The 131,073-nt window shown below is 35.1% G+C and overlaps 5 protein-coding genes, 3 long non-coding RNA genes and 1 pseudogene across 9 annotated transcripts; 6 read left to right on the forward strand and 3 right to left on the reverse strand.

The window, feature by feature from the left end:
• The first annotated feature begins 14,449 nt into the window (after positions 1 to 14,449).
• On the forward strand, positions 14,450 to 23,615 carry LOC102802933 (organic cation transporter protein-like). Its single transcript, XM_085504989.1, has 10 exons — positions 14,450 to 14,458; positions 15,692 to 16,069; positions 16,490 to 16,593; positions 16,844 to 16,998; positions 17,106 to 17,274; positions 17,701 to 17,848; positions 18,134 to 18,213; positions 18,304 to 18,521; positions 18,709 to 18,820; positions 23,402 to 23,615. Exons 1-10 carry the CDS (start codon positions 14,450 to 14,452, stop codon positions 23,613 to 23,615), a joined length of 1,587 nt encoding a protein of 528 aa, XP_085361115.1.
• A 3,986-nt stretch (positions 23,616 to 27,601) lies between these two features.
• LOC100371225 (organic cation transporter protein-like) lies at positions 27,602 to 41,298 on the forward strand. 2 transcript variants are annotated; one of them, XM_085504987.1, is made up of 12 exons: positions 27,619 to 27,644; positions 31,995 to 32,094; positions 35,409 to 35,866; positions 36,321 to 36,424; positions 36,705 to 36,859; positions 36,964 to 37,132; positions 37,549 to 37,696; positions 37,991 to 38,070; positions 38,161 to 38,378; positions 38,600 to 38,711; positions 40,374 to 40,583; positions 40,694 to 41,298. In XM_085504987.1, the coding sequence occupies exons 3-12, from the start codon at positions 35,450 to 35,452 to the stop codon at positions 40,761 to 40,763; spliced, it is 1,683 nt and encodes a 560-aa protein (XP_085361113.1). In that variant the 5' UTR covers positions 27,619 to 27,644; positions 31,995 to 32,094; positions 35,409 to 35,449; the 3' UTR covers positions 40,764 to 41,298. The 2 variants fall into 2 exon arrangements, with proteins under 2 accessions (XP_085361112.1, XP_085361113.1); XM_085504986.1 differs by lacking the exon at positions 31,995 to 32,094 and having other exon boundaries at positions 27,602 to 27,644.
• A 3,526-nt stretch (positions 41,299 to 44,824) lies between these two features.
• LOC100371073 (organic cation transporter protein-like) lies at positions 44,825 to 55,509 on the forward strand. Its single transcript, XM_006822600.3, has 10 exons — positions 44,825 to 44,858; positions 48,838 to 49,280; positions 51,859 to 51,962; positions 52,198 to 52,352; positions 52,455 to 52,623; positions 53,043 to 53,190; positions 53,552 to 53,631; positions 53,725 to 53,942; positions 54,037 to 54,148; positions 55,296 to 55,509. The coding sequence occupies exons 2-10, from the start codon at positions 48,861 to 48,863 to the stop codon at positions 55,507 to 55,509; spliced, it is 1,620 nt and encodes a 539-aa protein (XP_006822663.2). The 5' UTR covers positions 44,825 to 44,858; positions 48,838 to 48,860.
• Positions 55,510 to 58,617: 3,108 nt separating this feature from the next.
• LOC146736266 (uncharacterized) lies at positions 58,618 to 59,130 on the forward strand. Its single transcript, XR_014930923.1, has 2 exons — positions 58,618 to 58,689; positions 58,948 to 59,130. It is a non-coding gene; the product is annotated as an uncharacterized LOC146736266 (long non-coding RNA).
• Positions 59,131 to 63,613: 4,483 nt separating this feature from the next.
• LOC102806925 (organic cation transporter protein-like) lies at positions 63,614 to 68,013 on the forward strand (annotated as a pseudogene).
• Positions 68,014 to 83,483: 15,470 nt separating this feature from the next.
• LOC146736267 (uncharacterized) lies at positions 83,484 to 84,744 on the reverse strand. The gene is made up of 2 exons (XR_014930924.1): positions 84,522 to 84,744; positions 83,484 to 83,647 (listed from the first exon to the last, which is right to left on the reverse strand). It is a non-coding gene; the product is annotated as an uncharacterized LOC146736267 (long non-coding RNA).
• Positions 84,745 to 93,870: 9,126 nt separating this feature from the next.
• On the forward strand, positions 93,871 to 103,479 carry LOC100370920 (organic cation transporter protein-like). Its single transcript, XM_085505240.1, has 11 exons — positions 93,871 to 94,065; positions 97,490 to 97,945; positions 98,130 to 98,233; positions 98,398 to 98,552; positions 98,675 to 98,843; positions 99,173 to 99,320; positions 99,887 to 99,996; positions 100,093 to 100,310; positions 100,561 to 100,672; positions 102,435 to 102,644; positions 102,881 to 103,479. The coding sequence occupies exons 2-11, from the start codon at positions 97,529 to 97,531 to the stop codon at positions 102,948 to 102,950; spliced, it is 1,713 nt and encodes a 570-aa protein (XP_085361366.1). The 5' UTR covers positions 93,871 to 94,065; positions 97,490 to 97,528; the 3' UTR covers positions 102,951 to 103,479.
• Positions 103,480 to 107,136: 3,657 nt separating this feature from the next.
• On the reverse strand, positions 107,137 to 112,237 carry LOC144361180 (uncharacterized). The gene is made up of 3 exons (XR_014930925.1): positions 111,737 to 112,237; positions 108,653 to 108,730; positions 107,137 to 107,371 (listed from the first exon to the last, which is right to left on the reverse strand). It is a non-coding gene; the product is annotated as an uncharacterized LOC144361180 (long non-coding RNA).
• Positions 112,238 to 113,270: 1,033 nt separating this feature from the next.
• Positions 113,271 to 120,055, reverse strand: LOC102809204 (organic cation transporter protein-like). Its single transcript, XM_085505241.1, has 10 exons — positions 119,633 to 120,055; positions 118,461 to 118,564; positions 117,599 to 117,753; positions 117,330 to 117,498; positions 116,432 to 116,579; positions 115,204 to 115,283; positions 114,861 to 115,078; positions 114,478 to 114,589; positions 113,892 to 114,101; positions 113,271 to 113,408 (listed from the first exon to the last, which is right to left on the reverse strand). The coding sequence occupies exons 1-10, from the start codon at positions 120,053 to 120,055 to the stop codon at positions 113,339 to 113,341; spliced, it is 1,689 nt and encodes a 562-aa protein (XP_085361367.1). The 3' UTR covers positions 113,271 to 113,338.
• Positions 120,056 to 131,073: the final 11,018 nt, after the last annotated feature.

Genomic DNA, 131,073 nt, shown 5'->3' on the forward strand with positions numbered 1-131,073 from the left:
AAATAGCTTCAACATCGCCACCTAGCGTTTTGTGTTGCTAAAGGTGTCATCTACATTGTTTGATATATTAAATAGAATTTTTAGTATTCACCTAAAGAATACATAAATGAATTAACACTACGATAAAGACTTCCGTTTTCGACATTGTGGACTTCTTTTCATTTTTGGGAGGAATACAAACTGAAAAAATGATTTTGACATGATAATTCAGAAATTTATAGTAAAAATAATGACGAATGTATTTCCTATGCACCAATAACTAATTTTCATAATTACTGATTACACAAGAATATTAGAGAAAAATGAAAATTTGCTATATTCCCCATATTTTTGTTCTTTGTTTGTCTTGAATTATGACTGAAAGAAACTTAACAAAATTACAAACTTGGTAGTGTGTTCAACAACTCATGTATGAACAATAACTTTAACTTTAATAAAAATTATTTTACCTCGTAAAAAAAAATTTCACGATATCGTAAACGGAAATTCTTTCCCGCAGTGTTGATTAATTTATTTAACACGAATACTTTTTTTCGTATCATGCCTATATAATGAATCATTTTCGAATATATAAATATCATATATCATCTCCACAAACAATAATATTTAAAATTATACACATCATTATTGTTTCAGAACATGTGTTGAACCATTTTAATATAGTTCTAAAAAGTCGATAAACTATTCACTCCCCCATTGATACGTGGCGAAATGGTGGCCATTGTATATAAGATGTTGTTCAATTTCGATGTAGTGTGAAGTGAACTGGTATTTCAAAAGAAATGATTATTTTATGAAAAGTTCTAAAAACTAGAGCTGTTTTAGTTAAATATTTGTCTAATAAGAAAGCGAACGTACGTCGACCCCCCTTCTCGCGTATATATTTGACAAACCAGGTAATCCGAAACTATTGGGGTATGTCTATTCGTATGTAGCGATATTCTGCAAATCGGGTCCCGACGAAATTGGAAATGCCGTTTGATACATGTCATACTATATGTTGAAAAAAATAAACAGTGATAAAGTAATCGTCGTAATTAGGGAGTAGATTCGATTAAATATACAAATTTGTGTGCTGGATTGACACGGATTAAACTACATGTAATTTGGTCGCATGCGTACATTTTTACCGTTATAAATAATGATTGAATGTAGGTCACGAAAATGCAGTTTAAGAGTGATGATGTGACATGTATTGATAACAATACACACATCGCTATTTATTTCTCGGGCTATAAATAAAATGGCAGATGGCTGACAATAAAAGAAAACATGAATGAAAAATGCGTACTCCTATGACAAATTGGCAAAATCTAGAGTGTAATGCGGAGTAACGCATATACAGCTCAACAATATGAATTAATGGTCGAGACATACAGGGTTGATTTTAAATTAAATTTAAAAACGTGTACATTGTCAAATATATTGCGTACACAGCATAAAATTAATTAATATTCTGTATCTATGTTGAATGTTTGTGTGTGCCCAAATGTGGTGTTACTATGGCGACTGGGTAACGCAGGATATGGTTCAATCTAATTAAAATCCGATGTAGGTATGAGGCTTTAATTTTGTTTTATTACCTTTTTAGAATATTTTTTGTTGTTGCTTTTCTTGCTGTTTAACTCCAGTTGCCTCTAACTACACCTGACTCAATGCGTATAAAAATCTCGTGCAACGAGATCAGTTTTGTCGTCCAATCATAGTGTCTGACTTTGCGCATGCGCCAGACCCATCGCTTCTGGTTATTTCAAGATGGCTGCAACAATGTTAGAACTACTGCATGTGTAAAGAGCTGTGTTGGTTCATTAAGTTATTTGAACAATTCATTTTAAAAGTGCTCATTCTAACAACATTTCTATCTTATATTAGAGAATATTTTTTCCAAAATCAGGAAAAAGATTAAATTTGGAGTCCTAACTTGTACACGTTTACCTTCGAATGATAATTTCTGTGATCTTTGTTGTAGGGATTTTACCTGGTGTTACAGTCCTTGCACTGACCACAATAACCTCAAAGTCTATACAGTCCCAGTTGAAAGACAGCCTCATTACATTATTCCAGATTAAAAGACTATAAACATAGCCCAAATAGGAAACATTGGATTGTCTGTTTTAAAGACTCCTAGGGACAGTTCATCCATATTTTATTAGATGGTTGATGAGCTAAAGGAATAGAAAGATACTTTCACACGGACAATTATTTATAATTCATTAATTGACGCAACTGGAGCTCTTTATCATTATTTCAAAGAGGAGTTTTAGTTTTTTTTATATGCAAATGCACTAGAGTGAAACTGACAGTATTGTATAAGAATCGCATCCAAAGGAAATGGCCGAAGTGTGGGCTGAAGTGTCCAACTCAAATTTGATATTAATATTCTGCCACACAGTCGTTGGTATGGGCATATTTATCAAAACAACTCATTAACTCCATTTAAATCCCTCTTTCGATATTGAAAGTTATAATACAGGGGAGTTTGTAGAGATGGTGAACCATCTCAGTTTTATCATGTAAATTATATATATATATATATATATATATATATATATATATAATAAATGTAACAGTATGTAGGATGGTTAACTTATTTGAAGACTTTGCATCAAACGAAAACATCATTAACATAAAGAGCAATAAACCATATCACCTAAATACATGACATCTTGAAACGTGGCATATATTTAAAGGCATATTAAGCCATTAATTTATTTCCCAGCTGTTTTCATAAGCATAAAATGATCATTTGCTGGAAAACAAATACAGAACAAGGTTTATTTAAGTATCAATACATATTTAACTCTTAAAGAAAATATTTACTGAAAAGACTCTTATAAATATAAAAGTATTTGGCAGCTATTCACCAGTCATTCAGCGGGGATATGTGGCTACCTACTTAATTGTGATGGTACGGTTTAAATAGAACATAGCACAACTATTCCAAACATGCCTGTTGAGAATCTTGGTTAAATATCAAATTCATAGATACTAACAATATCTGGTGGATATTTTCTATCTCAAATTAATTACATACGTCAATCGTGATTGCTCACAAAAGATACTTAGGTTTTTGTAAAAGTGACTAAAACTCGCCTCAAACTAAGACATTTTGCATTACAAACACTGACTAAAAATAGATAGAATCAATTCTGATCAGACATGAACAAGAACAATGAAGTCATCAATATTTTATAAAAAAACAGAACTGGTATGAAAAGAATTATAGTATAGCATCATGTCTCAGAAAATACTAATTAGCATGTTAAATTAATCCATGTGCTGCATTAATCTCATAACATAAATTGTATGAAATTTGCAGTACAAGATTTGACAGCTGGGATAGCTGTTCTGTTAGTAATGCTCGCCAATAAATACAATTATAGGTGATTAACATAAATATTATGTAAATTTGCTGATATACGCAATACTATAGACATATATTACCGACACACGAATAGTTTGTTTCTAAAACTAAATTCACAAACGACACATTCATCTGTCCTGAAGGATAATTGTTTCTCGCGTGTCACGTTCATTCTGAAGTAACAACAACATGGAACACGATGAATTGATGGCGTTGTTGGCCCCGATTCTAAACATGCGTGTTGACGGTGACCAATCTGTCAACCGGGAGCAGTAGAAAAAACATCCATGCTTCATGAATTCTTAGTTTAGAAACAATCGACAAAAAGGAATTTCCAAGTAAAGATCGTGATTGAGATAAAACGACTTGAAGTTGATACCGGATAACCGACGCTGATCCAGATGCAAAAAAACAACATTACTGGCACATTCAATTCATCTACCACCAAACAGAAATGAAATACAATCAAGGCCAAACTGGTTAATGAATGCTACTTACTTGTTATTTTAGACAACGATCCATCATCGAAAAAACTGCGTTGTTAATAAGTTGTATGAGGTTCAGCGAAAAAGTAGCTGGCGTACGCCGCCACGTTTTGAGTCACGCTCAGGGGCGTTTGTAACCCGTAATCTGATTGGCTGGTCCCTAGACAAGAAGTGCATGAGATTTGTATACGCATTGAGTCATGTGTAGTTAGATGCGACTGGGACACGATTTTCTAAGAACTGATTAACGACAAGAAAACCAAAAAATCGACATATTCAAACTAAAATACAAATAAATATATAACGAGTAATAAAAAAGGGAGCCTCATACCTACATAAGATTTAATCCGATTACATATGGTTGTGTATAAAGTCAATATGTACAAAGTTTTCGTATTTTATGGTATCGTAACGCTAAATATTGTTTGCGTAGTTAAGAAGGGTAATGTCACGCGCATAATGTGAGTACCTTTGAGTGGCAACGAACTTTCTAACTACTAATTTGAACCTACGACCTTCTAAACACTTATTTACTCTCATAAATAACGATGGTCAAGTACCGTAACAATTGCACTCGTATTTTATTAGACCGGATATTGCCCTTTCATTTATTAGATGCTGAAAAGTATACTTTCTAGATATGCAAATATTTACTTTACCATATCGTTATTATGGCAAAATGTTTTATATTCAATGATTTGTCGGGTTGTTTTTTGAGTCGTATTATAGGAGATTGGTGGTTTGAGCCCGGGAAAATATACGAATGTAAATACAGACAATTTGGTTTATGAGTCGAGGTGTTGCAATCAGCTACTTGGCAGTCTAGATGGAGGTTTCAGGATCGCCATCACTGGAAAAGACCAGTAAGCATCAGACCTATTGAAATAGTGATACACAGTGACTAGTTTTGTATACGTAGAAAGTAAGGTGAAAAAAATAAATCTTTGAGTAAAAATGTTTGACATACCTAATTCTACTGCTTATTCCCAAACTCACTATTTGTTTTTGCGTCGACGCCGGGTGCTTCCACCGTGACTGGGTCGATACTATGCATCAAACCATATTGTTGAATGCAAAAATTGTTTCTACACCTAGTTCATCAAACATTCAAATGACTTTTAATTGTCTTGGAGTTCAAGTTTCAACTTTCAAGTCTATCAAATGTTCAAGTTTAAAAACTATAGTTCATAAAGTAAGTTCTGAAGGAGATTCAATGTAAGCTTCGTCAGACCAAGCAGAGAGCTTTCCCGCCTTGACCTACTTGTGTTCAAACTTGATAGACTGGTAACACCTGCACTGTGACTTAGGTGGACAAATTTGACAACAAAATCCCCTCCCGTCGTTGCCATGGCGACGGCCAACAAAAATATGGTCCACGTTTTCCAGCAGACCGACAATAAGGCTACCGAATTGTGCCTTTTAAATGCAGACACTGGCGAGATGTACCAGTAGTTCTTCGGGAATGACAATAATGGGTTTCTTCAATGGTGACAACAACGTTCAGAGAACATGAATTAAAAAAAAACGACTGATACTGTACTTATTACCAAGTTTTATATTCATCAATGTCAGTAAGGTTGATGTGTCCATGCAAATTATATCATCATTATGTTGTTCTATATTTGTAGCCCACGTGTATGGATGTTGTGAATAGTAGACCAGATGTTTAAATTTCCACTATCAATTATCCTGAACCCCGACGGACCATGTGTACAGATATGTCGTGGTCATTCAAACTGATATGGAAAATTCAGATTCAGATACGAAATATAATCATAATACGAGCACAGTGACATCAACCTCATAAACCGTGCATCGGCTGTTGTTGCACTAATATATTACTAAACTAACATATTTTAACCCACCATAGCTTTACTGGATAGACCCGTATAACGTACTCAGAACTCGGCATCATGGCTAAAATAATGGATCCCCGCAAACACAAGTAAATACATGACGTTTGGAGTCCTATACAAAAAAGGTAAAATTGATCATAGTGAACCAATTCTCTTGTTGCCACATGTATGGTAGAAACCATCGACGTCAACACGTGGGAGAAGTTATTTGTGAAAGAGAGAGGGGAGTGTTAATACGGCCTTAACCCAGGCCACATCTGTTTTATATGTGTGTCTTTTGACTTGTGGGTGGTGCGTTCGTATATACGTTGTCAATGAGGAAAAGCATTAACGTGCGTGTTGAGTTGATTTGATTAATGGAATATATGCTGTCCAATGTAGTCACCCATCTCCGAACTGTCCGTGGTTTAGTCTTGTTAAAGGTCAACTATTATTGGCAACGATTTTTGTACATGTACGTCCCAGTCTGTTGCTTGTGCAGGTACGGGAATCTGGATCACAGCAATACAGGTGAGGTGAGCAATACACATGTTTGTGCTTTTTAGTCTGTAGATTGTAAATTTGTTTCTACAGGTGAACTAGTACTACCATCGTCAGTCAAAGTGGGTTTGTTATTCATTGTTTGCGTTGAATTGGGATTCACCCTTTTACAATCAAACGTTTTCCAAATTAAAAATAATTTTGGTAGTTTAAACACGTAACCCAGGCTGCACATAGTTCTTTTTATATGTTTTAAAATGACGACGGGTAAGTGTTTTTAGGCCCCCTCAACCAGAGCTCTAATCATAACTCTGCCCTCCAGTACCACTTCGAAATAATTCTCCATTCCAATTAAATATACCCCTTTTTCGGTCACTTATAATTATTTGGAGGGTCATATTGAATTGCAGTTTGGGGCTGGAGTGTTGATTCAGGATTCAGGATTCAGGTTAAGGGCGAGAGAGCCTTAAAAAGCTCTTTCCATATTATTTACACTTGGCTGGTAATGAATAAAAGTCTATACTATGGAAGTATTCAGAAAAGTAGTCGAAATAAGTAAGCATGCTGTCCGTGTCTCCCAGTACATGTGAACAAACCCTTCGGCGCAACGAGTAGCTAATCACTGTGGGAATTATGACCCCTCGTAAATAAGTACTAGCTACTTAATGGGCTACTGAGTATCAGTAAAGCATATACAAACATACAGTGCTACATATTTTATCTCAACGATTGATAGAGGTCCTTATATGAACTTTTTATGAAGCTATGTGTGAGCGTACATTGTTTGTTACTCTCAGTCAGACAGATTTTTCCTAGTTTCCATATATATGTACAGAGTACATGTAACTCATACACGTTATTTGTATCGATATAATGATTAAATACTTCTGAGGCTGGGGGATGGCGGTCAGCGATGTTTCACCTTGCGAGGGGCATGTGACCCAAAAGTTCGAACCTGAGCCCATTATCGGCCATGACAATCATTCACCCGTATTAATCGCGTTGCACATGACATCTCGTTTACTTCATAACACTATTATAAACCATTTTACTGATATATTTTTTTACTGTTTCAAAAAAGGTTGTTTTAATTTGTCTAAACATGTGCGGTTGCCGCATAGTAATGTTTTTTTTCCACTGACACTGACATTCTGTTTAAATCATTCATATTTCATCGATTACTATTCCACAGACGCTGGTATCAAACGTCGTCCCAAATGTAATTGAAAACATGTTGAACATCGTTAGTGAGTTTTTGTGAAAAAAAACAGGTTAATCAATATGCATTTGGCTGACCTAGAAACCAGTTTGTGACATTCGGAACTTGTAAAAAACAGCCAGTGAGACAATCACAACTCGATGTTATACGTTTCGCCTTTTTCATTTTCCTACAACATTATTAAGACCAATACTTAAGGTAGAGATGCAATTTACTTGACAGGTATTTTAATTAGTTAATTAGGAAACCAAGAAGTCCTCCCTTGTCTACAAAACGATATATTTTCATAAAGCTTATTGTATGAATTTTAAAATGTTGTTGTTGTATTTTTTATGAACACTGTAGTTTGAATTATGCACACAAATGTGCTTTTTTGGTCAAAAGTGATTTAAAGCAAATTAGCTTCTAAACCATGCTTCTGTTTCCTGTCAAAATTTGTTTATGGGTACATCTGTTTACTATGAAGAAAGTGCCGTTTTGAAAATTGTCTACCAGTTGTAATTGTTGCAGGGCAGCAGCTCTTTCACGACTTCAAGTTTATGTATAAATTAACACCCAGGCTAGTTGTCTGTACGATTGTCGTAACACTGTTCAACCAAAAACAATGCCCCGACGGAGTTTTGAAGATAAACACATTGTCAATCATTTGTGGAAATTTCAAAACAAAAGGTCAAAGCGTCTATTAGCTATTTATTTTATAAGTTCTTGGATGTGCACTAAAAAAGAAGCTGAGATAATTGCTAGTTTGCATAACAATACACTCAGTAAAAAGTTTGCTAATGCTCATTAAAAAAATGGCTGTAACAGTTCAAAATTTAAATATATTATTGTTTTGTTAAAAATTAAATATAGTGTATAATATGGAGATCCCGTCATTCCTTTTTTTCACCATGTTTCTTTTTTATTATTTATGTACAGCCTTGCTAAATCTTGCTAAGCATTCAAAAGAGAGAATGTTTGCACCTGTTATCTACATTTTAAAATCGGTTTTTGAGTATGTTCCACTATTCACAATTCTACAAAATTTTAACAGTCCAGAGCCAAGACAAGATAATAAAAAGCAAAAAAAGTGCGTGTAATAATGTTTTTTTTTATATTTCTGACCACAATGTTTTTAATAACTCATTTGATCCAAGAAGGAAAATATTCATGTATTATTTCTAGTATTGTATTAACCCAGGCACTTTTGTCTACCGCCCCTGATTTTAAATTGGGGACTGTCCTATGTTCCGACATTTCTATGTTCCGATACCACTATGTTCCGACACCCCTATGTTCCGATACACAGTATACTTGTGTCAAACTTAATCTGACTAGCCGTGCGTGACCTTTTACTACCTTGATATAACCAGGATGTCCTGTGGGTTAATACTGGAAATACAACTGTAGTGTAGTCCGGCCATGATGCTCGAAAGTCCGTGAAGGCGGGATTTCAATCTATTTTTCAAAACCAGCACATACAAATTACGTACCATTTTGCACTACAATAATGAGGATTTCGTTATTTGGATTTCGACCGTCCTCTATGAATACCAAAAATAAGGCCAAAAAAAAAACTTATGTTGCCCTCATATCGGAAAATTGAAAACTAAGGGTATCGTAAATAGCCGAGGTATATGGGAAAAACGCGACGCGATATTTCATATTTTTCGGTCGGTCGCTGAGGGCAACAAAACATTTTTTTTTTGGCCTAATGGTCGCGTACGAGAAGTCCGAAAATTGAATGCGCTGTGCCATACCACGTCTATTCGCGTAATGGTGACGTGGAAGCGCGCGCAATAGTTTTCGTTGGTGGCGGCTCTGTTTTCTCCATTCACACCACATGCGTCAGTATTCAGTTGGTACATATATTTATTACATATATTATTATTAATTATTATTTTGCTAATAGCTAGTTACGTTCACATTATTCCCCAAATCTCTCAAAACAAAATGTATCACTGATCCAACACTTTTTCCCTATTGCCCTTGGTATATCTTGGCTCCGCGCTGAGGTGGGAGGAGTTGAGACTATTTCACAAAAAGGATGGCACAATGCATTGAAAATTTTGAGATTTTGAAACAACATTTTGGGTCGTTGTTTTATAGTTTAATATTACACTCAAAACGTTAAGAAATTAATTCCCGGAAATATAACCTCTATTTTTCACCTTCATTCACTTACACATGGCTATGACGGATTGTACAAACTGACTTGGAAATTAGTGATTTCAATCGAAATAACTGAACATTAGAATTGAAAGACTGATCTTGTAGTAAATATAAATAGGTCACAGTAATGTATGGTTGGTAGAGCGTTGCGGGAAATAAGAACAAGGCAATGCTAGAATGATGGCAACAAAACAATTTTACATACATGCATGTTTTTGAAAGAACGTCTGGACTCATCCATTTGACTGTCCGGGTTGCTGTGAAGGACGCTGACGCCCTCCACTGCTTGGCTGAATGGGTCCATGCTGCGAAATTATTATTATTATTATTCGATATTTCAAAAGAATAGTTGTCCAATCCCGGCTATTGCATAATGATCGAGAATAATCGATATCACATATTACATAACACAGCCTTTATATATTTGAGTGTTTTGATTCTTACCAACGCAAACATGATTAGTCCACGTTTATTTCTTTTTACTTTGGGAGAATGAATCAATAGCCGAGTACTGAATGTAAACTATCACGTGACACCATTTACGTTCAACAATACTACTGCGATAAGCGACCTTATACCATTACGGTACGTACCAGTGCCAGATTTGAAAGTGTGATTGTAAAGCGACATCCGAGAAATGCGAATGCATTTGTTTAGGAATGGATTATGTCCATTATGGGGCGGTATGGAGTGTGATTGAATTTTGTTTCACTTAGTATATTTTGGTTTGTAAGTGTCTATGTACATGTATACAAGTATAAGTTCGTTGTGGCTAATTCGTTTTTATGAATTTGAGTTTAAAATCTGTTTCCTCTAATATTCAGCCTACCATAGATTTTAAGTTGTTAAACTCTAACAGGGTCGGTCACAGGGGCGTTCTCCGAAGGACTAAATGTTATAATTTGCAATAATTATTTAAATCATGATGTTATTAATGTTTAGGTATTCCGATTTTCCGGCAATTTCAAGGCAACTTGTCCAGTTGTAAAGAAAAACACACACAATTGGACAGAACACGCCCAAAGTTAAAGCTGACCAATCAATGATTGTCCCAAGTTTTTCCCACGCCCCATTTTTGTTGTTGATACTCTTTACGTTCCGGCTTTTTACAAATGTCATATATCTTAGATAACTACAGCCAAATCTCCAGAATAAGAGAACGCAGAATGTGCTTGGAAGGAAAGACATAGAGGCGTATGCTAGTTAGTCAACCCTGTCATAAAACAAGGTCGCTAGAAATATTTTTATTTTTTCGTTTGCTTTTCAAAAAATAAATTGTACAACAAAAACACAAATTGTTTTGGAGTCGAATTTTAAAACTATATAAAATACTACTGGTCGCTTATGCTGTTCCCATGATCTATTTTTTGTTATTTTTTGACACAGGTAGTTTGAAGCATAGAAGTTAGACTTGCTTGCTGTCTGTTGCGATTCCGATGAAATTTTTTTGAAAAATAAATATAAATTGCGTAAACGAGGGGTGAACGCGAAAGTCATGTGACCGCGAAATTCTAACAGACTTGCCATATTTGCATATTTGTCATACGGTGGGTGGAGCAGCCGAGCCACGGATAATAACAATAAACCAGACATTGCACGTGCCTGTGTTTACTCGTCTCGCGCTATGTTACCACGTTGTTGACGCCAACAAAGTTGAGTAAAACAACCATCGTTTCTACGAGAACGCAAGTTTTCGGGATCTAAGTTTATCCAAGAAAGTGTATATGATTTCCGGGGTCTCAGTTGATATGTTAATTAGCCTGCCTTCTGATTGGTTGAAACATAAAAGACATGTCAATCATTACAAGCCATATTCTGGCAGGTAATGTTAGGGCGCTTACGCTGAAGGCTAATGAGCAACTATTCACAAACGATTTGAGTGGTGACCGGTAAATGTCACGTGTAAGAAAGATCAAAATCAAATGGCAATTTTATAAGGTTGCTTTCGTTTTGTTTCTATTAGTTTGCCGATGAGGGGGCAGTTACACCACTGATCGCCGTGAATGGCCCAATAATTCAAAGGTTCAAAGGATGTATTCTGTGATATGTAATATTAATTATTGTGAAAAATATGACATGACATGTTTGGTCACCCATGACCATCATAATACAATTTGTCACCCGCGTGGCGGCAATCGCTTGATCGGTTGCTGCGTCTAATTTTGAACATGTTCTGTACTTAAAACGGGACAATTTGCCTTAAATTGAAGATACTTAAAAACAAATCACATCATGATTTAATTAATTATCGCAAATTAGAATATTTATTTTCCCAGAGCACACACACTTGGCTGACTGCCGGGATGGATTTTATGATTTTGTAACGGATTCGTTTAGGATGAACGACTTTACATTAATGATAGGCAGAATATTGCTGTGAACACAGGCGTTGAGTTCGGGGATCGGGGAACATCGTCTCGCTTGGCTGATGTCACTTACACGTAGAGATACCAAACGAATACCCATTAGTTCATTACAGATAGTCCAGCTTTATTCACACAAACAGTCAGCTGAGGTAACTCTTCGCTGTAACGTTCTCTCGTTCTTCATCACACAAAGGTTTCGAACTCTCTCTATTAAAGGTCAAGTCACTAAGACGTGGCGGAGTAAACATGCGATCAGCCAATCACTGCTGTCGTTGACACGGTCACGTGATTACCAGGGATGTTTCTCACGGTTAAAACCCTGCAAAGTTGCCACAACTAAATACAATAAGTAAACAATTTATTCCTGTTATATATGTTTATATTCTCCACCCTAAACATGCATGTTGTTGATTCTAAATAACAGTCTAACAGCGTGGGACTTGAATGTGCGAACGTGAAATCGCTATCGTAACAATATTAGAGGAGAATATATTTCAAACCCAAATTCATAAAAACGAATCTAGCCACAATGGACCCAAATGGACTAGACACTTTATCACCAAAAAAATATAGTAAGCGGACCGAACTTCCATCCGACTCTATACCCCCTGGATAGTCCACTCTTTATTGAATGCTTTTACATCCCTCTGAATTTCCCTTCACAATTTCAAATCTGGCATTGATACCTCCCCGTAGACAATAAGTGTTTTAAAAGCCAGAATGTTAAACAGGTAAATGGTCGCGCGTTGCCGTATAAGTGTTTAACGCCATAACGCTCAATTGGATAACGGATGTCACGTAAAATGTAATATTGAGTACTCTTGGTTAACATATTCGTGGCCGCAAATTATCAAGCCTTAAATCGGCTGGCTGAAAACCTCCACGCAAAAAAAATATTGTTAACTTCTAAGACGGTTGGATCTCGCATAAATTACATTTTTGCGTATGAATCCATCGGCGCACTGGCATCGCTGATCGCCATGTTCGTGGATAATACTGATTGTTAAGGGACTTTACTGGCTTTTATGTGACAGCGCCCTAATTGTCATTGGTAACACATGATATAGCACCCTCGCAGCCCGAAGTGACAGGTTGGCATATCTTTTGTTTATTAATGTATGCATCTTGTCCCTGCATGCGTTTTCCAGGCTGTAGTTTTGATACCCACCATCCCACCTTGATTCTTTTACTGATTACAATACACTTAGTCGTATACGTACATACAGGGTACATCTTTCCTTTTCTTGCATTTGTAGTTCTACTATTTTTCATTATGGGTGTCTTCTTTCTAAGCCCATATGTTTCTGATTAAGGTAGAGATGCAGTTTACCTGACAGGTATTTTAATTAGTTAATTAGGAAACCAAGATGACCTCCCTTGTCCACAAAACTATATATTTTCGGAAAGCTTATTGCATGAATTTTAATATTTTGATGGAAATTGTAGTTAAATTATGCACAAAAATGTGCTTTTTTGTTCAAAAGTGATTTAAAAAAATAGCTTCTAAACCATGCTTCTGTTTCCTGTCAAAATTGGTTCATGGGTACATCTGTTTACTATGAAGAAAGTGCCGTCTTAAAAAACTGTCTACCAGTTGTAAATTTTGCAGGGCAGCAGCTCAAATTTCACTACTTCAAGTTTATGCATAATTTAACACCCAGGCTAGTTGTCTGTACGATTGTTGAAATACTGTTCAACCAAAAACAATGCCCCGACGGCGTTGTGAAGATAAACAGATTGTCAATCATTTGTGAACATTTCAAAACAAAAGGTCAAAACGTCTAGGAGCTATTTTTTTAATGTTCTGGGATGTGCACTAAAAGAAGCTGAGATAATTGCTAATTTGCATAACAATTCACCTAGTAAGAAGTTTGCTAATGCTCATAATTGAAATGGCTGTAACAGTTCCAAATTTAAATTAAATGCAGTGCATAATATGGAGATCCCGTCATTTCTTGTTTTTCACCATGTTTTTTTTATTATATATGTACAGCCTTGCTAAATTCTGCTAAGCATTTAAAAGAGAGAATGTTTGCACCTGTTATCTATATTTTAAGATCGTTTTTTGAGTATGTTCCACAATTCCCAATTCTACACAATTTTAACAGTCTATAGCCAAGACTGTTTGGATAATAAAAAGCAAAAACAAAAATTACACTCCCAAGTGCCCACGAACCTGCATCTCTACCTTAAAGGGACTGAGTTGTCCATTATGCCCAACATATATGTGTGTGTGTGTGTGTGTGTGTGTGTGTGTGTGTGTGTGTGTGTGTGTGTGTGTGTGTGTGTGTGTGTGTGTGTGTGTGTGTGTGTGTGTGTGTGTGTGTGTGTGTGTGTGGGTGTGTGTGTGTGTGTGTTTGGATTGCTATATGTTGCGAGGACAAAAATACAGATATATACCTACTTCCGAGGACATACACACCTTCCGAGGACCTTTTTCATAGTCCTCGGAAAACATAATTTATATTAATAGTTAATTCGATTATTAATATGTTTTGCGTAGCTTAGGTTTAGTATCGGGGGAAGGTATGGTTCACGTTATATTAATATTAATATAATTGTACCATACCTTACCCCGATACTAAACCTAAGCTTCGCAAACATTTCTATGTTCAGTCACCGGATATTCAACTCTTGTTTAATTAAACTTAATTAAAATGCAATTCTCCATTGTATTGCATTGTAATTGAGTTTAATTAAACTCCAATTAAAACGCAACCCTATATAGGAACGCGTTTTAATCGAGTTCATATCGCAACTATATTAAAATTTAATTCAACTATATTAAAAGTTAATCCAATGGAGTCCTCGGAACATATTGCAATACAAGTATGTGTGTGTGTGTGTGTGTGGGGGGGTGTGTGTGTGTGTGTTTTGGTAAGCCACTAAATATTGTTACAAATAACACATAGCCTTGATTGGTCACCTATAGGTCGCTAATCTGACGACAAACTTCAGTATTTATGACAGATAAAAGCTGGTTATTTTGCAATATTCAATTTAGGAGAAATACTTTCTGAAGTAGTAAACCGGCGAGATTGATATTTGTAGTGTTTAAAAAAACACGGTAAATGGTGTTTTGATATTCTCATCGCATGGATACGCGCGGCTATATATATATTGTCATGGCATTATAACTGGGAGAAATGGCGCATACTTACGTTGTTTTGTGTTTAGCTTAGTGTAGTTCAGCTGCTAGCCATTCCACGAGACTGTACCTTGGTTATCCTTTGTCTGCGAGTGAATTTGGTTCTGTAACATAAAGTTGCCTTAATTTAAGATATTACGGGTACATACAATTTCACGCTGATTGAATACTTGTGCTGGTGCTTTCCAAAGTTTTGTGAAATTATGTATTATTAATGACAGAGAGTAACACAGAAAGAAATACTCTACTTACAATGATTTACAATTCAAGCACGCTTTCCAGTGAACAATATCAGGCGCACGCTAATACACGATTATTTGGACCACCTTATACCAGATTATCAGTGTAGACGCCCATGGTGATAGGTCTGGTCAATATATAATTAGGTGGACAAATCAAGAAACTAAGTTGTTTGTTTTCGCTGACTGTATTCGAATCCCGTTTCATGTACACCTTATTCTGGCAATGCTAGTGCCATTTGTTTAATTAGATGATAAATGACAATCTGTTTTCTAATGAAATCACTGTTTTTATTATTTCAGTTTCATGTAACATCTAGGAGTATATAGTACGACATAGCAGTATGAAGAGGTTTGGGGGAGACACGCATAAATGTAGGAAGTTTGACGATATACTTGAATATCTTGGTGAATTTGGGACATATCAGAAACGATGTTACTATCTACTTTGCCTCATGGCCATCTTACCAGCGAGCAATGTATTCGCCCAAGTGTTTTTAGCCGCTGAGACAGACCATTGGTGCTATGTTCCAGAGTTGGATGAATATGAATGTAGTTTAAACAACTCGGTAATGTTTTGCCAAGATATGATGAAGAACCACAGTATACCGTTAGAAGAGAGCTCTTATCAGTGTGACAGTGATTTGGTTTACAGTAATTGTGAACGCTATGAAAACAAGACATACACCAATGATACTATGAAATGTAATCATGGATGGATATATGACCGATCACAGTACAAATCATCCATATTTCAGGAGGTGCGTCTATTATTGTTAGCTTTATAATAAAACAGATAGGTAGATGTACACATTCATATTTTTGTGTTGTAAAGGTTCTCCGGTTACTGATTCCACTGCTAACAGTGGAATTTAGAGGGCGTTGTCAAATATCAGTGACTATGGGACCCCCATAAAGTTAGCAAGAAAAATTATAGGTTTTACAAAACATTTACATAATAAATAATTAACCCTTTGTTTATTTCATGTAACTGTTTTTTCATTTTAAGTATTTTAATTATGAATCGTTATGCTGTTGACCAATTTTCATTTAAAAAAATTTTCGATGTAAACTATTTCCACCAATTTGCTATAAGATTTAGATTCTATGAGAACGGAGTTGTTATGATTTGGTTTTGTTTGTGAACTATTTATATTAAGTGAAATGTATTTTTATTGTAGTTTGATTTAGTGTGTGGTCGATACTACCTGGGAGCACTATCATCTTCTGCGTATATGGCTGGCTTGTTCATTGGGGCAGTTGGATTCGGGGCTCTTTCTGATAGGTTGGTTATTATTCAATATATTCATTTTGTGCGTTCTTAGTGAACAATCAAATAGTAGCACAATGCACCTATTAAATCCGATGCTCGATAGATCGTGCTACACATTGAACTGATAATATATCTGTACCATATCCATTACTTAAAACATTACAAAATAATGAAGTAAGCAAACCGTTTTTGGACGACATGACATTCGTGTCTGAAATACACTGCATTAGATGTAGTCTTGTATATTTCACATATATTTCAGGATTGGGCGTTTACCAACTTTGATGTTATCAGCATTGTGCATGGCGATTCCAGGAACAGCCTGTGCCTTCTCACCAAATATCCAAGCCTACTCCATATTAAGGGTATTTATAGGTGCTTCACACATGGGAATGTTCATGGTGTCCTTCGTTTTAGGTAAGATTATGCCAATTAAGTTGTGCTCAATACTCTTTAATTGTATGTCAAGCTTGGTTAGTATATAAACACCAATTTATTTCATTCTCAATATCTCAACACTGTAGCAACCAAACTCGTTGGACCCTCAAAGCGAGTGTTCGCCGGAGGTGTGATAGAATTTTACTTCAGTTTTGGATATATGCTATTAGCTTTTCTGGCATACTTTATCAGATACTGGTGGATACTGCAGTTGTGCTTGTCATTACCGGCCACAATTTTTTTATTGTACTGGTGGTAAGTTATATTCAAGTTTGATAGCAACTTAATTATTAATAATTATTATTTTAATGAAACGAACATTTCTACATTTTGTGCAATGAATGTTGAGAACTTTTTAGATCATTACAATATGGCTCACAACGATGACAATTGTATTTGATTAATGTGCATAATCATGATGGTCTATGTTAATTGCCAGACTTTTGCTGTGATTGATGATATAGAACTTGCGCCCTCAAATTGTACAAACTTACGTGCAATGTTTTCCAAACTTGTCACATTGCCATAAAAATGTATTCATGCATATAAGTGAGGTGAGGCGTCTTATTTCATGTAAATCATATGTAAAGTATAGCGATAAATAATCTGTGTGGATATTAAATAACTAAGTATGTTAATGGCATTGTACGTAACAACATGTTTTATCTTTTTCACTCTAAGGATTATTCCGGAGTCACCCAGATGGCTGATTTCAGTGGAAAAATACGAAAAGGCAGCGACAATCATTAGAAAGTGTGCTGAAGTGAATAAAGTTACTGTTCCTAGCAGCGTGTATGAAGAGTTGTCCGCGTATAATGGAGATTTAAAGGTACATTTACATCTATGTTATCGACTGGGCCAATGTATTTTAGATTTGCATGTGCATTGAAGGCAGCAAGAACATTGCTCTAAGTCGTTTGTTTATGTCATTCAAACAGTAAACATATTATTAATATACTGCTTTCTCCAGTCACCTATTTATTTCGTTTCGTTTATTTCTAATCGTGCTATTGTCACTAAGGATAAATTTTAACAGCTTTTGTGTGCAGATTAACATGTACATAAACTGTAGTTAGCATACACAAATGATCCATTGTATTTATACCTTTTACAGAACAGAGATGCTGGGAGTTTCCTTGACCTTATTCGACTGTCGAACATGAGAAAGAAATCTTTGAATCTCTTCTACAACTGGTAAGAAAAACACAACAAAAACAACTGGTTTTGTCAGTAAAGGCAACCATTGTAATCATTAAAAGTGTTCATGTCTTGTCATATAAACAGGTTTACTATGAGCTTAGTGTACTATGGGCTTTCACTTAATACATCCAACTATGGAGGCAATGACTACTTGAATGCTTTCTTGTCGGGAGCAGTGGAAATACCAGCTTATACACTAGCAATCTTTCTTCCTGAAACCCGCTTTGGACGTCGATGGTCTCAGTCATCAACATTGATATTAGCGGGAGTCGCATGTATACTTACGTTATTCGCACCAGTTTGTAAGTATAAATATATATATTAAATATATTTGTGTCCCAAGTTCATATCGATTCCGTTAAATATGCTATCAAAACGCATATTCGGCGTATAACCAAAACTGTGGTACGTCTTGTATAAATCCGTGAAATCACAATTCTTGCGTCTTTTCGTACGAAATATACATAATAAACTGCTTTTTGTTTTTAGGTGAAATGCAATGGATTGGTATCACCTTGGCGATGATTGGTAAATTTTCTGTTTCTGCCGCATTTGCCATTGTCTATATATTCTCTGCTGAAATCTACCCAACTCCTGTAAGGTAAGATGCAGTTAGTAATTGTAGTTATACGCAATCAACGCAGCATTTAGAATGTCTACTGGAAATATCAACAACATGTGATTGGAAGTAAAACTGCCTAATGAGCTGCTTAAAAACGTGACATCAGCCAATAGTTGAGAGCAAGGCCATGTTTCGACTGACACGTAGAAAGTTGGCTCTACACATTTTACTATTTTTCTACTTGATATTAAAATTGTTGGCATACATGTGCTCTATGGGGGGACTGTGAATGCCATATAGATCTATTCGCCATGTGAATGGAAGATTTAACATTTTCATGAGCTGTGTTTTTGGTGAGAAACATTTTCTGGTTTGTGTGTGAACAATAATGCTAATTAAGGCACCACACAAGCTAAGAGTGTGCTGTTATTTAACTTTATTGACTCTATTGTTATTCGAGGCTTACTCCAAAGTAAGTACACCTAATCTGAATAACAATGCACTCACTGGAAGAAGTCATTAATACAACCACTGGGCGAAGCATGGTGCACTAGTCTGTTACTATAGCAACCACGATGCTACTTTTCGTGTCAGGACCTACTAGAAAGCGGAACACTTCGGAATCTAGCGTGGAATGCGATCGTGCAGACTTATTTGACAAGATTAGATCTGATAACCCCAAGGGTTTCATTGCAGCCTTTTTGAACATAAATAGTTTTCGTCACAAGGTTATACATATCGGGGAAGCTCTCAAACGTTCCCCTGTAGACATTTTTAGAATCGCCGAGACCAAACTAGAAGACACTTTTCCTGATGCATAATTTGGAATACCGGGATATAGGCTATTACGGCGAGATCGAAATGATGGAGACGGTGGAGTATTAGTTTACATTAGATCAGATATTCCTAGTAGGCGCCTTGAACAGTATGAAAGTAAGCCCGCGATTGAAACCATTGCAATTGAAGAGCACCAAAATAGAAGCAGTAAGTGTTTATTTGTTATGGCGTATAGACCCCCTAAGATACCTAATAACATTTTTAACGAATATATGTCAGATTTGCTGGATCTAGCGCATCAACATTTCAACAATATATGTCTGATGGGCGATTTAACATGTTAAATTTGACATTTGACATATTAGTGCGGTCCAAAGGAGTACCATTATCGGACCTATGTGAATAATATGATCTTACACAACTAATTAAGAAGCCCACGAATTATACAATTCATGGACATTCGCTTATTGATGTAATCTTAATAAACAATCTATCACAATATGCCAAATCGGGTGTTATAAATAATGGAGTGAGCGACATGTGATTTTCGTGATAATGAACTTTCCTTCGCCAAGATTGCCAGCTAAAAGTATAACTTATCACAATTACAAGAATTTTGACATTGATGAATATGCTAAGGATGTCAATTATATTCCTTTGGCAGTCTGTCAGATTTTTAATGACTCCTCGGGCAATTTTTGAGCTCTACAATGTATGTTACAGGACGTGATTGAAGATCGTGCTCTTTCAAAGAAGTTGAAGGTAAGGGCTAAAGATGCCCCATTTATGAATAAGACCCAGAGGAGGGCGGTGAGAGTTATATACTCAACTGATGACAACTGGGAAGCGTACCGCCGCTAAAGAAATCTTACAACTTTAATACGTTAAGGACTATTTTAAAAATAAATGTAATGGGGAACCCAAAAATAGTGACTTTTGGAAAACCATCAAACCCTTTTTGACAGACAAGGGTAATACAGATAGTGGTTCTATAATGATTAAAACAAACAACAAAATTGAAACATATCCTTGCGATGTTTTAATGAATGACTTTTATGTTAATTGCGTCACAGATAGGTGGCCACATTGATCAACAGTACAATGAACATGACACTTCAAACATTAAATGTGTGAATATTTTAAAGATCACCCGAGTATCATTAATATAAAACGAAATTTGAACTCGCGTAACTTTTATTTTTGTCACACAACACCTGAGAGTGTGGAAGAAATAATAAATCATATGAATAGAAGGAAAGCCAAGGGTATGACAGTACCAAAAGACAACAGACTTGTTATAAAAAAGAAAATACAGACCAGTCAGTATTTTGCCATCTCTATCTAAGGTTATGGAAACTATTATTCATAAAGAGATGTCAGTTTTCCTGGATCATATCTGGGATTCTAAAATTGCAGCCTATAGTAGGGATATAGCTGTCAAAATGTCATCTTACTTCTTGTGAAAGACTGGAAGCTTGCTTTAGAAAACAAGCAACAAGTAGGGGCTATTCTTATGTCAAATGGTTCAAAGATAACATGATGGAAGCTAATATAAATAAATTTCAAGCAATTATATCAAATGACCAATCTGACAATACCATTTTTAGTATTGGGGATGTTGCTATTGAAACAGAAACTATTGTTAAATTGTTCGGGATCGATGTTGATCTTAATCATGTTAGTGTTATGTGTAAACGAGCAGGTGCCCAATTGAATGTTTTGCAAAGAATGTCGGGTTATTTAGATCAAGCCTCAAGACTATGTATATTTATAACTTACCTATTGCTCTTTAGTTTGGAATTGTTGTGGTAAAGTAAACATTTTTAAGAGTGGGCGTAATCGATACAGAGCTCTGAAATGTGTGTACAATGATTTTCAGTCCAGCTATCAAACATTATTGGAGCATGCTAGACTACAAATACTAGAGATGTCCAGGAATCGTGACATACTTGTTGAAGTTAATAAAAGTGTGAACAAACTCTCCACATCTTTCATGTGAGATTTAAACAAGAAGAAAAATGTAACGTGCAATTTAAGAAATTCTCATCAATTACAGTTAAAGCGACGAAGTGCTAAGATGTGGAACTCGCTTCGTAATCGAATGAAGGAGTGCAATGATTTGTATTCTTTTAAGCAAATGATGTCATTGTGGTCACCATCATTATAGGGTTACTTTAATTACTTAAACAAATAACTATTTGTGAAGTCTTACTGTTGTTTTTCTCTGTGTTTGATGTTTGTAACTTTTGCTTTTGTTTGATGTAATTTTTAGCAGTCAGTGATATTAGCCTTTGGCTAGGTATTTCAAACTGACTTTAAATAAACGAATTGAATTGAATTGAATAGAATACAATATAATGTTGCCTAAATAAGTACAATTACTATTTTAAAATTATCTTGGTGATATTTACAATTGTTTTTGATATATTGAAATGTTTTTAACATGGCGATCTTATGTCACTTACAGTATAACCCACAATCACAAGGGGAGATACATTTAGTTCGCAGTGAAAAATAATTCCATTTGATTTCCAGAAAAGGTAGTCAAATTGCATTTATAACATAAAAATATTACATATTAAAAAAGGCTGTTCTTATATTTGTGTTGACATATTAGTCACAGGAATCAAGTGTAGTTTAAAGTGTACTTTTTGATTATAATTACTTATAAATCCGGATTTCCCCCTTTAGTAAATATCAAAACTCATGGCGGGTTTTTGATTCAATTATAGTTCAGTGATTTAAATCAAAATATATGACTGGAGATAATTTCTCCACAGATGTTCTGCCTGATTTTGAGAGATATTTTACAGAACTTAATTTTTCGATTTCGATAAAATTTAAGAAATAAATCACAAAATTTGTTTTATTACTAGTATATGTATTCTTATTTTACATGCTTTACCTGACAATAAACATGGTGTATTGTTTTTTTATTTGATCCAATTTACCTAGATGGTTTATGCGTGGATTTTACAATTTTGTTTGATTTAAGTATGATCTTAATCCAGGCAGCTTCACATGACAGAACAAACCATCGATACCGTTTGAAGTAACATAACATTTTCAACATTCTGAATACTTCCCACTCATTAATTATAATCCGTCGAGATCTACATCATTGTTTGTGGTCGACAATGTTACTAAACAGTGAATGTAGACTACGTCATTTCTAATTTCGACATTAGTATTTTGAAAAAAAAAAGAATAATGTTTTATGTGTTTTGGACTACTTTTGGAAGATAATTGGTGTAAAGTTTCCCTCGAAATTAGCATTGAGTTAACACGGGCTGTACATGGCGTGTCTAGAAATATAAGCGGCACATTGATACAATTTGAAACCTCTCCACTAATATTAAAGACATAATGTGACATGCGGTGTTACACTGTTAAAGGCCTAATCTGTTAATTATAATTAATCATTAATGCCTTCCGATTTCGCGTACATAATTTTTTGAATTTGTTGCAGCTCATGTGATATTAACTGACATGAATATTAATTATTGATGAGATTCTTACTTGTTGATTTAAACTGATATCTGTTTCGTTTTCAATACAGTCAGCATTGAGATTAATTTTCCAATGTATTATATATCCTGGTTGTATATTTCTTCAAAATTTTAATTCAAAGTCATGTGAAAGTAAAATTTACAACTATTGCTAAATGTTAACTGAATTGTGTAGATGGCTCAATCATATCACTTGTTAGGTTAAATCACTTCGTACCAAAGTTTTAGTAAACAATATCACAATTTGTTCATTATTTTGCATTAGAATATATGTTAATTTGCTTTTAGTAATGTGTTTTAGTAATTGCAGTGTAATTATTATCGTTTTACACAGAACCATAGGAATGGGACTTTCCTCAATGTGTGCCCGTATTGGTGGTATTCTGGCACCACAGATGATATTAATCAAAACACTGTGGGAACCATTACCAATTATCATATTCGGTGCAACATCAATTTTAGCTGGTTTACTGACATTATTGTTACCGGAAACACGTCATCAGAAACTACCCGAAACGCTAGAAGAAGGTGAAATGTTTGGAAAGTGAGTCTTTATTTTTATTGTTCAAGTTATTTTACACGCATTGTTCAAGCTTTTGTTGTTATACTGGTCTGCGTGGTTGGCGTGGTCGACATGTTACTGATTTGTGCTAATTATTAAATTACTTTCAGAACATATGCAAAACTATCAGTTAATAATGTGGACAAGAAAGAAGCAATCATGATGCAGGCAACTATATAAAGATATCTGTGTTTTAACTGCTCTTACACTAGTAAGTCACAGTACACACCATGACCTTTTCAAGACCAAGCTTGGTGACCTTGCATCGAATACATCTCAATATGTCATTTTTTTAGCTTACAGTCTTCAATAACAAAATGATCAGCACGATTTTGAACAAACTTCTGATTCGACTTAAATCATTTTACTGAGCTACGTTCTGAGAATTTTTGATTACTTGTAGTGTCTGTACTTGAATATTATTGTGCAACCCTCTTATTTGAGAACTCAACAATTTCAGTATAATTTTTTTATGAATATTAATGTTATGAGAATTTTTATAGTAATGAGTATAAGATTTTAGCGACTAGAGATAAATAGGTCTGTAGATATATATCTTCATGCTTTTTATTTTGAATAACGTATAATTAGTATAATTGAAGCTTTCAACTGTTTCTTTATGGAAAAGTGTATGTAGACGATTTAAGCCTGTGGATAAATGACATACTGTAAATTTTAACATATGCACTGTAGTGGTTTTTAATAGTTTTTTATTAGTATGTGCACTTCAAATACTCCGTGATGCATATAAACATATATAGACATATAAATGCCCATAACATAATGGTTGTTGCGAGGGTGTCAGGTGACATAATTTATATGCATAATTCTAATAATATCTAGAGAAATTTCGCATCTGGTGCTGTACTTACTGCAGGTCTTGGACGAGAGATATGGTATATATATATCGAACATATAGGCTCGCACTTCAAGCAACCAGTGTATATGTAATATCGCATTTGTTGTTGCAGGGAGAAACAAATGTGGCCACAATAAAGGCAATGAACATGTTACCATATATGGTGTAATCATTAATGTGCATAGCTAACACTTCGAGAACTGTTGCTAATAGGAGCAAGAATCCAGTGTTATATGAGAAGCTTTGGTCAGGAGGCATGATTAATATATTATTTGCCTGTATGTAACTACAACATCTCATTAGATATGCCATTATTTATCATTTGTTAAAATCAGACGTAACAAAACAACAAACTTAATTTTGGCTTCATAAATTGTGGCATGATGTATATAGAATATAGTAGTCCATGTCTATCTATGCAGCTACATTTATTATTATTTATTTGGACAATATAACACGTACTAGGTTGAAAGCATAGGATAACAGATGTGAACAATATAGACAAATATCTTTTTAATTCATTTTCATAAAAAAAATGATTGAAAGGGCACTATCTGTCAATTATTTACAAAATATTGAAAACAATCCAATATGTTGCAAAATGATGTTCGCAATAAGCCTACATATACAGACTATTCTAACGACAGGGCTGTTAAAGGGGAGTCAGACCCTCACTCTTGTGTGCCCCAAGGTGAGACATTAAAAACCTCAAAAAGGTTCCCTATTGGAGTCTACACCTTTAGAAAAACCTGACAATAAAAAACATGTTGGTATTGCACAGTGATCATTGAATAGGGCGGCATAAATATACCAAATCTACCGAACCTGTACTTTATATGGTATACTATTACATTGTTATGTAATTTTGGTGAAAAATACAACTACCCAGGCAAGTCTATCCTAGCAAGAAGAACACTTTATATTTTGCCTGAATCTGCATAAGTACAAAGCCGTCACGGAATTTATACATAAGTGTACTAGGAAGAAAAGTTATCATGTAATAAACATCACAACCTTTCATAATCTCCGTCATAAGCGTAGTATTACTTTCGCATGCGATAAGTGTTTTATTACCAATACCAATATATATTTACTGTATTTGGAAAATCGTATATCTCAAGTCTCGTGTTGTCGATCAAGCTAATAACAAAGAAAAGACAATCGACCTAACCTAATGTACAATAAAAGACCACGCAGTACAATATAAAACTGATAAATCAAACAATCATCCCTGTCTGCTGTACATGCCTAATCTATATACATGTTTTACCCTTATTCTAAAACTAACATCTTATTATAACACTGGCTACTGGAAATGCCCAATGTCATACACCTGTTATAATCCTGTTTACTACTAATTCCAATTAACGATTATCTTGTTATAAACCTGTCTACTGAAAATTGCCAATACTATACACTTGTTATAATCCCGTCTACTGGAAATATATACCCAACTCTACACTTGTTATAACCCTGTCTACTGGAAATATATACCCAACTCTACACTTGTTATAACCCTGTCTACTGCAAATGTGCAATGCTATACACTTCTTATAACCCTCTCTACTGGAGATGCCCAATAATATATTCTTGTTGTAATCCTGTCTACTGGGAATATATACCTAACTCTACACTTGTTATAACCATGTCTACTGCAAATGTGCAATGCTATACACTTCTTATAACCCTCTCTACTGGAGATGCCCAATAATATATTCTTGTTGTAATCCTGTCTACTGGGAATATATACCTAACTCTACACTGGTTATAACCATGTTTACTGGAAATGCCCAATACTGTATACTATACATTTGTTATAACCCTGTCTACTGGAAATGAACAATACATACACTTGTAATAACTCAGTTTACTGGAAATGCCAATGACAATTGTTATAATCCTGTCTACAACTAATTTCAAAAAAATGTTATAATCCCGTCTGCCCAATACTTTACACTTGTTATAACCCTGTCTACAGGTATTAAAGTATTGCGGAAGCAATATGCTTTGTGACGGGAACGCAAGCGATAGTGCGCCATCAACACGTAGTGTGCTGTCACTCCTCGTTGTGGAAGATGTGACGTCACTTAAAATGTGATTGTTATTTCCTAGTGTGGTAAATTGTTGAAATAATACTCATCCGCCCACTATAAATAAAAAATAAATAATAAACTACTACGGTTCAAGACTTAAATAAATACAAGCGGTGAAAGACAAACAAATAACAAAAAAACTCAGTTGCTGCTTCTTTTTTGACTTTTTCAGAGTAAATTCAACACTACAGATGAACAGTTTAGCTTATTTTATTTTACCACCAGAATACAAATAATTTGATCATAATATTGACGTTGCAGTAGCTTTTTTCATTTAAACAATGTTATATTATCACCAGAAATTGCAAATAGGTACTTTGTATTTTATCTAGTGTTAGGTAAATTACATATACAAGTTCTTGATTCTGTACACATTAAATTGTATGTTTTCTAATTGACCTACTTATCCGCACCGCACCACATCGAATACATTCAAACTAGTATGGACAGTTTCAGATCCAGATACGGAATATAATCATAATATAAACCATTCATAGGTTGCTGTTGCACTGAATTATATACATTACTAAACTATAATATACTAACCCACCATAGCTTTACTGGGCAGACGCGCAGAACATGCTCTGAACTCAGCATCATGGATAAAATAGTGGATCCCCGCAAACGACTACAGTCTTGAGCACAAGTAAATGTGAAGTTGGGAGTTGTCTTATACTAAAGAAAGGTAAAATTGGTCAGAGTGAACCATTTCTCTTGTTGTCACGTGTGTGATAGGACCAGTCGACGTCATCACGTGGGTAGTTATTTGTGAAAGAGAGAGGGGAGTGTTAACACGGCCTTACCTCGGGCCACATCTGTTTTATATGTTTGTCTGTTGACATGTAGGTTGTGCGTTTGTATCGACGTTGTCAATGAGGAAACAATATTAATGCTTGCGTGTTGGATTTGATTTAATTAATGGAATAAATGCTGGCCAATGTAGTCACCCATCTGCCTGTGGTTTAGCCTTTGCAAAGGTCAACTACTATTAAAAAGATTATTGTCCACGTATGTCCCAATCTGTTTGTTGTGCAGGTACGGGAATCTGGTTACAGCAATACTGGTGAGAAATACTTATTTTTGTGCATTTTCTTCTATAGAATGTATATTTGACAACTCGTTTGCTCCATAACACTATTATAAACTATTTTACCGATATAATTTTTTTCTACTATTTCAAAAATGTCGTTTTGAATTTGTGTTTGTGGTTGTCGAACATAGTAATCTGTTTTTTTTTTCACTAACACGAAAATTTCGTTCAAATCGTTCATTATTCGTTACTATTACATACGCTGATATAATACGTCGTCCCAAATGTATTTGAACATGTGTTGAACATCATGAGTGAGTTTTTGTGAAAAAAACACAGGTTCTTAAATATGCGACTGACCTAGAAATCGGTTTGTGACATTCTGAACTTGTACAAAACAGCCATTGAGGCAATCACAACACAATGTTATAAGTGTCGCTTTTTTTCATTACAAATCCGATTAGAATTCGGTTTAAATCCTTCCTATTTTGAAATCAGTTGTTTGTACGAGATCACGTACTGGTATTGACAACTGCTTTATTTTTATAAAATATTAGAATAACCAAGTCTTAATCTGAGTGGAATATTGAATTAACATTTCCAATACCAACATTAACAATGTTGTTGAATAGAAAGCAAATATCTAAGGTGCACCCGTTTGAGTCCTTTGACCTTTCCAGCATGGTTTCGGCGACGAACCAAATCCCAACTGCGGGACGCTTCATCATGTATTCTGATCATTCTCTAATTTTGGCCAACCCTCGAGAAAAACGGCAGAGAATGCACGCAATAGAAGTAGGATGTTCTCAATATATCTGCAATAGAGGGTGTTTTTTTCTTCAATATATCTGCTCTAGGGGGTACTAAATTTACAGTGCGTCCGCAATAGGGGGTATGGTTTGCCAATGTGCTGCCAGCCCTAGGGGCCTATTATGTTTTTTTTAGCAAGAACGCACATGGTGTAATGTTTTTATATAGAATGACCTCCGAGGTTCCAATGACGGTATGCAAAAGGGCTTGGGTTAGTAAAATACTAGAATTAATAATACATGAACAACAAAAACATTGCGACACGCATAGCTGTGGTAAACTCTTTTCACTCGTATTGTTTTTTGCGCCCTGCTCAGACAATTTTTTCATTCAATGCTCGTAATATTGTTTATAGTATATTTTGTCGTTTATAGAGTACAGTACAAACCATCTAAAATTATTAAAAATAATTCACTAGTCTGGGTTCAATATGGAGTGTTTGCTGTAAAACCTAGTGACTCTAATAATCGCAGCTGTGCGGGCACTCTATATGATGCATCACTGTCACTAGATGGATAGCTGTCGTTCTTTGCACATTTAACTTTGATGGCAGGGTGGGGTGAAATAATCCTGCCGCCGATATCAAAATAACGATATACCGTTGCAGTACTGCAGCCAATGATTGCTAACAACCAAGCAACTCCCCGGGTGATTTTGAACAATATTTGTTCAAAAGTGTGATAATTTGAAAAATAGGCACGATCAAGCAATGTTTCCAATATGTACACGGACAATTTTGGGTATCACTGTATTTCAAACCATTTTTCAAAACTAGCACATACAGATTACGTACCATTTTGCGCTACAATAATGTGGATTTCGTTATTTGGTGTTCGAACGTCCTCTACGAATACCTTAAATAATGTTTGTCGCGTACAAGCAGTCTGAAAATGGAATGCGCTGTGTCATACCATGTCTATTTTATGGTGTGGTTGACTTTTCAGAGGTCAGAGTCTCAGATGTGCTGGTATTGTGAAAGCCCCTTGTTGTATATGTGAATGAAACGATGATTATTTGAAAATAGATTGAAATAGATATAAATAGATATAAATATAATCCATTCTCTCTAACTAGAGTGTGTTGTTTTTCTACTCGTTTGAAAAAAAAACACATATTAGAACGGATGAGTATGTCGCCGCAAGAGGGCGTGATCAACGACGATAACATAATTTTGATGATTAAAGGTTATATTATGTTGAGCATTTTCTACAGGGTATTTTAAATCATGTTTTGTAGGTGTGGAAAGGGAGTCTTTGAATGAGTAGATCATCTCTAATTATCACATTCTATATATTAAGAAAACCGCAACAGATCCAGTCTTTGAAATTCAACAATTTAAATTACAATGTGTATTTAACACAATGCAAAACCTCAAAGGTTAAATCTCACAGATCATTCTTGATTAGGTGCACAATATGAATGGGATTAACAATTATATATGCAGAGGCTGGGGGTAATATTGGAGTTTTCAAGTTTCGTTGTCTGTATTTCATGAAAATCTCAAGAATATTTTAAGACAATTTGGTACAAGTGTGCTTTTGGATACTCCTCAGATCTGATTAGGGTATATATCAAATATGTTAATTTCATAAATTAGCTAATTTGCATGTTTTTGGACCAAACTTAGTGGGGATATTAAATGGCCTGTTTTAACACAGATTGTTGTGGCTGCTAAATGTGACAAAATTTAATTCATTTGCATAGAAATAAAACAAAAAATACACTACTTTATTTAGTGAACACCTTTACATAAATCTAGTCACTGCACAAATACTAGTCTTACAATGATTGGTTTGGTTATTTTTTCCTGCCATCAATGTATTGTACAAAATTGGACTGGACTTAGTATGTAATATATACTTTCCATAAGAAATGCATAATTGAATTTCTATGACTGAATAAATGCAGGGTAATATTGAAATCTTAATTGAAAGTATAATTACCACGCCAACCAGCATCAATTGATCTGAACAAATGGGAAACCCTTTTATCTATAGTGCCACATAGGTAAAAATATTATCTGGACATATAGTCTACTCTTAATGCGGGAAATGAAAGCACATGACATGTACACAAGAAGTTAAATTAACATGTGGCCATGTTTTTGTTCACTGGTGCCCCCCCCCCCCATCTGGCGCGACCACAGGACTACTTATATGGGACAGTTTATCAAACATACGGACAAGTCCTACATTTAGGAGTACATATATTTATTTTACAGTGTTAGGGAATCAAATTATACATCAAGCATTGACGAGCAAGCTTGTGCCTCTCTCGAATTAACTTGTGTGTGGTCCTGTGGGAACATCTTCTGCTCAAACAGCAAAAAGACGCACAACGCGCGCATTGATTTACCGGGAAGTAATTGTGAGTATCGGTTGTCGTTGACTCAAAAGTGTTACGATACAGTAGCGAGAGATGTCAGCCTTTTAGAAATCACACATGAATTTACATCCAGCTAAAATGTATGCAGCAAGTAAGTAATAATACACAAAATCGCTGCACAATGCAAGAACTACTTTACGTGACCATAGTACATTTATCAATTACGTCCGCTACAATCATCGATAAACAAAAATACATTTTACCCACATTTTTTTGTTTCTCACTTTTATTTTTCAAGTCAGTAGATCATCAAGATCTGGATTATGTTGTCTTAAATATTAAAAAATTAAAAAATGTTATTAAACAATATTAATATTATATGTTATCCTTTGATACCCAACCTCTGAGGCTCTGAGCCTCTGACCTTTGAAAAGTCAACCACACCACACCATTTTATAGTACTTTAGCGGAATTTCTCTTTTATAGCGGATAACAGACGCGCACGCAATCGTGAAGTGGAAGCGCGCGCAATAGTCTTCGTTGGTGGCGGCTCTTTTAAATATTGATAACTTAAGGCTTTTTCTATTCACACCACAAGCGTTAGTATTAAGTTTGTGTGTATATTTATTACGTATATTATTATTAATTATTATTTTACTAATAGCTAGTTTCCCGTGGAACCAAAGGCATGTTACGTTCACATTATTCCACAAATCGTCCAAAACAAAATGTATCACTGATCCAAAATGTGTGCCTATTGCCCTTGGTATATCTTGGCTCCGCGCCGAGGTGGGAGGAGTTGAGACAATTTCACAAAGGATGGCACAATGCATTGACAATTTTGAGGTTTTGAAACAACATTTTGGGTCGTTGTTTTATAGTTTATTATTAGATTCAAAACGTTAAGAAATTAATTCCCGGAAATATAGCCTCTTTTTTCATCTTTCGCTTACACATGACTATGACGGATAGTACAAACTGACTTGGAAATTAGTGCTTTTAATCAAATAACTGAACATTAGAATTGAAAGACTGATCTTGTAGTAAATATAAATTGGTCACAGTAATGTATGGTTGGTAGAGCGTTGCGGGAAATAAGGCAATGTTAGAATAGTGCCGACAATATAATTATACATAATACATTTTTTGGTTGCTGTGAAGGATGCTGACCTGATAAAGAAAATATGGGTTTCGCCAACAAACTTGTGCGGCAGGATGGAAAACAATATAAATTACTCTTTTTTTCAGTTTTGAGCTGCATTTATTGTCAGACCTGATGGTTAATCCCTGATAGAATAAATATCACCGCGCGTATCTATACAATTGGAACATCAAACTGTCAAATGAGGTAAAGGGTGTCACGTGATACGTAATATCGAACATTTAAAGTCGTTAAAATGGAACAGGGTCGGTCACAGGGGGAATGCTCTGTAGGAGTAAATGTTTTAATTTGCAATAATTATTTAAATCATGATGTTATTAATTTTTAGATATCTCGATTTCCCGGCAATTTCAAGGCAAATTGTCCCGTTGTAAAGAAAAACACACACAATTGGACAGAACACGCCCAAAGTTAAAGCTGACCAATCAAGCGATTGTCGCCACGAGCCTGAGAGAAATCAACCCGTTACACAGGTGTATCACGCAAGTCTTATTTCAAAACTGACGGAGGTCGGGACTATAATTCACATACCGACACAATATTCACGTTTAGGATTTGGTGACGAGTGTGGGTAGTGTATTCGTATGCAAATTGTAATCAATTAAACATAAATCATATCGATACAAAACGTTAATTTAATATGAATACTGATAACTTATTATATAAGTTTGTTAAAAAAAAACGCGTTCACAATTCTTCGCTTTAAATTGTATCACCCCGTCGAATACTCAATGATTGTCCTAAGTTTTTCCCACGCCCAATTTCGTTGTTGTTACACTTTACGTTCCGGCTTTTTACAAATATCATATATGTGAGATAACTACAACAAAGTCGCCAGAATAAGAGAACGCAGAATGTGTTTGGAAGGGAAGGCATAAAGGCGTATGCTAGTTAGTCAACTCTGTCATAAAACAAGGTCGCTAGAAATATTTTTATTTTTTCGGTTGTTTTTCAAAAAAATTTACAACAAAATCACAAATTGTTTTGGAGTCGAGTTTGGAACCCAAATCTAGCCGATAATGTGAGGGCGCTTACACTGTTGGCAAGTCTGTTGGGATTTCGCGGTCACATGACTTTCGCGTTCACCCCTCGTTTACGCAATTTATATTAATTTTTCAAGAATTTTTCGTCGGAATCGCAACAGACTGCAAGCTGTTTACATAGAAGTGAGCAACCATTCAGAAAGATCAAAGATCTTAACAATTTCTAAGGATGTTTTCGTTTTGTTTCTATTAGTTTGCCGATGAGGGGGCAGTTACACCACTGATCCACTGATCGCCATGAATGGCCCAATAATTCAAAGGGTCAAAAGATGTATTCTGTGCTATGTAATATTAATTATTGTGACAAATATCACCTGCCATGTCCGTACAACGGGACAATTTGCCTTAAATTGAAGATACTTAAAAACAAATCACATCATGATTTAATTAATTATCGCAAATTAGAATATTTATTTTCCCAGAGCACACACACTTGGCTGACTTCCGGGATGGATTTTATGATTTTGTAACGGATTCGTTTAGGATGAACGACTTTACATTAATGATAGGCAGAATATTGCTGTGGACACAGGCGTTGAGTTCGGGGATCGGGGAACTTCGTCTCGCTTTGGTGATGTCACTTATTACACGTAGGGATACCAGATTCGCCAAATGAATATATATTAGTTCATTACAAATAGTCCAGCTTTATTCACACAAACAGTCAGCTGAGGTAACCCTTCGCTGTGCCGTTCTCATGTTCTCCCTCAAACAAAGGTTACAAACTCTCTCCATTAAAAGTCAAGTCACTAAGGCGTGGCGGGGTAAACATGCGATCAGCCAATCACTGCAGTGATTGGCACGGTCACGTGATTACCAGGGATGTGTCTCACGGTTAAAGCCACAACTAAATACTATAAGTAAACAATCTATTCATGTTATATATGTTTATAATCTCCACCCTAAACATGTAAGTTGTTGATTCTAAACATAAGTCTAACAGCGTGAGATTGGAATGTGCGAACATGAACTCGATATCGGAAAAATATTAGAGGAGAATATATTTCAAACCTAAATTTATGAAAACGAATCTAGCCACAATGGACCCAATGGACTAGACACTTTATCACAAAAAAAAATATAGTAAGCAGATCGAACTTCCATCACACTCTATCCCCCTGGATAGTCCACCCTTTCTCGAATGCATTTGCATCCCTCTGAATTTCCGTTCACAATTTAAAATCTGGCATCGGCGCAGTGTTTGTTAAAGGACATTACTGGCTTTTGTGTGTTAGCACCTTCATTGTCATTGGTAACATATAACACCCCCACAGTCCGAGGTGCAGGTTGACACATCTTTTGTATATTGATGTATGCATGTTGTCTGTGCATGCGTTTTCCAGGCTGTACTTTTGATACCCACCATCCCACCCTGAATCTCTTACTGATTGCAATACACTTTTCTTGCATTTGTAGTTTTTTCATTATGAGTGTCTTCTTTCTGAGCCCATAAGATTATGATTAAAGAGACTGAACTGTTCATTATGCCCAATATATGTGTGTGTGTGTTATGTTTTGGGAAGCCAATAATTATTGTTACAAATAACACATGGCCGTGATTGGACACCTATAGGTCGCTACTCTGTGAACATAATTATAGACGACAAAGTTATGACAGATAAAGGCTGGTTATTTTGCAATATTCAATTTAGGAGAGATACTTTCTGAAGTAGTAAACAGGCGATATTGATATTTGTAGTGTTTTAAAAAAACACTGGTTAAGGGTGTTATGCGATATTTGAACTTAATTATTTTCGATTCCGGATTGACCGCGATAGATTTACATATAATGGCTATCCAATATGAACCACAAATATTTGATATTACATATCACATGACACGCTTTTCTTCCTTTCGTTTGGATATTCTCATCGCATGGATACGCGCGCCTATATATATTTTGTCAGGGCATTATAATTGGGGGAAATAGTGCATACTTACGTTGCTTTGTTTTAGCTTAGTGTAGTTCGGCTGCTAGTCATTCCATGAGACTGTACCTTGGTAATCCTTAGTCTGCGAGTGAACATAGTTCCGCAACATAAAGTTGCCTTATTTGTAAGATGTTACGAGTACATACAATTTCTCGCTGATTGAGCACTTGTGCTGATGCTTTCCAACGTTTTTGTGAAATTATGTATTATTAAACACAGAAAGAAATAATCTACTTACAGTAGTCTACCATTCAAGCACGCGCTCCAGTGACGGATATCAGGCGTACGCTAATACATAATTATTTGGACCATCTTATAACAGATTATCAGTGTCGACGCCCACGGTGATAGGTCTGGTCAATATATAATTAGGTGGACAGTTCAAGAAACTAAGTTGATTGTCTTCGCTGACTGCATTCGAATTCTGTTTCATGTACACCTTATTCTGGCAATGCTAGTGCCATTTGTTCTATTATATGATAAATGACAATGTTTTTAGATGAAATCACTTTTTTTATTATTTCAGTTTCATGTAACATCTAGGAGTATATAGTACGACATATCAGTATGAAGAGGCTTGGGGGAGACACGCATAAATGTAGAAAGTTTGATAACATACTTGAATATCTTGGTGAATTTGGGACATATCAGAAACGATGTTACTATCTACTTTGCCTCATGGCCATCTTACCAGCGAGCCATGCATTCGCCCAAGTGTTTTTAGCCGCTGAGACAGATCATTGGTGCTATGTTCCAGAGTTGGATGAAGATGGTTGCAGTTTGAACAACTCGGTGATGTTTTGCCAAGATATGATGAAGAACCACAGTATACCATTAGAAGAGAGCTCTAATCAGTGTGACAGTGGTTTGGTTTACAGTAATTGTGAACGCTATGAAAACAAGACATACACCAATTATACTATAAAATGTAATCATGGATGGATATATGACCGATCACAGTACAAATCAACGGTTTTTCAAGAGGTACGTATAATAATAGCTTTAGAAAATAACACAGATAAGTAAATGTATACATTCCGATTTTCGTGTTGTAAAGGGTCTTCAGTTACTGATTCCACTGCTAACAGTGGAATTTAGAGGGTAATGTCAATTATCAGGTACATATATATTATTAAGATGAACGCGACTATTGGACGCCCCCATGAAGCAAGCAAGAACAAATCTAGGTTTTACAAAACATTTACATAATGAATAATTAACCGTTTGTTTATTTCATGTGACTGTTTTTTTATAAGTATTTTAATTATGAATCTTTATGTCTGTTGATCAATTTTCATTTTAAAATTTTCTCGATGTAAACTATTCGCACCAATTTTCCATATCCATTCTCAAGATTTAGATCTATGAGAACGCAGTTGTTATAATTTTGTTTTGTTTGTGAACTATTTATATTAGGTGAAATGTATTTTTATTGTAGTTTGATTTAGTGTGTGGTCGATATTACTTGGGAGCACTATCATCTTCTGCGTATATGGCTGGCTTGTTCATTGGAGCAGTAGGATTCGGGGCTCTTTCTGATAGGTTAGTTAATATTCAATAATATTCAACTTTGTGCTTACTTAGTGAACGACCAAATAGTAGCGCCATACACCTATTAAATCCGATGTTCGATAGATCTTTATGCACATTGAATTAACAATATATCTGTACCATATACATTATCTAAAACATTACAAAATAATGAAGTATGGAAAACATTTTAGGACGACATGACGTTCGTGTCTGAAATACACTGTATCAGATGTAGTCTCATATATTTCACAGGACGACATGACATTCTTGTATTTCACATATATTTCAGGATTGGGCGTTTACCTACTTTGATGTTATCTGCATTGTGCATGGCGATTCCAGGAACAGCCTGTGCATTTTCACCAAATATCCAAACCTACTCCATATTCAGGGTATTTGTAGGTGCTTCACACATGGGAATGTTCATGGTGTCCTTCGTTTTAGGTAAGATTATGCCAATTAAGTGGTGCTCAATGCTCTTTAATTGTATTATAAGCTTGGATAGTATATAAACACCAATTTATTTCATTCTCAATATGACACTTTAGCTACCGAACTTGTTGGACCCTCAAAGCGAGTGTTCGCCGGAGCTGTGATAGAATTTTACTTCAGTTTTGGATATATGCTATTAGCTTTTCTGGCGTACTTCATCAGATACTGGTGGATACTACAATTGTGCTTGTCAATACCGGCCACGATTTTCTTATTGTATTGGTGGTAAGTTATATTCAAGTTTAAAAGCAACTTTCAATTATAATAATTGTTATTTTAATAAAAAGAATATTTCTATTTGTTATCTATGTGTGTTAAGGACTTTTAAACCATCACAATATGGCTCACAACGATGACTATTGTATTCGGATAATATGCATAATCACGATGGTCAATGTCAATTGACAGACTTTTGCTGTGATTGATGATATGCATCAAATTGTACAAACGTACGTGCAATGTTTTCCATAACTTGTCACATTGCCACAGAAATTTATCCATGCATATAAGTGAGGTGAGGCGTCTTATTTCATGCAAATCATATGTAATGTATAGAGATATATACTCTGTGTTGATAATAAATAACTAAGTATGTTGATGACATTGCATGTATCTACATCTTTTATCTTTTTCACTCTAAGGATTATTCCGGAGTCACCAAGATGGCTGATTTCAGTAGAAAAATACGAAAAGGCAGCGACAATCATTAAAAAGTGTGCTGAAGTGAATAAAGTTACTGTTCCTAGCAGCGTGTATGAAGAGTTGTCCGCATATAATGGAGATTTAAAGGTACTTTTACATCTATGTTATCGACTGTGCCAATATATTTTAGATTTGCATGTGTATTGAAGGCAGCAAGAACATTGCTCTAGTCGTGTGTATATGTCATTCACACAGTAATTATATTATTAATATATTGCTTTCCCCAGGCACCTATTTATTTCGTTCATATATTTATATATATATTCTATTCGTGCGATTGTCACTAAGGATAAATTTTAACAGTTTTTGTGTGCAGATTTACATGTACATAAACTGTAGTTAACATACACACATGATTCATTGTATTTACACCTTTTACAGAACAGAGATGCTGGGAGTTTCCTTGATCTTATTCGACTGTCGAACATGAGAAAGAAATCTTTGAATCTCTTCTACAACTGGTAAGAAAAACACAACAAAAACAACAGGTTTTGTCAGTCAAGGCAACCAGTGTAATCTTTAAAAGTGTTCATGTCTTGTCATTGAAACAGGTTTACTATCAGCTTAGTGTACTATGGGCTTTCACTTAATACGTCCAATCTAGGTGGTAACGACTACTTGAATGCTTTCATGTCGGGAGCAGTGGAAATACCAGCTTATACACTAGCAATCTTTCTTCCTGAAACTCGTTTTGGACGACGATGGTCTCAGTCATCAACATTGATATTAGCGGGCGTCGCATGTATACTTACATTATTCGCACCAGTTTGTAAGTATAATTGTAATACTCTGTAACATTACATATATCTGTGTCCCAAATTCATATCGATTCCGTTATGCTATCAAAAATGACAGTTATATTCAGTAAAGTGTCAATAACACGACAAATATATTATGGCGTAGAAATCCGTGTAATCACAATTTTCCACACTTTAGGCGTACCCGTCTTTTCGTAAGAAATATACACAACAAAGTGGTTTTTGTTTTTAGGTGAAATGCAATGGATTGGTATCACTTTGGCGATGATTGGTAAATTTGCTGTTTCTGCCGCATTTGCCATTGTCTATATATTCTCTGCTGAAATCTACCCAACTCCTGTAAGGTAAGATGCAGTTAGTAATTGTAGTTTGACGCCATCAACGCATCATTTAGAGTGTCTACTGGAAATATCAACAACATGTTCCATGTGTTTGAAAGTGAAACTGTCTAATGAAACTGCTTAAAAACGTGACGTCAGCCAATAGAATACAATATAATGTTGCCTAAATATTCCACGTAAATATTACTATTTTAAAATTATCTTGGTGATATTTACAATTGTTTTTGATATATTGATATATGTTTTTAAACATGGCGATCTTATGTCACTTACAGTATAACCAGCAATCACAAGAAGAGATAAATTTAGCGCGTAGTGAAAAATAATATCCTGTGATTTCAAGAAAGATAGTCAAAGTTGCATTCATAACATTGAAATATTACCTATTAAAAATGCTCTGCTTATATTTGTGTTGACATATTAGTCGCGGGAATCAAGTGTAGTTTAAAGTGAAGTTCGCTTTTAGTAATGATCAAAACTCATGGTGAGTTTTTGATGCAAGTTTAGTTCAGTGATTTAAATCAAAATAAATGACTAGATATAATTTCTCTACACATGTTCTGCCTGATTTTGAGATATATTTTACGGAGCTTAATTTTCCGGTTTCGATAAAAATTAAGAAATGAATAACAAAATTCATATTTTACATGCTTTACCTGACAACAAACATGGTGTATTGTTTTGTTATTTGGTCCAATTTGTTTAGATGGTTTATGCGTGCATTTTACAATTTTTTTCGATTGATATATGATCTTAATCTCGGCAGCTTCACATGACTGAAGAAAACATGGATTCCGTTCGAAGTAACATCACATTTTTAACATTATGAATGCCTCCCACTCATTAATTATAATCCGTCTTATTTACATCATTGTTAGTAATTGACACAGTCACTAAACATTGAACATGGACAGAGCCATTTCCAATGAAGACAACAGTATTTTGAAAAAAAAATGAATAATGTTTTATGTGTCTTGCACAACTTTTGGTAGATAATTGGTGTCAAGTTTTCCTCGAAATTAGCATTGAGTTAACATGGGCTGTACATGGTGTGTCTAGAAAATATAAGCGGCACATTAATACAATTTGAAACCTCTCCACTAATATTAAAGACATAATGTAACATGTGGTGTTACACTGTTACTCTAAAAAAGGCCTAAGTAGTTAATCATAATTAATCATTAATGTCTACCGATTTCGTGTACATAATTTTTAGAATTTGTTGCAGTTCATGGTAAAATCTGTGAGAAACAGTGAATATGTGATATTAACTGACAGGAGTATTTGTAATAATTATTGATGAGATTCTCACTTGTTGATTTAAAATGATATCTGTTTCGTTTTCAATACATTCAGCATTAAGAATGTATCTCCAATGTATTATATATCCATGTTGTATATTTCTTCACAATTTCAATTTAAAGTCATGTGAAAGTAAAATTTAAAACTATTGCTAAATGTTAACTGAATTTTGGAGATGGCTCAATCATATCACTTGCTATGTTAAATCACTTCGTACCAAGTTTTAGTAACCAATATCACAATTTGTTCATTATTTTGCATTAGAATATATGTTAATGTGCAGCATTTGGAATATGTGTTTTAGTAATTGCAGTGTAATTATTGTCTTGTCTCGTTTGACTTTACCTACCCTTTTTTACACAGAACCATAGGAATGGGACTTTCCTCAATGTGTGCCCGTATTGGTGGTATTCTGGCACCACAGATGATATTAATCAAAACACTGTGGGAACCTTTACCAATTATCATATTCGGCGCAACGTCAATTTTAGCTGGATTAGTGACATTATTGTTGCCAGAAACACGTCATCAGAAACTACCCGAAACACTGGAAGAAGGTGAAATGTTTGGAAAGTGAGTCTTTATTTTTATTCTTCAAGTTATTTTGCATGCATTGTTCAAGCTTTTGTTGTTATACAGGTCGGCGTGGTACTGATTTGTGCTAATTATTTAATTACTTTCAGAACATATGCAAAACTATCAGTTAATAATGTGGACAAGAAAGAAGCAATCATGATGCAGGCAACTGTATAAAGATATCTGTGTTCTAACTGCTCTTACACTAGTACGGTACACGGCATGACTTTTCAAGACCAAGCAGGGTGCACCTTGCATCGAATACATCCCAATGTGTCATTTTTGTAGCTTACAGTCTTGAATGATAAAATAATTAGCACGATTTTGAAAAACAAATTCTGATTCGATTTAAATAATTTCACTGTGCTACGTTCTGTGAATTCTATGATTACTTGTAGTGTCTGTACTTGAATATTATTGTGGAACCCTCTTATTTGAGAACTCAACAATTTCAGTATAATTTTTCTATGAATATTAATGTTATGGGAATTTTTTATAGTAATGAGTATAAGATTTTATAATATATGACTAGTATAAGACTAGAGATAGATAGGTTTGTAGATATATATCTTTATGCTTTTTTATTTTGAATAACGTTTTGGCATATTTTGAAGAGAGCACACGAATGGTATACTTTATTTTATGTATCCTTCAAGATATACTCGGTAATTCGATATGCAAATGAGGAAAATAAAACCATCTGTTTATTTGATGTTTGTGTATTATTGAATAACACTCTGTATTTACATAATAATACCAATCAAGCAATTACTGTGATAAAGCAAATTATTTTTATCACAGCCCACACAAGAGAGAAGTGAAAACATACTATTTCGCATGTTCATATTTAGGACTAGTGTTTCTGGACTGAAATTTGCATTTTCTGCTCAATACATGGTCAATTATGTGTGGTTATAAAATGCGCATAAATGATGTGACGTATTTGTGTATCACCTTTTAAAATAAATCATTTCATTTTCACATGACGATTGTTATATGTTTAAATCGATGGTCACTGATGCAACTACTAAAGAACCAGCACGTACATGGCAATAAATAATATCCACATTAGTATAATTGAAGCTTTCAACTGTTTCTTTATGGAAAAGTGTTGAGTCACACGCCCCCGGATTTATATCACTGAAAGTATTTGTAGACGATTTAAGCCTGTGGATAAATGACATACTGTAAATTTTAACATATGCACTGTAGTGGTTTTTAATAGTTTTTTTATTAGTATGTGCACTTCAAATACTCCGTGATGCATATAAACATATATATATATATATAGACATATAAATGCCCATAACATAATGGTTGTTGCGAGGGTGTCAGGTGACATAATTTATATGCATAATTCTAATAATATCTAGAGAAATTTTGCTTCTGGTGCTGTACTTACTACATGTCTTGGACGAGCAACCAGTGCAACCAGTGTATACGTAATATCGTATTCGTTGTTGCAGGGAGAAACAAATGTGGCCACAATAAAGGCAATGAACATGTAATCATATATGGTGTAATCCTTAATGTACATATCTAACACTTCGAGAACTGTTGCTAATAGGAGCAAGAATCCAGTGTTATATGAGAAGCTTTGGCCAGGAGGCATGATTAATATATTATTTGCCTGTATGTAACTACGACATCTCATTATATATGCCATTATTTATCATTTGTTAAAATCAGACGTAACAAAACAACAAACTTAATTTTGGCTTCATAAATTGTGGCATGATGTACATAGAATATAGTAGTCAATGCCTTTCTATGCAACTACATTTATTATTCTTTATTTGGACAATATAACACGTACTAGGTTGAAAGCATAGGACAACAGATGTGAAAATAGAATAAAACGCCCTTAAAAACACGCCAAGTGTAGAGTTATCAGGCAACGTGTAATAGACAAATATCTTTTTAATTCATTTTCATAAAAAAAATGATTGAAAGGGCACTGTCTGTCAATTATTTACCAAATATTGAAAACAATCCAGTATGTTGCAAAATGATGTTCGCAATAAGCCTACATAATTATATAGACTATTCTAACGACAGGGCTGTTAAAGGGGAGTCAGACCCCCACTCTTGTGTGCCCCAAGGTGAGACATTAAAAACCTCAAAAAGGTTCCCTATTGGAGTCTACACCTTTAGAAAAACCTGACAATAAAAAACATGTTGGTATTGCACAGTGATCATTGAATAGGGCGTCATAAATATACCAAATCTACCGAACCTGTACATTATATGGTATACTATTACATTGTTATGTAATTTTGGTGAAAAATACAACTACCCAGGCAAGTCTATCCTAGCAAGAAGAACACTTTATATTTTGCCTGAATCTGCATAAGTACAAAGCCGTCACGGAATTTATACATAAGTGTACTAGGAAGAAAAGTTATCATGTAATAAACATCATAACCTTTCATAATCTCCTTCATAAGCGTAGTATTAATTTCGCATGCGATAAGTGTTTTATATATATTAACTGTATTTGGAAAATCGTACATCTCAGGTTTCGTGTTGTTGATCAAGCTAATAAGAAAGAAAAGACAATCGACGTAACCTAATGTACAATAAAAGACCACACAGTACAATATACAACTGATAAATTAAACAATCATCCCTGTCTGCTGTACATGCCTAATCTATATAAATGTTTTACCCTTATTCTAAAACTAATACCTTGTTATAACACTGGCTGCTGGAAATGCCCAATGCCATTCACCTGTTATAATCCTGTTTACTACTAATTCCAATTAACGATTATCTTGTTATAAACCTGTCTACTGAAAATGGCCAATACTATACACTTGTTATAATCCCGTCTACTGGAAATATATACCCAACTCTACACTTGTTATAACCCTGTCTACTGCAAATGTTCAATTCTATACACTTCTTATAACCCTCTCTACTGGAGATGCCTAATACTATATTCTTGTTATAATCCTGTCTACTGGGAATATATACCTAACTCTATTCTGGTTATAACCATGTATACTGGAAATGCCCAATAGTTTACTGGAAATGCCATAACAATTGTTATAACCGTGTCTGCCAAATACTTTACACTTTTTATAACCCTGTCTAAAGGTATTAAATTATTGCGGAAGCAATATGCTTTGTGTCGGGAACGTAAGCGATAGTGCACCATCAACGATGCTGAAGTGCGTAGTGTGCTGTCACTCCTCGTTGTGGAAGGTGTGACGTCACTCCTCAAGGTAGACACCACACAAATGTGATTGTTATTTCCTAGTGTGGTAAATTGTTGAAATAATACTCATTCCACCCACTATAAATAATAAATAATAATAAACTACTATGGTTCAAAACTTAAATAAATACAAGCGGTGAAAGACAAATAAATAACAAAAAACTCAGTTGCTGCTTCTTTTTTTACTTTTTCAGAGTAAATTCAACACTACAGGTGAACACTGTAGCTTACTTTATTTTACCACCAGAATACAAATAATGTTATCACAATATTGACGTTATATTATCACCAGAAATTGCAAATAGGTACTTTGTATTTTATCTAGTGTTAGGTAAATTACATATACAAGTTCTTGATTCTGTACACATTAAATTGTATGTTTTCTAATTCACCTACTTATCCGCACCGCACCACATCGAATACATTCAAACTAGTATGGACAGTTTCAGATCCAGATACGGAATATAATCATAATATAAACCATTCATAGGTTGCTGTTGCACTGAATCATATACATTACTAAACTATCATATATTAACCCATTGTACCTTTACTGGGCAGACGCGCATAACATGCTCAGAACTCAGCATCCTGGATAAAATAAAATCTCCGCAAACGACTACAGTCTTGAGCACAAGTAAATGTGACGTTGGGAGTTGTCTTATACTAAAAAAAGGTAAAATCGGTAGGAGTGAACCATTTATCTTGTTGTCACGTGTGTGGTAGGACCAGTCAACGTCAGCACGTGGGTAGGGGAGTGAGGGGAGTGTTAATACGGCCTTACCTCAGGCCACATCTGTTATATATGTTTGTTTGTTCACATGTGGGTGATGCGTTCGTATAGACGTTGTCAATGAGGAAAAATATTAATGCGTGCGTGTTGAGTTGATTTTATTAATGGAATATATGCTGGCCAATGTAGTCACCTATCTTTGAACTGTTCATGGTTTAGTCTTGTAAAAGGTCAACTATTATTAGCAAAGATTATTGTCCACGTATTCCCAATCTGTTGGTTGTGCAAGTACGGGAAGCTAGTTGCAGCAATTATACTGGTGAGCAATACATATTTTTGTTCATTTTCTTCTGTAATTTGACTCAACCGTCAAAGTGGGTTTGTTATTCAGTGTTTGCATTGGATTGGAATTCACCCTTTTACAATCGAACGTTTTCAAAATTTAAAATAATGTTGCTGGTTTAAATATGTTGCCCATAATGAACGCTGCTTTTTTTTGTCATAGTCCCGTTCCGTTTCTCATATTGTTCGTGACTTATGGTGAGCGTTAGCACATTCATTCCCAGTACGAGCTAACATTTATACCTACTTACAGCGACGGTTCCTGGAAGTCTGATTGAGGGTTTCTGAAAGAGTTATTGTGTGAACTTTTCATACAATCGACGGCATTCACAGGACATAGTTAGGGTATAGTTAAAAGTTGGGCGCTTGAACGGTTATATTTATTTTGTTATGATTGTGGATACTTTAATTCCTTAAAATGACGATGGGTAAGAGTTCCAAAAGACTTCTCTCCGATAGCCCTAATCCTCAATCTGCCCCTCTAGTATTCCTCCTTTATTTCAATTAAATAAACCCCCTTTGGGTCAGTTATAATTATTTGGAGGGCCATATAGATTGAGGTTGGAGTGTTGGAATTAGGATTCAAGTGATGTGAGGGACTTAAAGTACTCTTTCCATAATATTTACACTTGGCTGGTAATGAATACAAATCTGTACTATGGAAGTAGTAAGAAAAGTAGTCGGAATAAGTAAGCATGCTGTCCGTGTCTCCCAGTACATGTGAACAAACATTTCTATGCAGGCTATATATATATATATATATATATATATATACGTGCACACACATACATATATACACATACAAACAAAAAACAAAATCTCCAGAAATAAATAAGTAAAATAATAATAATAATAAAAAAAAAAATGAGAAAAAAAAAATGGAGCTGTTAATGCGCTACTCTGCACATCATATTATTAGTGGAACAATCGTGGACAAGTACAAATAAAGTTTAGCTGCAAATAATATTTGTATCATACATATGATAAAGCTAGTATTTAAATATACGTTGTTCAGTATATGTTGTTTTAGGGAACTTTTGAAAGTTATTCTATTAGTAATTTGTTTGATTGGCTCAGGGAGAGAATTCCAATGTTTTACGGCTGTATATTTTAAAGTATGTTGGGAAAGTGAAAGATTCATCCTGGGGACATAGTAGTTATTACCTGACGCAAGTCGTGTTGGATATAAATGAGGTAGATGGGAGAGATAGTCATTGATAGTATGGGCATAGCGGTTGCTTTTCAGATCATAAATGAACAGACATATCTTAAATTTACACAACTTGTGAATATCAAGTATGCCCAGTTTTTTAAATAGAGGGGCAGTATGTGCATTGTAAACAGCAAATGAGATAAGCCGTACAACTTTCTTTTGCAAAAGAAGGATAGGCTCTAATAGTGTATGATAGGCGTTTCCCCATACTTCTAAACAATAACTAATATGCGGGAGAATCAGGGAATTGTATAACAAAAGTAAAACTGATTTGGGCACATAATGTCTGATCTGGGAGATAATACCAACTTTGGGGGCAATTATTTTTTTTTACTTTTCAATGTGAGGTTTCCAGTTGAGGTGCTGGTCAATGGACACGCCAAGATAATTGATCGAACAAACGGCCTCTATCTCAAACCCATTTATATCCAAGCTGCCCTCAATGCCCAGGTGTTTATGAGGCGTTTTAATAGTCATGCATTTGTTTTTTTCTACATTGACTGTAAGTTTGTTGGCACTGCACCATTCACAGACTCTTTGAAAATTGTTGTTAGTATGTGCAAGTTTGATTGTGTTACTTTTAATATACTGAAAGAGGTTAGTATCGTCTGCAAATAGGCGAAAGTCAAAAGCATTAGTTGAGTTATTGATATCATTTATGTAAATTAGTAATTTTTTTGTTTTTCACAAACAAGAAAATTCCGTTTAAATCATCCATTATTCATCGGTTACTTTATCGCATACGCCGGTATCAAACGTCGTCCCAAATAAATTTAAACACGTTTTGAACATCGTGAGAGAGCTTTTGTGAAAAAAAACTGGCTCATGCATGTGACTGACCTAAAAAACAGTTTGTGACATTCTAAACTTGTACAAAACAGCAAGTGAGGCGATCACAACTCGATGCTGTAAATTTCGCTTTTTTCATTTTCCTGACCCTTATTAATATGACAAATCCGATTAGAATTCGATTCAAATCCTTTCTATTTTGAAATCAGCTGTTTGCACGAGATGACGTACTGGTATTACTATATTAGAATAATGAAGTCTTAATCTGAGTGGAACAAACATTAGCAATGTAGTTGAATAGAAATCGTAACCAATCGCGGTCATCACATAATGATCAAAATTACTCGATATTGAGTATCACATATGATACTCTTGAGCCCCTTTAGTGCACTGTAAAGCAAATATCGATACGCGTCCGTTTGCTCCTTCTCGAGATTGCAAATAATCAACGTTTATCTGTTATACGAACTTGAAGTCCATCGTTTATAAACGGTGTGCACTAAGGTCGGCTTATTTGTATTATATATATAATATATTCTAATCATTCTATTCTGCTCCTATTCTAAGTATGGCATATTTCATGTCCAGAATTAATCTTGGCTAACCCCCGGAGCTTTGCACTCTTGTTACGAAGGTATATCTCGGCTGCGAGCCGAGGTGAGGGAAGTTGACAGTAATTCACAAATGATGGCGCAAAGCATTGTAAAATTTCGAGATCAGTTGTGATTTTGAAACAACATTTTGGATAGGTTGTATTATAGTTTAACATTACACTTCCTCAAAACGATAAGAAATTATTTGCCGGAAATATACCCCTCTTAGTTTCACATTCCACTTACACATGGCTAAGACGGATAGTAAAAAATCTACTTGGAATTTAGTGGTTTCAATCAAAATAACTGAACATAAGAATTGGAAGACTGATTTACATATAATACATATAAATACGTCACAGTAATGTATGGTTGGTAGAGCGTTGCGGGATGTAAGGAAACGGGAATGTTGGAAATTTAATGGTTTCAACTGTCCGAGTTGCTGACCTCATGAAGAAAACATGAGTTTCGCCAATAAACTTGTGCGGCAAGATGCTAAACAATGTGTAATACTTTAGTTTTCATTTTTGAGCTTCATTTATTTTCAGAACTTATGATTAATCCCTGATGGAATAAATACCAGCGCGCGTATCTATACAATTGGAACATCAAACTGTCAAACGAGGTAAATGGTGATACGTAATATGAAAAATTCGCGGTTCATATTTGGTGGCCACTGCTTGGCTAAATTGGTCCATGCAGCGAAAATTATTCTTAACATTATTCGATATGTGTCAAAAGCCCCTGTGACCAACCCCGGCCATCGGATAATGGTCGACAATAATCGTTATCACATAGCACAGCTTTTACCCATTTGAGTGTTTGAGTGAGCGGGCGTGCTACGGAGAAATAACTGTTAAATAATGATGTTATTAATATTTAGCTAACGCGAATTCAAAGCAAAGTGTCCCGTTATAGGGAAAACACACTCAATTGGACAGAAGACGCCCAACATTAAACCTGACCAGTCGAGCGACTGTCGCCATGAGAGACCAATCGTTGTACAGGTGTCGTTGCATTACACTAGTCTTATTTCAAAACTGGTAGACGTCTGGACTATAATTCACATACCAAGACGATATTCGCATTTACAATTGGGCGATGAATGTGGGTAGTGTAATCGTATGCAAATCATAATCAATTCAACATGAATCATATCTATATAATACGTTGTTTTAATGTGAATACCGATAACTAACTTGAAGTGGTCAACATATAATTAGACACTTTAAGCAACTAAGTTGGTTATCTGCTGTTGAATGTAATCGAATTCTGTTTCATGTACAATGCTAGTGCCATTTGGTCAATTAGATGATAAATGACAATCTTATTTCTGATGAAATCGTTCTTTATTATTTCAGTTCTATGAGTACGACATATCAGTATGAAGAAATTTCGAGGAGACACGCATAAATGTAGAAAGTTTGATGACATACTTGGCGAATATCTGTGTGAATTTGGGACCTATCAGAAACGCTGTTACTATCTACTTTGCCTCATGGCCATCTTACCAGCGAGCCATGCATTCGCGCAAGTGTTCTTGGCCGCTGAGACTGAACATTGGTGCTATGTCCCAGAGTTGGATGAAAATGAATGCAGTTTGAAAAACTCAGTAATGTTTTGCCAAGATATGATGAAGAACCACAGTATACCATTAGAAGAGAGCTCTAATCAGTGTGACAGTGGTTTGGTTTACAGTAATTGTGAACGCTATAAAAACAAGACATACACCAATGATACTATAAAATGTAATCATGGATGGATATATGACCGATCACAGTACAAATCAACGGTTTTTCAGGAGGTACGTATAATAATAGCTTTAGATAATAACACAGATCAGTGGACATTCATTTTTTCGTGTTGTAAACGTTTTTCAGTCACTGATTCTACTGTTTACAGTTAACAGGGGTATAGTCAATTCTCAGTTAAATATTAATTTTTAAAATGAATGCGAGAGAAAATCTTCGTTTTACAAAACATTTGCTAATAAATCATCAACACTGTTTATTTAATGTGACTGTTTTTTTTTCAGAACAAAATTATACCAAACAAGTATTTTAATTGAATCTTTATATATGTTGACACATTTTAAATTCAAGAATTTCTCGATATAAATTATTTTTACGAATTAGCATTTCCATATTGTATGAAGTCATCCTCACCCACATTAACAACGAGAAACAGTGATTCATTGCATTATATTTTCTATTTCTCAAACGAACGTGAATGGCGCGATGAATGAGGTGAAATAAACGCCACTAGCGCGTTGTTTGTGTTACTTACAGATTACCATGGAATGAACTACGGGAAAGAAAACACAACGTGAGGGCTTGAGTTTGTCAAAAGCAGACAGAATGTAAAGTGTCGGTCTGAAAACATTGACAGTGGTTCTTAAGCCGATCCCTACAATTTTCCCTGTAGTTATGATATGTGCACTCGATGTACCTTTTATTCGACAACCTATTCCCACTGCTGTCATCGGGAGAAATCCACACGCTGCTGTGTGGTCGATCGGCATTCTCATTCCAATGTATAATCGCTTGGGATGAAATGCTTTGCGCATGTCATGAAAAAGAAATTTTTGAAGCTGACTGATATCGAGGGCGTGGACGTAGTATTCATCGTTTTTCTAAATAACGCAATTCTGAATAAATGAGCAAACGAGGTTCGCTGCCGCCGTGCTGGTTGGTAGTATTTGTTCTTTGCAACTCGTAGCGAAGATGATTATATTTTATTAACGTTATCCACGATCTAATTTGGTTCGAAGCGACACAACATGACGTTCACGTGCGAATTTCGTATTGCGTATGCGAATTGAGTACATTTTATCGTGTAATTGCTCGGCCAAGTTTTGCCGTGACAGTACGTTTCGGGCCGGTAGCTATTTTTCTATGGCTTTTTCAGTGGACTTGGTAGCGTGCCATGTATCATTTTTTTTATCTAGAATGGAAGCAAAAAATAAGTAAATCGTAATGATTAGAACACTGTAAACAGCTATAGTAAACAATACAAACTGATTTTAAATTGTATAACGGTCATCGGCTCACGGCACCAACGCAGAATATTGGAGCAACAAATATTTCCTGATCAATTGCGATGTGTTCCAAATAAAAAATATTTTATTGCAGTCCAAATCAGCTCAATTTCTGTAATTAAGTGTTATTGTGTAATGTACGAAATGTTGATACATTTTGATGAATATTTACAGCTACGGCTTCAATACCGTAGACGATTTTGGCCCGATCGTTAACAAAATAGCACCCATCTCCAGGGCAAGCGACTGGAATAAGATACCAGTGTTCGGTGGAACCGGTAGAAAAAATCGTCACTCCCGGAATAACAACGCAAAATAACGAGCTAAACTGGAACCAATATAAACATGAAAATAAAAGATGACTTTCGTTGCATTTGCAATAATAATCATACTGAAAAGCCATGTTTTCCCAAATCGTTTTCGTCGCTACCTTCGTTATAATCCACCATTTTATTTGAGTGTGTTTGCCACTTGACTCTGTCCGGTGACGTCATCAGGCGCGCTTTAGAATGAGGTCTGTGATTCGTTGACTAAAATCGCCGATAGTGGGTCTCGTTGAAATCACGTTACATAGGCAGAGGCTTAGATGTTTTTAGGACTGAATTAGAAAAAGATTACAAAATCAAAGTAAAATAATAAAATAAAAAGGCATTAATAACATAAGTAATAAAAAATAAGATAAAAATAAGTTTATAGCCAAAATAATTAAAGCCTGTACACTACAACAGACTTTAATCAGATTTGTTCGAGCCTAACCAAAATCAGTAGAAAAACAAAACAAAAAAACATGATCACTGGCAATGTTAGCAACACGTGAAAATAATCATCACGACTCTTAACAGATAAAATCCGTGAACGTATGTGTTTCGTTTCACTTTCACTTTCGCTTGTCGACCCCGGATTTTCCAAGCGGACAATCAAGACAATCAACATAAATATTACTTAAATATACGTGTAATCTCAGACACTTATTACAGTTCTCTTAGTTGTCTGAGTTAGAAAGTAATCTTGATTAAAAAATTGCAAGACAGAATGGAAAACAACCGATCGTTCGGATACCATGTTTTGCATTACAGTAGAACAAATACAACTGAGCTTATTACGTGCAGAGATTGTGAAACCCGTCCAGGCGATCCACGTCCCACAGCATAGCCAGACATGTATGTACATACAAGGAACAATTGACAGTTGCTGTCGTTGAATATTCAGTCAAATTAGAATACTAAGCTCCGCTCATCCTATGATACATAAATGTCGGCCTTTAAGCTGTAGATCCTCTGAGAACGCAGTTATGTTTTTTTGTGTGCGAACTATCTTATTAGGTGGAATATATTTTTTGTTGCAGTTTAATTTAGTGTGTAATCGCTATTACTTGGGAGCACTATCATCTTCTGCACATATGGCTGGCTTGTTCATTGGAGCAGTAGGATTCGGGGCTCTTTCTGATAGGTTAGAATATTCAATATTATTTTATTCACTTTGTGCGTTCTTAGTGAACGACCAAATAGTAGCACAGTACGCCTATTAAATTGAACACATTGTACTGATTTTGTATCTGTATCATATACATTACTTAAATCATTCCAAAATAATGAAGTATGCAAACCATTTCAGGACGATATGACATCTGTGTCTGAAATGCATTGTATCAGATGTAGTCTCGTATATTTCACATATATTTCAGGATTGGGCGTTTACCAACGTTGATGTTATCTGCATTGTGCATGGCGATTCCAGGAACAGCCTGTGCCTTCTCACCAAATATCCAAGCCTACTCCATATTCAGAGTATTTGTAGGTGCCTCACAGATGGGAATGTTCATGGTGTCCTTTGTTTTAGGTAAGATTATGCCAATTAAGTGGTGCGCAATACTCGTTAATTGTATGTCAAGCTTGGTTAGTATATAAACACCAATTTATTTCATTCCCAATATCTCGACAGCAACCGAACTTGTTGGACCCTCAAAACGAGTGTTCGCCGGAGCTGTGATAGAATTTTACTTTAGTTTTGGATATATGCTTTTAGCTTTTTTGGCATACTTCATCAGATACTGGTGGATATTGCAGTTGTGCTTGTCAATACCGGCCACGATTTTCTTATTGTACTGGTGGTAAGTTATATTCAAGTTTGAAAGCAACTTTCAATTATAATAAATATTATTTTGCTGAAAGGACACATTTCTATATTTACTGCAATGTATGTTAAGAACATTGCAATATGCTCGCAGCGATGACAATTTATTCGGTTAATGCACAGAATCATGATGGTCAATGCCAATTTCCAGACTTTTGCTGGCTGTGATCGATGATATAAAACTTCCTCAATTGGACAAATTCACATGTAATGTGTTTCGTAATGTGTCACATTGCCACAGAAATTTATCTATGCACATAACTGATGTTTCTTATTTCGTGCAAATCATAGGCAAAGTACAGGTATATACAACATGTGTGGATATAAAATACCTAGTATGTATACTGAGACAGAGGCATTGTATATAAATACATGTTTTATCCTTTACAATTGAAGGATAATTCCGGAATCACCAAGATGGCTGATTGCAGTGGAAAAATACGAAAAGGCAGCGGCAATCATCAGAAAATGGGCTGAAGTAAATAAAGTTACTGTACCTAACAGCGTGTATGAAGAGTTATCGGAATATAATGGATATTTAAAGGTACATTTAAATCTTTTTTATCGACTGGGCCAATGTATTTTAAATTTGTATGTGTTTTGAAGGCAGCAAGAACATTGCTGGAAGTTGCAATGACACTCAAATAGTAAACATATTATTAATGGACTGCTTTCCCCAGTGAGCTGTTTATTTCCTGTATGTCGTATATATATATATATATATATATATATATATATATATATATATATATATATATATATATATATATATATATATATATATATATATATATATATATTCGTGACTGTCACTAAGGGAAAATTTCAACAGTTTATGCCGATTTTCATATCATAAGCTGTAGTCACTATACACACATGATCCATTGTATTTATAACTTTTACAGAACAAAGATGCTTGCAGTTCCCTTGACATTATTCGACTGCCGAACATGCGAAAGAAATCTCTGAATCTCTTCTACAACTGGTAAGAAAAACACAACCAAGACCAGTGGTTTTGTCAGTCAATTTCAACCAGTGTGATCATTAACCGTGTTTATATGTTTTGTTATTCAAACAGGTTTACTATCAGCTTAGTGTACTATGGGCTTTCACTTAATACGTCCAATCTTGGTGGCAATGACTACTTGAATGCTTTCATGTCAGGAGCAGTGGAAATACCAGCTTATACGCTATCAATCTTTCTTCCTGAAACTCGCTTTGGACGTCGATGGTCTCAGTCGTCAACATTGATATTAGCGGGAGTCGCGTGTATACTTACGTTATTTGCACCGGTTTGTAAGTATAATTGTAATGCTCTGTAACATTAAATATATGCTTGCCCCTGTCTTTTCGTAAGAAATATACATAACAAACTAGTTTTTGTTTCTAGGTGAAATGCAATGGATTGGTATCACCTTGGCGATGATTGGTAAATTTGCTGTTTCTGCCGCATTTGCCATTGTCTATATATTCTCTGCTGAAATCTATCCGACTCCTGTAAGGTAAGATGCAGTTAGTAATTGTAGTTTTACGCCATCAACGCAGCATTTAGAGTGTTTACTGGAAATATCAACATGTTCCATGTAATTGAAAGTGAAACTGTCTCTATAATGAAACTGCTTAAAAACGCGATGTCAGCCAATGAAATGTTGCCTAAATATTTCAAATAAATAATACTATTTTACTATTATCTTGGTGATAATAGTTTTTGATATATTGATATATGTTTTTAACATGGCGATCTTATGTCACAGTTTAAGCCGCAATCAGAAGGAAAGATTCGTTTAGCGCGTAGTGAAAGATAATACCCTGTGATTTCCAGAACAGGAAGTCCAAGTTGAATTTATAAAATAACAATATAACATATTGAAAAGGTTCTGTACATATTTGTGTTGACATATTAGTTGCAGGAATCAAATGTAGTTTCAAGTGATTTGTATTTTTTGACTATAATTATATCTAAATTTAGTAATGAGCAAACACAAGATGGTTTTTGAATGCAAGTATAGTTCAGTGATTTAATTCAAAATTGATGACTGGAGACCAGTTTTCTACGAACGATCTGCCTGCTTTTCAGAGATATTTTACAGAACTTAATTTTTCGATTTCGATAAAATTTAAGAAATAAATCACAAAATTAGTTTCATTTTACGTGTTCTTATATTAAATGCTTTACCTGACAACATATATGATGTATTGATATGTTATTTGATGCAATTTGCTACATTTTCAAAGACGACATTAGTATTTTGAAAAAAAAATACTGAATATCTTTATGTGTTTCGCACATATATTAGGAGATCATTGGTGTAAAGTTTTCTTTGAAATTTGCATTGAGTTAACATGGGCTGTACATGGTATGTCAGGAATATATAGGCAGCACATTGATACAACTTTGAAACATCTCCACTAATATTAAATGGATAATGTAACACGAGGTGTTACAGAGTTATTCTAAAAAGGTCTAATTAGTTTGTTGTCTAATCATAATTAATCAGTAATGCTTACCGAATTCGCTTACATATTTTTGGAGTTTGATGCAGTTCATGGTATATACCTGAGTATATAATTATTGGTAGTGCCATGATACGTTTGACTAAATGTTTTTATTTTTGGAATTGTTAGAGACTTTACCTATCTTTTACACAGAACCATAGGAATGGGGCTTTCCTCAATGTGTGCCCGTATTGGAGGCATTATAGCACCACAGATGATATTAATCAAAACACTATGGGAACCATTACCAATTATTATATTCGGTGCAACATCAATTTTAGCTGGACTAGTAACATTATTGTTACCAGAAACACGTCATCAGAAACTACCTGAAACGCTAGAAGAAGGTGAAATGTTTGGAAAGTGAGTCTTTATTTTTTATTCGTGGAGGTATCAAGTTAATATTAAGCATTGTTGAAGCTTTTGTTTTTATACTGGTCTACGTGATTGGCGTGGTCGGCATGGTAATGATTTGTGCTAATTATTCAATTTCAGAACATATGTAAAACTATCAGTTAAGGATGTGGACAAGAATGAAGGAATCATGTTGCAGGCAACTGTATAAAGATATCTGTATGCTAGGAAACTGTTCCTATATATACTGGCAGGTCACGGTTCAAAATCCCAAAAGGGTGCACGTTGCATCTTACTGTAGTTTACAGTAATATTTATTAGCATGATGTTATAAAACAAATTCTGATTCTCATTTAATCTTTTCAATGAACTAATTAATACGTTCTGTGAATTCAACGATTACTCATATTGTTTTTACTCAAATAATATTATGAGGAAAATAAAACCGTCTGTTTCTTTGGTGTTTGTGTGTTATTTAATAACACTCCGTGTATACAATATAATATGATATATCATTCGATATACTTATCGTTATGTGTTATGTAACTGTGCACACATAGCATTATATTGCTATGTCACTCTGTACACAAACCATTGTGATGTTATATCACTCAGTACACATACTATTATCGTGCGTTATCCCTCTCTAAACATACCATTATGTTGACATATAACTCTCTTAACATACCATTATGGTGTTATTTCACACTGTACATGTACCAATATGGTGTTATATTACTCTGTAGACATAGTATTATGGTGTTATACCACTCTGTACACATAAAAGTATGGTGATAGATAACACTGTACATATACCATATGATATGTCACTATGTACACATAATATTATGATGATATATCACACTGCACACATACTAATATGTTGATATATCACTCTGTATACGTACTATTACGTTGATATATCACTTTGTACACATATCAATATGTTGATATATCACTATTTACACGTACTATTATGTTGATATATCACTTTGTACACATATCATTATGGTGACATATCGCACTGTACACATACTATATATATATGTATATACATATATGCACCTCCTATAAAACCGTGACAATACAATAAATGTTCACATTAGTAGAGGGGAAGCTTTCAATTTCTACTTCATGTAACAGTGTGGAGTAACACGCCCACTGATTTACATCAGTGAAAATATTTGTAGAAGTGTTAAGCCTGTGAATGAATGACATACTCTCAATAGTACATATGTACTATAATGTTTTTTAATAGTTTAATATTCGCACTTTGCATTTTATAGACAAATAAATGCCCATAACAATAATGGTCGTTGCGAGCGTGTTAGGTGACATAATTTATATGCATAATTTTAATAATATCTCGATAATATACCTAAGAAATAGTATGCATACATATCAACACGTACATTTTTTAGTATATTATCGATGAAAGTTGTTACCTAATTGGGTGGTTTTATTCATTCTATTAATTAGAGATGTTTATAATTTAATATCATGCTACCAAATGATTAAAATTATGGTTTTGAAATGTTATTTTAATGGTAAATTATTACAATAACAGTAGAAATGTATAACATGAATGGTTTGTATTACATCAATAGATGTTTATTGTACCCATAGTCGCAACACGCGTGTGACAGCAAATGATTTCGTATGATTCGAACGAAAAGCCAATTCTTTTGTAATTGTACATTCATACACAGATTTTCATTGCTGTTTCAAGAACTCGGAAGTGAAATTCAACTTGTCATAGTGTGATAAATTATTTTTATAATAAAATGCATTCTGTATAAATACATTAGCAATGTTATGCTTTATTGCAAAGATGGGATAGTGATCACTGAACTCAGCTAGTATACATTCAAACTTTGCTTTTAGAAACTTTGAAGATTACGCTGTCAATGAATGAATATTCAGTAAATCGATTGCATGTGTCAATTGGTTGGGCGAAGCCATAGCTGTTTAGCAGGTCAGCGTACTTAGCAGCGTTATGTGTACTAACATCATTATTGAAAACCCAATATTGTTTTTTTTTATTTATCAGGAAGACCATTTGTCATTATTTATAGGCCTGTTCGGCTTTCTGTATGAGGCACTGGCATATTTTTCAACAATATTATCAAAATATCAATTTATAATGAATGATCTCTCTCTAGTTAATAAAAGAAAACGACATTGAAAATTGTGTGTTAAAAGAATTTGTAAAACAATAAATTTTACACGTAATACCTGTGTAAATTAAAACCCAAACTTTGTACGGTCCTTATTATAGCTGATAAGACTAAATATCAGCTTTGGGGATGACCACAACCAAAGTTACAAAGTAAACATTGTTTATATACGTCAAAAATGATTTTATATGGAAAATCACAGGGAGCCATATTGAATTTTCATATTTCAAAATTATTGTTTATGAATACCATATCAGACAAAGGTTGCAATTTGTTTGTGACATCCCCAACGTTGGAATTAATTAGGTTGGGCAGCTTTACGATACACATGCAAAAGGCATCAATGCATGTCACACCCTCAACGTACTTGAATAGAAGTTTGTTAACGCACGACTGCTTGCTAAAGACAGCAATACCGTTCCGACACGTCTAGTGAAAACTAACGATACTCCGTTCGGGATACGTGCAGACACTGACATATATGCATGCTTATATTATTAACAACACAGATGATTTTGCGGAGAGTTGTATATACGACGTCATGAAACACTGCATCCATCAAATCCCAACTGTCACGCCATATACCAAGTGAATGAATAAAACGTTTTTTGAAAAGTTTCGACACTCTATATTTTTTTTTATTAAAAATGATATTTCCTATTAAACATGTCCAAATAATTACGGCGTAAACTATCCTCTACAGGGATGTTGAATGTTCTCCCACGTTGTATGGGTAAATAAGTGAGGGAGGAGTGTTAATGCTGCCTTACGCCAAGAGACAACTGTTTTATATGTTTGTCTGATGATAAGTGTACAGTGTGTTTGTATAGGCCGTTAATACCCGCGTGTTTTTTTTTAATTAGAGGAGTATAATGCTGACATATGTAGTAACCCAATACAGCCGGCACCCCCCAATTGTCCGTGGTTTAGTCTTGTAATTATTATGTATTACTTGTACACGTACGTCTCAATCGGTTATTTGTGCAGATATGGGAATATTGTTCTTATCAACATCGGTGAGCAAAACGTATTATTATTATTATTATTATTATTATTCAAGTTTTAGTCTTTATATTGTATATGTGAATCTGCAGGTGCATTAGTACCAACATCGGCTGCCAAAATTGGTTTGTTATTCAAAGGTTGGATGGGAATTCATCCTTCCACAATCGAACGCTTTTCAAATTTAAACTAATATTGCTAGTTTGATCACGTTTCCCAGTCTGTATGCTGTGTTTTGGTCTCAGTCTATTTCAAGTGTTTTTGGTTTGTAGTGAGCATTAGCAAAAGCATTCCTAGTACGAGCAGATATGTATGACCACTTACGAAGACAGCCCCTGAAAGTCTGATTGAGGGAGATTGAAAGAAGCTGAAAAGTTATTGTTGGAGTTCTCACATACGCTGGTATCAGGTCTGTTCTCAAACTATGTTATCGTGACTGTTGTAAAAAAAAGAAATGCCGAGCACCCCGAAGCACAAACACGCACTAAACATTAAATCTTCAAGAAATCGCGAGAGTATTTGGAACTATTATTATTATAAGAATTATATGACATATGTATAGTTTATATTACAGATTTATATGATAAGAATGGTAACATTCTGTCTTGGGTTCTATTGCTAATCACTTTTTAAAAATGCTTTGGGCTTGTGGATGCAATTCCGAAAACTTGGCATATTAAAGGTACATATGTTCAACTTGTTAGTTAGACCCACTCTCCCAGTAAGTGTTTCTAGTGTAAAATTATAATTATTAGCAAAATGTCTACGAGAATATTTACCCAAATACTAGTTACAAGGAAATGTTTCCCCCGAAAGAGGAGATATACTACCTATGTTAACTTTGTTTCCTACTATAACTTTGGACTGGAAAACATTGTATGCCCTTCTTTAGAATGTTACAATAGAAACCAAGTCACGTGCGTTTTATTGTAAACTTTTGAGAAATATATTCATTAATTATATTTTATTTAAAATGTCCCTAACTTATGCATCGTCTCCCCTGTGTACTTTTTGAAAAAAAAACGGATTAAACTCTACTACATTTATTTGTATACTTTCAATATTTAAAGTAGCTTTGAAGTAATAAAGTATTTCATAACTAGACAGTCTTCCAGAGAACATTAATGACTACTTGGGGGTGAACATTTTAGTACAATTAGAAATCAGGTTATATTGTTTGCTAAACGGGCTATATACACTGCTAGATATCAAGATACCCTTCCGACTTTCATAATATTAAAACAGTTAGTGTCCAATATTTCTACATTTTAAAAATACATTGCAACAAAATATTATGGAGCATCATATAAACAAATAGGTCGATTTTCCAGTTGAATAAGTAAAATTTTATATTCATTATAATGTTCTGAGGGTTTGTTAGTTGGGCGAGTATGACCTTAATCTGATAATTTGTCGTATTTGCGATTGTGTTGTATATTTTTGTATTTTTTTCTTGTTTTGTACATAAAATAATAATAATAAAAAACAAAATAACGATTACAATTTGACACGAGGTCACATAGGCAGCCGGTGTAAATCTATTTTGAAATCAGTTGTTTGCCAGAGATGATATGCTGGTATTAAATCATCTTTTAAACAAAAATAGAATAACCAAGCCCTAATATGAGTGGAATATTTGATCAACATTTCCAATACAACCATTATCATTGCAGCTGAAACGGCTTAATTTTGTCGATCTTTCAACATCTGGTGAAACGAACGTTCACGTGATTGGCGAACAATTAACTTCTCTTAAAGTTAAGGTATAACGAGAGAGGAAAAACGAGAGAAATTATTAATATTAAACATTATATTGTATACTTTCTATATCGTTGGTCAAACTTACCATGCGCGATGCTTTCGGTACGTAATTTCGGTTTATTTTCCTAAAAACGTACCAGGTCGAGTGACGGACTGAAAACAAAGTATTTAATTTACATACTGATTTGTTTATCTTCCATCTTACTAAGCCTCACATGAGTGTAGCGCCCTCGCCGGGCGAACGGCACCAGACCTCACCTTGTTGGGTTTGAAGCACCGCGGAGGGCGCAACTCACGCGACCTTGTCAGGCTACTAGCGTACGATATCCTGTGTAATCTGACCGTTATGCGATCGCACAATAGCACAACGGACTAAGAAATCTGATATTCTCAGGGGCGGACATCCGGGCATTTTCACCGCATGGCAACCATCTTGGTGAAAAACAAAGGCCGAAAACTTTCAGAAAACGGTACTTTGAGGTGGTTGCTGAGACTCCCCTGAACAGTGTAACAAGATTATCCCCGCGTGTGTAACGCATATAAATTTGATTGTTCAGGATTACTTCAAAGTTGAGTTCCTGTTGTTTTCTTGAATTTCACTGGCTCTTCGCTCGGCGTTCCGCGTTCCTTAGCAGCGCGCGCAGAGCTCATAGAAATACATGGTACAGTGGTGCGCGTCATAGCAACGTAGAACGTCTTGTGAGGTAGCTCCGCCCCCGAGGATAAGACAATTACGCATTTTACAAACAAACGCAAGCCATGAAATTCAAAATTAGTTGTCGTTTCCCTTGTTTAACGTACTATACTTAAACCAATATCTATAATAATTTTTTAACTTTATTTGTTTAAATCTAATAGTGGGAGATGAATACTCTGAGTGTTATGTATGAAAAAAAAAACAAGATAGAATTTGATTGACGCTAGGGGGGCAGGGCACTTAACTACTTCTACAAACACGACATTCTGAATTTTCGCGCCAACGTTGAAAAATTAAATAAAAAATGCCATGTAGTAGTAGTTAGGAGTAGCACTTTTTATTGAAGTAATGCCCATTTACTTGTTTTGATATCCAGTGTCCATACTGTGACGTTCATTTATCATATTGTACCGTACTGTATAGTCTACTAAATACTGGTGGCTACCCAATGGCGTGGGATTCCTTCTGAGCGTGTACAGGTAACATATAAACTCTCGCATTCACACTCAAATGCCACTCCAATTGCTTGTCAGTTCAAATACATGCAACTCAGTTGCCTATTTGACTAGGCGTTGAGTGTAGGTTTGAGATTTTATATTAATTTATTTGTCAGGATGTTGTGATAAACTCTAACATTTAAAAAAGATGTCATTTAGAATACGCCTCCAAAAGTTATTGAGAAACACATTTAAACTGTTCTTAAAGTCTAAGCCAATTAAGTTTTGTCCTCTAACAGTACCGGGCTTAGTATTATATATATATATATATAGCTTAATTGAAAATTGCCATTCCAATTGCTTGTTGGTCCAAGGCAAACGTAACAAATCTTGTCATATCAGAATCCATTGTCTAAAAAGAAAAACAAGAAAACTTTGTGAAATTAGCCAAGGAAAATTTACCTTCAACAAAACATTATAAATCACTAACCACTGACTGATGAATGAACAGTAAGAGTAGAAGTTGTCAAAACCACATAAATGTGCCACTATATGAGCTATTTAACTATAGGATATTGTACAAGAACTTGGCCAGCATAAATGTGTATTTGTGAATAGGTGCATGCATGTATTCTGATGTCGGATGGATAATTATAAGAACAAGTGATCATAATTAGCCAATGGATGTTGGTTTCTGGTCTATGTGACCGAATCCCACCTAAAATGTAACATCTCACAGACAGAATACACTATAGATAACCAAACTAGAACAATAAAACCGACCAGCGGAGAATAAACAAATCACTAATACGAAGAATAAAAAAACAGAACGTTTCGGGTTCAACCCGCCCCCAGCAAGTGGACACAAGACAGAAAAACACCTCACTATAAGACATAAAAACACAATAAGGAGCCAATCAAGGCAAATGAAATGAGGTGAATTGACAAAATGCCAGCTGGACTGAGTGTGCAAATTTTGAATATTAACGATTGCTCACACGAGAGGAACGAGAGGAACCCCCGCCATTAATATGTAAAATACCAAATAACAGTCATGTCAGAGACACAGTCCATGGGGGGAGGGGGTACAAAAATGCCACGGCATATGCGATCTTGTTGCCTTTGAAAGTACACAAATGTTCAACAAAACGATCACCCAATTGTCTTTTAGTCTCACCCAAATGCAGCATATAACCAAACTATATCTCTATATTCTTTGAAAAATATTAAAACAAAAATTAACAATACTTCTATGGTGTGCTCATGGTCCAATACACGTGAAAGGTTGTATTGTAATTTAAGATTGTATGCAGGCAAGACCTAGTTCAACGCTATTATTGTTCTAATATCAGGTGGTAGCATATAATATTTATCACACCTTCAAAGACTATTAATTTGTATGGAAATATCTGATATATAAATACATTGACTTAAGATGACTCTATATTGCACAATCGAAGATTTTAGAATGCATAGACTGATGAAAGTCTGGCCAATGTTAATTTTCATGACAAAACATAGAACTGAAGGCAACGTGGATGTCAAAATATCAGCATGATTGCAACGATCAATGCCCAGACTATGTGTTGTATGGGTTGAGTTGACATTTAGTGAGCTTTGGTCATTTAGCCATGCAGGTTATTGAATAATCCATTCATCTCATCAATAAAGTCTATAACTCCATAACTATTTACCAAATATCTTTACACTCTAACAAACACATACGAGTTGAAGCCTTTGCTGTCTTAAGGCGGTCGAGTTTAGAGAGATTGTCAATTTGCCTCACAAATCTAAATACCATGTTTCATTGCAATATGCAATATTCAGATAATCATGTTTCGAATTATTCAAAATAATTGTTGGTCGAACTAAGGCTATATGACTACGGTAGTGTGTACAATGTCGCTAAAGATCGACCACAGAACGGAAGAACAATAACATAACAGTAGAATTCGTAGTTGCACAGTTCTGATGAAATCACTCTTTAATATTTCAGTTTTATGTAACATCTTATGTTTTATGTATATAGTACGACATATCAGTATGAAGAGGTTTAGAGAAGAGACGCATAAATGTAGAAAGTTTGATGACATACTTGGTGAATATCTTGGTGAATTTGGAACATATCAGAAACGATGTTACTATCTCATTTGCTTAATGGTAATCTTACCAACGATCCATGCATTCGCACAAGTGTTCTTAGCCGCCGAGACAGACCATTGGTGCTATATTCAGATTTAGATGATGCTGAATGTAGTTTAAACAATTCGGTAATGATTTGCTGGAATATGATAAAGAACCACATTATACCCTTACAGGAGAGCTCTGAACAGTGTGAGAGTAGTTTGGTTTACAGTAACTGTGAACGCTATGAAAACAAGTCATACACAAACAATACCATAAAGTGTAATCACGGGTGGAGATATGACCGATCTCAGTAAAAATCAACGATATTTCAGGAGGTAAGTTTTATAGATTCGATTAATAGCTTAAGATTTATAAAATGATATATACATTCATTTGTTTGTGTTGTATAGGTTGTCCAGTTACAGATTCCTCTGTTAACAATAAATTTGGGAAAACGTTGTTTTTCGGTGTGAACTATTTATATCATACGAAATGTATTGCATTGCAGTTTGATTTAGTATGTGATCGCTATTACTTGGGAGCACTATCCTCATCTGCATACATGGCTGGCTTGTTCATTGGAGCAGTTGGATTCGGGGTTCTTTGTGACAAGTTAGTGAATTTTAAAAATATTTACTACGTACATTCTTAGTGAAGGACTAAATATTATCAAAATTCACCTATTAAATCCGGTACTCGATAGATCATTATACAAATTGAATCGATAATGTATCTGTACCACATACATTACTTAAAACTGTACAAAATAATGAAGTATGCAAACCATTTTAGAACTACATGACATTCTCAGCATATATTCCAGAATCGGGCGTTTACCCACTTTGTTGATGTCTGCGTTGTGCATGGCGATTCCAGGAACAGCCTGTGCCTTCTCATCAAATATCCAAGCCCACTCCATATTCATATATTTGTAGGTGCTTGGCACATGGGATTTGTGATGGTGGCCTTTGTTTTAGGTACGAAAATATCACTTAATACTTTAAAACAACTGATGTTTGATGTTTTAATTATATTCCAAAATTGATTAGTTTATAAACCCCAATTTATTTTATTCTCAATATCTCGACACTCTAGCAACCGAACTCGGTGAACCCTCAAAGCGAGTGTTCACCGGAGCTGTGATAGAATTTTATTTCAGTTTTGGATATATGCTATTAGCTTTGTTGGCGTACTTCATCAGATACTGGTGGATATTGCAGTTTTGCTTGTCATTACCGGCCATGATTTTCTTGTACTGGTGGTAAGTAATATTCAAGTTTGAAAGTAACGTTAAATTATAATAATTATTATTTTAATGAAAGGAACATTAATTTTCTGCATGTTAAGAGCTTTTAGGCCAATATTCCTCACAACGATGACAATTTTATTCGGTTTATGCGCAGCATCAGAATCATCAATACCAATTGCCAGAGTTTTTCTGTGATGTTAATATAGAACTTGCGCCTTCAAATTGAACAAAGTGGCGTACAATGTGCCATTTATTAAATTTATTTGTGCACATTGGTGAGGTGTCTTATTTCATGCAAATCATATGCAAAGTACAGGGATATTAAATAACTATGTATATTGATGGCATTGTATATAAATACATGTTTGATCTTTTATTAGGATTATTCCGGATTCACCAATATGGCTGATTTTCATTGAAAAAATACGGAAAGGGCAGCGGCAATCATTAGAAAGTGTGCTGAAGTGAATAAAGTTACTGTTCCCGACAGCGTATATGAAGAGTTAGAGGAATATAATGGTGATTTAAAGGTATGTTACATCTAAATTATCGACTAGGCCAACAGCCAGTTTGTATGTGTATTGAAGAAAGCCAGAACATTGCTGAAATTCATTCGTGTATATCATTCAAAGAGTAAAAATATTACTGTAAGACTGCTTTCAGCCGTCAGCTATTTACTTATAATTTGTGCGAATGTAACTTATATGTGAACAGTTTGTGTACATTTACATGTATAAAAACTGAAGCCGGCGTACACACACGATCAATTGTATTTATAACTATTACAGAAAGAAGAAGATGCTGGGAGTGTCCTTGACTTTATTCAACTGGTAAGAAAAACGTAACAAAAACACATGGTTTTGTCTGTCAACGGTAACCAGTGTGATTGTTAACCGTGTTCATGTCTTGTCATTCAAACAGGTTTACTCTCAGCTTAGTGTACTATGGGCTTTCACTAAATACGTCCAATCTAGGTGGTAACGACTACTTGAATGCTTTCCTGTCAGGAGCAGTGGAAATACCAGCTTATACGCTATCAATCTTTCTTCCTGAAACTCGCTTTGGACATCGATGGTCTCAGTCATCAACATTAATATTAGCGGGAGTCTCATGTATACAATGTTGGCACCAGTTTGTAAGTATAACCGAATTCATATCGATTCCGTTAAATATGCTATACAAATGCTCAGTTATACTCAGTTTAGTATCCAAAACAAGACAGTGGCAGTTATTCTGGCATATAACCAAAATTATAATATGTATTGGTCAAACATGTCATATAATTTCCAGGTGACTTTTCGTAAGAAAAAATATAGAACAGTTAAAATTCTTTTTTTTCAGGTAAGATGCAATGGATTGGTATTACCTTGGCAATGATTGGAAAATTTGCTGTTAGTGCCACATTTGTCATTGTCTTTATATTTTCTGCTGAAATCTACCCAACTCCTGTAAGGTGAGATGTAGTTAATAATATTATCTTGACGTCATCATCACGTGTACGTGTACATGCACACGAACTGCAACTGAAAATTAACAACAATAGGTTCCATGTGTTTGTGTGTACATGTCCATGTGAATGAAACTAGCACATGGCGATATGATGTCACTTACAGTATAACACGCCATCACAGGAGAAGATATATTTAGCGTGTATGCTTAGGCTCGGTTCGTGGGCTCACTCTGTACCCTGGAACTCTGTGAATTCCAGACAAGTGTTCAGTCTGGTTTATGCAATTGTGTTTTATGTAATACTAAAACAAACTTGGTTAAATGTTGTTTTGAAATTGCATGAAAGAATTAGCCAACCAGCAGCCGTTTTCATTTCATTTCAATGTAAAAGTTTTATTAAAATTTGCGTTAAATTAACATGGGAGGTGAAACAAGAATGTGTAAGTGGCACGACGATACAACCTTGAAACTTTTACACTAATAAGAAAGCAATTGTTCGTAATGAAATACGTGGTTTACACTGTTTACATCTCTACAGTGTTACTTACACTGACTAGTTACACAATTAGTTACAATTAATGTGTAATTACAGTCTAATCATTATTCCCTACCGAATTTGCATACAATTGCAGTTTATTATATAATAATTTGATCATTGTGCATTTGATTTTTTTGTTCAGAAAAAATATCGATTTATCAATATTAAGATCAAATTTAAAACTATTGCTTAATGTTAGCTCAGATGAGTAGATAAATAAAACATTCATATTACTCGCTTTGTTAATTACTCCGTAGTTTCAGTAAGCGATCTCACAATTTGTTAATTATTGTGCTTTAGCAAATATGTTCATTTAAAACGTGATTTTGAGTAGTTTCAGTACAATTATTGACATATCAATAACTAAATGCTTTTGATTTGTAGAACTTTGCATTTTTTTTACACAGAACAATAGGATTAGGGCTTTCGTCCATGTGTGGGGGGTATTCTAGCACCACGGTTGATATTGATTAAAACACTATGGCAACCATCACCAATTATCATATTTGGTTCAACATCAATTTTAGCTGGATTAGTGACATTATTGTTACCGGAAACACGTCATCAGAAACTACCTGAAACGCTAGAAGAAGGTGAAATGTTTGGAAAGTAAGTATTTATTCTTATTCGTGGAGGTATTAAGTTAATTTCGCGAGCAATTGTGGTGCTAAAATTATTCAACAAAACTTAGTAGTTGGAAATGAGACTGAACAAACAAAACTAATGAATAAAACGATACACTCAAATCATTTAATCTCCCCACAAATTAAAACGATTTACATTTAAATATTGTGGGTGTTCAAATGTTACGAACAGATGCTAATATATGTAGTTTACATGTGATAATTATTTAATTACTTTCAGAGCATATGCAAAACTATCCCTTAATGATGGAAAAAAGAATAAAGTAATCATGTTGCAGACAACTGTGTAAATATGTGTTACTAAGAAAGATGAACACAATGAATGTTCAAGGCCCAGATGCGGGAATGTCACAGAGAATACACAACAATAAGACTTTTCGGTAGCTCACTGTCATAGTAGATAAAACAATCAATAACTACTCTTGTTGCATAATTAGCATAATGTTATTATTATATCATTTCTGTCAATCATATGTGCAATTGTTTTTATTACTTATACTATTAAAATTGAATAACATTGCCCAAAACCTTGGGTATCATTTTCATATGAATAATTCTATTATTGGGTATTTTATAACTATATATTTTATAACTATATATTTTATAACTATTTCTTTAAAATAAATCTTCATAATTCTGTACACATACCATTATGGTGTTATATCACTCTATATAAATACCATTATGGGGATATATCACTCTGTACACATGCTATTATGGTGATAAATCACTTTGTACACATACCATTATTGTGCTATATAACTTTGTACACATATAATTATGTAGACTGGTAAAATCGGGACATCTTTGTTGTTTTACATCAAATATATAATTGTTAATTTAGCCCATTTAGGCGTGATCGCAAAAACTAGCATGACCGCGAAAGAAATCTCGACTGAACGCATCTGCAGGCGACTCCCTGCATTGGAGTGAAAACCGGTACGGAATCACTCCGGTGATTATGCTAATTAAAAGCTGTTGACTAGCACTGACAACGGATCAGAGTGCAGTTGTGTTCGTAATAACTTATCTATGTTAATGTACGTGACATTTCACTTTGACCCTTCATTTTGAAAGACTACTTATATCCATCCGACATTTAAATCGACATGTTTTTTCAGTAAACATGGATGAAAATATCGCCTTTACACTTATAAAGTTGAATGATCTATCTCTGCGATCAAATCCATAAAAGATTATGAATTTATTACTTAAGTAAGGAAGTGTTTGTTGCCATTCCGATGGGAAGCGGACAACCACTGTACGAAGTTGCCCCATACTGTTTAGATAAATGCAATCTGACGAAACTTACGGGCGACAATAGTTGTGATTATTTCTGCTTTGATAGCGATAATGAAAGAAAAGTCCGTAAGCTGCAATTTTGGGGTTTAATGTGTTTACTTTCACACAGCCATTCATGAATAATCAACAGCAGTCAAATGCCCTCAAATACGTCCAGTCGGGATTTCTTTCACGGTCACGTTAGTTTTCGCGATCACGCTAAAAAGACTTAAACAATTAATTATTTCTTTTTGTAAACAACAAAGAAGTCCCGACTTTGCCAGTCTAATCATTATGGTGCACATCTATCTGTACATTATCTGTACACATATCATTCTGTGCTATATCACTCTGTACACATACTATTATCGTGATATATCACTCTGTACACATATCATTATGGTGCTATATCACTCTGTACACATACTATTATCGTGATATATCAGTCTGTACACATATCATTCTGTGCTATATCACTCTGTACACATACTATTATCGTGATATATCACTCTGTACACATATCATTATGGTGCTATATCACTCTGTACGCATACCATTATGGTGCTACATCACTCTGTAAAATATTATTATGGTAATAAATCAATGTCTAAGCATACTATTATGGAGATATAATACACTTTACGCATAATATATTGGTGCTATAACATACTGCACATATTATTATGGTGATATATCACGCTGTACACATACCATTATACACATAATATTTTCGCGCTATATCACTTTGTACACATACCATTATGGTGCAATATCACTCTGTACACATACTATTTTCGCGCTATAACACTTTGTACACATATCATTATGGTGCTATATCACTCTGTACACATACCATTATGGTGCTATATCACTCTGTACACGTGTCATTATGATGCTATATCACTCTGTACACATACTATTATGGTGAAATATCACTCTGTACACTTATCATTATGGTGCTATATCACTCTGTACACATACTTTTATGGTGATATATCACTCTGTACACATACTATTATAGTGATGTATCAGTCAGCACACATACTATTTTCGTGCTATATCACTCTGTACACATATCATTATGGTGATATATCACTTTGTACACATACCATTATTGTGCTATATCACTCTGTACACGTGTCATTACGATGCTATATCACTCTGTACACATACTATTATGGTGCTATATCACTCTGTACAAATAGCATTATGATGCAATATCACTCTGTACACATACTATTTTCGCGCTATAACACTTTGTACACATATCATTATGGTGCTATATCACTCTGTACACATACCATTATGGTGCTATATCACTCTGTACACGTGTCATTATGATGCTATATCACTCTGTACACATACTATTATGGTGAAATATCACTCTGTACACTTATCATTATGGTGCTATATCACTCTGTACACATACTATTATGGTGCTATATCACTCTGTACAAATAGCATTATGATGCAATATCACTCTGTACACATACTATTTTCGCGCTATATCACTTTGTACACATATCATTATGGTGCTATATCACTCTGTACACATACCATTATGGTGCTATATCACTCTGTACACGTGTCATTATGATGCTATATCACTCTGTACACATACTATTATGGTGAAATATCACTCTGTACACTTATCATTATGGTGCTATATCACTCTGTACACATACTTTTTTGGTGATATATCACTCTGTACACATACTATTATAGTGATGTATCAGTCAGCACACATACTATTTTCGTGCTATATCACTCTGTACACATATCATTATGGTGAAATATCACTCTGTACACATACCATTATTGTGCTATATCACTCTGTGCACGTGTCATTATGATGTTATATCACTCTGTACACATACTATTATGGTGAAATATCACTCTGTACACTTATCATTATGGTGCTATATCACTCTGTACACATATTTTTATGGTGATATATCACTCTGTACCCACACTATTCTCGTGCTACATCACTTTGTATACATATAATTATGGTGCTATATCACTCTGTACACATACTATTATGGTGAAATATCACTTCGTACACATACCATTACGGTGCAATATCACTCTGTACACATACTATTTTCGCGCTATATCACTTTGCACACATATCATTATGGTGCTATATCACTCTGTACACATACCATTATGGTGCTATATCACTCTGTACACGTGTCATTATGATGCTATATCACTCTGTACACATACTATTATGGTGAAATATCACTCTGTACACTTATCATTATTGTGCTGTATCACTCTGTACACATACTTTTATGGTGATATATCACTCTGTACACATACCATTGTGGTGCTATATCACTCTGTACTCATACTATTATAATGATATATCAGTCTGCACACATACTATTTTCGTGCTATATCACTCTGTACACATATCATTATGGTGATATATCACTCTGTACACATACAATTATGGTGCTATATCACTCTACGCTTATACTATTACTGTGATATATCAGTCTGCACACATACTATTATCATGATATATCACTCTGTACACTTATACTATTATGTTAATATATAACTTTGTACACATACTAATATGGTGAAATATCAGTCTGTACACATACTATTATGGTGAAATATAACTTTGTACACATACCATTACGGTGCAATATCACTCTGTACACATACTATTTTTGCGCTATATCACTTTGTACACATATCATTATGGTGCTATATCACTATGTACACATACTATTACGATGCTATATCACTCTACACTTATGATTATGGCGCTATGTCACTCTACATATAATAATATGGTGATATATCAGTCTGTACACATACTAATATGGTAATATACATGTATCACTTTGTACACAGAGTATTATGGTGCTATATCACACTGTACACATACTATTCTGGTGATATATCACTCTGTAGACATACTATTATGATGATATATCACTCTGTACCCACACGATTTTAGTCCTACATTACTTTATATACATACCATTATGATGCTATATCAATCTGTACACTTATCATTGTGGTGCTATATCACTCTGTGCAGATACTATTATGGTGATACATCACTCTGTACACATACCATTATGATGTTATATCAGTCTCCACACATACTATTGTAGTGCTATATACACATACGTTTATGGTGATATATCACTCTGTACAAATAGCATTATGATGCAATATCACTCTGTACACATAATATTTTCGCGCTATAACACTTTGTACACATATCATTATGGTGCTCTATCACTCTGTACACATACCATTATGGTGCTATATCACTCTGTACACATATCATTATGGTGCTATATCACTCTGTACACATATCATTATGGTGATATATCACTCTGTACACATACCATTATTGTGCTATATCACTCTGTACACGTGTCATTATGATGCTATATCACTCTGTACACATACTATTATGGTGAAATATCACTCTGTACAGTTATCATTATGGTGCTATATCACTCTGTACACATACTTTTATGGTGATATATCACTCTGTACCCACACTATTCTCGTGCTACACCACTTTGTATACATATAATTATGGTGCTATATCACTCTGTACACATACTATTATGGTGAAATATCACTTCGTACACATACCATTACGGTGCAATATCACTCTGTACACATACTATTTTCGCGCTATATCACTTTGTACACATATCATTATGGTGCTATATCACTCTGTACACATACCATTATGGTGCTATATCACTCTGTACACGTGTCATTATGATGCTATATCACTCTGTACACATACTATTATGGTGAAATATCACTCTGTACACTTATCATTATTGTGCTATATCACTCTGCACACATACTTTTATGGTGATATATCACTCTGTACACATACCATTGTGGTGCTATATCACTCTGTACTCATACTATTATAGTGATATATCAGTCTGCACACATACTATTTTCGTGCTATATCACTCTGTACACATATCATTATGGTGATATATCACTCTGTACACATACAATTATGGTGCTATATCACTCTACGCTTATACTATCACTGTGATATATCAGTCTGCACACATACTATTATGATGATATATCACTCTGTACACTTATACTATTATGTTAATATATAACTTTGTACACATACTAATATGGTGAAATATCAGTCTGTACACATACTATTATGGTGAAATATAACTTTGTACACATACCATTACGGTGCAATATCACTCTGTACACATACTATTTTTGCGCTAAATCACTTTGTACACAATCATTATGGTGCTATATCACTATGTACACATACTATTACGATGCTATATCACTCTGTACACTTATGATTATGGCGCTATATCACTCTACATATACTGATATGGTGATATATCAGTCTGTACACATACTAATATGGTAATATACCACTTTGTACACAGAGTATTATGGTGCTATATCACACTGTACACATACTATTCTGGTGATATATCACTCTGTAGATATACTATTATGATGATATATCACTCTGTACCCACACGATTTTAGTCCTACATTACTTTATATACATACCATTATGATGCTATATCACTTTGTACACTTATCATTGTGGTGCTATATCACTCTGTGCAGATACTATTATGGTGATACATCACTCCGTACACATACTATTATGATGTTATATCAGTCTCCACACATACTATTGTAGTGCTATATCACTCTGTACACATACGTTTATGGTGATATATCACTCTGTACACATACGTTTATGGTGATATATCACTCTGTACACAAACCATTATGATGCTATATCACTCAGTACACATATTATTACGATGATATATCACTCTGTACACAAACCATTATAATGCTATATCACTCAGTACACATACTATTACGATGATATATCACTCTGTACACATATTATTATGGTGATATATCACTCTGTACACATAATATTACGGTGATATATCACTCTGTACACATACTATTATGGTGATATATCACTTTGTACACATACCATCATGGTGTTATATCACTCTGTACACATACTATTATGGTGATAAATAACTCTGTACACATACTATTGTGGTAATATGTCACTCTGTACACATACTATTATGGTGATATCTCACTCTGTACCCACACTATTCTCGTGCTAAATCACTTTGTATGCATATCATTATGGTGATATATCACTCTGTACACTTACTATTTTAGTGCTATATCACTTTTTACACATACTATTATGGTGATACATCACTCTGTACACATACCATTATGGTGCAATATCACTCTGTACATATACTATTATCGCGCTATATCACATTGTACACATATCATTATGGAGCTATATCACTATGTACACATACTATTACGATACTATATCACTCTGTAGACATACTATTATGGCGATATATCGCTCTGTACACATATTATTATAGTGCTATATCACTCTGTACACTTATCATTATGGTGCTATATCACTATGTACACATACTATTTTCGCGCTATATCACTTTTTACACATATCACTATGATGCTATATAAATCTGTACAGATACTATCATGGTGACAAATCACTGTGTACACATACTATTATGGTGATATATCAGTCTGTACACATACTATTATGGTAATATATCATTTTTTACACGTAGTATTATGGTGCTATATCACACTGTACACATACTATTACGCTGATATATCACTCTGTACACATACTATTATGGTGATATTTACTCTGTAAACATACTATTATGGTGGTATATCACTCTGTACACATATCATTATGGTGATATTTACTCTGTACACATACTAATATGGTGCTATATTACTCTGTACACATACTATTATGGTGATATATCACTTTGTACACATACCATTATGGTGTTATATCACTCTGTACACATACTATTATGGTGATATCTCACTCTGTACCCACACTATTCTCGTTCTAAATCACTTTGTATACATATCATTATGGTGCTATATCACTCTGTACACATATCATTATGGTGCAATATCACTCTGTACACATACTATTTTCGCGCTATATCACTTTGTGCACATATCATTATGGTGCTATATCACTATGTACACATACTATTACGATACTATATCACTTTGTACACATACTATTATGGTTATATATCGCTCTGTACACATACTATTATAGTGCTATATCACTCTGTATACTTATCATTATGGTGTTATATCACTCTGTACAGATACTATTATAGTGATATATCGTTTTGTACAGATATCATTATGGTGCTATATCACTATGTACACATACTATTTTCGCGCTATATCACTTTGCACACATATCATTATGATGCTATATAAATCTGTACAGATACTATCATGGTGACATATCACTGTGTACACATACTATTATGGTGATATATCAGTCTGTACACATACTATTATGGTAATATATCATTTTGTACACGTAGTATTATGGTGCTATATCACACTGTACACATACTATTTTGGTGATATATCACTCTATAGACATACTATTATGATTATATATCACTCTGTACTCACACTATTTTAGTCCTACATTACTTTATATACATACCATTATGGTGATATACCACTCTGTACACATTCTATTATGGTGCTATATCAATCTGTACACATATTATTATGGTGCTATATCACTCTGTACACATATTATTATGGTGAAATATCACTCTGTACACATACCATTATGGTGAATATCAATCTATACACATATTATTTTCGCGCTATATCACTTTGTACACATACCATTATGGTGCTATATCACTTTGTACACATATTATGGTGCTATATGTCACTCTTTACACATACGTTTATGGTGATATATCACTTTGTACACATATCAGTATAGTGCTATATCACTCTGTACACATACTATTTTGGTGATATATCACTCTGTACACTTACTATTTTAGTGCTATATCACTTCGTACACATACTTATATGGTGGTATATCACTCTGTACACATACTATTTTGTTGATATATCACACTATACATACTATTATGGTGATATGTCAGACTGCACACATACTGTTATGTTGATATATCACTATGTACACATAATATTATGGTAATATATCAATATGTACACATAATATTATAGTAATATATCAGTCTCCACACATGCTATTATTGTGATATATCACTCTGTACACATAATACTATGGTAATACCTCACTCTGTACTCATACTATTATAGTGATATATCAGTCTGTACGCATACTATTTTAGTAATATGTCACTCTGTACACATACTATTATGGTGATATATCACTCTGTACCCACACTATTCTCGTGCTACATCACTTTGTATACATATCATTATGGTGCTATATCTCTTTGTACACATATAATTATGATGCTATATCACTCTGTACACATACAATTCTTGTGATATATCACTCTGTACACTTACTATTTTAGTGCTATATCATTTTGTACACATACTTATATGGTGGTGTATCACTCTGTACACATACTATTTTGGTGATATATCACACTATACATACTATTATGGTGAAATATCTGTGTGTACACATACTGTTATGTTGATATATCGTTCTGTACTCATACTATTATAGTGATATATCGGTCTGTACACATACAATTTTAGTAATATATCAATCTGTACACACACTATTATGGTAATATATCAGTCAGTACACATATTATTATGGTGATATATCACTCTGTACACATACTACTATGGTGTTATGACACTCTGTACACATACTATTATGGTGATATATAACTCTGTACACATACTATTATGGTGATATATAACTCTGTACACATACTATTATGGTGAAATATCACTCTGTACACATGCTATTATGGTAATATATCACTTTGTATACATAGTATTATAGTGCTATATCACACTGTATACATGCTATTTTGGTGATATGTCATTCTGTACACATACTATTATGGTGATATATGACTCTGTACCAACACTATTCTCGTGCTAAATCACTTTGTATACATATCATTATGGTGCTATATCACTCTGTACACATATCATTATGGTGCTATATTACTTTGTACACATACTATTATTGTGATATATCACTCTGTACACTTACTATTTTAGTGCTATATCACTTCGTACACATACTTATATGGTGGTATATCACTCTGTACACTTAGTATTTTAGTGCTATATCACTTTGTAAACATATTTATATGGTGGTATATCACTCTGTACACATACTATTTTGGTGATATATCACACTGTACACATACTATTATGATGATATATCACTCTGTACCCACACTATTTTCGTGCTACATTACTTTGTATACGTACCATTATGGTGCCATATCACTCTGTACACTTATCATTGTGGTGCTCTATCACTCTGTACAGATATCATTATGGTGGTGTACCACTCTGTACACATACCATTATGGTGATATATCACTCTGTACACTTACTATTTTAGTGCTATATCACTCTGTACACATACTATTTTGGTGACATATCACGCTGTACACATACCATTATGGTAATATATCACTTTGTACACATATCATTATGATGTTTTAGTATTCTGTACACATTCTATTATGGTGATATATCACTCTGTACACACACTATTTAAGCAATAACCCCCGCCGAAGGCGGGTATACCATGAGATATTGTGCATTATCAAGTGGTATACCCAAATTCGGCGGGGGGTTATTGCTATTATGTTATACCAGTATATTGAAAATTCGACAAAACTATTAAAAAAGAGTTTACTTTCATCCAGTAAAAGATCATGATTATGGCCCTTGAACATGAATATTTTTAAGAACAGTATGCAGCTGTACGCTGAATGCATACAAACATTACATGCGCAACACAGTTCAAATTGAATAAAACTAATTTTTATTCCGCATGAAAAAGAAACGTATCCAGAGCCATAATCATGATCTTTTGGTAGATGAAAGTAAACTCTTTTTTACTAGCTTTATCGAATTGTTAATAGAGCAGCGTAAACACACAAATTAGCATAACAAATGATGACCTTTATGACCTTTTACTAACTGCGTCAACGCGATTTGAAATACAGGGTCGTGTACAGTTTGGGTCATTAAAACAACGGATTTTCAACGTTTTCATTCCGGTTTTTGTACACTTTGGACTGTAATTTGCCCATTGAAAGTACAGTTAAGAAATAAACCGGTTTTGTGACTCATCATACTACTTGTAACTGTGGATATTTGCGGTGTATCATGTACGGCGACCGGCACGGCGACCTCAGTTCCAACATCTGACCTGGATACCTTTGGTATAACCAAAGTTTTTTGACAGTATGACTGACAAGTTTTGTCGTTGTTCTGGGGTAAGTTTGGTGGTGTAAAATCAGATTGTCGCATCGTTTTTGTGACACGTACATGATATGCCTTGTCTCAACTCCGACCGAAAGAAAGACTTGCACGCCGTCGCTCAAATCTGCAGCTTTCGAAATTATCTTCATCATCTCATGTAATTTATTTACCAATAGTGAAGAATTACAATACCATATATCGTCGTCGAATCCTGCGTTGTTCCGTGTTCTTTGAAACAGATGGCAATTACCCGGGTGCAATTTCACCGCAATTTTGTCAGCTAGAATTCGAACGCCGCTGCGGGACACCGATGGTTATTGGTGGCATACTTGTCGGAGATTCATAATATATATTTGTATTCGTTTTCATATTGTTAATATTATTCTTATTACATGTCATTTCGCTATAGTTAATTCGTTTACCTTTCGTATGAAGGATTCCTCTGAGTAATTCTTGACCAATTAGAATCATTTAATTTCAGCCAATCATTTTACTCTGTATTGTATCTTTTTCTCCTGCGTACTTACATTTTGTATTTCCCGCTTACGTGTTTTCTCTCACGTTCGATACGCACCTATATAAAGGGCTAGTTTTGGAGTTTCGGGCTCCTTATTCATGTGTTACATGTTTCTATGCTAGTTTATCCAGCAATAAACCATACCGTGTTTTGCATCCACATTGACTGTTTATTCTGCCATCAAGTTCAACTGAAACGTATTATTATACCCCACAATACTTGTTTGCCTGTGACTCATAGTTTTTTGCATTTATTTGTCCTTCAATCCCTCCATCTTATCGAGTACTTAAATATCATGTTTTCTTTGTTGGAGGTTCGCAATCTATCTCAAAGTCACAACACGGAGAACACAAGGTTCTGGCGTTCGTTTAGGCACCTCAGGGTGTTGAAGACGATGGTTTAGGTTTGTGTGACGAACAACAATCACCCAGCGACCGACGCTCACAACTTGGATCCCACCATTAACAAAAAGCAATATTATGTTTGTATAACTTTTCAGATGTTTTTTACACATGCCATTATGGTGCTATATGACTCTGTACACATACTATTTTCTTGCTATATCACTTTGTAAACATATCATTATGGTGTTATATCACTCTGTGCACATACTATAAAGAGCTCTATATCACAATGTACACATACTATGTTGGTGATGTATCACTCTGTACACATACTATTATGGTAATATATCACTCTATACACGTACTATTATTTTGGTGATATATCACTCTGTACACTTACTATTTTCGTGCTATATCACTTCCTACGCATATAATTATGGTGCTATATCACTCTGTACACATACTAGTATGGTGCTTTATAATTATGTACACATATCATTATGATGTTATATCACTCTGTACACATTCTATTATGGTGATATATCACTCTGTACACACACTATTATGGTGGTATATCGCTTTGTACACATACCATTATGGTGCCATATCACTCTGTACACATACTATTATAGTGATATATCACTCTGTACACACACTATTATGGTGGTATATCGCTTTGTACACATATCATTATGGTGCCATATCACTCTGTACACATTCTATTATGGTGATATATCACTCTGTACACACACTATTAAGGTGGTATATCGCTTTGTACACATATCATTATGGTGATATATCAGTCTGTACTCATACTATTATAGTGATATATCAATCTGCACACATACTATTATGGTGATATATCAGCCTGTAGACATACTATTATGGTGACTGCACAGATACTATTATGGTGATATATCGCTCTGTACACATATCATTATGGTGAAATATCAGTCAGTGCACATACTATTATGGTGATATGTCAGTCTGCACACATACTATCATAGTGATATATCACTCTGTACACATACTATTGTCGTGTTATATGTGTGCACATACTATTACGGTGCTATATCACAATGTACACATACTATTATGGCGATATATCACTCTGTACACCTACTATTATGTTGATATGTCAGTCTGCAGACATAATATCATGGTGATATATCACTCTGTACACATACTATTATGGTGTTATATCACTCTGTGCACATACTATTATGGTGCTATAACACAATGTACACATGCTATCATGGTGATATATCACTCTGTACACATACTATTATGGTGCTATATCACAATGTACACATACTATCATGGTAATATATCACTCTGTACACATACTATCATGGTGATATATCACTGTGCACATACTATCATGGTGATATATCACTCTGTACACATACTATTATAGTGATATATCACTCTGTGCACATACTATTATGGTGCTATATCACAATGTACACATACTATCATGGTGATATATCACTGTGCACATACTATTATGGTGATATATCACTCTGTACACATACTATTATAGTGATAAATTTCTCTGTATACATACTATTATTGTGATATATCGCTCTGTGCACATACTATCATGGTGATATATCACTCTGTACACATGCTATTATGGTGATATATCACTCTGCACACATGCTATTATGTGGTATATCACTCTGTACACATACTATTATGGTGCTATATCACTCTGCACACATACTATTATGTGATTTATCGCTCTGTACACATATCATTATGGTGCTATATCTTTTTGTATACATATTATTATGGTATGTGTGCACGAATACTCTTTTAGTAACCGTGTTTCAGCAGTGTGATTCACTCAATTCATCGAGTATAACATTTTTGAAATGAATTGTGAAATCCTCAAACAAAGTTATTTGACCTTGACCACTCGCGAGATTGAAATGTCAGAGTGCAGTGAAGTGACTGGAATTACTTTCTTACGAACGTACCACACCTTCTTTTCACAAGTCACACAGTTTAGAGCGTTTTCGGTTAGCATCGGCGTGGAACGCTGAGAAATGCCCAACGTGGAACGCACCGCAGCGTTCCTGACTGCGACTAGACTGTCGACAGTCCCTCTGGCCTGTCTGTTATAGCCTGCAGGACTGGCCTTGCTATTAATTATGCATGCATCTCGATGACGTAGTAATAATTTGCATATGGGCGGAGTTAAACTATTATGCAAAGGTCAAATCGCTGGGTTTTTTTATGTCACGCATGACTTTGATCGTCTCGCCGAGTATAGATCGTTTTCTGCCAAGTATTATCCAGAACTACAACACGGTACGAGGTTTTACCCAGAATTCAACACGTTCTGTACCAACGCATATTGCTATGCGCAGAACTGAAATTCTGGCATCGTTCTGCGCAAAAACCGTTTTTAGCGCTTGAGTTGTTTCCGGGTTAGCCTTCCATGTGCTTATCGTGCGATTTATTGTACCAATATCACATTTTCTGGACGTATTCCTACACAATCATGCTAAGAGTATCCAAAAGAGTCAAGCAGGCAAGTTTAGCCGCAAAATTACGTGGGAAATTGGCTTCAACTGCTCACTCGATCGCCGATGTTGTCCGTCGGCACACAAGGTCGTTCGCTTTCTGATCTTTCTTCCGAGATTTTGACTCGAATATTTGGGTTTTTTTTTTTTTTTTAATGACAGTGATGACTATAGTTCACAGTTCGAGAAAGTTAAAACGATGTGCTCACTTCGAATGGTTTGTAGGCGATTTTATGCTATCGCGTCGAATGATTTGTTCGTTATGGGAATGACGGCAAGATCTATATTGCCAGCCGTGCTTTTCACAGATTTAAGCTGATGAAGGCGAGATCGCTCGTTGCCAATGAAATAGGGCAACTTTCCAATTTGATCATTCAAAAAGGGCCATCTCAAGTAAGACAAGTGGTGAGAAATTTGCTGGAAAATTTAAAGGGTCACGAATGGGATGATTCAAAGAAATATTTGGAAGTCTCTCTTGCAGTTCTATTTAGCACGAAAAGATCAGCAATTTCTAAGAAAGCCACTGGGAGTCGAGCCTACATCAGTAAAATCTTAAATCAGCACCAGGCAGTAGGTGAAAAGTTGTCTGGATTTGATGAGAGTGCCCTTTGGCAATTACGATTAAAGATAAAACATTTGCCAAATCAGTATTATCTGTATCATTTTTCAAGGAAGCCATTACATCAGATATTCTGCCTCCTTCTGTTAAATTGGCTTTATTAGCAGCACCATCTTCCCAGAAATTAGATCAGACTACAAATGACATTAAATTATGGAATGATTCTGAAGCAGAACACACATTTATCCATCTAGGGGGCGGTCTATCTGAATCTGACAATGATGGTTTAGAGAAATCTCTGAGAACACAAGAAAATGTTTCAAGAATTCTCAAATTACCGGTAACCACTTTGTGAAATAATTTGAAACGGTTCCACACTATGGTGTCAGAAACTGCCTCTCAAAATAAAAAGGGCTGGTTTGTTCATGATATTGAAGGCCTGGTTTGGAGAAGTGTCCTCAACATATTGACTGAAAACATATTGGATTATGACCTTGATGATGAAAATGAGAGACAGAAGTTAGAAATAGTTGTAGGTGAGGGTGGCCACACTTTCCAAGATTTCAAGGGAGTGTCCCAAAATTTCAAAGTATTTGCCATCAGTGGTGCTATACGTCTGATAAAATATAATGGTAATGAAGTATGGAGAAATCCAAATCCAGTCTTCTGATGCAAGCCGCATTCCATTTGCCATTATAAATGCCCCAGAGAGTGATGCACTGATAGAAGTTGATATTCTTCCTGTTCTGGCATGCACTGAAAAATGTGCCCAACATGGTATAAAGGGGATGAAATACTGTAGAAAACTGGAACGAGATGAAAAGTATAAAAGTTTGGTCTTGCAGAGAAAGAATACCAGTTTTTTCTGCAATTGATGTTTGGCTACAGTTCATAAATGTCACAATCCAAATCATGAATGGGATATGTCTATCACTCTTGCGGATATGAATTCATGGGCAGAAGAAAAAAGTAATGGTCAGAGTAATCATCCTCTTATAAAGTATGACCCCATAAATGAATACACTATGGATCACCTTCATGCTAAATTGAGAAACGTGGGTAAACTAATTGACAAGCTCTTCAACGAGGCTCAAAAGATCGACCAACAACTGGAATTTATACAAAAGTTTGCAAAGTTATCTGAAGATCAAAAACATGATGTGAAGCAATATGAAACAAAACTGGTCGACCAATTTGATACCAAGGTTGAAATTAATGAAGCAAATCATTCAGCAAAGTTACTTCAAGTTACTAAAAAGGATGATCTTAACAAACTTGATAAGAAACTTGAAGCAGCTTCACTAGCATTTGAAATTAAATACACTGAACACATTGAAGTGAATTTGTTGGATTCTGCTGAATCACATTTTGAAATTTTATTTGGCACACACAAGGAATACAAATGCACACTATGTGCATCACATCTCCATGTTGTATATAAAATCAAGCCAGGTATCACTCGTCACATGCAAACTGTCCATGGTAAGTTCAGCACAAAAGATCTGAAACAAAACACAAGATGCATTACTAATCTCAATATTTAATATCAAAAATCTGTCATAATAATAAATTATTATTTACACTTGGTAAAACTATTCCAAAGTCAGCCTAAATTGTCAAATTTGTAATGACACTATTTTCTATGAAGTCTTTGACTGTAAAAAATGGGGCATGTGGAGGGGGGGGCCTGGCACATTTTCTTTGAAAATCATTTGTTATTAAACTAATCTCAATATTTAATATAAAAAATCTGTCATAATAATAAATTATTATTTACACTTGGTAAAACTATTCTAAAGTCAGCCTAAATTGTCAAATTTGTAATGACACTATTTTCTAGGTATTAATTCTTCAACTTCAAACACATCAATGTGTGTCACGTTTACTGGAGAAATGGGGCAAGTGGAGGGGGCGTGGCACATTTTTTTTGAAAATCATTTGTTATTAACTATATTTAGTATATTCTCACTTTAATACTACATAATTTATTATGAATAATATGTCAGAAAATAATATTGAGAGAAACGAATGAAATGCATTGGTATCAAAAACAGATACATGGAAAATGTTCATTTTATCCCTATACCCATAGTATCTCAATAGTGTATATATTATCTCAATAGTGAATATATGGTATGCAAATTAATGACAAAATACATTATGACACTTTATTCACTACTCCTATGAGGGACATAACGTGTATATGGTCGATCTACATATCGTTGTAAAGCTCTCGAAATCCCCAACAAAATTACGTTTTTCATTTTCACGACCAGCATTTTTGCAACAAAAAAGGCGCCAACAATTGAAGAAATTGAACGTTAATTTCTAAAAATTGCTTTTTTTGTGTGTAAAACGTAAAAAAAAAGGACTTACCGAACGTAACTTTGTGAGCCGCCATGTTGACAATCCATAGGAGGCACTCTCGCGGTAATTCTAACATAACAGTGAGAGGAGTAGGCCAAAAACCACCAAAAATGCAGTAATTTCGCATAATCAATTATAGTCTATAACTATTTATTGAAATGGTTAAAACGATCCGGGTAAAAAACTTTAAATACATCAAAAAAATGAGAATTCCAGTATCAAGTTGGGAATGAGGCTGGTGGGTCAATTGAGGTCATAGAATGGTAATAGCGTGTATGCTAGTTTTTCTTTCAATTTGAAATTGCGCCCTCGTGCGGAGATAAAGTGTATATTGGATGGTACAAAACGCATTGAACTCTGGGATATCACATTTGCCGTGTACAAGTTGCGAACGCGAGTTATCTAATTTTAAACAAAGGAAGAGTGCGTTGGTGTCTCATGATGTACGACAACATTTCGCCCAGTAAAACTCCGACGAAAGTAGTGAGTAAATTGTGCATTTCCCCCCGATCCAAGGAGCTAATTTGTGTTCTATGCGGAAGAGAATTCTCTGGTAAAAAGGATGCAGAATGTCGGCGAAAGTTATTTACTATTGCGTCGTCTGGTGGCTCAATTTGTTTTACTTCCTGTTGACCTGGGACTGCGTGACTTGTGATTGGTTAGCATTTTTATGACATCACTCTGCCTGTCAATCATGATGGTACGCTACAGGAGAATTTCTCTACAGTGGCGAGTGGTGGCGCAGCAGGCTATAACAGTCTCTCGGGCCTTACGGCCCTCGCTTGAAATGCCTTCGGCATTTCGCAAACGGCTACGGCGTTTGATTAATATTAATATTAATAAAAAAAACACACACACGTAAGGCCAGAGGGACTGTCGACAGTCTAGACTGCGACGTTTCAGTGGCAGTTTTGCCGTAACTTTTGTTTTATATGAAGAAATCTTACTTTATCAGCTTTATATCCATTCTGACACGTTCACTGGCTATTTCGAGTGGCTATAATTTCTTCAAAACCTTGAAAACAACCATGAAAGCAACGGCGGCCGGCCCGGGGACAGCACCAGTGCATTTTGTTGTTGTTGTTTTTTTGCGGGAGAGCGGGTGTTAGAAGTGTATGGTAGATGTAACTTTGCATGGTGGATGTCAGTTCGATGTGATAAAAGAAATAACACATTGTCATTTGGACAATTTCCGAAGGCGAGGGCATCATCAATATTATGGGTCATTATCAACACCCCGAGGGCAGACAACAAATCCTGATATTGCCTTCACAGACATGTGGTTATTATTTAACTGTACATATACCATTATGGTGTTTTATTACTTCTGGACATGCACCACTATAATGCTATACCAATCTGTACACATATACCCATAGCGTTAATAGCCCCAAATATACCAGCTCGTAGTATTTGTTTATTGTAATGAGTTGTATGAGTATACATTTGTCATCGTAACATTATAAATTACAGCGTGCCGTAATTTTGCATTATTTCACTGGGTATTTTCATCGTATCATATTAGGTAATGCGAATTCCAAATATTGAACGACTATTTGCGCAAGCGCCTTCTAATAATAATAAAAAAAATACATGGCATCCCCCAGAATTCGACCGGAATCCTTACAAAGAAGTTCGCTCAATCTGTTTTAAACTTTTTTGTATTTTGTGCCCTAAATATGGCAGGATGAAACATAACAGTAATCACTGGAGAGCAGTATAGAGGGGAACGAAAACGGTATTAGCTAACAAGAGGAGATGCATAACAAAACAAGAATAACGTGCATTCTCTTTACTAGTGTTGATCAGGGTGTGGTTCTTCCTCTACAAAGTTAAGAGAAAGCCTAAAAAGTCTTATTCAATGTCTTTTTTTCATTATAATTGCATAACAGCGTTATAGATAGGATACCAATTAAGCTACGGGTGTGGCGCTTGGTATAAGTTATGTCATAGGTGAAATTATGCTGACTTATTCATGGGTCCCTGTGCAATACCTACATGTTTAATATTGTCATTTTTTTCTAAAGGTGTAGACACAAATAAAAAACTCCTGTTCATACTTGTCCAGCTTTGGCAAGTGGCCCCTTTGAGATATTTTATTTCTCACATTAGGGCACATAATAGCGAGACCCAGTCTGAATCCTGACGAATAATTGGGCATTGTAGTGGCAAATTGTCTTTGTTGCAGATGAACTTGTTTTTTGTTTCCGTAGTCAACAGGGTAATAATAAAAGTAATCTTGCACCATATCTCCGGTAGTGGTTCTGTAGTGCCGCCACGAGGTAGTTATGATAAAGCTGTAAACGACATGTGATGATGTTGAGAATCAAAGCTAGCACACAGTTACACCAGTCAAAACAAGGAATATACACGAGTATCCCATGGTTTCATTAATCAACACTAGGGGTAGACAGCTTATTCAAACTAGATGAAAACGAGTCTTTGCATGATGACGGTGTATTTTCGAGCGAGTCTCTGCTAACGCTGGCAACGACGATAAATATAGAACGCAGTCAGAAGCAGTATAGTTGTAGAAGACACGCTGCACACTCAGTCTAATATTCGTAACTTAGAGAAGGAGAGTGGTCCGGGTGGATTCCCTTGCACCGCAGTACACATCCGTAGCCAGAAACATAAATTAGAAGGCGCATCCAGTTCGAAACCAAAATCGGGAATGGCGAGTTTCCCCACTCGTTAACTGCAGTAGGCCGGAATTAACCAATAGAGTTATCTTTATTATACACATTCAGTAGATCACAACACATTAATTTGTATGGTAATACATAGTGCATTGTTTTAACGTTACTGGCCAACGTGTGATTAGTGGACGCGTGAAAATTGGTATAGTAATTGACAGTCTCACAGCTACGGCGAACGATGTCCTCCATAATAAATTACAAGCTCCCATGATGCAATATTATTTAATGGCTTACTGTGGTACCTACAAGATCGGACATCCATATTTTGTTAAACACATAAACGTTCAGATCGGGTTCCATCAAAGTCCGTTTCTCCAGTACTGACTAAAAGAAACATCTTGCCACTCTATATTTAACCAATATTTATCGCCACAAACAACATTGCCTATCTATCGCCATAAAACAAACATAAAACACCACCATCACGACAGGCAATATAAACATGATTTAATGTTTGACATTCGTGACACTCATTGGACTCAGCTACATCCAAATTTCAGTGGTCAATGTAAATCTACTGCAGGTGTTAATTGATTGGGTGAAACCATAGCTGTTCAGCAGGTCAGTATATTTAACAGTGATATGGGTAGTCAAACTGACACCAATCATGGAGCTAACAAATAATGACTCGAGTCTTATTAATATATGCGTGGAGCTAATAAATTCCGTAACTACCGCTACGCGCATGTTTACCGACCTTTGACGTCAACTGCGCAGAACAAAAATGATCGTTACACCTCAGGAAGGCGATGACGGCTGAAAAATCAGTGTCACGGCAGCCGGCAGAAGTCATCGACATGAAAGGCGCGTAAAAACAAAAGAATAATCAGCTTAAAACAAAAGACTCAAGTAGGATTAAAACCAGTTCAGTCTCTTTCTTTTTTTTTAGCTCTATGATATATGGAAAAAAACAAAGAAATCTGATGTATGTTAAACGCATTTGTAACACATTTATTAAGACCAAATATATGTTCAAGTGATTTTCCGTTACAAGAAACGCAAGAATCGTTACAAGAATCCAGACTGAACGCATCTGCGGGCATTAAACTTCTATTAATTATTCACGATGTCATTGATTATTCTTGATGGGTGTATGAAAGTAAACATGACCTTTTAAAGGTTTATTCGATTCGATCGCGGAAATGGATACTTCAACTTTCTAAGTGCAAAGGCGACAATTTCATCTATGTTTACTGAAAACAAGTCGATTTAAATGTCCAATGTATATAAGTAGTCTTTAAAAATCACTGGGACCTCAAAATTGAAAGGTCACATACTTTGTAATAAACTTTGTTTAACTCGGGGGGGGGGGGGTGGCACTAATACTGATTTAGTTGTAAAGAACAAATATTAACATAGAGGGCGTTATTTTGTTTTGAAATATTTAGACTGCATTTGGGGGGGGGGGGCAAGGGTTATTTTCGTTCAACGTAATTGCAATATTTTTTTGTTTGTACAACGTAAATAGAAAAAATAAATTCCGTAATTCTGTAATCACAGGCTAGACGTACAACGTAATCAATCAAATATTTTTTTCGTACACTGTAAAAATGTGTCATTTTTCTTGTACGTACAAAAATTCAAATCCAAATAAAAAAATCGTAAAGAATAATCCAGGGAAATTACATTTTAGAAACTGTAAAACGACTAGATGACACAATTCACTACAAAATTGAATGTCAAGACGTAAAAGGCCCTCTAACCGAATGAAGATCATTACGAGGGTAATATGCGCATGCGTCTCTTCACACGGCGCAGCAATGCTGGAGAATTTGAGCCGAAGAGCTCTTCGGACCATTCAATGTTCCATTTGTTAACACTGTAAACTGTAAAAACGTTTTTTTTTTCTTTGTAAATTGTGAAAAGCCCTTTTTATTTCCCGTAAAACCGTACCAGCTACCCCCCTTGCCTCCCCTCCATTTTGGCTACCGATCACATGATTTCTGTCCTTAACTATGTTTATTCATGGACCTTTTTGTGAATCGCTTTCTTCAGACTAATCTACACTAACTTCGCCATACAGGGCGGCGGTCGTTGCACCACGCATGCGCGAGATGTGGGTCCCATGAACAAAGATGGTGTCTTTAGTTGTTGCGCAGACCACCGTGTACACATTTTGGCTTTACCAAGCTTTAACTAGGTAATTTCTTTGGTGGAAGGTATCTAAGACTCATCGTTGGTAATTAGTTCACGTCACGACCAAGCCAAAACGTGTACTTCTGATTTACATTAGAAGAGCGCATTGCATTGGAAAAATCAATGTTTTGTCAACGGAAATGTCGCGACGACTACCGCCTTTTAAATTATTTAAGTAATAAAAAAATTAGTATCAGTATCATTACAAATATTTCGATCACATCATCGAATGCCAACGTTCACAAGCAACGTATCCAACGTACAGTACTCATTTCGCCCAACCTTTTTTTTCGCTCGCTTTTGCGACCGCTTGGTGAATTCCACCGGACAATTTCCGCTTTATTTTCGACCGCGCAAACCCGGAAATATCACCGCCGCTCGCTCGCTCGCATTTTAAAATTCGGACTAACAAAACATTTCTGAGGTTCACATTGTCGTATAATTGTCTTTCTGGTTTTCATAGATGTTGAATAGCGGACAAAAGTTCAAATACTTTTTGTTTTAACAATCTATAATTATATGCACGCAAACTGACCCTTTGACCTCGATTTGGCTGGGATTGAATATTTTATTTCAACAATATTCTGACGTGAAACACAAAATGCATTTCAACACATTTACGTTGTCTGGGTTTTCTTTCCTAATATTAAACCTCTTTGCGTATTTGTTAATTTTGCATATGTTTTTCATGACAGTATGTTTGTAGATATCTAGAAAAATCTCTTCTTTCATTAATAATTTCGATTGTTTGGAATGTCTGTCGACCGTGTCCCAATAATTTGTTTGGAATATCGATCCCCGTTGGGTTCTCCAGACTGAGTTTAGGACAGAGCTAGACTCGGAGTTGTTTCGGTGAAACAGCCGCCTTGAAGTTGATGCAACTTAAACTAGGTATTTCTTACCTTGAAATAAACAAAATAAAAATTCGAAGACCATTGGGGAATATATTAATAATCATTCTTAGCAATCGCTAGCTTTATTTTATTCGATTCCATAAAATTCACGAGTTTTTCAACATTTGCGAGCAAAAAAAAAAAAAAAAAAAAATGGGATTAAAATGCGGTCGGTTTCCGGTCGGAAAGTAAGCGATAAGCGGTCAATTAAAAAGCGGTAAATGCGGAAGGTTGGGCTAAATGAGTAATCATTCATTATTATTTTAAGTGAGTATTTATTTCTTCAAGTTGTCATCTTTAACCTTTATATTGTTTTATATTAACACTGGTGACGATGTTTTTTCTGTTTCGACGATTTACTGTTCAATATTTACTGTCACAGACTAGGGTGACGTTTTGAACTGGTGGTGTCATTGCATGTTGCGTTGTCTCGTTCTGTTTTCCGATTAAATGATACCTTTAGCGTTTGATATATTGACGAGGCCATAACGTAAATACATACACAGGCTCGGCTGACTTCAATATGGCCCCACCGTGAGAAAATGTTTGGTCACGTGATAGGATGGCGCCACCAGCGGCCGTTTATCTCGAAAGTGGGCTATTAAACATTGTTTAGCCAAGTTACAGCGGTTCAAATTTGGAAACAGAATGTTTGAAATCACATGGAGCTATATAGAATTTTAATCTTTAAAAAATATTGTTTATCAAGATCAGTATATCGGATAGTAAAGCCAGCCTGACATGCAGGCGTGAGTAGGCCCTCCCCGGACGAACGACATCAGATCTCACTTTGCTGGGTTTGGAGCTCCACGGAGAGCGCAACTCACGCGACCTTGTCAGGCTAACAGTAAAGCCTGCAACTTTTTTGCCATATCCCCCGCGTTCGTTCGAATTAATTATTTTGGGCAGACATCCCAATAGATACTCAATGCATGACCACACATTAGGATTTATTAATGCACGGAGACCTTTTAAAGCCGACAACAATACCGTCCCCATCCGTCTAGTAAAATTTAACGGCACTCCATTCGTGATGCATGCATGCACTGACATGCAGAAGAAACAACTGCATGGATGTATTTGTCACAACACAGATGCTTTTGTATTGAGCAGTTGCATACTAGATTACTGCGACATGATTAAACGCGACATTTGCGTGGACCATCAATTCCCACCTGTTAGACTCACCACATACTAAGTAGATGAAGGAAAAATGTAAATTTATTTAAAAGCAAATCACGGATCTTCTCTCCCAGAAAATCATAGAAACAAACGTGTCGACTAAAATGATAAATAAATTCATAAATAACGATCCATTGCCATTGCCAAGAATAAACGACAGCTTAAAACCTTAAAAAAGAAATTTATCCCCAGGTCTATCTTAGTTTATTTTGATTTCTCTGCATAATTTGTTGTTCATACCAACGCTTCAAGACTTGCAGTCGCATTTGTTTTATTTGATGACAATGTATTTTATCAGCGTAACGAGCGACGGGCGATCTAGTAAACCTGCATATTACTGCACGAGATCGAAAACCTGTATATTTTCGGCAATTTACAACTATAAATATCCTCGTATGATTATATGCCATTTTCTTAAAAACGAGGACAGAGGGGGAAAAGTAGCAGTCCCTTGTTAATAAACTCTTGCCATTTACTGTTATGTAACAGTGAGAATAAATAAACTATCCTTTTCACCTGTTTATAACCAGGCTTTTTGTATTTACGTATACACTGTCGCTGTCCTGCTACACGTGCGTACAATTCCTATTGAAAACACTATAATTGTAATTTGCCATTGTTCAATGTACTTTGCTACGGTAACCTTCTGAATAGGTACGATTGTTATGGATGATTCAATCTGAAAAAGTCCTTGAGATGACAATGCGTTTAAACTATGACCCATTCATGACAAAATGAATAGCTAACAGTTGGTACGTGTCCTGGGTGATTCGGTGTCGAACGAAATTGTCTGCTCGAGAGCAGGCACTGATCCTTCGATCGCACTTTTCAGACTGTGTTTTTGCCTTAGAGAATCGTAAAATAAACCCCATTCATATGATATTTGTGCCGACTGCGATAATCACTCCTACATTCACCGTAAGCGCACCGTTTAATCCCTATTGTTGATACAAGTATCACAGATATTGTTCTGTGATGAGGTTTACAACACGCAGCAGGGCAATGTAGTTGCCACCATATTTAAAAGCTTGAACTTTACCACGTGACTCAACTGGTTGTTAATTGTGCGTGAATCGTGGTCACGCGTGATCTCGCACCTTGCGGAACATGGCGTATTCTTTTAAGTATGTTTATGTTTATAAAAGTTTTCTTAGCACGGGCTAACGTTTTTGAGCTATGCGTGAATGCTAGTATTTTCTCTACTTTTTAAATACCATCTCTCTTTATTTGTTTCCAAAACAACATTGTATTCATATCCATGGTTGCTCAATGCTCGATGCTCAATAATGGAATACATTATTGCGAATGATCTGCAGCAATGACGTCATAAAATTCACTGGTATTGATAATGCTATAATATAATGAAAAATATTGCAGTTCACACAGACTTCAGTATAGATCAATGTACTGTACTACAATGTAGTAGTGACCTGGGACATTGCTGTAAACACATGCTAATTTCTATAACAGGATAGTTCTTTTGTAATTGATTGTTGATCTGGAACATCTAGTGAACGGAAAATTTCTGTGTTGTATGAATGGCCCGACGGTCTTTTGAATTAGTTAAAATTAGATACCTAGAAAACCCCGAACTCTGAACCTTCACTGTGAAACACCTTAATAGTCACTGTACGTTTACCAACCATAGTCAGAGGCTAGGGCGTTGACTGCCGTTTATTTCTGTGTTATACTGCTATACAGTGTCGGTATTTTCATCCGCCTGGGACGTACAATATCTGTAGAAGCGAGTGAACGCGTCGTTTGCAAAAGCCCAAGGGAAACCAAACCGTAAGTGACTTATCAATGAATATTTATTTGTTGTCATTAATCTCAAATTACCAAGTTTAAACTGCTTCTGTGCACACAGGTGCCTGGCCCGTATATTTAAAGCTACTGATTTATGACTTTCTACTACTACTAACTTTAACCGACACACACTTCTGAATACATATATTTTATGTATTAGACCACAGTTGACGTGTTATTTATAAGATGTTAAAAAAGTATACATTTTAAAAAAGCAAATATAATTGATCGTAATTATGAAATTATTACGTTTGTTCACAACTCTAAATGACACCATGACAGAGTATGTTATCATGTATGATTATTTTTAGTTCATAACTGATAATATTTTAATACAATTCTCCCCTAAGCTTTATTTATAGTAAAATAGTGTACAAGTGACCTGCGGTTTGAAAATCAGCACATGTATTTAAAGGTCCATTGATATATGTTGCACTTATTTATATATCCATTGCATATCGAACTTAACTAATTGCATTCCCCGAATAGACGTTCGCGACACGCGAAGCAAATATTTTGATGGTAGTTGTTGTATAAAAAAAACAAAAGGTGAAATCGCTCTATTGTAACGGAATGATAGAGAGAAACGAGTTCACGGTCTAGTGTGGCGTGTTGTGCTTGTATCGACACCGCCATTGCGGCCACGACTTCAATACGTGCGCGTTTGACCTAATTTAATTATAAATATATGCTATATAGTCAGCTAACGCAGCCGGCCACCCCCCAACTTTCTGTGGTTTAGTCTTGTCAGAGTTCAACTGTCATAAAAAAAAACATTCACTCCAACACGTGTATCTCAATTGTGCAGGTACGGAAATTTGGGTCATAGCAAAACCGGTGAGCATTACATACTATTTTTATACTTTGTTGTTACGTAGATTGCATACTTGACTTGGAAGATTACCTAGTACCACCATGTCTGTGTCAATAAGTTTGTTATTCATCGGTTGGGTGGGATTTCACCTTTCCAAAATCGACGAACACTTTCGCATTTGAATTACTTTGCTTATTTGACCATGTGCTCTAGCCTGCACGCCGCTTTCTGTGGCTTTTACAATTGCTTGCAGAAGGCGTTCGAAAATACGAGCAAGCAGCTATAGTCGCTTAACATAGACAGACATTATAATTGTGATTCTGAATTATTCTTGGGCCACAATTTCAGTACGGTGCGCCATGCCAATAACCAAGCACAATATGACTGTCAGAAAGAGTTGTATTTTGAAATTTCCATAGAATCAAAGACTTTTTATGATCGGTGGACCAAAGTTCAAATTCTACCTTAGGCTGAACATCAAAGGTTCGACCCCTACCCTGGGTGAGTGTGCCACAGACTCAATGGGAAGACCAATTCCACTGGCCGAGTTTCATTCACTAACGAATGCGACTTTGGGGGAACCTTGGTTAGGGTCCACAGGTGCTTGTGTTCGACCGAGCCTGGTTGACGCCAGGATAGCGCATTAAAAAAATGCCATTTGACAGAGAGATGGCCACACAGCCCTGCCATGTAGTCCCAAACATGAATATGACTTGTGTGGCAAAATGCACTATGTGTCAGCACTAGCACTTGCAATTTGCACATACAAAAAAAATGTCAGGAGAGACAACAGTGACACTCAATGTCCAGAACTGTCGCCTGGTACAACAAATATTTAAAAAAAAAGACTTTGCGGGGCACAGTTAAGGGTATAGGGGAAAGTGAGACGCTCACAATGATCACGTGGTGTGCTAACATGATGTGCACAGTAATTTACCTTGTTAAAATGACGACGTGACGTGAGAGACAGTTCTGGAATCTCAATCATGTTTATTAAACTTGGTTGTGGTGATAAATAAAAATCCTATACCACAGTAGTCGTCAGAAAAAATAACACGAAATTGAACTAAGTTCAATGAACCCAAACTGACGTGTGTTGAATAGTTGGCGAGGCGTTCAGTTTTAAGGTTACGTAATAGATGTGTCCCGCGTATGTTATTTGTGTCTTTTTGGCGTGTTAACAAGGAGCGAATCGCCGCGGAGATAAAAGCCTCTCGTAAATAAGTACCAGCTACTCAATGGGTCACCGAGTATCAATAGAATACATAGAATACTAAATATTTGATCACAACGATTAAATTGTGGACCTCATGGCGACCTTTTGAAGCAATGTCTGAGCGAGTGTATTCATGTTTGACTTCACACTGAATTGTGGAGTTGTCCTAGTTCCCATGTGTGTTTGCAGAGCACACCATTTAGCTCCAGTGAGTTCATGTATGTTAGTTATGTCGATGTATACGTAACCAGAAATAACGATTAAATCCGCGTATATACAACAAAAAATAACTTCAATCAGTTTGTGCAAGAAATTTGTTTTTGTTCGTTTGTTCGACAATGTGCTTTCGTCTACACGCTGGTTTCTGGTCTCATTGCGTTTTCTTGTAGTGAACTTTCAAACACGCTTTATATTAGTACGATTCAACAGTTACGACCACTTATCCAAAGGACGTCACTGTAATTCAGACTAGAGCATTACGGTGGTACTATGTGGGACCTACGAGCATGAGTGAGGACAGTTGCAGTGGGGTGCGCCTACTCAAACTCTTAAACAGAGACGGCGGCCCAGGTTTTGCATGGCCACGGTGGGTGAGATCCCTCACCATCCCTCGCGCCGAAGCCGCGAGTGTTTGCGACATAGGCGCGACCTCACCTGGGGGGGGGCAATATAGAGCATAGAATAACATGGAAAATTCTTGTTCGCGGTAGCCCGCTCCAGCAAACGATGCATTTTAAGTTTGAAGGAAAAATTTATGATAAATTTTAGACCTCATCACTCCACATTAAACAAAAGAAATGAACTATGACACTCCTGATGAGTGAGGTACTTTGTATTGAGCATATATATATATATATAAAAATGTACGAATTCTAATTTTTCTAATTTAATTTAAATCTAATTGTCAAAAATTAAAAGCACGCTGTATAAAATGTATTCACAGCATACTAGCTTAGATGATACTGTCCACATTTCATTACGTTTATTACAATCATTATATAAAAAAAATAATGTATTACCGTTTTATTAGATCAAGACAAATATAAATCACCTGTCATCATAATGGCATTTCGTATACTATTTTTTAAAATTACGTTGATTATACGTTGTTGGCCCAGACAGTGAAGTAAAGGTAAAACATGCGCTGGGAGTTTTTAACGAAGAAGTCATTTGAATTGATTCACAACGGGTTGGGCAATGTATGCGGATAACTTCTTTGCCTCCTACCCTAAGTGTAAAATCAAGGAAAAGACAAGGAAAGTAGGTATTGCTCACCGGGATGATAGACGACCTCGTAGTTTCGTTGTGATAAATCCATGGGCTTTGAAGTATTCCCAGTTGGGCCTGGCAATTGTTTATTTCCAACACACCAGCTCTGCAGGTTTATAGATTAAAGACAGTTAAAGCCCCGGACGACATTCCATGAAACACAGACTCGGGCCAAAACATCCACACTCCGACAAAGGCGCACTACAAGTAGCTTTTCAGTTACGAAAAGTGTGGACACAAAAACTCAGTAAACTGATGAACAAGAAAAACAACCACGTTTCTATAAATTTATGCACCGAATGAATAGCGATACATTTTGAATTGAATCCCTCTGGTCGAAATGGAGAGGTGATTAAGGAGGGGGTCTAATGTCTAAATTCTATTTTTATCGGGTTGAACGGAGTATTCAATGACGTATACAATGTTTAGTATTATTCATAAATATTATTATTATACATCTGTCACCGTAACGCCATAAGTTACAGCGTGCCGTGATTTTGTAGTATTTACGGGTTATTTTCATCCTACCATATTAGGAAACGCGAATTCCAATTATGGAATTATTACGCGCGTAAGCGTCCTCTAATAATACAAAAACAAACATGGTTGCCACCAGAGTTTGACCGGACTCCACACAAAGAAGTTCGCTGATTCTGTTCTAAATATTCTGAATTTCGGCATTCCCATGATGTATCCTTGGAAGGAGAAGATGTATAAATAATAAGTTTATTACGAGAATACCTCAAAGTATGCACTCAGACAGTATGCCGCGCATCTACCTCCGCTGTGCTTCGGTCGATACTCCAGCTGCACTGTCTTCGTGCATACTTTGAGGTATTCTCGTAAAAACCTTATAGTATTAATGTTTCTATGTACATCGCGTAGTTACGTGATGTCTCTAAAGACCAGAAAACAGAAGAACATGCGCAGTTCAGAATATTTTTTTTTCTTAAATATTTAAGCTTCATGTAGATTCTGGAAGTATAAAAGAAACTGCCAATATGACGAAGATTAGAGGAACCACGCATAAATGTAGGAAGTTTGACGATATACTTGTATATCTTGGTGAATTTGGAACATATCAGAAATGCTGTTACTATCTACTTTGTCTCATGGCCATCCTGCCAGCGTGCCATGCATTCGCACAAGTGTTCTTAGCCGCTGAGACAGATCATTGGTGCCATGTTCCGGAGTTTAATGAAGTTAAATGCAGTTTGAACAATTCAGTACCCTTTTGCCAAGATATGATGAAGAACCTTAGTATACCATTAGAAGAGAGCTCCGATCAGTGTGGTGGTGGTTTGGTTTACAGTAATTGTGAACGCTATGAAAACGTGACATACACCAATGATACTATAGAATGTAATCATGGATGGATATATGACCGATCACAGTACAAATCATCGATATTTCAGGAGGTACGTATAAAAGTAATAGATGATAACAGCATATATCAGATTGATATTATTCTTTAAACTTTAAATTATCCAATTTTTTTTTTACTGATTGTCCACGTCCATCCGCAATTCCGCAAAGTTCTCTGTTTTCTTAGGTGTGTGTGTTTATGCACTATTTATATGGGAAATGTATGGTTTATTGCAGTTTGATTTAGTGTGTGGTCGCTATTACTTAGGAGCACTATCTTCTTCAGCACACATGGCCGGTTTGTTTATTGGATCGGTAGGATTCGGTGGTCTTTCTGATAGGTCAGTGAATATTCAATATATTCAATACGTGCGTTCTTATTGAATAAGCAACTTCAAATTACTACTTCATCTATTTTACATTTTGAAATGACAATGCAATCGATTTATGATTACATTGTATCCATGACTTATGACGTAATCTCCATCCCCAACATATATTTCAGAATCGGGCGTTTACCAGCGTTGATGGTAACCGCATTGTGCATGACGATTTCGGGGACAGCCTGTGCCTTCTCACCAAATATCCAAGCCTATTCCATATTCAGGTTGTTCGTAGGTGCTTCGCAGATGGGAATGTTTATGGTGACCTTCGTTTTAGGTAAAAAAATGTTACTTGGCACTTTTAAATAACCTTATATCTTTTGTTCTTTTAATTATATTTTACAGTTGATTACTATATAATTAACAACTTATTTTATTTTCAATATCTTGACACTGTAGCAACCGAACTTGTTGGACCCTCAAAGCGAGTGTTCGCTGGAGCTGTAATAGAATTTTACTTCAGTTTTGGATATATGCTATTAGCATTTTTGGCTTACTTCATCAGATACTGGTGGATACTGCAGTTGTGTTTGTCATTACCGGCCTCGATTTTCTTAATATACTGGTGGTAAGTGAATTTTTTGAAGGAAACATGTCTGACAAAGTTGATAATTGGGTAAATGAAGGAATCTTTCAATATTTACTACAATGTATATTCGACGTTAGCAACCACTTAAATACGCTTAGAAAGATGATGCATTCAATTGAGATATTTTTCAAGATTGTCAAGCACAATTGTCGGCATTTTTCTGTGATTGATGATAAGGAATTACACATCGATGATTGTAATTTAACATACAACCTTATTGAGTACCCATTGTGAAATATATATATATCATATTGAGATATTACAATGAAATAGGAGTATAACTACATTTCACATCTCAACATTGTAAGGCTTATTCCGGAATCACCAAGATGGCTGATTTCAGTGGGAAAAACTGAAAAGGCAGCGGCAATCATTAGAGAGTGTGCTGAAGTTAATAGAGTTACTGTTCCGAACAGCGTGTATGAAGAGTTAAATGAGTATACCGGGGACCTAAAGGTACATTACATCGCAATTATATTACTGTCTTTTAACAGACAAACTGATATGTGCCTCACGTGGAACGACAATCAATCGATGGCATTTGAAAACACATATTACAAATGTGATAGTTGTACCAGCTTTATTCGCTGTATATGCAGTTACTTCTAGAAATGATTTGTTTTATAAACCATTTTAATAGTAAAGCTATTTTGTTATTAGCCTGCCATTTTTGACGATAGTTTGCAAACAAATATTGAGATGTGCGTATGTATGTGTACATGTAATTTCGATTGATACCACATATTTGTCCTCAAATGAGATTGACCATTATTATGCTTACATGTATTATTATATTCTGCATGTTTGTGACATCAACGTGGAATGCGCCCGCATCCAGTGGCGAAGCGGATTTGCTAAATTACGAATTAAATTTTTGTGTTTTGTGTTTGAATGTTCATATGTGTGGCTGCATTTTCGATTAACCAAAATTATCGCATTCAATGGTTGAATATATATTATTTGTGAGACTTTCAATGAAAGTAGCTTTATGCATGGCAAATTTACATGTACGTAACAGACAGAATACACACAACGAATTTGATTTCCACCTACAGCAAAATTCTGGAAGTTTTCTTGACCTTCTTCGCCTACCGAACATGAGAATGAAATCTCTGAATCTCTTCTACAACTGGTAAGAACAAAAAAAACATAAAAAAATAAGTGATTTTGTTAGTAAAAAGCAATCAGTGTGATCATTAACCATGGATATGTCTTTTCATTTGAACAGGTTTACTATCAGCTTAGTGTACTATGGGCTTTCACTTAATACGTCCAATCTCGGTGGCAACGACTACTTGAATGCTTTCCTGTCAGGAGCAGTGGAAATACCAGCTTATACGCTATCAATATTTCTTCCTGAAACTCGCTTTGGTCGTCGATGGTCCCAGTCATCAACATTGATATTAGCGGGAGTGGCATGTATACTTACGTTGTTAGCTCCAGTTTGTAAGTGTTTGTAAATCTTTCACACTAAATAATTCCGATGTTCGAATTCATATTATCGATCTTGTTCTCCGGTGAAAACAATACATATTCAACATCATAATATCCCGTATAGTGAAATGTCCTAAACATACTACGATTACCTGCACAATATCATCATCAAGTCAATGAGATATATCAGATCTATTTTGGTTTATATCCAAGAAACTGAATACCATATAGTCGTGCAAATATGTTTTCATCTTTTTTTCAGGCAAAATGCAATGGATTGGTATTACTTTGGCCATGATCGGGAAATTCTCTGTTTCCGCCGCGTTTGCCATTGTCTATATTTTTTCTGCTGAAATCTACCCAACTCCTGTAAGGTGAGATTATTAATGATAGCTTGAAGCTATTAGCAAAAGCATAAGAACTGGAAGTGCTGTTAGCATATATGACTGTTCAAAAACTTGTTTAGGCAATAACAGTTATGTATTGATAATGTGGCCTAAACATTTAAAATGAATATAATTATGAACAATGTTTGTAACATTTAGTGAGCATTTTATGGTTGAAAGATATTATTTAAACTCAAAGTATCTTGAGAATATTGAATTTGTTCATAACATTGCAAGTTTATGTTGCTTAGAGTATAACACACCATCACAGGAAATGATACATTAAAGGTGCTGGCTAATGCTATATCAGTGAGTTCACATAGTAGAATGTAGAGATTCTTGACACGTGACGTTCACATTCATTAATAATTATCTTAACACCAGTGTAATCATAGAGATATTGGTGTAAGTGACTTTCAAATCAGAATTGGCTTAACATAGACTATATTTGCCATGTCCACAATGTCCTTATTAAGCAGTACAGTCCTGCAACCTATTCACAGTACAACCATTGTTCATATTGGAATACGTGGTGCTACTAATACGTGTGTGGTATTCAACTAATTATAATCAATAGTGCATTCTAATAATATTTATCTCTATCAGAATTTGCTTATATATTTACATCTGAAACCTGCCTTAAAGGGGAGCAGATGTCTGGCACTCTGTACATACAATTTCAGATCTATGAATGCATTCTGTCGAGAAAAACAACGTGTATGTGCTGCGACATGCCCTAAATATCGGGTATAAAACGGGCTTTGAAGTAGACAAACATCCGCTTTGCCTGGCGTCATTTCGCCTCTAGAGGGCCAGTCGATGATGTCATCAGTGAACACTGATAATTGAACCCATTCATTCTAGTACGTCAATCCCATTGAAATGCTACTATGAAAGACCCTGTTAACTGAAAATTTAAAAGTTGAAACATGGCGAGGTGTTCTGCGTATGAATTCCATTACTATTCATGTTAAGTTTCTCGAAATCCAACATACAAATTACGTTGTTGGTTGCGAGAAATCGGCAAAAGAACTAACCTGTAAGTGAAGACACGTACAGCGTTCTAGCTATAGTAAACAGTGAGTGAATAAATATTGTACGAGTTAAAACTAAATTACGTCACTTGAACTACAATACTCATTTCGTCCAACTTCCCACTTTTTAATCGATCGCTTAATTTCCGAAGGCACGGTATTTTCTTTTTTTTCACCATGTTTCTTTATTATTATTTATGTACAGCTAAATCTTGCTAAGCATTCAAAAGAGAGAATGTTTGCACCTATTATGTATATTTTAAAATTGTCTTTTGAGTATGTTCCACTATTCACAATTCTACACAATTTTAACACTCTATAGCCAAGACTGTTTGGATAATAAAAAGCAAAAAAAAATTTCACTCCCATGTGCCCACAAACCTGCATCTCCACCTTAATATATGCTCTTGGTGCTAACCTGTAACATGTGTAGCCAGACATGAAATAACTGACCTATTTGATGGGAACTTCATCGATTTCATGCCATGTCATGTCATGGTTAATATTAACTAAATTGTGTAGATAACTCATAACACTACGTACTGAGTTTTTTAAGCAATCTCACAATTTGTTCATTATTTTTCATTGACATATATGTTAATTTGCAGCGTTTGAAATATGTTTTTGAGTAATTTCAGTTAAATTATTATTACGTCAATGTTAACTGAATGCTTTTGATTTTCAAAAAACGAGACTTAACTTCTCTTTTTACGCAGAACCATAGGATTGGGTCTCTCGTCCATGTGTGCTCGCATTGGTGGTATTCTAGCACCACAGATGATATTAATCAAAACACTATGGGAACCATTACCAATTATTATATTTGGCGCGACATCAATTTTGGCTGGATTAGTGACATTACTGTTACCGGAAACACGTAATCAGAAACTACCAGAGACGCTAGAGGAAGGCGAATTATTTGGAACGTGAGTATTTATTCATAGAGATATTAAGTTAATTCCACAATTTGTTATACTAGTCCGCGTGATTGGAAATAAGACTGGACAAACAAAACTATTAAATGAAGTGATATACCCATATCTTGTATAAAAACTCTTTCATGAATGAAATCGCTTCAGTAATGTAACACATATCTTACACTCAAATACTTTACACACTATACTTACATAACATTATTTCCAATTATGTATTGACTCTTTAGGGCATATGCAAAACTATCAGTTGATGATGGGGAAAAGAAAGATCAAACTGTGCTGGAGGCAACTGTGTAAGGATCTGTATGTACCATGCAAAACCATGCTGGAACCGTGGCGCATGCAGTGCCATCTCATTTCGATGGCTGACAGTACTAACGGGCAGAACAATCAACACACAATAGGGTAGAACAATCAGCACATAAATATTGTATGTTGGCTTTTATTGTCTTAACTTCGCGAAACCTTTCTCGGAGAGATCTCGAGGGGGAAGAATAGATTATAGACAATTATTTTCCAATCTATGAAATACTTATGTTACATCATATTATTAGTATTGTAAATAGCTAGGCGATAAATACATAAAATGTATTTGTTATAATATTATATTAATGGGTTATACTTGTATCAAGGACAAACCTAATTAGCAATCTCATGAAAACCCACTCTTTGACTTATTAATGAAAAATAATTCCCAAAATTGTTTTCATGGCAACAGTATCCTAATCTCTGTTGAAATCTAATTAATTCATATTAAGAGCTGAAAAATTGTATGAAAATGTATAAATTAATTTTTTGAGTTATGAATAAAGATTCATTCCCAAAATGGTTGTTTCCATGGTAGCCGTGTTTGTATCTGTACCAAAATGCGTTTGTGATTTATCAAGGGCAACTCTTAGTAATTTTATGAGAATTAGAATTATCTTGCCAACAAACAAACAAACCAAAGCTGAAAATAAGTACGTATAGATAACAAAATAAGGTTACAACCATTTAAATATCATGTATGGCTATTCTGTCACAACTAGGGCAATTAAGCAAATAAAATGCCGTTTATTTCTGGACATTCAACAAAAAAATTTGAAATTAATACACATTCGCTTGGGTTTCTTCCCTAAACAATGTATGTAATTTGTTATATATATCAAATGAATGTAAAATATACACAATGGTGTTTTTATATTGTGTAAAAAAAAACAAAAACAAAAACACCATGATGTTTTAAATGACAACATTTAAAAATAAAACACATTTGAATCCAACTTGTACTGGTTGATTTAGTATTTGAATTTTCACCAAAATATTTATATCCTACATTAGCAGCTACCACGATTTTACAATTTTGTCTGAATACATTACTGTTGTTAATGCTGTAGTGTTACCTTCACTATCTGTATAGTCGGGTCTGTAGCCCTTTGACCCAACGTATGGCTACACTGTGTGACGCGCTTTGGCGTGGATGGACTTCGGTTTTCGAACTTCCGTTGGGAGGATGCGTGATGACCGAGCCGAAGACGTGACGTGACGTGGCGTGACATGTAGCAGGGCGATTTTTGTGCCGTACGTGTAACACACATAGTGCATGTTTACTTTGATTTATTATACTATTTACCTCACGTATATTCGGTGTCATACCTGTTGACTGCTTTTGGAACTACTTGAGATTGACGCCCACTGTTTGGATTGATGAGAGATAATAGGGAAAATACATACCTTGTTCAGTTTTATATAGTTTCATATTCTGTACATGTGCATTATCATTTTGTTATTCAATCTGGAATGTGAATTTATGAAATATTTGATTGTAACACTTATTTGACAATTTAATTGTTATTATATCAAGTCTTGGGCAGGTAAATGGGTATGAATAGGTCACACGGCTATCATGGGAGTCATCTTGGATTTTACATGGTCAAATGTCACATAAAATCGCAACTTGTTTTTCTCATTCTGCATTCGGAAACAGTGCATATGAAGAGTATCGTATGTTATCTCTTCTCCTCGTATCGATACGGACTTTGCTGTGGTGTGTATAGTGCACGTTTTTATGAACCCGTGACAAATTGCGTTTCTATGTTGGTGAGTTGTGAAGTCCACGTTTGCTGGGAAAGGCGATATTGTCGGAGATAAGTAACCATAGGAAGCAGAATTGCATATACTAATTCATGATTTCACTATCCTCCATCCACCTGCCACTTACAGGTGCAAGTACATACCACGGGTAGCAAGCTCGAGGGACAAGTGGCCAGTGATAGTTAGCAAAGCTAATGGTCAACCGTGCGAGCTGGAAATACTGAAGGATGTACACGATGTTAAGTTAAAAGAGCGAACATAACCGTTGTTGGTACTAGAATTCAAAACCCATAATCTTGTGGTGACCCCTGAATTGTTTGTAAATTACAACCCGAGGATCCGAGCTTTAAATGAATGAGTGAATGAAGTTTATTTCACTATAAACATATATACATATAATAATATTCAAATAAACGTGATATATAAACAGATGAGTAAATAAGTTTATAATTTGAATTTTAGATATGTATATAAATTGTTTATAGTGAGGATCATGAAAATAGTTCCATAGAACTAGTCTAGTCCATTACCCTTATAAAAAATGAACAAAATAAATAATATTAAGTCATATACAGGTACATTTAAATAATTGAATAAATTTAAAATCTTAAATTAACAAATGATTGTCCAGATAAAACAGTGGCAGAATCGGTAGGGGCCAATCAAAACGATAATTACCAGTAGGTACCATTATATATGTCTTTGTTGGCAGTGGAGGTTCTAACTGACCAAGGTCGAAAATCGGTTGGCGATATAATGTAGGAGGTTAGCTGAGCTCTGCCCATTATACAGCTAAATGCCATGCCATACCACCCATAATAACTTGACCGTGTAAACGGCATCTTTAGGTCAATGTTCAAACGTTTGTGTAGGAAGCGGCGTATGAACTGGGACATTTAAAAATACTACTTTAGCAAGCCATGTGTTTTAAGTGGTTTAGATGAAAAACAGATTTGGGTCCGACAATTCATAAATTGGCAGACATGACGTGTTTGCTAAATTCGTGTTGAATAAGTCTGGGTTAAACGAGGAAAAAATCAACAGTTATTAAAATAACAAAAACAAATGTATGATGTTTAGAGCGGATTCCCGGGGTTGCAATTACACTCAGGTTCCCATGGCATTGCAATTACTAGGAGACGCAAATAACCAGCAAAGGTATGTTATTCAGTTTTATGAATTGTGCTCTATGGAAAACACAACTAACTGACACGTCAACTAGTGCATACAAATTACAATAGTTTCAACAACAGCAATATAAAGATTAAGGTGAAAATTAGACTGTCGACAGTTCTCGTGCCTAATAGAGTCGCTTATTTTTAAACGCCGTAGGCATTTTAACGAAATGCCAAAAGCATGTCAAGAGTGGGCCGGGGGGCCCCGAGAGACTGTTACAGCATGTAACGCCCTCATGCGGCATTACGTGGAAATTGCCCGGTGTCGAGACTTGTCAAATTACGTCATACACCGATCAACCAATCATGAGCGAAATGGGTCACCAATAAACAGGAAGTAGTAGTAGTTTAAATACCTGGCCAGATATAGGTGGTTATAAGTGTCCGGTTGTGTAGTGTAGTATTTAAGATGTGATTGAACAGTAGTAATGTAGGCGCAAATCAGCATGTGTTGAAATGGAGGCGGAGCGTATTAACCGCTAGCCAAGGTGTACCTTCTTTTAAATAGGGTCACCCAGAGTTCCACGAGTCAACTGACCCGGTTAGTGTCCCTGTTCAAGTGGTGTTGACTTCAAAATCCGGCAGTAGGTCTGCGGTTTATTTACTTGGAATTACACAGACCATGTTTCCAACGTCATCTTCTAGAATATTCTAATTAGTATGTGACATTAGGTTATATTTAGGGCCATGACACCCAATTCTCAATTCAAGCTAATATATAACACCTCCACCCTACAAGAAGAAAATCTTGTGAAAGTTTTCGTTTCAAAATAAAATTACATTATTCGAAGTAAAAAATTTAAAAACGTTAACATAACTTAACTACAGGCAATCCACATACCTAATCAGTAGCAAACTTTTCATGCAAAACCTTGTAACAAACTATCTGCAATCACATTATTTTTTCCACTAATATGTCTGATATAAAGTACAAACTCCACCTTACTAACATCTGGTTCTTATATTTCTTATGGATGAATGTACACGAATTATGGTTTATATGTACAGTAACAACCAAGATATATCTCAACGTACTGATATGCGTATATTAGAGAGGACGTTTCATTCTTAATAGTTGAGTAACTTCTCTGATGTTTGTCAAACTTCTTTTAGAAATAACAGACGGGATGGTCATTTCATAATAGATCTGATTGCAACAATACTTCCAAAGCCCCTATATCACTTGCTTCCACATTCAGCTTAAATTGCTTATCAAATCGTGAAGCCACATAAACTGGTGTGTTTAGAAAAATGGATTTAATATTCACAAAGGTCTCATCACATTCGTTGCTCTATTTAAACATTTGACATTCCCACGGAACAAATCAGTAAGGGGTGATACAACATCAGAAAAAAATATACGAAATTTGATATAGTATCCAGTCATTACAAAACAATCTTTTAATTCTGGCTTGGTTGTGTGAACCGGGAAACTGATCCTCTATGTTGTCTTCAATTGGTGTTCTTGACCTATTGCATGACAGAAGGTTACAATGGCTGTACCAAACTCACTCACATTTACATGATTGTGTAGTGCATTTATAATTGTGTATGGTGATTGTACCTTATGCAGTGTATTTATCATATTATGTAGTGCATTTACCATAATATGTTGTGCACATATCATGTTATGTGGTGCATTTACCTTGTTATGTTGTGCATTTACTATGTTATGTGGCGCATTTACCATATGTGGTGCATTTACCTTGTTAAGTAGTGCATTAACTTTGTTATGTAGTGCATTTACTATATTATATGGCGCATTTACAATGTTATGTAGTGCATTTACCATATTATGTGGTGCATTTACCTTGTTATGTAGTGTACTTACCTTGTTATTGTGTGTATTTACCATGTTATGTAGTGCATTTAACACGTTATATGGTGCATTTACTTTGTTATGTAGTGCATTTATCATATGTGGTTCATTCATTATATTTGGCGCGTTTATCTGTCGTATGTGGTCATTTACCTTATCATGCAGTGTCTTTATCATATTATATAGTGCATTTACTTTGTTATGTAGTGAATTTACATGATTATGTAGTGCAATTTTCTTGTTATGTGGTGCATTTATCATGTTATGTGTTGCATGTACCTTGTTATTTAGTGCATTTATCGTGTTATGTGCGTAGTGAATATTTGTAAGAAAAATAGGATGTCCGCGAAAACAGCAGCGTAACAGAATCTTGACACAATGGTATAGTTAACTTTACAGTAGTTGTGGAAAATTTAGCGTATGGAATGTTTAATGTATAAAATATTCACCAGTGTAATTCGTATGACGCCATTTCAAGTTTAGTTCAACGTGGATTAGTTTGTAAACTAACTAACATATCAAATAAATTGCGAAAACCAATTTAAATCACTTAATTATGAAGGAATCTCTACCTTAGTTGGTCTATTTGACATGTACAGACTTTGTGCGTCATTCTGTCACATTATATATACATACATTGTAGTTCCCTTCCAATTGTATCCAAACTGTGTAATGTACACAAGTAAAAATAATGTTTTCACTGTAATTTCAAATTATATAATCAGTTACAAGAACAGAAAAAAAAATTAAGATAGTAAATGTTTCAACAGATCTTATTTACGCTGAAAGATACTTTGCACGCTTAACAATTTACGCGGACAACAGAGTAGACGCAAAACAAACTACAGAATACCTGTACACAATCCTTACATACAAACGAAATACAAGAAATAAATATCAAAACAATTATCACATGACTCTTGGACATTTACCTTATGTACTTGCTGTCTACCCCTGACGCTTGAAATTTACCCAGTGATACTTATATTGCTTCGTTTACGAGTGTCAGCCTGATATGGTATGAATTTAAAACAATAAAATGCAATAAAGTGTCAGTAATCAATCGTAAGTAGGCAATGATTAAAATGTGAGAGAGAAAAAACAAGTCTCACAACACAAATCATGAAGATCTATTTTGGTTTGCCTAACAACAGCTATTAGTAGTTTTTACTACTCAATTATAAAAACAGAAAACAAATTATAAATTAAGTCGCCATTGGAAATATCTCATCCATAAAGTGATTCATTACTGGATATTACTGACCATGGGCATTCTAGACACCTTGCTGCTTGACAAACGAGATTCTGATCGAGGTAACCATGAATGGAGTGCAGATTGCATGATTTTTTCGCGTTGTATAAAAACAAATTCTTGCCGAATTTAGTGTAATTTCCAGAAACAACACGAATGGTCTTGGCGTTGCATGCAGTATATAAAAGTGCACTGTAAGTTCGTGTTTCATCAGGTGCATTATAGTCATGTAATTTTTATTGAAAATGTCTTTCTAATTGAACAAATACTGTAAACTTGTATAATGTCTCCCTTTAAGTAACAGGAAATGCATATGTATGGAATTTGTCACCACGCTCAGCAAATTTTAGCTATTGTATGTCTTTACAACTAACAGTAAAATATAGTACACTTGTCTTGAGGGCTTGTAGATGTTACGTCGCCCGGTAATACTGACTTAGAAACGTTACAAGACCCTGTGCGTATCTGGCGATAGTAAAGCTTCGAGTATGTTTCGCTCTTTTCGCGTGTCGGCGATAACCACAGGCTAGCTCTACTTGGGCTGAAAAGACGGTCTTTTTCGAGACCTACGTTCGCGACTGGAGTCCCACTTGTTGATGGCGATTCATGGTCAACAACCTTGCACCGTTCACGCAATCGAACGCGATCGTCTATCATTGATACCCCAAGCCTCATAAGTTCAGTCATCGTTCACGCCATATACTATTTGCCGATCTACTTTTTCAGCCTTGGAATTTTGCAGTACTGTACCTAATTACAGCTCACACAATATGGCATTCCACGCTTGTTTTTACAACGTGTGCTTCAAAAGATTGCTCAAAAGAAAGTGAGAAAATAGTATTACGGCGTCGGGAAATATTCATTGTCTTATTTCATTTTACGAGTAACAGCTTAACATTATGAATGCACCACATAACGAGATGAATGGACACCATAACACGGCGAACGCGCAAGACAACTTGACAAACGTACCACATGATAAGACAAAAGAACATCACAAAAACTGAAATCAGAGCGTAACATGTTGAATGCACCACATAATATGATAAATGCTCATGTAAACGCACCACATATGATAAATGCTCTACATAAAATATAAAGGCACAACATAATATGATAAATGCACTACACGACATGATGAATACACTACATAACCATGTAAATGCATCACATATAGTACGGCATATGCACCACACAACAAGGTGAATGCACTACATGATATAATAAATTAAATGCACTACATAACAGGGTGAATATACCACATAATATAATAAATGCACTACATAACAAGGTAAATGCACCACATAATATGTTACATGCACCACAGAATATGAAAAATGCACTACATAATATGTTAAATGCACCACAGAATATGATAAATGCACCACGTTGTATGTTAAATGCACCACATAGCATGAAAAATGCACAACGTGATATGATAAATGTATTACCTAACATAATATTTTATGACTTGACATAGCTGTGGCGTTTCATACATCATGGGTACTTTCCATGTAGCACGAGACGTGTTTATGCTCATTTGCATAAGTTCAAATGGGCTATGTTCAAATATGTTATGTTCAAATGTATTATGTTCAAGTTAAATATTGTATTTAACTTACTGTTTATTTTATAGCTTACTATGATGTATCAAACATTAATAAGCCAAATTATTTTGCCAAATATATGTGGCATACGTGTTTTTCACCATTCATATGTTACTTGAGAACTGAAAATTCTATAGTACTATGTCATGACTATGTGAGTAAAAAAAAGTGGCTTCCTTGAAATGGATGGCCCTTTAAAAAAACATTAAAGGTTGATGGTGCTGTTTTTGACAAAATGGAGGGTCATTGCTTACGGGTATTAAAAAGACAGTCATTTGACCTCGTTCAAGGCTCAGCAACTGAATTTCAGACACTCACTAATCCTGTAACATGTATCTATAAAAAGTACAGTATATGATAATATTTATTTTCAATCATTCAGAAGTAATGTGTAGTGGGATTTAATAAATGAGTGTTATAATTGCTATTTTTAATTTAATTCAATGAATCTTACAGAGGAATTGTAATTTGTGAGTGCGTGTTCATACGTTTTCAAAAGGTCTGACTTGTTTTCATGAATGATGGCTACTCACCAGCACCTAATAACGTCAGTTTATCCATCATACTCTCGGCATTTTAGATGCATTGTTATACATGAATACATTTGTCAAGAGGTCTATATATATTTGTATTAAATCCAAATAATTTATACAAAGTGAATGGGGATGCCAAACTGTAATTTGTATGACGTAAACATACATAGATCACACTTGTCGTGGGTTCTTTTCACGAGCCATAAAGGCATTGAAAATCATTAAGATAGTTATCGTGACAAGACGACGATGTTCGGATCTCAGGCCAATAGTAATTGGGCATCATAGAACCATGGAGAATTTTTAAATAAGGGAACGAACACGTCCATCATACACGCACAGCTCTAAATGACACCAAATTTGAATTAACTGCAATGTGCGTACGTACACTTTAATACAAAGGAATCTAACCAAAAGTTTGACAATAAATACACAACTAGAATATAGCTATAACTATAAATCAAAAACTGCAAATAGCTACACAAAATCGGCTAATTGAATATTACTGCATCACCTAAATATTTTAGACTGTTTCGATAAACGTAACCGCGGTCGAAAAGTATGCAGGTAAGGCAGGGGGGCTGAAACCTGGCTGTTTGTTTGTGTAATCTTGATGTACTTTACCGGACGTAATGATGTCGAACCGGAGCAACAAACGTGACGTCAAACTTTATACAGCTTGGTTTCCATGGGTGGCTCACATCACAAGAACGTTGTACAGTACCATGCCTGACACTAGAACGACCGGGGAATGAGTTCTCAATCAGAAGTTCAATGTTGACGTAATTTGTGGCATACCGTACTTCTGGTGGATCGTCAGACATGCAGCCCCGGGGCACGATTTCTTATTCAATTTATAGGGAAACTTATTTAAATTAAAATGTAAATCAAGATGACATCACTTTGTTTACACTGCTCATTTTTAATTGGTCGAAGCCAAAGAAATTGCAAGAAACTACAAATCACGTGGCATAGTTTATTGTCTTACAACTGAATACCCTCAAGGCAACAGGAATGTTATGCAAATTAACATAAATGCATAATCGAGTTTGTTGACCCGTCTAACCAAGTTCACCAAAGTTTATTATCCTCAACTTCATACAGAGTGCTGGAAACACCTCGGCCTAAGACGTTCAAGCTCATACTACAGCAGAATCGCATCTGATGCCACTCTGACTCTATTTGGTGACACGCCTCACACCAGGTATATTCTTTGTCATCCAATAAAGTTGCTCTCTTTGTGAAGAATGTAACAATTCGTGCATGCAATATATGTATTACAAATTTCTTTATTTCTCCAGCAAAAAAAAATATTCCCTTTCTGTATAAATTACGTATGTATTTAATAGCTTACGAGCCTAAAAAGGAGGGCGTAATACATGTAAATCAATTAAACTTTGGATTCCTGACAGCATTGATATACAAGATAGGATCTGTGAGATTTGGACGTTAGTGAAAATATATACGTTCTCACATATTTTAACTCCTATGTGAAACAGCCTGTAATATTCAAATTTGTACAACTATTTGTTAGCTTTGAATGAATCTATCATATTACTATTATATTATATAATTATTAATCTAATAATATCACGAGATATTATTATAATATTATTATATCGCACTAAAAATATTTATAAAAATATTTATAATGTTTGTATGGTTTATTACATAATGAATATAAAAAATTATTTTAACATTCAGAAGACTATATTGTCACTAAGATTAATCTGCTGTGAAAAGTGTTCATACTTTGTTAGTACCCCTTTTTGCAAGTAAAGTCATTCCTTGTATTACGTGTCAAATATTCTACCAAAAATTACACAAAGTTAAGGTACATGATAACTTAACATTCAAAAATATATAACAATTGAATGAACTGACAAATACTATTATATATGTCTTGACAATACTGTCCACGGGTATAATGTTTATAAGGCTTTGGATATAAGGCGTTGTAATTGATTATTTAGACCTTTTTGTGGGTATCATAACATATAATATCTGTAACATTGTGATGAATGTTGCAGCATTAGTATGTACCGATTGTTCTATTTGTTTGCCCTGAAGCTTCGAAATTATATGCTATATTTATGATGTACATTATCGTGCATGAATTGGGGACTCGACAGTCCTTGACGCTGTACCATGACCTACCTAGTAATTATTTAGCAATTTACCAAATAACTATTGTATTTACTAACTATCGTTGGTAAATACACAAATCTACAAGGTTGTCTGCAGCATAATCTCTTCATTATTTCCTCCGTTATTAATCGATAATTTTGCATATGTCCTTAAAAGAAATAAAAAGAGAGCGTTGTTAGGGAATTAGAACATTCTAAGTGCATGCATATTCACTGTATTAAATGTGAATAAAACATCACATTTAATAGTGTATGGTCTCATTTTTATATTATAAGTTTATTACGATAATACCTCAAAGTATGCACGAGAACAGTACAGCTAGGTATCGACCGACGCGCATAATATACATCTTTTCCTTCCAAGGATTCACCATGGCAATGCCGAAATTCGAAATGTTTAGAACAGAATCAGCGGATTTCTTTGTGTGGAGTCCGGTCAAACTCTGGTGGCAGCCATGTTTGTTTTTACTATTAGAGGACGCTTATGCGGTAATCATTTCATATTTGGATTTCACATTTCCTAATAGGATGAAAATACCTTGTAAAATACCGCAAAATTACGGCACGCTGTAACTTATGACGTTACGATGACATTAGTATAACAATAAATAGTAATAGTAGTAAATACTCACTTTCCAAACATTTCACCTTCGTTTAGCGTTTCAGGTAGTTTCTGGTGACGTGTTTCCGGTAACAACAATGTCACTAATCCAGCCAAAATTGATGTTGCACCAAATATAATAATTGGTAATGGTTCCCATAGTGTTTTAATTAATATCATCTGTGGTGCTAGAATACCACCAATACGGGAACACATGGAACAAAGTCCAACTCCAATGGTTCTGTGTTAAAACCATAGACAGTTGTTAAAGTCGTTGAGCGGAATAATTATTTAAAATGAATCTCGAACTGCCTGTTGAGTAATGTGCTTGTCTAATAGAGTTATGCAAATTGAAAACAAAACCCATAGCCCAGAGAGTGATTTGACTTAAAACAATAACCTTTGCTTTACCCGTTTCCCAGCAACAACAAAACAGCAAAGTGTAAACAAACATTCAAATTCCATTTTTCATTAACCACCATTATGTTCTGTGGTTTTGCAAACACCTAATAAATACTTTTAAATGAATAATATTCACAAATATATGTCATTGTATTTCTGCTATTCTGTGCAGCAAATGATTATTGTTTTGCTGAATTCTAATAAAAACATCTCACCTAACATTAGTCGGATAGATTTCAGCAGAAAATATATAGACGATTGCAAATGCGGCAGAGACACCAAATTTTCCGACCATTGCCAATGTTATGCCAATCCACAGCATGTTACCTGTCAAACATACAAATAACATACAGAATTTACATATTTATCACTAGTACAAATAGGGTAGCGCCCATACTAGAACTGGAATGAAACAGTATGTTATTTAGAAATAAATACCTCATTGATGTCACGTAAGTACCAAAATATTTAACATTTACTTTTTGATTTTTTGTATTTAAAATGAAGAAATATAAATTACTTATAATTCATTACTTAGATTTGTTGAATACAGGTGACTAATTTGTTTAGTCAGAGTAGCTGTTGGTATGTTACTTACAAACTGGCGTAATAAGAGTAAATATACATGACACTCCTGCTAATATTAATACCAATGCTAAAGACCATCGACGTCCAAACGGAGATTCAGGTAGAAAGATCGACAGTGTATATGCTGGTACTTCCACTGCTCCAGACACGAAAGCATTCAGGTAGTCATTGCCTCCTAGGTTGGATGTGTTAAGTGAAAGACCATAGTAAACTAAGCTGATAGTAAACCTGTTTGAAAAACAATGGTTAATATGATGAATATCCATGTCTATAACACTGTAAGCTTTTATTCATCAAAGAGAGGCAATCACCTGACAGAATCGAATTCCCATATATGTTTTATAGAACCTTACCAAATATAAAAGAGTTTTAAAGATTTCTTTCTCATATTTGGGAGGCGAAGGAGGTCAAGATAACTACCAGCATGTGTTTCCTGTAAGTATTAAACAAGATACATTATTTTTGTGACTATGTACTTTTGAAATCATATCATGTTGAAATATACATTATTATATACACTGCAAAACAGTACAAATATATACATCAGATTAGATGCAATTCATCACAAATAAATAATTATTCGAGTATTATTTGCACCAGGCCGTGGCGCCTAAATTTAGGAGCATTATATATACATATATTTATGAATGAGACTAATATAAAACGAGTCAAGGAGTTAAAACAACATGCTTAAACGTGGGACATACGAATCAGGAAGCTAATTTACATGTGATAGATGAAAGAAATGTTCTAATGTAGCATAATAAACAAAAAATACATTTATAGTGTAATTTATTATGATCCACCTACAATAGGTTCAAGTAGACTGACTCATCATTAATTGAGGAATTACTGGCACAATAAAGGGCCTGCTCGAAGGGGTGGCTGTGAGGAGCTCGCCTCAAATGCTCTGCTGGCTTGGACGGTTGATAGGAGTGCATGGCCAGGTCTAGAAATTAAGAAGGGTAAGTGAGAGCCGCAAATGCAATGCTGAAAAATAATTTGTAAGATAATTCCAGCAAATATTAGGTTGGGCAAAACAAAGTACATGACGTTACCCAAAAGGTGAAATTTGTCTCAATCAGTCATACTGATTTTGATATCAATAAATATATACAGCAGACTTCAGTAGCTGACATAAACATAGCAAACAAACGCCGAGCAAGCCCTGATTATGCAATTAATAGATTTATTAGATTAATGCCCAAAGACATCCAGCTGACAAGACGAATTTGCGGGGAACGTGCTTAAGTGCCGATGACACAATTAACTTGTTTTCAAAGGTAGTTAAGAATTAAATATAAAGAGTATTTGATGAGCTCTATAACCCTGCCAAACCTTTTGTTTTTGTTATTTCAATGATTCTTTATTTTGATTACAGTGCGATGTAGTTTGAACTAAAGTGTTTAGGTATATATGTATAACCTATCGTCATAGGTATATATGTAAGATTATTGCATACTCCAAGGCAAGTGGATTATAATAAATAGCAAATCATCTGAGTGTAGAACAATTACCTAAATAGTTAATTGCAGTGATAAAGTAGACCACTTGTAAGACAATAATATAGATGTAACATACCTTTACGTCCCCGGCCATTTCTGCCAACTCCTCATACACACAGGTAGGAACAGTAACTTTATTTACCTCTGCACATTTTCTAATGATCGCCACTGCCTTGTCATGTTTTCCCATGGAAATCAGCCATCTTGGTGATTCGGGAATGATCCTTTAGATGCATATAAGACATGTAGTTATACAAATTATTGGCGATATGCTCTGATATGCACACTACGTTTTGTGGGAAATGAAATACACATACGAGTGTAATTTGCTTTTGATTTTCCGCATATCTTTTCAATATATGTAAAATCCCGGTCTACACAATTAAACGAAGCAACAGTTTCACCTCCAATCGATCAGATTCAATCATATAAAACATCCAAGAATGACCTTGTTATATACAATAGGTCATGAGATTAGGCGTGGCCTGAACACTGGCTACTAAATTCACACCTGTCAAATTTAAATTATGTTATTGTTGATATAGTTTAATATAGTGTGGCGAAATGTTCTGTCTACTCAGTACTAGAGAAACGGACTTTTATGGACCACAATCCGAACGTTCATACGTGACCAAATGATGTGAATGTTCGATCTCATAGGTATCACAATAAGCCTACATTTCCCCCCATACTACGCCCGGTCGTGTTTGATCATACATGGATAAACATATTCCATTTATAGATTTACAGTGTTGACACTCCGAACTGGTTTCAGTTACTGGTACATTGCGTTCCCGGAAATAACGTTCGTAGCTAGTCTTTAATGATTTGCTGATTTTTGCCGTTGTGTTGTGGGTCTTGCCTTTACAAAACATCGATCACATAAAAATAGCAAGAACCTGTTATAAGTAATGATTATTTGGTACGATTTTAAACTTTTGTTGACAACAAATAACACGCTATGACACACTTACCACCAGTATAATAAATAAATCGTTGCCGGTAATGACAAGCACAACTGCAATATCCACCAGTATCTGATGAAATATGCCAGTAAAGCTAATAGCATATATCCGAATGCAAAATAATATTCCCTGACAGCACCAACAAACATTCGCTTTGAGGGTCCAACCAGTTCAGTTGCTATATTGAAGTAATGAAATTAATGCAGTTGAAATTGAAATTATTATTTATATTTATAATAATAGTGTAGATAAATAGTAAATTAAGAGATATATTTTACCTAAAACGAAGGAGACCATGAACATTCCCATGTGTGAAGCACCTACAAATACCCTGAATATGGAGTAGGCTTGGATATTTGGTGAGAATGCACAGGCTGTACCTGGAATCGCCATGCATAATGCAGATAGCATCAACGCTGGTAAACGTCCAATTCTACAAAAATATTGTCATGAAAAATAGTCATTTATACGTATACATTTATATACACATTTAATAAATATAACAATTGAAAATGTGCTATTTTTATTGTTTGAATAAAACTACCATTACACTATAAAACGCAAATGACTAAGTATAATTAGGGACGACCACCTATCCCATCACCTATGGTGCGAAAGCAATGATGGGAAAAATGACAAACTAATTAAAGGGTAAATGGGCAATTTAAGGGAAATTGCGACGGCCACTCGGAGCGGAGCTTCGTCACGGGACGTTCTACCTTGCTAGGGCGCGCACCACTGTCCCGTGCATTTCCATGGACTGTGTGTAAGCTGCTGTGAAACGCCTGTCAAAGAGCCGCAGCAAATAACTAAATTCGAAGAAACAGCACATTCGCGATGATGAAGTAATCTTGGGCAGCCAAATTTATATATGTCGCACATGGTGGGGTTAATATTTTCTCAGCAACTATCCTAAAGTAGCGTTTTCTGAGAGTTTTTAGTTTTTGTTTTAACCGTTATGGTTGCCAGGCTGTGTTAATGCCCGGATGTCCGCCCCCGAAAATACATTATTGGTCAACCATTACGGTATGTGCAAATAGGATCCCACCAAATATCTAACCATGTGCCTTGCATCTTCCGCAAACTGAAATAACAAGATTTGTTAAGATGATGATATGCATTTATTAAATATTCACTGACTTGTCAGAAAGAGCTCCAAATCCTACAGACCCAATGAATAATCCAGCCATATAAGCAGACGAGGATAGTGCTCCCAAGTAATATCGATCACACACTAAATCGAACTGCAACAAACAATAATTTATACTTGAATACAGTTTACACAGAACAAATATATAACATGGCGTTGATGAATGAATAAAGAATGAAGGTCTAAGACTACTTTTTGTAGCATATAAAGTCATTTCCAATTAAACGGTCAGATTAAATTAGAGCAGATGGCATTGAGCAAATAAAACATAACTATCTTAGTTCCCGAATATAAGTTGACATAACAAAGGTACATGTGCTTTAGTAGCATCTAGCCAGCTAGGCCAAGTGCATCAGTAGCATTACTATTCATGTCATGTTACATGATAATGATTGTATGTCCCACTCTATATACACTCGTGTACATATAACTTATTTTCAAGAACTATGTTTGGTCAGGTAGTCCAGTAATAATGTACCCACCGAATGTGACAATCAAATCTAGGGTTCACATAATTAATCCATGAGCAAGCACAGCCTGTACTTTATCTAGCTTTGTGCATAAAGCATTTTTGTCATTAGGCCAAGCATTATGTGATGGTCAAAATGATTATAAAACTGTATCACTCTGAAGTATATGCCACTAAGTATACAAATATAACTGGCATGTCATGTTTTTTGACAAGCTCTGGTCAAAACGACTGAATTTTGTGATATTTAGCCTTATTGTCGGTCAGTTGATGGTTTTTAAAAACCATAATCGGATAATTTTGTATTTTTCTATAAATAAATTTTATCAGAACCCTGTAAATATAACAGAAATGATTTCAGGGATTCGTTAGCTTGTTTGTTGTAACAAAATCAAAATGAGGTTTCCTAAATTCGACGCTATCATCTACCACCACTACTCTCCTACTACTACTGTCTTTTATTAAACACAATTATTCCATGCATATGTTTAAATATAATATTCATTCATACTTGAAAACAGCAGATGTATGCCCTGAGGATAAGGTTGGCTAACAAAATCAGTTTAAAAACAGAAATTTACCTCAACCAAATTTTAACGCCCGAATGATTTGAAGATATATTAATTATAAATACTAACGCAAAAATCAATATTTGTTTTGTTTCATAATTCACAATATGATCCTGAAACTCACCTCCTGAAAGACTGTTGACCTATATTGTGATCGGTCATATTTCCATCCATGATTACATTTCATAGTTTTCATAGAGTATGACAGGTTTTCATAGCGTTCACAATTACTGTACACCAAACCACTACCACACTGACTAGAGCTTTTCACAGATGGTATACTCTGGTTCTTTATAATATCTTGACAGAACGTAACTGAGTTGTTCAGATTGCATTCATCTTCATATTTCTCCAACTCCGGAACATAGCACCAGTGGTCAGTCTTAGCGGCTAAGAACACTTGGGCGAACGCATGGCACGCTGGTAAAATCGTCATAAAGCAGAGTAAAAAGAAACATCGTTTCTGATATGTCCCAAATTCACCAAGATATTCAAGTATATCATCAAACTTCCTACATTCATGCGCGTCTCCTTTCAACTTCTTCATGTTATTGGTTTGTAATATACTATACGAGTATGCAACTGAAATGTAAAGACACAATGGAAATATGTTGAGTGATTCATGTTTAAACAATGTTCATTTTACTAAATTCATAGATTCAAAAATCATTTTTTATAAGACGAAATATTAGCTAAAGGTTATTTGCAACGGAAACCTGAGGCAACCAGCATAAGTCTGAGTTGTCCCTCGGTAGCTGTGAAAAAAAATAAGTAATTGCATTATAAAAACTTCTTGATAATTTTTTTTATGCTTGACATGTGCAGTATGTGGGCAATTTTACAAAGTACCTGGTAGAAATGACACACTCCGAAATGTTGATTTCAAATCAGACGTCCTATCTCAGCGTAAGAACCATAACAATGATGTGCCTAAGTTTAACCTAATGAAGGACAGTCATATCAGTCAACCCTTTTTTTCTGCTAAAATTCCTAAATTGCCACTTTATAAAGAGGGGAAAGACATCGATGAGCATGTAAGTTGTTTTGGAGAGATTTCCTGAAATCACAGTTAAACATGTCATGATCATGATCTATACATACATACAATCACTCCAACTGCAATATAATGTAAATAATGGCGTTATATTAAATTGTATCATCTATTTAATGTAGCCCACCTTATTAACCTAAAATCAGGTGCTGCTGCAATAATTTTGTTAAGACATACTAACTTTAAGGATACTAACTTCACAGCGGTCTCAGCATGCTAGCGGTAAAAGCTGTACGTAACGACCAAGTAAACGACATCAGAATCAACATGGGCAAAAAACTGAAATAAGTATATCTATGATAATGAGAGTCAGGAGTTTGGCAGTTGGAAGCTCAAAGAATATTGGTGACCGGCTGACTAGTAATAAACAGAACAATAGTATATATTTACAGCGTAAACGTTACCTAGCAAGCGAGTCGACGTTTCCTATACTTTAAATACCTTTCTTCGTGTTCGTGATTACCTATATTCTTATGTCGTTTGAAACATATATTGCTTGGTGAATGTTTCATAAATGTCAAAGGCCATTTGTGGATATGATTCGTGAATTTTGAAAGCGTACATACTTTGCTAGTATAGTAGTGTTGTTTTTGTTACCAGTCTAAGAATCATTTAGTAATACCATAAATTAGGGAAATCCCTGGCACCTTGATACGTTGTTGAAAGAATGTAAACATAATACACATTACACAGTTTGAATGCAACAGTGGTCACTTGTGGAGGTTTTAGCCTTCCAATTGATGGATGAATTATTCACAGACAATGAAACCAACGCCACTCGCCGCAGACCAACCCCTCACTTCTGCGCAAAAAACATTTAATCATACGTATACGCGAGCGTTGATTCAAAAAATAATCCGATACCAGCATAAGTGTATTCGTTGAAATACAAAATATCTCATGGTAGATTGATGTGCCATGTGGGTAAATTAAAAAAACATATGTGTATTTACTATAGTTTTTTTAAAATTATAACCATTTCTCCGTTTTGTATACAAGAGATGTGGTAGGATAAACAAACGCTAACGATTCTTTCGTTCCCAGGTTTTGTATTCAAGTTCAGTGGCAGGCTAAAGGAAAAACAATATGCTATCTTTCAATTTTCGTCTTTTGCGGTGCATATCCAAATCTTAATTAGAAACGGGAATATGGCCAATCTAATCCATACATGTTTTAGTCTCACCCATAATATATATGTCACATCGTTGGTATTTTTTTCCACGTAAAACAGTACATGTGAGTCTAGGGCTGTAGTTATCAAAGCTATCATTCTACTCATTCCTGGAGAAGACTGAATATTATTACATATGTACTGCAGTTTATTTTGATTTGTCCCTGAAATCAAAATCGGTATTTTCACAACCCATATGCAAATGAGGCCTGAGAGCAAACAAAGTAGACCCTTCAGGAGTACAGTTTTTCGAAATAAACAATATTTAGAAGTACGATATTTTCCCCTTGGGGTACATGAATATACTTGCCGAGTGAAATTAAATTTCAACAACAGTAATGGTACTTTTAGGCAGTCGCTTATTTTGGCCCAAACTAATTTGCATATCAGCCATGCAATAATGTTTTCGGTATTTTCACGGTCGATATGCAAATGAACATGGTATTTTCATTGGCTACCGAACTATTTTTATCTTGTAAACACATTTTCGTCTGCTATTTTTATCCAGTTCAAATCGTTCAACAACATGTTTGGCATGTCAGGTGTACATCACATGGAATACTACGATTGGGAGAACTTAATGCATGTTGACCACCTGGAAACTGAGTTTTATAAACCTTGAAGGACTCTCAGAAGATCCACCAGCAGTAAAATCAGCGATCACTATGCAACCATCAGCATCGAGATACAGGTTTCTGTACCAGGTTTCTGCTGGCGATGTTGCGGCGTTACTCAGTTCCAAATAAAAATTACCAACGCCAAAAGAGCAACATTTTAACCGGTAATCAAAACTCGGTCAATCCACGACCAGCAAGCAACATCACACACGAAGTTGTTGCGTGCAGCTCAGCGATAACCGCTGTCGACGAAAGTCATCCCGTCAGTGGAGTACCGCAGTTGCACGGCATGTTTGCCAATGCACAATTCTGTGGCGGAACTTTTAACTTCAACATAAACTGTGTATCATAGTCGTCCAGTTCAAGTTCTGGTTCTGCCGTGGTCCCAACTAAACGTCATTTTAATTTCAAACAAACAGTGACACGCGTTCTCCGGGCGCGTTCTACACTGACACGCGCTGCTAGGGCGTAACACTTATATTGGAACATATTAATGGGCAATGGGGTTACCCGACCTAAATTCCATCCCGGTTTGCACGTTCTTTCTTTAATACGAAATAATCAAGTATGGAACATATGTAATAATAACAGAACCCCACACCCTCCCCGTGGCTTTCGTTGTGTATGGAAGTTATTTTCACTCGAGATGCGGTGTATTCTGCTGTACTCTCACTCGCTTCGCTCGTGAAAGTACGGATATTCAAGGTATCAATTTTGTGACACGACTATAAAAGTGAAAAAATAAATAAACATGATCATCTAGCTAAACCAACCAATATTAACTAAAAAACAACGTTTATATGCGTTATGCACATACAAGTGGAGCATGTATCGAATGACGTTTGAAATCGAGAAAACTGAAAATTAACGAAAAATCATTGTTTACAAAATGAGGCGTGTAACACGAGTTATACAACAACATATGTATCTGCACTTGTTCGACACAAGAATAAGTAAACGTGGCAGAACATGTGAGCAGTACTCGCAAAATTACAGTTTGAATCGACTCAATGCATGATACAAACTTATGAAACGAATTAATACAAACCTGGCAATGAATTTTTGGTATTATCTTGTGTCTTTGTGAATATCGGCTCTGGTCGTAGTTCAACAGTTGTTTGAGGAATGGTCGCTAGTCACATAAAGCCATAAATAAACTGTAGGTACGGTGTCAGTGGCTTATGAGTAAGCCTATTTCGTTTAACAGAAATAGACAAAACGTAAAAAAATTATAATGTCGGTACAACAATTCAACGCAAAAACACGAGGACAAACTCTCTAAATTGGAATAAACACATTTTTAATTACATTTTTTGAGGACATGAAGTACAAATGCTCTGTATTTACTGCAACAGAAAAACAGTGGTGCATTGGAAAAAGATGACCCCAGAGCCACAGTCTATTCATATTAAGCTGCGCAATTGAATATAGTGAATATTGATTGTGGCCTGTATTAGTTGAACCTGTTAAATTATTTCAATTCAACACATTGAATTAGTGTATAAGATACAAAAGACAAATACTCAAGGCAAAACAAGGAAAAAAGGTACATAATGGAAGTCAGAAAAAGAAAAGTTGTATTGTGCACAGTCAGATGTTGATTATGTGATACTACTAATCTAGATATTATTTCTACACGTATTTAGTGAGGTATTCTATTCCAACACAGTTGAGTCAAGCTGCTGATAAATCTACACAGTAACCGTATTCATGAGAATTACCAACACACACAAGGTAAATTAAACATTTCCTAAATGCTTTAAAGTGTTTTAAATTGCTTTAAAACAATTCCAACAGTACAGTATCAAAGAAAGCACACAAAACACCATTTACTCTGAGTGGCAAAAAAGAAGACAAGATAATCTGAGTGAACTGATGAGCCCATTCTATTAGTAAGGTAGTTGCAGTTGTTGCAAAACAAACTTTTGTCAGAATATGTGCCGATACTAGAACTTTATTAACACACTTAACCTAGTGTCATAGGACCGTGAATATATCCGATGATGCAGTAATACACCAAATTAGTCTTTGAATATGTTTTGAATATGCGTATTCAGGTTATCTCTGTTATAATTTATGGGAAGTGGGCTAACTAAGCACGGTATCTGTCCCGCAACGTACATCTTAAATGCCCATGAACCTATGTGTTTAAAAGAAGTGAGGAGTTTCCTGGGACTGATGAATACAGTACACAAAAACACAACAGTGGGATAAACCATTAAAAGTAGTACATTCAGAGAAGTTCAAGCTATCTGTGAATATCGAATGTTGTGTTCTACGTATGTAACCATACAATTCTACATTAGAATACATAAACATACTATCTCGACTCATTGTCATAAATTATAATTAGAGTAGTTTTAGTTATTTCATGAATTTAATATTTCATTAATGAAACTATTCACGAGTAAATTGTGGCTGATATGACAGCTTTGTAGTGTATTCATTATGTCATGTCGTGCGTTCATCACATTGTGGTGCATCCACCATGTACTGTATTCATAATGTTATGTTATTTTTTTCATTTACTTTTGAATAAATTATCAATTGTCTTCCACACTGCATGTACAATGAGCATGCTCGGTACTCAAGACCTAAACATGGCTCATTTCTGTTGTTCCAAACTTTGATGCTGAACAAGTACTTCCCTGTATTTGTATGTTAATTAACATTTATGGAACAACCATGGTAAACTAACTAACCTTCTGTGCATGTGCTGTATTGTAAGGCATCAAAAGTCATTTTATAACTACCCATCTGCGTTTGTGCTGCATTGCTAGGTTTCAAGAGTCATTCAAGCAACTAACCTTCTGTTTATGTGCTGTATTACAATGCATCAAATACCATTTAGGCAACTACCCATCAAATGACTACACAAATTGCGATTTCTTCAAATAACAGTGAAATAAGGATTCTGATGACATTCAGACAGTAAACAATATCAGTGATGTAATGCTATGCTCCAAATATCATTCAGGCGACCAGCCATCTGTGTATGTGCTCTATTGGCTGGCTTCTAGTGCATTAGACCAACTACCCATATGTGTATTTGCTGTACTGGCATGCTTCAAATTGCATTAGGAAGTCACCTATATGTGTACGAAATGGATGGCTTGGCTTCCAATGTGATTTAAGCAACTGACCATCTGTGTATGAGCTGCCATTCAGTCAACCATCTGCCTGTGCATGTAATGCATTGCTTAGCTTCCAGTGCAATCCAGTCAATCACCCATCTATGTATGTGATGTATTGTTAGGCTTCCAATGTCATTTAGGCAGCAGTCCCATGCTTTCTTGTGTTGTACTATTAAGCTTACAATGCCAATTGGGCGACTACTAGTATGTTTATGTGCTATATTATAATAAGTCATTCAAGTAGCTATATAGAAATTAAACCTATATGTTTGCTCGTGTTGTATTATGTTTTGATGTGATATATTAAATATATTACTAGACTACCACCTTATACAGTATGAACTTTGCAAAATTATGTTATCTACTATATCATGCGTTTTCTGCATTAAAGGATGTGACGTATAATTTATGTGAAGTGGACCCTGCATTATACAACACCACGTTTGTACGCACGTCATGTACTCAATGCGCGAGAATACTCGATCATGGGGCGATTTTTGGACAACTGGGAATGTGGGGGAATTGAGAATAGGGTTTCACACTTATCTAAACCCTAACGAGCGTAAAGCTCGAGGCGCGTAAAACAAGGGACTGTCGATCAAAGGAACAGGAAACAAATAAACGATATGAAGAAACTGCTTTTATTACACGTCACTGGAAAAGGTTACATGTACTCGCGCGCTAGAACAAGTATTCAGGCCTTTTATAGCCTTGGTAGGATCATCCACCGTAACAAATGTTAGCGGGCTTGGTGCTGATTGGTTCATAGTGCTATGAGCTATGATTGGCTAATAAGAGAATAGGATTTGAAATGGCGTCTGCTATCGCTATTTGTGCTTGTTCTCTTCGAGTTAAACATGTAATAAAGACGATTGAATTGAATAAACACAATAACAATATAAGAAAGCACTGAAACACAATTGAATAATATTGAATCAATAATACAAACAAATATCACAGTAATAATTAGGAAAATAATAGTGGATTATTCTCCCTCTCATCGACAGGGAATATGGAATCCTAGTTAACGTTTCAAGAATCGTGAATTTACCTCACAACTATTTCAACTTTACGGACGTGGAGCTCATTAGATTGAGCGTCTGTAGTTGTGGATATACCGTATCATGTACGTTGGGTAGAAGACTACCAAGTATAAGTTTACAGCCTCTGTCACAGACGACATCGTCTATATTGCTAAAATGTATTTAAATTTCAAATAACTTTCTAGAGTGCCCCAACAATAGACAGTCTGTAATAACTGGCCATAACCACCGCACATATATACCAGAAATGGTTTGGGGGATTTGCCAGCTTGTTTGTGGCAGCAAGATGAAAATTAGGTGTAAATATTGGTTTCATAAATTCGACGCTATCATCTACCACCAATACTGTCTTACTACTACTGTATTTTAAGTGCAATTATTCAATGAATATGTTTGAATATAATATTCATTCACACACTCGCCACTTTAAAACAGCTGATGTACTCCCTGAGGATAAGGTTGGCTTACAACCTCTGTTTAAAAACAGAAATTTATCTCAACCAAATTTTCACGCCCAAATGTAACGATTAACATTAAAATGAGAACTGATATTAATTATAAACACTGACGCTAACATCAATATTTGTACTACCACACTGGTTAGAGCTTTCCACTGATGGAATATTGTAGTTATTCATCATACCTTGACAGAACATAACTGTGTTGTTCAGATTACATCCATCTTCATATTTCTCTCACTCCGCAACATAGCACCAATGGTCAGTCTTAGCGGCTAAGAACACTTCGGTGAACGCATGGCACGCTGGTAAAATCGCCACAAAGCAGAGTAGAGATAACTATTGTTTCTGATTATTCCAAATGCACCAAGATATTCAAGTATATCGTCAAACTTCCTACATTTATGCGTGTCTCCTTTAAACTTCTTCATGTTATTGGTTCGTAATATACTCTAAGAGTATGCAACTGAAATGTTAGGACAAAATGTGTTGAGTGATTCATACTTAGACAATGATCATTTTACTAATTTCATACATTCATAAATCATTTGTGAGTTGCATATATGATACAAACTGATAATAAAAATTAATACAAACATTGCAATAAGTTTTTGGTATTTTTTGTATCTTTGTGAATATCGGTTCTGGTCGTAATGGGACAGTAGTTAGTTGAATGGTTGCTAGTCACACAAGTCCATAAATAGAACTATAGTATAGATGTTAGTGGCTTATTAATAAGCTTATTTCATTCTACAGAAATAGACAAAACATACAAATTTATAATATCAGTACAATAATTAAACACAACAAAAAGACAAGAAACGAGGACAAACACATTTTTAATGATATTTCTCGAGCGCATGAAGTACAAATGCTCTACCTTTGCAGAAACAGAAAAACAGTGGTGCATTGAAAATAGATGGCCTCAGGGCCACAGTCTATTTACATTGAGGTATATAGTGAATAATGATGGTGGCCTGAATTAGATAAACCTAGTAATTCAGTTCAATTAGACACATTGAAGTGGTGTATGTGTAAGATAAAAAAGACAAATACTCAAGGCAAAACGGAGAAAAATGGTACATAATGGAAATCAGAGAAGAAAAATGTATTTTTCACAGTCAGATGGTGATTATGTAATAAATATTATTTCAGACATTCATTTACTCTGAAGCTCCATGGCTACACGTATTCTTATTCCAACACAGTTGAGTCAAGCTGATGATAAATCTTCACAGTGGCCATATTCATGAGAATTACCAACACACACAAGGTAGATTAAACGTTTCCTAAATGCTTTAAATTGTTTGAGAAATTATAAGATTTATTACAGCTTTGTTTTCAACATAGTCGTAAAAGTAGCTATGATCTCCGTGTTGCGTAGAATAATGCATTTCGTTTATTCCTTGGTCGGCCCAGGGACAGTAGTGCTAGCAGTGTGTTTGTGTCATCCTACATTTGATGATCTTAGACAAAACATGATTTTTTTCACTCTATACATGTCTATCTATAAGTGATAATAGAATTGTTGCAGTGCTTTTATCATCAAACACGGATTTATGTTCGAAGTTTTATTTTCTGTACCGTAAACTTATGTATACGCCACAGCTACGCTAGAACAATGAAGTTATTTATAAGTCAAGTCTTTTTATATATTTGTTTTTTTCTCTTTGTGTGTTTATATTTATTGTGTTGTTGTTGTTGTTGTTGTTGTTTTTGTTTTTGTTTTTTTTTTAATTTAGGATGTACGAACTTTTCATTTTATATCCTGCAATAAAGATATAATAAATTAATACACAAGTACAGTATCAAAGAAAGCACACAAAACGTCATTTACTCTGAGTGGCAAACAAGAAGACAAGATAAAGAGTGAACTGATGAGCCCATTACATGGATAAGCTAGTTGCTAGTTATCTCTCACTTTAAGAATGAAAATGCCCACAAGTAAGTTCTGGCTAATGTAAATGGATATGACAGCTTTGTAGTATATTCATTATGTCGTGTCGTGCATTCGTTCTATTGTGTTGCATCCACCATGTGCTGTATTCTTAATGTTATGTTATTTTATTTTATTTGCTTTTGAATAAATTATCAATTGTTTCTCACAATGCGTGTACAGTGAGCATCCTTGGTGCTCAAGACCTAAATATGGCATGGTCTTTTTATTCCAAACTTTGAGGCTAAACAAGTATTCCCCGTATTGATATGTTAATTAACGTTCAATAACCATAGTAGACTAACTAACCTTCTGTGTTCGTGCTGTATTTTAAGTCATCCAATGCCATTTAACGAACTTCCTATCATCGTTTGTGCTGCATTGATAGGTTTCGAATGTCATTCTTGCAACTAACCGTCTGTTTATGTACTGTAATACAAGGCGTCAAGCAATTGTTATATTCAATTCAATTGCTTTGATAATACAATACAATAATACGCGTATACGCGTGTATGCTGATTAGAGGGGCTTGCCACGACATCAGTGAAGGTGCTCTATTATTAGGATTATGATGACATTCAAACAATATTCGTGATGTAATGCTATGCTTCAAATACCATTCCGGTAACCATCTACTTGTGTCTGTGTTGTATTGCTAAACATCCAATGCCAATCTTTCGACCATCTATCTGTGTATGTGCTGTACTGCCATACTTCTAATGTAAATCATCTATATGTGTACGAGATGAATTGCTTGGCTTCAAATGTCATGATTTGATGTGATATATTAAATATATTAACTGCATTATATAGAATGATCTTTGCAATATATTATGCTATCTACTATATATGTGACGTGACGTAAAATGTATGTGAAATGGCCACTGCATTATAGAAATTGACTAGATACATCGTTATTATATGAGTTTGCCTGGAATACTGGAATACTGGGACACAAATCACCTCGCAAAACATTTTACTGAGTTGGGTTCCATGCGAGGCAAACGAAAACATAATTAATCCATTAACCTATAGAACATTAGAGCTGAAACCTGCTTGGACACAATAAGTACACTGACTTTTGTCTGAAAAATATTGCTTAAATATATTTACATTTCAATTAACTTTCTAGAGTGCCTCAACAATGGACAGTCTGTATTAACTGATCATAGCCACCGCACATACATAGGCTTGTCTCATTGATTACTTTGGCGTTCTACATACGATGATGGGGGAAAGTGTGTTTAATCTCTTGTGAAAAACAGTGATTTCCTATTATGTTTCATGTAGGCATTGGCACCAAATTTTTGTTGGTATAGTACTACTAGACTACTTCCCCACATACATTTATTAATTTGACACTATGCGAAAATGATTACCATATTTTTAGTTGGTAGAGTTTACGAATAAAACGGTTAAGGATCAAGGTATGCGTACGCGTCACATGGTCAGTGTATACGTCGTCTAGTCATGTGAAAAAAGTAGCAGCAACATCGTGTTTCTTGGTTTTGACAGATCTCCGAGTCTGACACGGTCCACAATAGTACAAACTCTAGTTAGCTCTCGATCCGTCAAAAATAAAATAGTAATAAGATTAGATTCTCTTATCAGTGTTACTCTAAAATTGTCAAAACATCGCGGAATACAATGCAATGATTGCACCATACAATTAACTGATTACATAAAAATACCTTATAATTGGAGAGGAAGCTTTTTATGTTGAAATTGGATAGTTTTGGTGTATGAATTTATGTCATTTAAGAACGGTCTCACATTATTGCAGATTCTCAGAAAAAGTCATTTTGTCCGTTTTTTTGAGCGGGGATAGCTCATTTTATTTGCTGAACTTCAATAATGAACTTGTCTATATGTAAGTGCATCAACGAAAACACGCTACACAAACATTTTAGCGAAATATACGTCAGTTAAAACAAATAATGAAAAAAATTGCACTCAGTGGAATACACTTCATATTAATAAAGAATGCCTGCTTATTTTGTGTTAAAATAAAATGAAACGGAGAGGCTATATTTAGATGCCATGATGTGCATTGCAATTAAGTGTTTGGCAAAAAATCGTTGTATCACCATAGGCGAAGTTTTTCCTGCATATCGACTGACTGCGTAAATATGGCTAGTAAACCATATCCATTATT

Source organism: Saccoglossus kowalevskii, chromosome 11 (assembly GCF_978046115.1).
Source record: "Saccoglossus kowalevskii chromosome 11, keSacKowa6.1, whole genome shotgun sequence".
Lineage (NCBI taxonomy): Eukaryota > Metazoa > Hemichordata > Enteropneusta > Harrimaniidae > Saccoglossus > Saccoglossus kowalevskii.

Bases quoted from the DNA above. Each gene is read 5' to 3' on its own strand.
- LOC100370920 (XM_085505240.1), top strand. From the start codon at position 97,529: ATGACGAAGATTAGAGGAACCACGCATAAATGTAGGAAGTTTGACGAT. The intron at 98,234-98,397 runs GTCAGTGAATAT...CATATATTTCAG, and splicing joins TTCGGTGGTCTTTCTGATAG to AATCGGGCGTTTACCAGCGT. The intron at 98,553-98,674 runs GTAAAAAAATGT...TTGACACTGTAG, and splicing joins TATGGTGACCTTCGTTTTAG to CAACCGAACTTGTTGGACCC.
- LOC100371225 (XM_085504986.1), top strand. From the start codon at position 35,450: ATGAAGAGGCTTGGGGGAGACACGCATAAATGTAGAAAGTTTGATAAC. The intron at 37,697-37,990 runs GTACTTTTACAT...CACCTTTTACAG, and splicing joins CATATAATGGAGATTTAAAG to AACAGAGATGCTGGGAGTTT. The intron at 38,712-40,373 runs GTAAGATGCAGT...TTTTTTACACAG, and splicing joins ATCTACCCAACTCCTGTAAG to AACCATAGGAATGGGACTTT.
- LOC102809204 (XM_085505241.1), bottom strand. From the start codon at position 120,055: ATGAAGAAGTTGAAAGGAGACGCGCATGAATGTAGGAAGTTTGATGAT. The intron at 117,754-118,460 runs GTCAGTGAATAT...ATATTTTTGTAG, and splicing joins TTTGGAGCTCTTTCTGACAA to AATTGGACGTTTACCAGCGT. The intron at 117,499-117,598 runs GTAAAATATATC...ACTTCAATATAG, and splicing joins CATGGTCTCCTTCGTTTTAG to CAACTGAACTGGTTGGACCC.
- LOC100371073 (XM_006822600.3), top strand. From the start codon at position 48,861: ATGAAGAAATTTCGAGGAGACACGCATAAATGTAGAAAGTTTGATGAC. The intron at 53,191-53,551 runs GTACATTTAAAT...TAACTTTTACAG, and splicing joins AATATAATGGATATTTAAAG to AACAAAGATGCTTGCAGTTC. The intron at 53,943-54,036 runs GTAAGTATAATT...TTTTGTTTCTAG, and splicing joins TACGTTATTTGCACCGGTTT to GTGAAATGCAATGGATTGGT.
- LOC102802933 (XM_085504989.1), top strand. The intron at 16,999-17,105 runs GTAAGATTATGC...TCAACACTGTAG, and splicing joins CATGGTGTCCTTCGTTTTAG to CAACCAAACTCGTTGGACCC. The intron at 18,522-18,708 runs GTAAGTATAAAT...TTTTGTTTTTAG, and splicing joins TACGTTATTCGCACCAGTTT to GTGAAATGCAATGGATTGGT.